This window comes from Scleropages formosus, chromosome 5 (genome assembly GCF_900964775.1).
Source record: "Scleropages formosus chromosome 5, fSclFor1.1, whole genome shotgun sequence".
In the NCBI taxonomy this organism is placed as follows: Eukaryota; Metazoa; Chordata; class Actinopteri; order Osteoglossiformes; family Osteoglossidae; genus Scleropages; species Scleropages formosus.
The window spans coordinates 37,970,555-38,114,733 of NC_041810.1; the positions used below are offsets into that span (position 1 = coordinate 37,970,555).

At 44.0% G+C, this 144,179-nt stretch overlaps 1 protein-coding gene across 6 annotated transcripts; it reads right to left on the reverse strand.

Annotated features, from left to right (window-relative positions):
• Positions 1–1,761: 1,761 nt before the first annotated feature.
• On the reverse strand, positions 1,762–119,175 carry celf6 (CUGBP Elav-like family member 6). 6 transcript variants are annotated; one of them, XM_018745255.2, is made up of 13 exons: positions 118,615–119,175; positions 113,032–113,114; positions 42,994–43,042; positions 36,559–36,681; positions 32,871–32,953; positions 25,174–25,341; positions 24,743–24,890; positions 23,324–23,473; positions 21,265–21,327; positions 19,407–19,487; positions 17,923–18,066; positions 8,207–8,355; positions 1,763–3,715 (listed from the first exon to the last, which is right to left on the reverse strand). In XM_018745255.2, exons 1-12 carry the CDS (start codon positions 118,862–118,864, stop codon positions 8,228–8,230), a joined length of 1,470 nt encoding a protein of 489 aa, XP_018600771.1. In that variant the 5' UTR covers positions 118,865–119,175; the 3' UTR covers positions 1,763–3,715; positions 8,207–8,227. The 6 variants fall into 6 exon arrangements, with proteins under 6 accessions (XP_018600774.1, XP_018600771.1, XP_029107880.1 ...); XM_029252047.1 differs by having other exon boundaries at positions 1,764–3,715; positions 25,198–25,341; positions 32,871–32,950; positions 36,553–36,678; XM_018745254.1 differs by having other exon boundaries at positions 1,764–3,715; positions 32,871–32,950; positions 36,553–36,678.
• Between the last annotated feature and the right edge of the window lie 25,004 nt (positions 119,176–144,179).

Here is a 144,179-nt window from a genome sequence, read left to right on the forward strand (position 1 = left end):
AGGGCTATTTCATGAGCGACTGTAACTATTTTAATCAAGTATCTGACATAAATACATGTGACTGCTTCTATAAATTTGGACACCTTTATTGTAAATGATCATCTCCCTCTTGTTCTAACGGCAGCATTGGACACACTGAAAGTCTGTAAACTATTTAATGTCAAGTGGAAATGATTGATGCATACTCTGATCTTTATAAAGCACGTCTCTTCTCAGTAATTTTCAGCAGACTTCATTTTGAGCCTCAGTGGCTTCTAACAATGTAAAATTATTTCAGAAATAACGCCGGTGCCTGAACATATAACCTGAATCCCTGGCACACAAAACACCTTATTTTTTCTGATGACACAGGCTGCTCTTCCAATCTTTTTCACCCCATAATCACTGTCGACAAGTCACCCAGATGCATCCGCTTCATTTTCAAAACACTGGCGTCTGCATGAGGCTGAGTGTGCAAATAAGGCTGCTTTTATATATATAGATGCAGACTCTATATATATAGAATGCACTCACATACATACAAAGCTGGCATCAATAATTCCTATTCCTCAGGAATTATCAGAAATTTGTGGACATGTCAGCATAGCCAAGGAATCGGGTGGCAATTCAGTCAAACCCTCTTGCTGTTACTCGTAAGCTGCATCAGCCTGAAGCACTGACACATTGATTATAATTATACTCATGTAAAAAAAGAATGGTTGATTTCACAATTTCCCAAAGTATGTAATTATGGCTTTACGAAAATGTTTCGTGGAGATGGGAGGGGACAGGTGGCAAGCGTGACAAAGCGGAAGAAATTACCCGCTAGGAATTCGTTTTTGAAAAAGGACAGATATTTGATTAAAAAGGCTACATGAGCCATTGAACCCTGACCTCTAGCAAATTTTGAAGCACTGTTCCAGGATGAGGTACCAGACAGCCTAGCTTATGAATATCAGCACTGCTGGTAGCCATGATCAGAGATAGATGTAAATATAGCACATAATATACAATTAGGCATAATAACTTTTTTAAAACCTCTAGCAGGAGAAAAGTGGCAGCGCATTCTCTAGGAGCAAGGTAGCCATGATGTACTTCACGTGCTTGAGTGCAGGCCAGTACTCTCTGGCAGTGTTGCGGCAGTCAGGAACGCGTCTGTTCAGCTCTAGAGAGACAATTCCCAGAAGTCAACAGGGCAGGGCAACTTGGTTGGCGGTGGGCCCTACACATGGTCCTGGCAGTGAACTTTTATTGTGATGGAGATGTTTGGGAAAGCAACTCAGGGACTCGTGCCCGTCAAGAATCGGTCCCAGGGTTGTGTGGGTGGTACACATCACAAAATGTAGGGGATGGCCACAGTACACACAGAGGGTTTGGGAGTCGGAGGATAGCGTGGGCTGGGATGTTGACATCTGCTTATCCTCCCTCCTTCCCCTCTACTGTGGCTTTATCCAGTGCACATCTACACTGCAGCTCTGGCCTATCCCTGCAGCAGTAGGCCATACCTGCCCCTGGGGGGACCCAACCGTGCTGGTGTTGGGCTGGGAAATCGGTAAAGCGTTGTGAACCATGGAAAGCTTTCCAAAGCAAGAGAGACGTTTACGTTCCTGCCAATGTAACGTGAACAAAATGTCAGTTTGGCAACTGAGAGTCTGTATTTAACATCAGGAAAAGGTCAGACAGGACTCCCTTAGGTGAAAAAAATAAATAAATAAAACAATAAATAATAAGAAAATAATAAATTAATTAAGACAATCATTTTAAGGATTGGTCCAGCTAGCACATATCATTGTCACATTTATGTAATGTCAATGCAATGTTACCAGGCTGCTACGAAAGACAACGCCTATGTTGGCTGGCGACCACTGTTTGTGATAGATATATGGCAGAGTAGAGCTGTTGCCTGCCCCTCAGCTTTGGAATGGCCTAGATTTACAGAAGGCTGGAGTTATATCTGCATCATGCAGTGAGAGAAGGTCGGTCCACAGGCTCATTATAGAAAATGTGAGGAAAGCTGGTCAGGGAACATATTCTGGCCCCCATTTCCTATAATATAATGACAAAGCGATATTAGTACTAAAGGCTGTCAGTCATTTCTTTGTCACCTACAGCCATTGTTTAGGTTCTCTCAGTCCATCGTCTGACAGACAGAGGTCAACGTAGGCATTTTTGCAGTTGGTTTGATGACGCATCGCATTCACACCTACAGCAGATATGCATTTATTTTGCAGAGCTCAGTCTCAGAGCAGTGCTCTGGAGCCCAAACAGCTCGGCCAAAGTCCCATTCCGTTTCAGCGGCGCAGACATTCTGCTTTCACCTTGCGTAGCTGGGGAATGTGACGGGAAACACGGTGCCAGCCAAGCTGTTTTGATCCATGTCCAGAGTCCCCTCGTTTGGCAGTTGCAGTAGCTATCGAGTCACTCCTACACTCACACTTCTCTCCTCATTGTCCACGAACTCCTTTGCAAAATCTGTTCTTTTTTTTTAAATACATTTCATGACAGCACGTTCCCTGTCGTAGTAAAAAAAGAAAGCGTTAAAAAAGAAGGAAAAGAACACCATGCCATTTTCACTTGGTCTTCTCGATAGATTGTCACTTGAACACAAAGCTATGTGGGAAGCCGCCGAGTTCTGCGCACCGGCCGCTTGAGATCTTGCTCCTTCTCCCGTTTGTCCTCTCGGTAGCTGTCAGGCGGAAAGCTGCAGTGAAATGAACATCGGGATGAACATGGTATCCAGTGGCCAAACTTTACGTCCTGTGCAGAGACACAGCTCTTGTAGGGACAGTGGAAAAGGTCACTGAATGTCCCCACCTCCTGCCCCACCTTCATTCACAAGTTCGAGACTTTTTTCTTAAAACAAAAAAAAGCCAGAAATTTGCAAATCTACTCTTCTAGTCTACTGTGCTAAACTATCGGTTACAGCAAGTCGCTACCAGAACAAATCATTTTTATCTCTCGGCCCCCTATTGTACATTACATTTTTTTTTCTTACTTTTTATGTATCTTTTTTCTTTAATCCATATTTAGGCCACTGGATACTGATTTAATGATGTATATCTTCTAGCTACTATTAAGTTTTAATACTTCCAGCTACAAGGTAAGACAGTTTTTTAAATATATATATATTTTATATATATTCTTTTAAAAAGCATTTAGTCCTTTGGTCCCTATTTTCTAAGGAATGATGCGTGTAAATAATCCTGGATTCTCCTCTTCTATGTCCATTTTTTCCAAAACTTGCCCTGCTAATCCTGCAGCCAGGGCTCTCAAATACCTGTGTAGGCACAAAAACCAAAAAGCCAGCCGGCTGGAGTGTGTGTGCATGTGTGCGTGTATGTGTATGTGTGTATGTGTGTGTGTGTGTGTGTGTATAAGTGTACATATCTGCATGTGTGTATATGCGTGAGTGCATCAATAGGCATGCCATGAGCACAATGCATGTTTCACGGTGTTCCATCCAGTTTTGAAAAACAGCAGCAGAACGTCCTCATCCTCGGCAAACCTCTCCTCCATACACGCCAAAGCAGAAAACAGGGATGGGGACAAAGAGGGAAAAAAAAGCAAAAATCAGGTAGGAAAAAAGAAAAGCCTGGTTCCTTTTCCCGGTTTCTCAATTCCTCCGTTCCTTTCCTGAATAACCAAGGGACCAGCGTTCATTCGTGATATGTAGCAGAGCGAGAAGTCTTTGTACTTATACTGCACTTGTGGAAATAAGGTTCTGGGGCCCTTCATCCTGAAAGAGACAGAGGGGATGTTATCAGACCACGGCAGGTTCCTGCCAAACACACACACACACACACACACACACACACACACACACACACACACACACACACACACACACAAAAGCACACATTCATGGCTCAAAGAGAAGTCCGGCACACAGAAAGAAACTAGGTGAGTGAGCCTTCTGCAGAGAATGTGTATGTATATGTCAAAAACACCGGGAAGGCACTAAAAGGGACGTGGCTGTGTGGGCTGGGCTAGGAAATGAATTCAACTCTTCTCCTGTCAGTGCCTGAGTCTATTCAGTTTGCCAGGGAAACATGGGGAAGAGAAGGGACACAGAAGACAGGTGGTATCACACAAGGTGGATTCAAAGCAAAAGAAGCAGTAATAAAAATAATAATAATAATAATAATAATAATAATAACAATACAGATAAACATGGAGACGTTTACATGGCACTGCAATTAAAGCAAGGTAATGACTTTTCTACTTACTGCCAAAAAGTTCAATTTTCTGCAGTTTTTTTCCTATACTTTCTTGGTAAAGGATCTGAATATTCTTAATCAGTGTGAGTATAATGTTTTCCTATGAACTTTATATAAAGAGATTTGAAGAGCTATTAAAGCCCTGCACACACACTGCATATGCTTTGGCTCCATCTTGTCTCATGACCCACAGACTTGCTCTTACTGCAATGGGCAGAAAGGGCCACGAAACAACTGAAGATGTTATCTGTGAAACACTAAGCAACACACGCCCTGCTTAACAACGTCCATATTCGGAGAGAATTCCAGAAAGGCTTAAGGAATGAAACTGAAAAAGAGAACAGTGACTTTGAAACCATCAGTACCAGATGAGTAGAATGAAAGCTCTCTAATATACAATATATCAATATACAGAGACCCCGAGTGTGCATGCTTGGTGGCTGTGGCAGGACATGCGCCGTGCAAGGAATTCTGGGCCACCAGCTGAATGGGGTCTATATGGCAGACCAAGACCAGGAAGACAAATAGAAGATAGGCGAACCCCAATGGACAGGTTACCAAAGAACCCCCACAATTCCACATGTCCATGCCCCCCAAAGTGTTGCTCAAGGGGCTTTAGAAAAATCGGATAGACTTCAATGAGCTGGCAGTGGTCTCATCAGGGTTGGCCAGTGGAAACAGAAGAAAAAGTGTTACTTGCACAAAAAGGACCTTTTTCACAACTGAATGGACACAAGCTGGCTAGTAGGGAGTTTGTGTAGAGTCAATGCTCCTCTGAACCCTACTCCCCTTCCTGATATTTCATGCAGCAAGCAGATGAAAAAGCATGTCAGTATAACGCAGCGCATAAAGGGCAGTAAATGACTATTTGACCCCTCACTAAAGCAGCCTGGCTGAAATTTGTAACGCCAACCGAAAAAAAATATCATTCACAGGGAACGAGATTATTCCGTATGAAGGATATGTCCTGTTCCAGAGGAGATCAATCTGCCTAATGCAACAAAACGGAGGCAGCAGCCATCAATTTGATGTGGGTGTTGAATTGTAATTGCAGATGTGGGATTGGATTATTACTGCCGTGCGAGTCGGTCGACGCACCGCAGAAAGCCTGTAGCCACAGCATAAGTGGTAAACATCTTCACAAATAAATAGGATCTGGTCTCTGTGTTAAACAAACAAAGCCATCACAGGGAAGCACTTCAAATGTGGTTAAATTGCCAAGAGGAGCACAATGTAAATATTTGCATTCATTCTGCGTGTGAAGTCTAGCTACAGTAGTCCACTCCGACATGTTCTGCCTCCACAAACAAGAGGTCATCCTGTAGCGAGAGAATGGAAGTGGATAATTGGAGAAAAGGTCCTTTTTCTGCAATAAATCTCATTGTTGATATAAGAAAAGCGAGCATCTTACACAAACAATATCTGAAGTACGAATCATACTGGGCAGAAAAGCTATGTGGGTGTATACAGAAGAGAAGAACACAATATACAGTATCTATGCACACTAAACAGAAAAAAATAATAATTTCAAAATACACATTCACATTACCACAGCAAAAAAAAAAGGGTCAAAGTTCACGTTCGATAATCATCGACCAACCAATTAGCACTTTATGTACTTACAACAGCTAGCCACTATTAAAAAGGCATATATAAAAGGCACGGCACAAACTATTAAAAATAGATAGGGAAATTTATATGTAAGAAATATATACATATATAGATACGAACTGACGCCATGTCATGCAACGTAGTCACAGTCCTGTCACATGACGTCATCCAATATAAAATGACACCATGGGGTGAACTTACAGGTCTGAGAGTTTGTCCCCCTGTGACCGGTAGAGTGGCTAGACAACGGAAGGCCATCTTGAGCTATGATTGGCCCTTCCAGGTGTGCAGGTTGGTTGGGTGCAAAAGAAAAAAATGCAGTGCAATTTCTTTTATTTTTGACCGTCCCAAACCCTGGAGCCCTTCAACACCCACCCTCACCAGGTCAAGTAAAGCTGGACAACTCTGCTATATAGAATCAGGGAATAATAAAACCCAGCCATATCTAGATTGGGGAAAGAGGAGGAAATCAGCCCTTTACTTTTCAACAGTAAAATAACAGAATAAAATTCAAAATAAAAGCTTTTCAGCCACAGAAAGAGATACTTAGTGCAATATTTCTAAATCTCTTGGGACACAAATGCAGTGATTACCTGGGGTCTCCGTTTAACTATGGTGTTGATGGGCCAACAGAAACAGAAAGCTGCTCATACAGTATATAAACAAAACTAATTTTGCAGACTAGCCATATGAAGAGAAGAAATCAGTCAACACCTGTTGCCAAATTATCATTAAAGTATGCTGACTTTACTTATAAACATTGTTGAAAGGTATTACTTTACATGAGAAAGTTACTAAAGGCTTATGATTTTTTAATTATTAATTTCCAGTCCCAGACAAAATGTTTACAGAAACCCCAAAGGCCCATCAGTATTCTTCTGTTGGCTTAAATTACAGAGCTGAAGACAGATTTTGTATGGATTTTCTAATTTGGAGTTTATTGGACTAGTAAAATAGGTATGATAAGATAAATCGAGGTGAAACCATGAGGTCTGTGTCAACAATAGAAGTTGTCTGTGGACTTGTATCAGGGACATACAAAAGAGTAGGTGACCATGCATTAAAGTGTAATACTTATACACTTTCCAGTTCAAAAAAAAAAAAAAAAAAAAAAATCTTATTGGAAATAGTCTAGTTAAAAGATTTACTTCTCCTGAGTACAGTGTCACTCCTGGGCTTATAATATGTTTTTCATCTTCCTGGTCATTTGCAATGCTGGATGAAAAGACAGATAATGAGAAAAACAGATGAACAAAGAAGAGACTGAGAGACCAGAAGACAAGACTACACTGAATAGAGTGGAATGAAGACTTACACTGGAAACGCTCTTAGACAGACAGCGGAGTCTTGAAAGAAACACTGCAAAGGCAATATCAGGATCGGAGATGTTGGGGGTGGGTTAAAGGGACAGGTGGGGGGGGCAGACCAGGCAGAGACTCTGCAGTCAGTCCACTCTTCTGTGAGATGGGTGTCTCAGTTCGAAATGTCAGACCCATGCTGGGTGCGTCAAAACGATTCCCCATCCTCGGCGCTTTCATTACACTCCCAATGGGCCCTCCTGCGGGCGCAGCTCCGACAGCCATTCCAACCCTTTCAGCATTTCAAGTGAGCTCTTTTGGACATTTTTTCAGTTATCATTATTGTCATTTTTTTTAAATCTTCATATTATTATCAGCCACAGTGCTATTGACCTACTTTTTTCTAGATTATTATACTTTTCAATGTCACAATTTCAGTCATTGCATTGACTAGTTTGTTCTGAAATTATCGCTTTCAATATCATGTCATTATACACAACCATGTAGATCTAATTTCTTTAAGGTTATTATACCTTTCAGGACCATCAAATTATTTGTAGTATCGATCTGTTTTCTTTATTGTGGCCATTGCTCAATATATGATAACATTACAATTCTGCAGTGCTGTATTAAACTATCATAAAAGCCTTCAATTATCACTTTGCACAATCTTTCATTTCATAATCCCTCTAAAAGACAGTTTGTTTATGGAAGAATTTGCACTGTACTAGCTGGAAGTGTGATAAAAATTGCTTACTTAATAAAAGCCAAAACTGTATTACAACTTCAAAATGTAATATGGCATACCAGAAAGGAACACATCTAAACTTATGAAAAGTTGTCTTTAAGGTCAAAACTTAGTTTCTTGGTTCCAAGCCCACCTTCACCAGACAAGCAGTCATTATCATCACTGTAAAAACCATCAAATGGACTTTGCTGCATTGCTGTGATTATATGGTGCAATTTAAAAATCTTAATTACTGGTTCAAAGCCTATGTTTCTCAGACCCCATTTGTTACCTGTAAATAAATTGGTTCTGCACCACCTTGACCATGGAGTCTTTTCCCAACACTCTGGGCTCTAGCCGATGGCTGTCCTTACCTGGTGCGGATGGCAGCAGTGTCAGTAAGGCCGGTTGGCATCCTTCGGCCGCTTGAGCTGCACCTTCAGCCTCTTCATGCCGATCTGGAAGCCATTCATGGCTTGGATGGCAGCTTGGGCACTGGACGGGTTGTCAAAACTCACAAAGCCTGGGAATGAGAGTGAATAAGAGATATATACTGACATCCATCCAGGAAGTAACCCAAGAAATGTGCAAGTACCCAGGAGTCATAATGATATCAGTACTAACAATACAAAAATCACCTTGTAAAGCCTTATAAATTCATATATCAGAAACATAAATAAATGTGCTACTGCTGTTAAAAACTCACATCTGAAATTTAATGGCAAAGAGAACAAGTAAGGTCTTAAATATGAATGGTCTCAGTAATAATATGCACCATCATAAATTACTTTATTTATGTATGTATGTATGTTCCTGATATCTATGCATTACAACTTGTAGAGTAAAACTAAGTTATCTAGATAAAAGTGCTTACTCAGCAAAACAATCTAAATTTTTTAATTTTAGAAAATTTTGGGCAACAGTGTCATCAATCAGTGCTCTCAGTTCTCTCTGGCTTGGGCTGTTCCCTGGGGCATAGGGCTCAGCTGCCATGGGTTCAGTTTAGTTTTGGGAAGAAGGCAAGGTGTTGTGTGGCATATGACAGTAAGGCCTGTGCTTTAACAAGCCAGGTAGCTGGGCAACTGTCAAATAGCACCCATCCCACACCCATCTAAATTACATTTATTCGTTTAGCTGACACCTTTCTCCGAAGCAATTTACAATGTTAAGGTTACAATTATTACAAGCTTATAATTATTTACCCATTTACACAGCTGGGTAATTGTACTGGAGCAATTTAGGGTAAGTACCTTGCTCAAGGGCACTACAGCTGGAGGTGGAGATCAAACCTGCAACCTTTAGATCCAAAGGCAACTCTAGCCACTATGCTATCAGATGTTCCTGTTAAATAAAGAAATTTATTAGGCTTAATAAATAATAAAGCGAAATAAAGAAGTTTATTGTTTACTAAATTAAAGAAAACCCCGCCTTTCATATTCATCGGCCACTGAAACATGAGGTGGCAACGGCGCAAATGAAAGTGACTACAGTGATGTTGATCACATTCTGTCTGGTACTTCTGGAGATGTAAGTAAATGAAATTATTACCCTTCCAGCTTACTGTATGTATACTTAACTATTTTGTACCTTATAAACACTTCCGGCACTTCTTATCATAAGGCTGTACAACTTTTCACTAGTGTTCTTGATATGTATTTATAGTATAGTACTTTCTAGCTGTAAGCATATAATCAGAATAACGTATTGCTGTTAATCTATTATTCACCTGGTGTTCCCCAGGGCTCACTGCTGGGTCTTTCACTCTTGTCCATCTATACTACTTCCCTCGGCTTTGTGATTGCAGGTTCTCCTATTACTGCTATGCTGATGATATCCAGTTTTTCTTCTTTTTTCCATCTTGCTGTTACAGACGTAGCCTGAAGTGTTACTGCTTGTCTCTCTGACACCTCTGGTTCGATGAGTGATCACCAGCTGCAGCTCAACTTCTTCAACACTGAGACCCTTCACCTTCCAGCTGATCTGTTCACTTGCAGGGAACTCTTTGTCAAACTGGATAGTTCACTCATTTCATCTGCGTCATCATTTAAGAGCCAAGCAGTAACAGTGTGCTCAAGAAATGAAACCCATAAAAGCTGCAGAATCCGCCCATGTACAACGTTTTGATCAGAAGCCTCTCCGGCTGACACAGAATGCTGCATCACAAGTTATTTTACCAGTCAAAGCCTTCCAATGTATCTCCTCATCTTTATCCCTTGACTCCCTTTAACTGCCTGTTTAACATTCAACACTCTGGTTGTAGTCTACAAGACCATCAGTAGATCTGCTCCTCAATACCTACAGGACCTCATCACAGATTATACTCCAACCAGACCACTTTGTTCCTTATCTGGCCACATCGTGGTCCCACATACAAGAGGTCCAAAATCAAAAACCTGAAGATTCCCAAACCTAGATGTGTTAGAATGAGTTCCTTCCCTCTCTCCTTCAAAATTGCTTTATCCATCTCATTGTTCAAGAAGAGTCTCAAAAGACTTATCTTTCACACCTACTTCTCTCCTGATCTCCTATCTACTCCATAAATCTTCACAATGTAGCTAAAAAAATAAATAAAACTGGTCCCAATAAATTCTATATACACTGATCAGCCAAAACATTAAAACAACCTGCCTCATACTGTCTAGGTTCCCCTTGTGCCGTCAAAACAGCTCTGACCCGTCGAGCCATGGACTCCACAAGACCCCTGAAAGTATCCTGTGCTATCTGGCACTAAGATGTTAGCAGTAGATAATTTAAGTCCTGTAAATTGTGAGGTGGGGACTCCATGAATCAGACTTGTTTTTCCAGCATGTCCCACATATGCTTGATTGGATTGAGATCTGGGGAATTTGAAGGCCAAATCAACACCTCAAACTCTTTGTTGTGTTCCTCAAACCATTCTTGAACAAGTTTTGCAGTGTGGCAGGGCCACTGCCATCAAGGAATACTATTGCTGTCATGCCCCCGGGAACGAGCGGAGCAGCAAGACCTGCGCTCAATTAACAGGACACGAAGAAAAGGAGATCCAGGTCCACCCGTCAACGTGGATTCTTGCAAACACCTTTGTGGTTTTGCAGTCTCAGCGTCTTCGTCTTGCTTGTTCCCTTCTTCCTGGTTTTTGACTCTCGTCTGTTCTCCTTGACTACTGACTCCGGACTGCATGTGCTGCGACGTTCACGCCTTGAAAGACCTTCGCCCGTCTCTGACTTTGATTGTGTCCAGTCCTACAAACCTCATTAAACGATTAAAACCAGCCTGCAGTTGGGTCCACTACTTACCTGTCTCCAGCCTGCTTGTCCCCAGCATGACAATTGCCACGAAGGGGTATATGTGGGCTGCAACAATCTTTGGGTAGGAGGTACGTGTCAAAGTAACAGCCACATGAATATCAGGACCCAAGGTTTCCCAGCAGAACATTGCCCAGAGCATCACACTGCCTCCGCCAGCTTGATTTCTTCCGATAGTGCATACTGCTGCCATCTCTTCCCCAGGTAAACGATGCACGTGGCCATCCACATGATTTAAGAGAAAACGCAATTCATCAGACAACGCCACCTTCTTCCATTGCTTCACGGTCCAGTTCTGGCGCTCACGTGCCCATTGTAGGTGCTTTCGGCGTTGAACAGGGGTCATTCATGGGCACTCTGACCAGTCTGCGACTACGCAGCCCCATACACAGGAAGTTGCGATGCACTGTGTATTCTGACACCTTTCTATCATGGTCAGCATTATGCTTTTCAGCAATTTGTGCTACAGAAGCTATTTTCTGGGATCGGACCAGACGGGCTAGCCTTCGCTCCGCACTTGGATCAATGAGTCTTGGGAGCCCATGACCCTGTCACCGGTTCAGCGGTTGTCCTTCCTTGGGTCACTTTTGGTAGGTGCTAATCACTGCATACCGAGAACACTCCACAAGACGTGCCATTTTGGACATACTATGACACAGCTGTCTAATCATCACAATTTAGACCGTGTCAAAGGCGCTCAAACCCTTACTCTTGCCCATTTTTCCTGTTTCCAACACATAAAATTCAAGAACTGACTGTTCACTTGCTGCCTAATATATCCCACTCCTTGACAGGTGTCATTGTAACGAGACAATCAATGTTATTCACTTCACCTCTCAGTGGTTTTAATATTGTGGCCGATTGGTGTACAGCTATTCACTTAATGTATGCTGGCAACAACGGTGATATTAGACTTATTGACTGTGCCTCATCAATCATGTGTCTTTCATCTGTGTCTGTCTGTTGGTGAAGTGTGCTTCTGTTTACTCTGAGTTGTATTTCAGTTTGGAGAAAAGTGTCTGCCAAATGTAAATATAATTATTATAGAGCTACAGATCTTTTAATGTGGAATTGTAGCACCATAGCACTGTTAACCTATCATTATAGTGCTACAGTTACCTGTTGCTTATAAGCCTGTAGAGCTGTTAATGTGTGCTCAAAGAGCTGTTAACCTATGATCTCAGTGTTTTAGCATTGCAAAACCTATGACTGTAATGCTACAGGGCTGTAAATGTGCAACTGTAATGCTATTGATGTGTAATCTCAGAATTTTAGTGTAGTTAAAGTATGACTGTAGCGCATTAGAGCTGTTATTCTGAAATCTTTGTATTTCAGTGCTTTGACCCTATAGTCATTGTGCTGCAAAACTGTTTATAATGCTATAGAGTTGTTAATGAGAAGTCACAGTGCCTTTAACCTATGACCACAGTGTTCATATTTTCATGACATCACATTAGTATAATCACTCTACAAAGCCTGTTCTTGTTACACCTCAAATCCTTGGTCAGGACTTCAATGTACATCTCCAATTTGCCTACCAGGGCCATGTTGAAAAGGAAAATACTATCTACCAGCTAAACAGACCCTACTCACTCTCAAATAAGGCAATCAGCAATGCGAGCATCATATTTTTGACTTCTCCAGTGGAACACCATACAGTCGGGAGTGCTGCAAGAAAAGCTACATCTAATGACGGTAGATGTATCCATTGTGTTTCTGTTTAAAACCTTGGGTGTCACAACACTGTATAGGGCAGGCAGGAGGATGAAAGCAGAGGCTAGTGAAGGACTTTGTTGAGTGTTGCAAAAGGAACCAACTGCTGTTCAACACTGGAAGGACTAAAGAGATGATGATGCAAAGCCAAGCATTCCATTGTGTTCAGTAGCTATTCATTAAGAAGAAGTGGTGGTGGTGGGGACTTACAAGTTCCTGGGGATGCGCTGGGGAAAGAGGATGAGGTGAATATGCAACACCGAAGCTCTGTACTGGACAGGCTAATGTCGACTTTCTGAGGGGGCTCAGGTCCTTTAGAATATTGAGGTCACTATTGCAGATGTTCTACAACTCTGTTGTAGTGGGTGAGGTCTTCTGTGATTTGTATACAAGTGATGCCAACAGTCTGAATAAAGTCATCAGGAAGACTGGCTTGGTCCTAGGACTTCTTCCGGAGGAAGTCACACAGAGAAAGACAAAAAAATCTCCTATACATGCATACGACAGCAACCCCTTGCATGCCATCCTAGCTAAAAGAGAAGTATATTCAGCAACAGACTGGCCCAGCTGTACCGTTTCAATGACCACTACTATTAGGGTTGCAAGCTCTTCATCAATTGCTACTAAACAGTCTCAACTACTCTTTATTATTATTAACATATACATACAAACATACCTGTGGATGCACACAAACATTTGCAAAAAACACCTTCAGAAGAGCCATATGTGTAGGTGATGTGGGCCTATCACAGTTTGCATTAAATGCCAGTCAATCACAGCAAACCTAGCACGTGACACAGGCTCAGTCCCTCAGTCTCTCAAAGTTTGCAAAGCAGGCTCTTGTTCACACATGTTTTGCAGTGCTCATTGTCCATGTGGGCTTTATCTATTTATATATATATTCTTATTTCACTTATATTGCTTTTTTCTGAAAATAGACATAAGTGCATATTTATTTACATTTTTTTAAATAATAAAATATTATTTACATCTATTAGTATACAAAAATACAAAACGTCTGGATTTTTGAAGCAACACATTACATCCTCCTGTATAATGTGCTGTAGACGGTAATTTAATAGAACTGCTCCCAGATATCTACAAGACTTGATCAACCACTACATCCAAACCAGACTGCTTCACTTTTCCACATCTGCTTACTTGGTGGTCCCACAAACGAAAAGCAAAGCATGGAGGTTCTTGGTTCTGGCTCAGCTGCGGTGGAATGTCCTTCCCCTCTCACTCAGAACTGCTCCACATTTAAAAAGGGTCTGAAAAGTCATCTCTTCCAGACTCACTTTGCCCATGATCTTGTAAGTTCATGTAAGGGGTAAATGTTCATGCAACCTAATTTTAAGATCATGCCCAGATAAACCTTTACGCAGCTACTCCTATAATGTAAATAAATTTTTGTGTATCTCAAAAAACAAAAAAATACTAAGAAGGTGATCAGGAATCGTGGACAGTCTGATAAAGATTTATGCAGCTACACATGTGATGAACATTGGTGCATATAGTGGAAAGAAACTGCTTAATCACATGTCTGCAGCTATGTCTCTTTTTCTCCTCATGTAATGCAGAAATTGTATTTTCTATTGGATACACGTCACTTTGGAGAAAAGTGTCTGCTAAATGAATAAATGCAATGTAACTACCTAAAAGTACAATTTATTTACTTTAGTGGAATTTACACACAGCCTGAAACCTCTTGTCCCAAGTGAGGTTGTGACGAGCCGGAGCCTAGCTTGGCGGTACAAGGCTTGGAGAGGGCACGCACCCAGGGCGGGACACCAATCTGTCGCAAGGCACCCCAAGCAGGGTTCAAACCGCAAACGTGCCGGACAGTGGGACCCAGCCAAGCCCGCTGCACTGCCGCACCCCCCTGTCCAATTTACATTTTACATTTATTCATTTAGCTGATTCTTTCCAAAGCAACTTACAATGTTAAGGTTACAGTTATTTCAGTTAAAAGCTTACAATTCCAGTGCCTTTGTCACATTACTGTTGTTTTGTCAATATGTTGCTATATGTATGGTGCAGTAGCCGGTTTCCTTTGGGGCTTATAAAATTCTAACCTATCTGTCTTAACCTATGGTCATAGTGCTGCTGAGCTGTTAATGTGTAACCTCAGAGGTGTAGTGTGGTTGAAGTGTGATTGTAGTGTTGTGGAGCTGTTAATCTTTGATTATTGTGGTTGAAGACAGGATGCCAGAAACAGCCTGCATAAAAAACATCCATGAGAAAATACCTGCTATGCTCAAAGGCTCCAAAATTTGTGTTTGTGTAGGTGTCAGCTGTGAAACAACAACACTGACAGATGTACATTTGTTGCACGTGAAAGCGATTCTCTTTTCACTCCCAGGCATCACTCTGCTGGGGGTTTGATCTGTACTCCCACTGCATGGGAATTTTTTCAGTGCAATACAGCTGTTGGCATCAAACTAAAGACAAAGTAAGTGCAGTGCTCTTCCTACATGTATTCGTACTAACTGTTTCAAGTACTAATTGATTTCAAATAGAACATGATAAATGCTTTATACAACCAAAAATGGAAAGCCTTGTAGCTCCACCTCCTTTGTAATTTCATATCACACACTGAGGGAATAAACACTAAGGATTAATTAAATTTCAGGTTTCAGATCACAATTCATTACCAACTTTTTCAAATCAAATGTCTCTTTGGAAGGATTTCCTTGCTGAAATTTGCAGACATTTTAAAATGTGAAATTACATACATTTATTCACTGAGCTGATGCTTCTCTCCAAAGCGACTTACAATTATTTACCCATTTATACAACTGGGTAATTTGAATGGAACAACTTAGGGTAAGTACCTTGCTCAAGGATACTACAACTATAGGTGGGAATCAAAAAGGTGACCTTTGAGCCCAAAGGCAATGGACCTAACTATGCTACCAGCTTGCTGACATTAAATGCTGGGAACACATATTTAGAGTGTCATAAGCAATATGTGATTTTCATATGAAAAAAGCACAAAAGGCTTTAGAAAATGGTACTGGAATTTGTCATATTTTGTGGATGAGGAAACCATGACTCAGCCTTGACTTCGTGGTGGACTCCTACTATGATGAGTTTTCTGAGATAGTGACACGAACACTGCAGCCTCAGCTGATTCCTGCTTGCAGGTTTAAACCCTCAAATGCCACATGTACAACAGAAGAAAAACAAGAGTTCAGACAAATTCATCTTCCCAGATCCAGAGAAAGTCATTTGATAGCTCAGGTCTGAGTCTGAACAAGACGAAGTGGACAGAAATGTAATTTAAAAAGCAGGAAACCAGGGGTAATCCATCCTTGATCCCAAACGATAATTAAAAAAGGTTAAAAACCAAGGCATGTTCTATACAAAACCAGAGTGACTCCTGATACCTGCTCTTAGCTTTATGCCATGTACACTGTGAAGATACATTTACCAACAACGTAATATCTCTATCTCACAGAGGAATTCTTTGCCCCACTAAAATCAGTCCAGTACTAAAACAAGACTCACATTCAATCATTTCCTAGTGGAAGGTGTGGAATTTGATGCCACAGAACTGCTAGAGTTCTCAAGGGATCATTGTTAAAGAGGAGACCCTTGGCTACAACAAAACTCTACCCCAGTTTTTTTACACTGGCCAGAACTGATGCATACAACCAAATAACAAAAAAATTGGTAGGTTTTCACTGAAGATGCATTTTTAGACTCCACACTGTGTGTCAACAGTCATGTGTTGGAATCCTTGGAAATCCCTCCCATTCAGCATCCTGCAAACATCTGCTCAGGAGCTTCATTGTGGGGTAGTAGCTGGGACGAGGTTTGGACATATTGCTCACCTGTCAACAAACAAGTCTCTGCCTGCCATGATGCAAATTGCAGCAGACCTATGGTCCTTGATTTCACACCCATTTTACATTTTTTTCTTTCTTCTCAAGGAGTGAAATACTGCTTGCTGTATTGGAAAGTTTAGTGCTCATTGGAGGAACAATTGACTCTTTGCCACTGCTAAATGAAGAACCCCTGGCGCATAATAAAACTATGAAATCGCTTGGTAGCCACCAGCCGTGATATAGCAGATTACTCGCTCCCACCCTTGGTGAAGCAATGCCAACTAGCTGTGCTGCTACAGTCATAATCTCTAAATTATAGAGCTTTTATTGAAACTGTGACTTCAACTTTATGATTCCGTCAGTGTTCGGGAGACTGACGTTTGCCAACTAAACCATTTGAAAGTTCTCCCAAACTGTGCTTAGATTAATGGGTTAAACCTTTACTAATAAGAAAAAGCATTGCACCTTCTCCATTAATTGTTTAACTTGCAATTTAATCATTCCACAATATTTGTACTATGGATGGAGGAAAATCATCATAGCCTAAGTAATGGTGCAGTGGTTGGCTGCTTGACTGTGACTTTGGATGTGAGTACAGCAGGCTCAGTCTCTGCGGACTTTACACGTTCTCTGTGTTTGCATGGGTTTCCTCCGGTTGCTCTGGTTTCCTCACATAGTGCAAACATGTTTCAGGCAAACTGGTGACTCAATAATTCATAGTGAGTGTGGAAGGACATGTATGTTACATTATTCTACTGTAAATTGACATTTACACTTATTTATTTAGCTGATACTTATCTCAAAAGTAACTTACTATGTTAAGTTACTTACAATTATTTACCCATTTATACAGCTGGGTAACTGTACTACAACAATTTAGGGAAAGTGCCTTGCTCAAGGTATTACAGCAGTATGTGAGATCTGAACCCATAACATTCAGATTCAAAAGTAACACTTCCATCCACTACATCATCATATCTTCCCATAAACTGTGAATGGAATTGATGAATTAGTGTTGGGATTTTAATACAGTGTATCGAACACTTTCCTTAGACAAAAGTGTCAGATAAACACTAGCTAATAATCATTGTATGTTGCATGGGGTAAAAGTACCTGCTAAATGAATGTTTATAAAACTCAGTGGTAAGCTGTCCTTGATGGGCCACTGAATTAGGAGGAACATTTACAAATTTCTGAATGGGCTCTGGGCAGCCACTTCAGATTTTTTCTTGTGCAGACAGACTGAAGGGATCTCTTACTCACCAAAACATTTGCTCTGGTTGGTCGCCCGGTCCACAAAAACTTTGGCAGAGATGACGTTGCCGAAAGGCAGGAACATCTGCATGAGCTCAGCGTCACCAAACTCCTGGGGAAGGTGGTAAATAAAAAGGTTGCAGCCCTCTGGTCCTGGAACACAGGGGATGAGGGATTAGTGGGTGCGAGAGCAAAACAAAGGTATATTAAGCCAGGATAACAAGAGTGTGGTTTAGCATCATGTACTCACTGTGCATGACCCTTCTGGGTTTTTTTTTGGTACAAGTGCATTCTACACAAACATTGAAAATACCCAGAAGATTGTGAAGGTTTATTACACTCACTAGATGGTTAATAATTTATTATGACATGCTAATAATTAAGGAAAGTTCTGGGGGTGGGAGGGCTCCTCCTATTTTACGTTTGAGAAAGGCACTTCAGAAAGATCTTGAATTTGTATTCTACAAATGGGGAGAAGATGAAACTGTTCACAGAGTAAATTCTTATGCATTAAAGCATCTGTCAAGTAAAAAAAAAAAATCTATTGCTCTATTATTATGAATGAAGGTGTAAAGAGATTTTGCATTTGGGGTTGTTTCAGGGGGCTTTCCCACATGCTGATTAATGCCATTTACCCCAGCAATGTGATTAACAGCATCCGATGTGCATCAAGGGATACTGATCTTACACTGCGAATCTGAGGACACTGTCTTGGCCGGAACACGTTTGTGCCAATTCCTTTCTTGGACTGCAGTCAAAGCAAAGCGCTATTCATGTGATCCAGTCATTAGTCTGCCCCTCACAGTTTCTTCAGTTTTCATTTGGAAGATATTAAGTATAGTACCTTACTGAATAACAGTCTTTAAAAAGACATGGAAGTGATTTAGGAGAAACAGTGAAAGTGTAATGCCAGCTCCATCAGGCTGATAAATAATTCATGCACTTTTTATGAGGATTTTTCACTGCTGTAGACATATTCATGCACAATGCAAGACCCCCCTCATACGACCCTGTGACAGAATTCTGATACCTGGGTTCTGGCTCTTAACTTGGGCATTAAAAAAATAGCAATTCATTTTTTTAAAATTTCTTTTAAATTATTATTTTCTTCCTTTTGCTAGTGTGACATACAGCTGAGTAATGAAACAAAACCGCATGACATTCCACCACAACAGAGCCAATAAATCACTGAATTTCACAAACTGATTTTGGCAAAAATCTTGTTTAGGTGAGGTTCACTGTGGAATCCATAGACTGTGAGCAAGAGTTTTGGCTGAAATCTACACTGCACTGATCTGCTGTCAATTTTAAACATTAGAAGTATCTTTTAGAGAAAAAAAAACCCTTCTCTTTCATTGAAAGTACTGAGAGAATCCAATCCACGTGTACCTTTCTCACATGCCTATCTCTCTTTGCTAATTTAATGCATGGGGCATCAGAATGGAACATTGCAATTATCACCTTTTATCTTGAGTGGGAGGGGCCTAGTTTACCTTCTCTTTGTTGCTGGGGAATGATGGCTGGTTGCTGTGGAAACGCTTGGCTGATTGGCGCATAGGCGGCTGGGTAGGCTGCTGTAGCGAGGGAGAGCGGAGGGGGAAATTACACTCCAAATTTCACACTTGTGTTCGCTTTCACACAACAGCGCAGAGCCTCACTCTCTCCTCCCATTCCCCGAGCCAGTGAACAAACTTAACTGCACTGTAAAGCCTGCTTCATTTTCCCATGGGCCATTTCACTACACAACAATAAAAACAGGCTCAATTAAACATGCAGAGTGAAGATGCTCCTGAAACATCAGAAAGTGAGACTGTGTCTGTGGGAGTGTTTCATGAGCCAAACCATGACAGCTCGTGTCACTTGCAACGCAACACATCACTCTGGATTTTCAATTGTGATGACCCCTATATATCCTGGAAACCAAGATGAAATTGCAAATGCATTTTCCACACTAAATAACCACAGTACAGGGGTTTCTTTTCTGAAAATGCATAAATCATACAGTCATGGGCAAAAATATACACACCCTTGCACAGTTTTCTCTAAAAAGGTTGAAAATTGTTGGTCTCAGGGGGGCGGGGTGTGGGGGGGTTCAGCCAGTGCCCGCTGTGTGGCGGATCTGGAGTCCGAACCCTGCTTGGGGTGCCTTGCGGCAAACTGGCATCCTGTCCAGGGTGTGTTCCCTCCCCCCTTCGACCTTGCGCCTTGTGTTGCCAGGTAAGGCTCCGGCTTGCCACGACCCCGCTTGGGACAAGCAGTTGTTGACAACGGATGGATGAATATTTGGCCTCCATAATTCCTTAGTCCTGTTAATACCACAGAGCCTTTGTTTTTGTTTCAGAACTTAAACTCTCACTCACTTTCGTTAACTGTTCGTCCTGATCAGGGTTGCTGCAGTCTGCAGCCTATACCAGACTCACTGGATGCAAGGCAAAGCGGATACACCCTTGACAGGATGCCAGTCCATCACAGGGGATTAATATACCCCTTTAAATCAGAAAATAAAAAGAAGTGGCACTGACAGTTCTTGACACCCAAGACTCAGTATTTGGTAGCACAGCCTTTGGTCAAAATAACTGCAATGAGGTGCTCACTATAGCTCACTATCGATGAGCTTTCAGCAGCTCTGTACTGGCAGTTAGACCCACTCTTTTTGGTGCAAAATGCTCCAGTTCCCCTACACTTGACAGGGTGCCTTCTCCCAAGTGATGCTTGCAGGTCTCTCCATGGGTTTTCGGTGGGATTTAGATCTGGACATTTAACTGCAGTTATTTTGACCAAAGAGTGTGCTACCAAATATGAAATGTCAATAATTTTTTCAATGCCATTTCTTTTTATTTTCTCACTTGAAAGGACTTATTACATTCTGAATCAGAAACAAAGGTTTTGTAATATTAATAGTACAATAAAAAATAGTGGAGGCCAAATTTCAACCTTCTGTTTAGTGAAAATTGTGACTTAAGTGTTAAAGGTACAAGGGTGCCAGTGTTTTTGGCCACAACTGCTATTTTGGTTTAGCATAGTAGTATATCATTTATTAGCTAAATTGTCAAAAATATGTCAGGATCATTTTTCAGAATACATCTACATGTTTTGAGCAAGATGCATAACCTGCATCAGTTTGCAAGGAAAGTAACAGATACAAAAGTGTGTAAACGAGGAAGAAGGAAAACAAAGTGTGATGCACAGAAATATGACAGCAGAAGAAGTCAGCGTTTCTCTGGAGGGCAGGGGCCTCCCTGTGGTTCCCTTGTTTGATTTTTGGCCAAGCTGTGTGTGTGTGTGTGTGTGTGTGTGTGTGTGTGTGTGTGTGTGTGTTTATCAGCAGAGAGTTACAGTGGGTGAGCATACCTGCGTAATGCTGCACCCCCGCATAGGCCTGCTGGAGTGGGTCGGCCACTGTTGGACTTTGTGCTGCAGCAAGAGAGCACAACGGACAGACACACTGAATAGTCACAGTGAACAGTCACAAAACTGAGAAGTCAACACTTGCAAGCCCATGGTACCACTGAAGGCACTGCCTTATTTTGGAGGAGGGCAAGGCAAACATTTGAAAAAAGGCAAGGGAGTGTCTGAAGGGGTGGCACAGGGTGACACCACCCCTCCAAAATATGATTGCCCCCCCCAGTGCCCCCCAGTGCTATTGAGCTGGAGTACTGTCAATCTGACAAGGCTCAATGCCATTGGATCAGGGTGCCGTCAATAGCAACCTGATTTGCGATGTGGAATCATAGTACTATGTTTTTCAAACAGGAGGAGACACGACTGGACCGCAGACCATGTCTCTGTCCATGGAATGCCACACACTCAGTTAAACAGTTTGAAATATGTGGACTGGGGTGTTGTTCTCTGCTGCAATAATATGCATAGGTGAACTCCAGATAACAGAAGGCGACAGAAGCCTTGACTGCCCTAGTAAAGATGACCCTTGTGGGTATAACGGTTTCAAAATCACCCAAGAGTCCCATTATAATATTGCATAGCTAGCTCAGCTAACATAACTTTGGCAGACTAGTGAACAGCTATGACTTTCCTGTGCTATTCAGCAGCAGTGCACACACTGTATCAAGCTGCTTGCCTTGAGTGGGATCACTGCGAACCTGAGACTAACCCAGCAACACAGGGTACAAGGCTGGAGGGGGAGGGGACACACCCTGGACAGGACACTAGTCCACCACAGGGCACCCCAATGAGGGCTCAAACCCCAGACCTGCCACACAGTGGGTCCTGGTCAAACCCACTGTGCCACTGCACCCCCCAGTAGCAGTGCACCACAACATACAGCAAATAGACAAATATTGCTTTATTGCTTCTTCCTGTTGTTTTAAAGATTAAAGGCAGAATCACTTTTCCCAAATAGGCTACAATAAAGTGGTAAACGCTGAAATGTAGGGTTTTGTGAAATGTGAAATGTTGCCCCCCCCACGACTGGTTCTTGATTCCCTCGTGCCACCTCATTTAAAAAATCCCGAAATCGCCCCTGAACATAGCGGCAAACAAGTGCAAAGCAGACCATCACAACATAGACACAGTCCATCACAGCATTCATCCAATTTCAATAACTACTTGTCCTGAGCAGGGCAGCGGTGGCTACACTGACATATTTACAAAAATTTGAGCTCATTTACAGTAGTGCTATAATACAGTATAAGCAGGCCAGCACTCACAGTTGAGACAATATTTTTTTATCAGAGGTGAAATGAAACTATGAAGCCAAAAACCATTATCCGTCCGAGTCCATGACTTCTCTTGGCATTTTTTGTGAGCACATATTACATTTTCTAATTTAATCATGGTATAGTGCATTTTTAATATTTTAAGCAGTACACATTTAAAAAAACTGCAGTTCTTGTTGCTGGCAATGAATTCATATGTTTATAAAGCATAACATAACACAGAGCTATGAGTAAGGTTAGTCAGAACTACACAACATGGTCAAGGAAAATTAGCATTTTTAAACGTGGTGCTCAGAACAAGTAAGCAGAGAGACTTAAGAGCAGACAAAAAAACAAGTCAGATAAAAAGACAAAAGAGACAACACAAAAAAAAAAAAAAATCAATAAATAGCAGGAGAAACAGAGAGAGTGGCAATACCATCATTTCACAGTTTTATAAAATGCTCCCTGCCACAAATGTTTGCATAAAATATTAGCCACACACCTCGCAATCCACTTTGTCATTCATTATCACGGCAGCTGTCCTACATTATGCAGAACTAAATGCATTTTTGCTTTTAACACCTCCATTTTCAAAGATTAATTTCTTACCATCATTAAAGAAAGGATTATATCTCACACAGAAGACCTGTATGCTTTGTTACCTTATCACAATCATAACAGGAAAGAATAACAGTGTTTGCTAAGCAGTCTATTAAAATATGCTAATTGTAGTGGTGTTGGCTCTTCTTTACCTGGGTAAGGGTGAATTCCATTGGTGTAGATGGGCTCGGAGGCAGGCTGGCCATTACTCTGAGGTGGGAGGGCACTGAACCCATTCACACCAAGCGGAGTGGCGATGCTGGGCACGGCCGCTGCACTGATTCCTGGGGGGGTGCTGGTGCCTGCGGACAGCAGGAACCGGAACGCTGAGGTTGGTGGGTGGGGTGGGAAGACTTCACATTTGACCCATCCACAAATACAAGACCACTTTAATTGGACTCGGGGGGTTTAGTCCTATCAGTCTATTACCAAACCCCCTTCCCTCAAGTAACATTTCAGGTTTGTCACCTTGTCAGTGCATTTTCTTGACAAGGGATTATCATCCCCCCTTCCCATAAAGGACATTTAAGTCAAATAGGATTATATTTGATAGGTATTACATTAACACACATATTTCTGTGGATTACAAAAGCTGGATGTAGCGAAAAGCCACTTTGTTTAATTCAATCAGTCCCTTCCACTCTTGAGTGGTCAGATGATGTAGAAGAGTGAGATCAAAAAGGTCTCAATAAGCAAGCAGGACAAAAACCTTCAGACTTAGGTGGCAAGTAGAACTTTCACAAAAAAGCAGCATGGCTGATTCATTTCGCAGAAACGCACAGCTGGTAAGAAGATGGAGAAAATCTAACACTTCCACTGGACGTGCTGAGAGGTAGCTCTATGGTGCTCCTCAGCAACTCTCCCATGTTGGGTCAAGCCTCGCCACGTGTTCCATCAATGTCACCCCTCATAATCTTGCCCCGCCGAAGGAAATAAAAAGTTTCTCTCTCTTTTTCAATTTAAAACGCAGGAGAATGGGTATGCGCTTCCAGGCCTCCAGGGTCTGTTGGCTTATACTGGTGAGTGAGGGCCAACAGGTGTTCATTTGCTGTCTGACTGCACACGTATCCACTGCTACTATGGCAATGCCTGCTAGCAAAACACAACCCCTTACTCCCTCCCTCTCAACACAGTGTGTATCCTCAGTGTCATTTGTCTGTTCTCTCCTATGTCCCTCCAACATCCCAACCCACTACCTTTCCAGCTGAGATGACAAAGCCCCCACATCCCTAGCCCCTACAATAACCTTTTGCAGCAGACTGATGACAGACTGCACCATAGATGTGTGTCCATAAACAGCACAACATCAACACGAACACATCCCCATGCACTGGTAACAGAAAGAACCCAGTTCCCACCCCAAGTTCACTCTTCACACCGATGCCCATACACTGGGTGTCTTTGCTGTTTCAGAGGGAAAGAAGAAAAGCAGAACAGCAACAAATGGGCATGGCTGTATACCCGTGTGAAAAGGCCACGTACAGCTTCGTGAATGAGTGGTGTGGCAATTTACTTGAAAATTCTGTCGCTGAACTATAATTGAAGAAGATACCAAAGCTGTGACTACATGCCTGAGGAGGGAGTCATGGGAGCTGCGACGAGGCCGTTGACGTTGAATGCTGCCATGTGCTGCATTTGCGCTGCAGCGATGGCTGCCATAGGGTTCAGGTAGGAGCCCTGGGTGGCAGCCATGAGGGCAGCTTGTTGTTGCATCATTTGCTGTCAGAATTGGGGAAAAGAGACACATAAATATCAACAAACACAAAGACCATATGCCTATTTCAAGGTTTTGGTGCATTGGGACTTACACAGAGCTTAACAGTGCTAAACCGCCCAGCACATTGAAGCATTGCCCCTTAAAAATGAAGTACTGTCAGTGTTCGACAAAATTATTAATAGGAAACATAACAAAAGATTTTTTTCCCAGTTCAAATCCTTCTTAAATTGTCACATTTTGGGAGGGAAACTACGTTACGTCAGTGTAGATGGGGATATTTCTCACCTGCCAGGAGAAACTATCACTTACAGCATGGGTGTAAGCTCCGTAAGCGCCGAACTGGATGGTCATGGGACTGAAGATCCCAAGTTGACCAGCCATCTGATGCATCCTCCGTAAAGTGCGTTCCTTGTCTGTGTCAGCAAACTTCACCACCAGACTGGAGGAGGCACCCTGGCAAGAGAAAATAAGAAGCCCTACCATCGCGGTTTGATACTCCCTGAGATGTTGGCTGTGTAAACTTTTGGGGGCAGCTTCTCAAGGTTTTAAAGTGAATGTGAGGTAATAGTAACACTAAAACATGAATGGAAGGAACAGCTATTATTCATAGTCAAAGTATTCCCATAAGCTGCAGAGAGACAAATCTTCCATTGCTCTTTACCTGTTTTTATGTGGACTGTAATATATATGGGCTAGATCGGTGACCACAAGGTTAAACCTTCATCCTTAGGAAGACTTCAAAGTGTACACACCCTTGTGCTGAAACACACTTGCACACTTAAGTAATGGCAGTGGAAGACAGAACTCACAAATATTCGTGTCTATGTGCAAGAGATGCTGCACCAATGCTCTGCTTTTTTTTTTTTTTCTCTAGATTTACTTCCAACTGAGAAGAGAAAATAATGTCCATATCTTCACTGGGGATAAATTTCGGTGAATCCTTGGTTCCTGAAACAGCAGGATGCCTGACTGCCTTCAGGTGCAGCAAGGATGCCGTAGGGATGAATCTCAAACCAGCACCCAAAGCAACCTGGTGCTACACATTGTGTTTCCGACCGCTTATGCTGTTAGCAGCTCTGAGGTACAGGCCTTGTTGGGGCTAGTCATAGCACAACAAGAAGGACACAGGCAGCCAAGGGCCAATGAGTCTGCCACTGGCAAGAACATCAGTACATAGAACCAGGAGGGTAAGGAAGAGCACTTCGCTTTAACTTGTGTTTGTGCTACATGCAATGCGTCATCCTTGGGCATTCAGAATAAGATCCTGAAAGGTGTTTGGGAAAAATGAACAATACAGATTTCAGAGGGACAGGCAGTAGTGTCCTGTATCTTGATTCCAGTGTATAGACCGTATTGTTCAAGTAGGTCCTTCAGAGGGCCACTGGACTGGAAAAAAGCTGTTGAATTCCCAAGAGACAAAAGCAAGCACCCAGCAAAGCTGCTGAGGATGATTCACATGTTTCTGAAAATGACCGCAATCTCTCTGCTTGGGTAAACCATAAGTGTCCCGAAACAGCAGGATTAATTTCGACCTATTGCAGCCTTCTCCTCTGCCACAGAGGAGTCTACATGCAGAATGATTGGCAGGGGCTCCCAGTGAACCTCAGAGTGAGGAAGAGAGAGAGTGCAGGCTCCATACAGAATTCCTTCAGGGGAAACTCGCCCAGCTCCAGGACAGGACACACACATCTGGAGCCCCCTCTGAGGATCCTGTTTCAATTAGCCAAATCAGCTCTCTGAAGCGTGGCTTTAATAGCACACCATTTTTGCCCTTTGTAATTTTCGTTCTACTCAAACTCCTGACCTTTGCCTGTTCCTGCCCAACTTTCCAGGGCTGGTGGATGGTCCAGGCTGTCGGATTTAATGAGGTCAGTGCTGAGCAAACATCCCCCTCCGGCACCTGAACTTCTTTCAACAGCGGAGCTGGCATTTAGACCACATTCAATTTCGGTTTTATGTATCTCTGTTTATTTATTTATTTGTTTAGCATCTTTGAAGAATGTATTCTCGGTCCAGGACTGTGAAAGCCCCAGGCAACCTTGTTTCACAAAGGCATGACTCAGGAGCCTGCTTCTTTCCTTCAGTGCAGAGATAACAGGAGCGACCTGTTGCTCATGTAATGTATCTCACATAGGCTGGGGTTGGCTCATTTAATAAATCTCATGTTGTAAACTGACAGGTCTGTGTTGGCTTATGAAAACAACAGGCTGGGATTAGCTCCTGTAATGTATCCAATATGGTGAAACAAAGGGTTTGGAGATTTAATAAATTGGCATGGTTTGGGTGTGTTGGTCTATGGGATCCAATGGGCAAAGTTTAGCTCATCTAACATATCTCCCACAGCAGTGAAGTAACAGCCTGGGTTTGCCTAGTAACTTATATAGTCACCCAGTATGCAGTAATCACAAACAGAAAATCAAAAAAGATGCTGTCAAGCCTTGACTGTGTCGTGCTTTGAATGAACTTGCAGCAGACGGAACTACGCAAAGACTAAATATAAAACACAGATGGTTCCCTTTACAGCAGAAAATCCTAACCCGACCAATAAACGAAATAACCTGCACAGCTTCTACCTTGAAAACAAATTAATTCTGAGAATGTGATAGGAAGGCTATAGGGAGCTCTCTTTTTTGACAGGTGTGACAGAGAGATTCGTCACAGGTTCGAAAACTAATCTAATTCTCAATATAACCCACTTGACTTGTGAAAAGATTGCTTGTTGTATTTTGCATGCAGCAGAAAGCCTCTGCTTTTTTCAATTAAAAATGTAACTCTGGGATTTGTTCGAAATCCACAACAAAAAATTGCCTTCTCTGACATCTCTGCTGAATATGTTTAGGACAGAAAGTAAAAGTAATTGCTTTATATTCCTGCAATATTTATTCATAAGTACCTCTTGAATTTGGGGAAGCAGATTGGTATTCTACTTAAGTAACATCAATTAGTCAAATTATTCATCCTTGGAGGGCCCCATGAAAAATACAATTGGACAAATGCAGAAAAAGCGCATCTGAATTTAAATCTAATTCTCAAAAGTACTGTCTGCCCTGCGCCCTGTGTTGCTGGGTTAGGCTCCGGTGCGCCATGCCCCCACTCGGGGCAAGCGGTTTCAAACTATGTGTGTGGGTGTGTGTGTGTGCACACTGTCCGTCCAATTTATCTATCATCAGTTTCTCTTAATAAGTCTTGAGACATAAAAAATGTCTTTCCTAAAATAATAATAGTCAAAATCATACAATGCATAAAGCCATTCTTGGAAAGCACCTTTTCCTTTATTGCTTTAAATCCGTTGGGGTCTAAGTAGGAGGAAATCATGGTGGTTTAGTTAATCTAGAAGGTCTCACATGTAATCCAAGAGAAGGGTAATTTTAGTAAAAACTGCCTTCTCGTTTCAGTGTGTACAACCATCAACCACTGTCCATGCAGAGGTAAAGAGGAAGAAACCCTAACCAACCCATATTTACTTCACCTTCCAGATATCTCTCAGTAACACAGAGAAGCAAGAAACCCTCTTCATAATTTCCTAGGACACACTTAGATGGCTACCAGTCTCAAAATCTTGTTAAACACACAGCATGTTTGCAAAAAAATCGCATATGATACGGTTTTTTTCTTTGTTAAACTGCTACACATTCTAATCTGTATGCATGGAGGGTACTGCTATGCAGTGTTTCAGTCTGTAAAACGCTTCTGCATCGGTAGTCTTAAATTAGGAAGTATTAAGCTTAGACATACCACTGTCGTGATCATTTGTGAGAGGAATACACCCACTTGGTGTTTCTGTACCATTCTAAATCCTCTTAGGGGATCTTATCGAAATCTTAGCTGTATATCTTGGCTGTGCTGATCTGCTGAAAGGATGTACTTGCATCTCGCAATGATGGCAATTTAAGCCACTGTAGATAACAGCAGCAGTAAAATGTATATACCTAAGGGAAAACTGGAAGCATCCAATACAATATCTATATTGTCTTAAACACATTCTGAAATGTTATAACGTTAAACAACACAACTGTTCCATGAACTATTTAAGAGAAAGTATTTAAGAAATTCAAACTCGACTATGACATGTTGCTATTTTCAATTAATTACATTCATGTAATGTATTTGTCATGTCCACGCCTGCACCACAATCGACAGCACCTGACGCCAATCAGAGCACTCACCTTTAAAAGACTCTCCTCCGCCCCTTTGCGCTTGTGGAATCTTACTGAGACAACTGTCCTGTCTGTGCCTATGGCCTGGTCTTCTTTGTCCCTAGTGCCTAGTCGTTGTTCCCCGGCTTCTGACCATTTGCCTTGTCCCCTGACTATGTCCGTGGATCCTCGCTCCCACTCTGACTACCGATTCACTGTCCCCTACAACAAGAACTTGCCTGACCCCTTGGTTTCTGACGAACGATCCTGCACTTGGGTCCAGACCTCCCCGCAACCTCGGTTCCATGTGACAGTATTTACTTATAATTACTGTATAGTGGTATGTAATATATTATGGTATATTAAATATAGGTATATAATAAACCTATATTTACAATTTTGACAAGATTACTAGACCACTGGATGAAAGTCACCCTCAGACCATGACAGAGCCATCACTGTGCTTCACAGGAGGCATCATTGCACTTCTCGACGACTGTTCTTATGACATACTGGTGGTTTCGTGAACCAAAATTTTCACATTTGCACTCGTCACGCCATGAGAATTTCTGCTGCTGGTTGTTGTTCCGTCTTGTCCTAGATACTGCAATCTCTTATACTTTTTGCCTTTGCACATACTGAAAATGGTTTCTTAGCTGTAACATGCCCTACCAGAATATTTCTTTCATGCCTTCTTTGCAGGCTTAAAGCATGTACTATGGTGCCAGACAACTATGGCAGATGTTGAGCAAGCACTTCACTGGATTTCCTTCTGTCCTGTAAGAAAGTGACCTTTAAGTACTGTTCAATAGTTGCAGAGAGCTTTCTGGAGCTCCCACAGCATTTTGTCTCTTTGTGTCTTCTATGTGCCCAGGTACTTCCAAATTCTTGATAACAGTTTGAAAACCAAATCTTGAAAATCCAATTTAATGTGGTATTACTCACTAACCATAGCCTTGTTGATATAAAAAAAAAAAAAAAAAACTACGATTTTTGTGTCTGTCAAAGCGTGTTAGCTTAGGCATTTGAAAACCTTTCTCAAGATACCTCAGTATTTTTAGTTACTGTTACACTCACCTTTATTATTCTGCACCAGTAGCACACCTGGTTCAGCTAACCCTTACCTTCCTAATTTCAACGAGGTGTTTTATTGGTGGAATTTCACAAATACATAGAAGGACTTGGTCGCTGAGAAGTTTGCGAACCAGACCTGTATTGTTCTAGCTGTCTCACAAGATGTCAGAAGTTTTTGGAAACACAATAAATTCTTGTTACTTTTTTTATTGCATCAATGCATTATTTATTTATTTATTCATTATTTATTTATACATTTATTGCTTATTTTGTGTTTATTTTAATGCTATATAATTTTTTTTACAAGCAAATGAATATTTACTGCCCAGATAAGTAACTTTAGATATGATCTTTGGGTGTGGCCCAAGCCATTTGTACAGTAATATACTGTGTATACACATCATTAACATTTCTTCATTTAGCTGAGGCTTTTTTCTAAAGCAACTTGTAATGTTAAGGTTGCAATTATTTAGCCAGCTGGATAATTTTACTGGAGTAGTTCAGGGTGAGTACCTTGCTCAAGGGTACTACAGTCAGAGGTAGGGATGAAGCCTGCAATCTTTAGAGCCAAAGGCAGCATCTTTAACTATTACACTATCAACTGCCCTCATGACAAGTCAGTACCCACTACTACTAGTCCTCATCAGTACTCAGAAACCACAACACACACACTTTCTGAACTGCTTATCCCATACGGGGTTGCGGGGAACTGGAGCCTAACCCAGCAACTCAGGGCATAAGGCTAGAGGGGGAGGGGACACACCCAGGACGGGATGCCAGTCCGTCACAAGGCACCCCAAGTGGGACTCGAACCCCAGACCCACCAGAGAGCAGGACCTGGTCCAACCCACTGCGCCACTGTGCCACCGCACCCCCCCTCAAAACCCCAACAATACTTTTAAATTTGCTTTTGACAATTATTTAGAACTTCTCTGGTATTTAGCTGTTTTAGTTATGGTGCAAAGGTAGAATTTTTATGAATTAGACAACAGATGGTCCACATCAATGAACTCATTTGACAAAAAATCTCGAGTGGTTCCCCTCCCCAGACAATGCCAGCATGCCTTTCCCCAGATTCCACAGCCTACTTTTGCCTGTTCACCAAATTCTACATGGAGGAAAGAGCTGTCTCCTTGCTCTCTGTAACCACCCTCATAAAACTTGGACACTCTAGAGACACACTCAGTTAGGCCAAATGCAAAGACAGCCACAAATGACCAAGTACTTAATGATTTAAGTGCAGTGACCTGACATGTTGCACAATATAGGCCTATACAGACATACACACACATCTGTGGATAGTTGGATATATTAAATTACAATATCACATTAACTGAATCAATACATTGCTCACTCACTAAAAACCGAGTATTATCTAGATTCAGTTTTACCTCATCTCCAGGGCTGGTGCCAAATCAACACATGTTTAGACTAATAAGCAGCTCTTTTCCAAGCATCCTAGGACTGTCTCATTATGAACTAGGAGACTGCTGCTACTTCTCTTCAATGCTCTCTCCCACACTGCTGTAACACACCATGACAGGGGTCACACAGATACCCAGCTCCTTCTTTCACAGTTTGAATTAAGCCTAGAGGAGCACATGCTGTTCAAGGAACTTATTTAAAAATATATTCATTTGTTATAGGATCTTTGACTATCCTGCAGCATCACTTACCGGATCTGTAATCTGTGGTTTCAAACTTTTTAGTTTATTTCTGAGGAGTAGGTGGACTCCTTCACTCGCTCTCAAAAAGAGGCTCACAACACACAAGGGGCCACCACAGGTGGGACTGCATGAGGCTTCCTGGTGGGGTGTGGGACTAGCAACACATGAATACAGTTCTGCAATTTTGATATTTAACTTTGATATACCTTTTATTTTTCTCGTGGATTGCATCCAGGCATCACAGCCACTCTCAGACCAGGGTCTGGGCTTGGGGCCCCAAATTCCCAGCATCTGAATCTGGAGACATGTGGCTGCGCACTCATCCAAATAGACTGGATCACTTTTGCCATCCGAACTTTGTCAGATAAACACTAATTGCCAGCGAGCCAATTAATCAGATTTAATGCTGGCCCCCGTTGAGGCTTTAACAGGTGTACAATATAGATAAATCCAAACAAGTATTCTTGTGTACATCATATTCTGACCATCTCTGCCTTATTCTATTTATACACATAGTGAGCTCATATTTCTGAACACCTTCAAAAATGAGCAGAGCCAACTTGTGGTTCCATATGTCAAGTTGGATGGCAGTTCTGGGTCTGCATCTCCGGAGGACACATTGGATGTAACCCTGACTTCCTCCAGGACAGGGATGGCTGAGCTACAGTTTGAGGGCCACTCATGTGTGTCTGCTTTATACAAGCGGAATACAAAGTGTGTGTGTTTACAGATGCAGGTAATTGGGGTTTTTAGTGGATTAATTCACCATTTGGCAAATCTTTACTCGCAGCCACCTCCTCCCTAAATGTGTCATGATTTTGATGGATTTGGGATTAAGCCAGTACAATCTGCAGAGAGTCTTCCCTAAAACTGTGAGACAGCACACACTTCTCCATACAGAACACTCACAACACAGTATGAGGGATTTGGTGCTACACTAATTCCTTTAGGAACATGAGTGTGTCTGCAACGGTGTCTTGTGTTGATAAGTATGTCTACGTCTGATGTCTCTATATACGTTCATGTGTTTGTTGAGAATGTAAGTACTAATGTGCATGTGTCTTGCTGCCTTTGTATACGTGTGACCTCCCCATGTGATTCTCACCGGCATGGTCTGTCCACCGTGCAGGGTGTTGATGGCTGCCTGTGCTTCGGCGTGGCTGGAGAACTTGACAAAGGCACAGCCTGCTGACGGATCAGAGAGACAGACAGTGAGAAGCTCGCCATCAGGGGTCCGGCCTCGCACAAGGTAAAAACACTCATTACCATCACTTTCATCCAAACGCTTCCTTAATGCATTCCATCATTTATGTCTTCAGTGCATAACGGGAAATAAATCATTCTAATTGTGCTGAATGCATTAGCCACTCATTGTTCAGTGGCCCTTGATCATTTATAAAACCTTCCAACTTGGGAGGATGGAAGTCAAAGCCTTTCATTTCTGGGCTCGTTTGTGATTATTAATCTGTTTAAGATTCACACATCGTGATCTGCCTATCCTTTCTTCTGCGAGATATTGTGTTGACAAACCGTAGCAGAATTTATCTGTCCAAATGTCTACATACCGTATGTACATTCTGACAACTCCAGATCACAACCACTTTATGCGTAATCAATTAAAAATTTCTTGCAGTAATTGCTTTGCAGTATTTTTTCAAAAGGCTTGCACAGAAATACAATGAATATATAAAAACTCATATCAAACAACGTGTGCTGAACTTTTCTTAGGAGTTCATCAGACAGATACGTTCTGTACATTCAATGCGAAATCCAAAAATTACAGAATATTGTGTAATTTATTTCTAGTTACCGAGTATTATGATTTAGATGACATATTTAATCAAATTATTTAGTTTCCAGTCCCGTGCAGCCTGTACTGCACAGAGAAATTGAGAGTAAAGCTTTGCTTTCTTTTGTTTTCTTTTCTGTTGTTTTGTTTTAACCCTAACAGGTGCTAGTCAGGTGTGCATCTCTCACACTGGTCATCTCTCAGTACAGGTGTGCTGTTAATGAGCTGGTAATTGGCTAAGAAGAGCTACCTGCAACTGCCAGACATGAGTACTAGCACTGATCCCTGATGAGATTTTTTTTTCTAGCATACTTCAATGGTAACTTTAAAACTAGCTTCATCTTTGACAGAAATGCTTTAGATAATTTCACTACTGTAGAGTATAATACAAATTGTGTTTTTTTAATGGAAATGGATTTTTTTTGTTAAAAACAAAACACATTTTACAAGGATATAATGAAAGCACTTATGAACTAGCATGTATTTATTTTTCTTTGTCCTAAATTGGACCACATTAGTACATTTAGAGTACACATGCGTGGCATGTACTGAAAAAATAGCCTCAGGTGAAGATTTTGGTATATTTTCTAGACCTGGTGTTTTATACAGAATTGTTTTCATGTACTTTGAATGGACATGTTGGAACTGGTGAGATCCTAGTGGTTCACAGAAAGGAACTGGATTTTTTGCATCCTGTTTGGGCATTTTAAAGCCATTTCCATTGAATGTTTTAACCTAAGTAATGCTTTGGGTTTAAAGAAAGATTCAGTAATGCAAGGTTCAAATGTCAGAGATGTCTAAAACAAAAAGGTATTCCTAAAACAGGTCTGCCTTCAATGGAAAAATATCCTCGATAAACATCCCAGAAGATACGTGTTGCCAGTAAAGTTTTTTAAAAGGTATGAATGATTAAGAAATTAAGCTTCTGAAAGAAGAGTCTCCCTTTTCGCTAATATTGTGTTAGTTCTGTAGCTTGTTCTTCAGGAAAGAAATGTAAAAGCTTTCATCTCCCTGGAATGTAGCGCTCACAAATGAACCTCATGTCCCTGAACAAACGGACCAATTTGACCTCTGGAGCATCAACATTAAGGGACAGCCTGGAAACACGTGACCGTTTTCAACTGCAGCTGTCTCCAGGATGAGCAGCTCAGACCCCCCTGGGCTTCATGTGTCCTGCTCCCTCCCACAAATGCGGTGCATGTAAAATGGATGGGGTCCTCTGCATGGTTCCCCTGTCAGCCCATTGGGAAGTGTCCCTTTCCCTGACCTAGAAAGAAGAATTTCCAGGCTCAGCTAAGTCTTCTGAAGACCTGCGAGAGCGGCTCACTGCGGCATTATGTGGAATTGTGGTTTTCCAGTTTGATAGTCAGGGAGGGAAAAGGGGAGCAGGATTGCTTTCAACTGGGAGGTTCTGCGCTGCCTTTTGAATTACCAGGAAAGGAATGAGTATTTATGAGTCCCATCAGGCTGAATGGCTGACATTTATAACACAACTTAATTATAGACTCAAAAGCCATCTCCCCATTATTCTCCACAGTTCTCTGCTCTATTCAACTCCGTCAGTGAGTGATACACTTATACACTTACACAGGAAGGGTAAAGCTGTTTTTTTTTTCATTACTTTCTCATAGCAAGTTGCCTGAAAGCACTTTGTAGTGCGCTTCCAAAGCATAGCGCATATCAGACTTCTGGGTCACCCGGGCATTCTTTAGTTCCCATGCATCAGTTCAGCGCATCAGGTGGAGGAAATGTTCGCAAAATAAACTGGGCCACAAAGGGATTCTTAAGGCCACCAAATGTGACTTGTGCCAAATATGAAATTCACCATTTTTTTGAGTGCTGTACTCTAATCCACTGTCCACTGGTAGTAGATGTGTGGTATTCCACCATATAGGATTAAAAACAGACATTCTCTGAACAGTGTGAATTTGAAACTATGTTTGGTGGGAGCCAGCAACCTAAGGGCCTTTGCCTTTGCAAAAGACTAACATACTTTTATATCCAGTAGGACTGACGGTAGTGTAAGAATGTGCTTAATGTCTGAAATGTTGTCCAAAGAGAACCTGATATCGTACCTGCACTGTGCAAGGTAAATAACTGGAAAACCAATAAATTAAAGTATCAAGCTATTCAGTGCATACTGGTAATGTATCAGTTTCAGTAACCGTAACCCAATTTAATTCCTTTGGGTAAAAAGATATAGCAAACAAAACCCCAAAATTTGTAATATAATAAATGAAAGGTTGTATAATGACTACAGAATGAAGGAACGTTTCATTGATCAAGCACAAGGCAAAGTAATTTTGAGCTGTTCATGAAGTCTCACCTGAAGTCATAACAACGCTGCTACTGTAATATAACCCAAAATCAGCATGAAATTATCACTGTGTAGGAATTAAATGGTAGCACATGCAGCACTGACACTGTTCTCCGTTGTGATGGAGAAGTGTAATTTCCATGAGCATTCTGAAACCATAGTAATTAAAGCCCTGAGCAGTGGCAACGCACAGTCGCAGACATGGGAGGAAACACGGAATTGGACATGGAGCGGAGTAACATACTGAGAACGTGACTTGCTCAACAGATGACCAGTATGTCCTGCTATGCTACGATTAAAATAATTTTAACAAATATATTACCAGAGATTTCAAAGTAATACTTCAATTTATTCTTTGCCAACCCTAAGTGAGCATCCAACAAGTGTGTACAAGTAACAGGAAAAATCTAGTTCACAATCTTCCTTTCCAAAAATAAAATGGAAATATTGTGCAAAATGAAGCATTCTGAATGAGGCAATGTTAAAACATGGATATTAATTAGGATACAGAGTTTAGATACACTTAAGGTTAAAATTCAGTGTGATATTAAGTAAGGATAGCCCAGGAACGTGAGGCTGCACAAGCGCTACTCTGCAGCTTTCAGATATCCTAACAGAGCCAGCGTGGAGGCAGTGGCAGCATGGGAAGGGTGTGGGGGGCAGGGGAATGTTGCCGCTGACCCTTACTGGCCCCATCAGGCCCTCTCAGGATGGTGCACTCCTCGATCTGGCCGAAGCTCTCGAACAGCCGCCGCACGTCATCTTCGCTCTGCTGCTTGCCCAGCATGCCCACGAAGAGCTTCCTGTCTTCTGGAGAGAAAAACAAAGGCAGAAGGAAAGAGAAAGGGCACAGGCCGACACAGCAGCCGCCATTGGCCAGCTTTCACAACGCTGTGCGAAACCCCCCCCAGCACAGCAGAGTCGGTCCCCCTCATGAGGAGGCAGACCACCATCCAAGAGCACAAGACATTGCATTGTGTAACTGTGCTTGTCTACACCATGGTGCTCAACCCTGGTCAGCAGGGAACCCTGACTTTCACTCTATTTATAATTGTTTTATTGCAGCAATTATTTGGACTGTAAGGCACCTCTCCTGCTGTTCCTGGTGTCAGTCAGGGACTAATTAAATGTGCAGGATTCAAGGCCTCAAGGACCAGGCACGACAGGCGTGATTTATGTCAGATATGTCAGATGTTAACCATTATATGTTCAATACAGTCCAAAGATTTTCCATTTTCTTCCAACAAGCTGCTTTCAAGTAAACTTTGATTCACCTTTCAACAAAGCACTTTTATCAAATACCTTGGACTCCAGAGAGGGACCAACCTGCAGAGCTGGAGTTTTGAGGGTAGGTGCATGATCCTTAACTGCATATGATACCGAGCAACATTGAGAGGACTTGACTGAGCTTCCATCTCTTATGGAGTTTCTATAGCATGAGTGCATAAGTGTTGAGGAAGAACTTGGGGTGTCACCTCACACCAAATGCAGGCTGCTTTACAGATGGAGTAGGGTTTTCTTCTGATGAGCTGCCTAGGAATCAGTTGTTCTCTTTGGTTAGGAATTAATCACATTCTTCATTTTCCCCATCAGTGTTTGTTTCTCATTCAGCAGAGTCATGGATTAACTGAGCCTCTGGTGAGAGCCTGTCCCTGGGGCTGATCCAAAGTGGCATGAGGAGCACGAGCGCTTGATTGGAAACGACACAGCTAGTCTTTGCTTGGAGCCATTTGCCTTGGAGAGAGGAACAGGAGCCTCACCTGGACCTGCCAGACCGCATTAAATGCAGGGCTCCTGCTCATTGCTTATTTTACATGAAAAATATCAATAGAGCATCCTTTATAGATGCAATTCATTTACATTATACTCCCAGAAGTATGGTGTAGCACCAACTTCCCACCTTAGAATGAAAAATTGATAATATTTAACTCTCTTCTCTACATCTCTGCATAGTCATGTGCTATATAGTTTACGACTGAATTACTACAAATTAGCCTCTCTTCTTGTTTGCTCGTGTTTGGTGCACCTTCTGTGTGGGTGTTTTCTTTCAGGGAACAGCAGCCTCCACTCTCAAAATATTTGACCCCTAGCCTGGTTGCTCTTCAGCTCTGCCTGTGTAACTGGGGAACAAAGACTGTGAGGTTTTGTGTAAATGTTCAATCCACTGTCAAAAGCACCAGTCAAAGCAGAACTCCAATGCTGTATTTCAGACAAGGTGTGTGATCAGAGCAAATCTGAGGGCACAGAGACCTCTGGCTGCCCAAGAGAGACACTCCTTCCCCTCCTCTTACCACTAAATTGCATTACTTCCCTTTGCCTGCACTGCATAAACACAGTCCTGTGTTTGTACACCCAGCACAGCTCCTCAGCTTAGGACTTCCCTAATTTTTGAAAACTGAGCATCATTTAACCCTTGCAAAACCACCATGTGTATGGCACAGGACCATTTTTTTTAAATATAAAAACTCCGTTACAAGACAAATTTGTAACTCTGGCATTTTGTTTTACGGACTAAAATTGCTCCAGTGACACACAGAGTTGAGACAAGTCAGACTATCTACTGTGTACCCATTTGCCACTGCTGCAGTTCTGCCCGTCGCAGCTCCCAACAGCACGCCTCGGTGGCAGGAGCAGGAGTGCAAATGCTGTCATGTGCGAATGCTCAGACACCACCAGGCCACACGCTGGGCCTCCAGGTTTTGCCACAGCACCATGCAGTTGAGTTAATTAGACAGTGTGCTGGTAGCAGGTCTACATTCCTGTGTTAATGAAAGCAAAGTGAATGACCTCGAGGTGCAGCCAAGAGACAGCACTGGTGTTCCTCTGTGTGGCTTCTGTTTAGGGAAATATGTTGCAAACCAAATTTGGATCCACTGCCTTTTCATTGACTGACCTCAGAACTGCAGCCCCACTTGGAGCATCCGCAGAAGCTCCTCTGCTGGCTTCCCATTGGATCTCACGCAGGCCGCAATTCATTAGCGTGCTTCACGCCAGCCTCCCAAGTGGTGGTTATTGGATTTGTGCTTTTCCCACTCTCCCTAAGCCACTCACGGGCTTTAAAGTGCATTTATGAATATGAATAAATGACTTCTAATGCACACAGTGAATAAAGAGATATTTAACCTGGTGCCAAGAGAGAGAGAGAGTTCTTTGTGTAAAAAGAACAAAAAAATCAATGAATACTGAGTTAAAATAGAATTATGCATTTACATCCAGAAGAGGGTGGGACCTGAACTCAATCGTATTTAGAGTCTATATGGTCGAGAGTCTTCGACAGGCACGCCAGCCCCAACTGGCAGACTGACCCCATTCAGCAGAGTATTTGTTCTCTCATGTGCATCCCACATCCCATCCCCCATGGGGTCACTCCTCTCCACCTCTCTCACTCTTTCTCTGTCTGGTCTCTCGCTGTACATTGTCTATACCTCTAACTGGCCTCTCTCTGCTCTTTGCTGCAATGTGCATGAAGCTCCAAGCTCCTTACCCCCCCTTACCCCCACCCCACATTCATACCCCCTATCTTCCACACTTCCACTTAAAATAAAGCTTGTGGGAAACCAAGGGCAAGTGTCTGTCTTACAGCCTGCCCCTAACACTCCCCACCATCCTAAATCAGATATACATACATCCCAATTTGATGCTATTCACTCATGTTTCATAGAAGGTGGACTTAATTGTGTGGAAAATGATCCCATCCGTTGTCAGCCTCAGCCATGTCCAGACTGAAATAACGTATGGACAGCCAGGTTTATAAATGCAAATAAAGGCAGATCAAAAAAAGTTATGAAAACACTACTGACATCTGACAATTGCTTGTCTCAGAAAGCCTTTTGATTTTAGCACCCAGTGTATTAAAAATTAATGGATTTTTCACGGACGCCATATGCTGTCAAGACTGATATTCCTCTCTTCAGAACTGAGAGGTGCTTTTTTCCTAGGCAGAATCTATACTCACTGGATTGTTCTTGCTTTATTTCATATGTCACTGCGTTTCAAGTAAGAGAATGAGTCTTTGGAAACCCACTTAACATTTTCATTCCTGTGTGCCGATGTCAGCTTTCCTAGTAGTTTGTCTTCAGGCATGCTGTTTTTCTTTTTTTATTTGGAATAATGATCTGACATCAGCATTGCTTCTGATGAGCTATTATGTGGATTGGTTAGTGATCTTGAAAGCCAAAGAGCTACCGGCCCCTGGAATTATACTTGCAGCGTTCCTATGAGCAAGGGTGCACAAAAATATAACAACAGCAGTGGATCATCTGAAATTGAGACCAGCACCACTAGGGACTGTATGCTAGTATCATGACATATTTTGTAAAACTATTAGAAGGCTCACATCTTCAAATGGCCCACTGCTAAGAGCAGTGTAGCAAGTCAGCATGCAATGAAATGATTAATATTTTACCAACGCTCTAAAAACCAGCAAAATGAACTGTATACAAGGGCTTCTTCCCAAAAATGAGCTTTTTCAGTCATCACACTTATTAGTGTAACTAGTTGTTACACAATTAGAGCTGCTGCCTTTGGCCCCAAAGGTTCCAGGTTTGAATTCTGCCTCTAGCTGTAGTGCCCATGAGCAAGGTACTTTGCCTAAATTGCTCCAGTAAAATCACTCAGCTGTAAAAATGGGTAAGTCATTGTAAGTAGCTTAACACTGTAAGTCACTTTGGAGAAAAGCACCAGCCAAACGAGAAAATGCAATTTTATCTGGCTGGAGCCAAGTCTTATGTTTTGGGTGTGAACCAAAATAATTTAGGTTCACCTGTGAGGAAAAGGAATGCTTCTGCTGCTGCAGTGGCAGACATCCCCCCGCCCCCCAGCTTCCCAGTGGGCTTTGCCATCTATGCTTCAGAGAAGCAAGAAGTGTTGTCACTGTCACCCCCTTCCACTAGAGGGCCCTGCCTTTGAATGGTGATTTTGAAAACAGAAAGAGGAGGAGGAGATATCTCATATAATCATACACCACACCTGCAGGGTCAACTCTAGCTGAGAGTAGAGGGCCTTGTCATTATGCTGTGCTTGCTGCTTTCTTCCATATTCATACTAATTGGACTTGGTGCCCATTTTACCAAGCTTTCAGTGGGATAAGTGGAACAGCTCATGGCTATCTCCCATCACAGAGAACCTGGTTGACAAGGTCATGAGGATGGATGTGGTGGAGGTGTAGGGTAGACATTGGTGCCTCTGCTCTGGCTTACTACTGAGCCTGGTGCTGTTGTATCCATACCACTCTTTTACATGTCTCAACCATCCTTCTGTCAGCCTTGCCTGGAAACTCAGCACGACGACGACCAGAGCTCTGCTGCCAAACCTTCAGCAAGTGTCGGGGTTAACCTGAATTTAAGGACCGCCCTGTTGAGAATTAGCCCAGTGCAGAGCAAATAGTGGTGATTTTCTTGGTAGTTGTGTCGAACTTAGGACACGAGTCCTGCATGGGACGATCCTGCTTGCCATAGCATCCAAGACAATGCTGCAGATGTAATAACTTCTGCTTTAACTGTAGACAACCCCAGCAACAGGAAAGCAGTGGATCAGCTTTAGTGAAGCAACAGACATTTAGAGATAAATTACATGACAGACACTGTGTTCCGGCATGGCTCAGTGTGTGGTCTGGGAGTGCGGCTTGCCAAAGGTGAGCCACCATAGCTGACCCATCTTCCTCTTCTGAGAGACTACATCTTTCCCAAGAAGAACAGGTGTGGGGGAGGGGTTTCCAAAATAACGTCAGAGCCCACTAATGGGCACTAACGGCTGTGGAGGCATGTAAACTAGACACCCCTGCATCTCCCCCAGACTGATAATTGCCAGTGTCATGTACTTGACAAATGTGGCTGGGCTTTAGGAACGGCAGCAGCGGAGCCATTTCAACTGCGCAGGAGATCAGGTTATCACGTGGGGACAGATCTGCATGCTCATACAGGTGCCATCACCCCAGAAGCTCATGAAAAGCATTGCATCCTTGTGAAGATCTATTTAGTAGAACCTTCTGGTCATTCTCATCACTAGTCGGCAACTGTGGAGAGCACTTCCTTTTGCTCTTGTAGGCTTTTCTTCCTCATTCCTGTTCTGCCCCAGTTCCATTACACACACCACCTTTTTCCCAGGCTGCCTGGAAGGTGTCCCTGGCTGACTGGCAGACTGCAGAAGCCTGAGGCTTACGCTCGGCATAGAGCCGCCTGCATTTTCCTCCCTTGCCTGTATTTCTTCTCCCGGTAGAGAAAGAGCAGTAATTGATAGCGAGGCCCGTCCATCCTTCTCTCTTTGGCCCTCCATCCAATCCATCTCCGCCAGACGCAGACTGGCTCCCGCCCAAGCCCTGTCGGTCAGACTTTGCCTGTTTTTAGATGGCCATTAATTAAAGTGGCGCCGTGACAAAAATAGGACCTAAATGGGATTTGTGTGGCGAGGAAATGGGCTGCCTGAATCTAACCTGGCAGTGTAAATCACAGCGGGGCCTCAGTCCAGGAAGGAGGGGCACGGAGCTCATGCACTGCTGAAGAAACCTTATTCTTATCCACCAACTGTACTTGGCCAAAAAATCCTATTTATGTTCACCGATTGCAGCGAGCAATGTGGAGGAAATCATATCCATCTTAAACCATCACAGCTGGCTATTGAATACAAATAGCCAACAATGTTCATCAACTGTGGATTTGGACAGGGGGATAAGTCCTGACAATATGAATCAGCCGTATTCCCCTGGCAGTTGTATCTGTTTTGTGGACACATAGACTGAAACTGATCACCTGTGAGAAGAAGTGGTCTTCACAACTTCATCCATGCATTAGGCAAAAGGAAATTTCTGTCTGGGCATGAAATGCAGCAGCAGAGCAGTCAAAAGGACTGGCTCTAGTTCAGAGATGCAGTGCTTTGAGTAGGTGAAGCATGCCTTATGGTCTAAGGAGCTCTGGGGGCAGTGGAAAGCAAAGGAGGGCAGGCCAGACATTTTCACAAGGAGACCTAAGGGAAGTCGGCTCCCTGCACAGATGGGATGGAGCTTTCGTTGGTGAGAGTGAGTGACCTATGTGAGTGGCCAGAGAGCCACGTGTGGCTCTCTCTGCGCACCGGCATACCAAAATGTGTTGAGGGGACAGTGGAAGCACTGAAGGGAAAACCAATTACCTCCTCGTCCTTCGCTGTCAGCTGGTTTCACCTGGATGGGCCGGTTCATCTGAAAGAGGGAAGAAGAGACCCACTGTCAACACCTACTCTTGTACTTCTGACTGGCTCACACACATCAAATAATGAGCAACCTGATAGCAGCACGCCCTGCCATGTGTCTCTCTTAACTTCCACTAACATTCTGCAACATCCACATTTCCGCGAAATCACAGCAAACAGTGTCGTTTTCAAGCATCTAATTCTGCATCACTGGAAGCCCTTCTTTCCAAACCATGAGATCTGTAACCACCTGCTTCATACACACACGAATCAGCCCACGCACACATGTGTTACCTAGGTGGAGAGCAGACTCTGATGATATGCCAGAAAAGCAGCCAAAGGAGAGGTAACACAAAGTCAAACAAATTAATTAAGACCAAACCACTGAGAGGGAGAAAAAAGAGCAGCAAAGCTCACAGTCATCTGTCGCATCTCAAGAGCTCAACAAGTGGTCACTACTCTCAGTGGAGAGTTAGGCACAGACAGGTGGGATGGGACGGAATTTTCCCGGCCAGACTGAAAATAGGAAGTGGGCTCTCTGAGTGACGTGAGTCAGACGTCTGTCATTATGTTAAGTGAAAAATTCCCATGGCTCCATACGCACCACTGATCTCCCGCAGATGGACAGGGTGTGATCTGGCCTGGGCCGGGGTCATGAGAAGAGCCTACTGTGTCTGTGCCGTCAATGAGGATCCCCACAGTGAGCATGGGCTTTGTCTAAATATAGGCCTGCAATGAGATGGACTCACAGAGATCAGCCGATACGGTGCCCGTTGCAACGGGGCCAGGTTGGGGGTGGTAACACAACATGCCTCAGACACCCTGATCCCATGGGACGTGTCTAGCACAGCTTTCCCACCAGTTCGCGTTAGAAAAGGGTTTGTGTTGCTTTGGAACAAAGACAAAAACTCCACTGTATGCAGTATGAACATGGATTACTTGGACATCAAGCACAGTCTAGGTGTTCTCTTCAGGGAGGATTGATCATTTGAATCAGTGCAGACTGGGGCACTCAGAGTTATACGTTTGGGCTCAAGCCAGCTGGGGCATACAAGCGTTTGCCTTAGGGGAGGTAAGGAGCATAACCCACAGCCCCCACACCAGCCCTGTGACCAGGGTCATTCATTCACTTTGCACACAGGAAGTGGGTAGACAACCCTAGTACAGAAATCAAAGTGCAGATGCCATGGTGAGCACAGGTATGCACGCAGGCACGCACACACACTGAAGCCGCTATTCCCCAGCAGGGTCACGGCGAGTCGGAGCCTAACCCGGCAACACAGGACATAGGGCTAGAAGGGGATGGAACACACCCAGGACGAGATGCCAGTCCATCACAAGGCACCCCAAGCAGGAATCAAACCCCAGATCCGCCAGAGAGCAGGACCCAGCCAAGCCCCCTGTGCCACCACACCCTCTGCTGTCATAAGCATGCATGCACGCACGCATGCACGCACACACACACACTTTCTGAACCGCTTGTCCCATATGGGGTCGATGGGAACCGGAGCCTAACCCAGCAACTCAGGGCGTAAGGCTGGAGGGGGACACACCCAGGACGGGATGCCAGTCCATCACAAGGCACTCCAAGCGGGACTCGAACCCCAGACCCGCCAGAGAGCAAGCCCACTGTGCCACCACACCCCCTGCTGTCATAAGCAGTGTGCCTTAAACTAATATTATGTAGTATATACTATTAATATGTACTATTATTGGTATACTATATATACTTTACTATATATATATATATGTATGTATATATACACACACATTTTCAGAACCGCTTGTCCCATACAGGGTCGCGGGGGAACCGGAGCCTACCCGGCAACACAGGGCGTAAGGCCGGAAGGGGAGGGGACACACCCAGGACGGGACGCCAGTCCGCCGCAAGGCACCCCAAGCGGGACTCGAACCCCAGACCCACCAGAGAGCAGGACTGTGGTCCAACCCACTGCGCCACCGCGCCCCCCCGTATGTATATATATATATATATATATATATATATATTACTGTATTACTAGTATACATTAGTATACTATTCTAATATTATTAGAATAACTAACCAACTAATATTCCATCTCTTTGCTTTCTCTTTGACTTTATATGAAACACATAATTAAAGAATTGTTCAGTAAAAACTATCATTCAGAATGTTGTAGATTGTCTACAGGTTTGTTCATTTTAACAGTTGCGTATTTCACTGGATCACAGCCTCATGACAAAGGATATTAATGAGAACAGATCTTGTCCTGGGAGCAGAATCATTGAGTCTCATGATCATTGTCTTAACTGGCCCCTCAGTATTCAGCTTTCTGATTTTAAACAGGCCTATGTGCTTCCATCAGCAGTTCTCCTCAGTTCCCATCTTTTCTGAGCCCATTGTGGAGCACATGGTAACCCCACAGAGCTCACAGGAAATCTCTACCTCACCACAGCTACCTAGCTGGAGCAAGAAGAAAAGATTGCCTTGACTATCTGTCTGACTGGCTCGTTCCCAAGTGGACTGTCCAATAGTCCAGCCACTAAGCCATCTCGCAGGGCAGTGTCCACACAGACTTGCACACATACACACAGGTATATGGTCACACACTTACACCAGCGCTCAGTCAAGATTTCGAAACAGCAGGTGGTTTAAGTGACATTTTAAACCCTTATTACACGGTACAAGATTAGCCAACGGACAAAGGCAAAGTTAATTATACAAATTTATCAGGGCAGAAGAGGGACAGAGGGACAGCTCTTCTTCCTGCCTGAGGACCATGATGAGGCGGACTGCAGCCATCCCTGTCCCTGTCTTCTATCGCAGTACATAGTACGTGTATCACAGAAACGCATGTGGCCACTTGGTCTCAGCAGCAGACAGACAGACAGCGGGAGCATTGACCAGCCTCAGAACAGCTCCCTCTCCCCATCTCTCTCCTGTACCTCAGCTTCCAAAAACCAATACGCTTCCCACCACAGCTTCTTAATGGGTTGATCAATGGTGACAAATTGGCAGCTCACCTCGCCTTGCTGGGGAATTTGCGATCGAAGCCATGCTCCAACCCCCCTCCCCCACCCCTTACCCCCTTCCTTGGGTTCCTTTCTACACCCTCGTTTTTTTAATCTCCTGAGGCCGATCTATATTTTTCATTCTTTTATGATGAATACACCTTCACTTTCGGTCACGGAGGAGTGAGGGGGAAAAAACAACAATACGAGAAAAACACCTTACATTTCTCAAGCGGCAACAAGTCACCACCTGGGATTGATGTTGCTGCATAGGAAGAGGAGACAGGAGAGAGCTGCTCTCTCTGGGGTCGCCCTGAACACCTATCTTGGACCTTTGAAATTACTATCGCATGGAACTCAGAGAAGAAGGGAGTTTGTAAATGATGCTTGCATTGGGGTCTGAGGACATTTAGGAGATTTTACTAACAAAGAGATGATCAACTCATTTAATTAAATGTGGGCAGCTATGGTGGAACAGTGAGTAGGGCTGCTGTCTCATAGCACCTGGGTGGTGCAAGAGGAAATGTGTTACATTCCTGCTCAGTTTGTGTGGAGGTTGCATGTTCTTCCTGTGTCTGAGTGGGTTTCCCCTGAGAGCTCTGGTTTCCTCCACAGTCCAAAAACATGCTATTGTGGTTCATCCATAGTGTGTGTTCCACTGATGTATGGATGAGTGACCCATTGTAAGTAGTGCATCTAGCAGTGTAAGTCTCCTTGGTGAATAAGGTATGTGGGCTCATAAGACTATATAGAGTTCATTGGAAGTTGCTTTGGAGAAAAGCATCTGTTAAATAAATGCTCATGTTTTACCAGTTGCTCAGCAGTTTGAATCAGGTGGCAGAAAATAATTTTACTAAGAAATTTACTAACAATATCTGCAAACCCTTCTGGAAGTTATTAGGAAGTGCTGTATGACATATGAATAAGTACAAAAATAAATAATTTACTAAGTGAAATAAGTGCAAAAAAATAAAATTTTGGATGGTGAAAATGGAAATGAGTTGAGGAACCCTGCTTTCCTTTTCCAGTGCTTCTAACAGTGGCTGGACCTAAAGACCATTTCAGCCTGCTGCCAGGTCCAGTGTGTACTCAGACTGCTCTTTTGTCAGATCACCCGCCGCAGCGATCGGCGCCCATGCCATTCACAGTGTGTTAGGCCGAATGAGAGAAGCCCTGAGAGGAGCGCACTGCCAAGGCTCACACATCACACAGCACAGGAGGAACTGCCACTACATGTCCTCATTTCATAAGCTGCCCTCCTACTCACTGGCGACCGTGACCCCAAAAGTGTCGTAGATGTTTTTGCCTCTTCAAAAAGGCTGTGTGAAAACAGGGCAAAGCAGCAGGGGAAGCAGGTAGGCGGATGTGTGTTTGGCCACGGTCTGGATATAGGTACACTGAAGAGATGCTCAACTGTAACATCCCCCACGTTATCTGGGGAGGTGTGATGGACGGCACTGCAATCCATTGCTTACCAGGGCTCTGGCAGATTCACAATCAAAAAAGAAAAAAAAAAAAAACAACTGCTGTTCAATATTTTCGCAGGTGAGATCCTCAGTGAACAGGAAAATGACTACATGCTTATATATCTTTTGTGTTTTGCCGTGTTTTGTCACTCTAAATTCAGTCCCTCCCTCCATAATTACCTGACAATTGATTCCCCATGGAGACAACTTTCCGTGATCATTTTTCTTGTAAAGCTCTACTCCTTCCAGAGGGCTTCTACTCTTCCCTCGCCTCCGTGCTGCTGTGAGTATGTCTCGTACCTTTTCGCTCCTATTTTTACAAACTGCCCAGCAGGGCTCTGTCTGAGTTTGGAAATAAGCTGGACAGTGAGAGCAGGTGAGAAATCCTCCTGTCACACCACTGCCTACTTTATGAACCCCCTTCCCCATCAGCCACTTCTTTCCAGCTGTGGTGCACAGATCACCACAGTGAGCATCTGCTGCGCTACATTACCTTTATAGCGCCCCCCGCCCCTTGTGTTTTTTTTTAATGAAGGGGGTGCTGGCTGGGACGATGAGGATTCGGTGCACCAAGACAAGACTAGCAAATAGACTAGGAAATGAACTGTGCCATGTGGAGTTCTTTCCATAAGAACAGCGACGCTGAGCTGGGGATGCTGGATTGGCGGCAGTCATCTTCAGAATCCTACCCCTCACACTGTAGGCACAGGGAACATGGAAAGGGTCTTTTCAAACCATCCAAAGGTAGATTGCTCTATATGGCCACACAGCAGAGTGCCTATTACTATGAGGCTAGATGTGTGGGCTCAACATTTTACACAGAGCTGTTTGGGTACTGATCAATGTCATCACCCCTTCATAGTTCATGGCCAGTGTCAGATGTGATGAACAGGTAGAAAAACTAAAGACTGTGGAGTTCAGCACCTAATGTCAGCCACAACAGTGACTCATGCCAAGGTTTCCTTCAAGGGGAAATGTGACTTAGCTCATCTACCTGTATGTGTTAATTTGAGTCAATGGGATGAACATCGCTTAATGGTTGTAGCCTTTCATCAGGTCAGAGAAAACAACTGGAATTTAATCCTATCCAGTCTGTAAAAATGAACCCCACTGCTGGTAGTGGCTGTTGTACTGACTGGTAGTACGGAATACCTAGAGTTCTACCTATGAGCAACCAATTGAGGTATAAGGTAATAAACGGGTCTTTGTATCCCATCCACTGTTTATTTATGGCAGAAAGCATTCGATTTAAAACACTGCTGCCTACAGAGCAAAATGGCTTACAAGCAAGAGCTCCTCGTAGCTCCTGAATCTCCTCTTGGCTTCACCTGAAGGTCAGCAAGACTCAGGCCTATCCATTATTGTTCCTGCTGGTAGGCTGAGTTAGGCACCATTTGAGCTGCATGACAAGACACATACCTACCCATACATACTCATCTCTACTCAAGCCCATACAGACTCATCTCTTCACACCTGTACATCTCAGACCAAGTTCAGATGTTATGTAATAAATGGAACACTCCAAGCAAAAAATCTGTCTCCTAAAATTAAATTCCAAAACAAAAGGTATTTTTATCCAAGACAATAGCAACACCAATGTATTTCATAATAATTGTAAGGACATTATTATTCCAGACTTGATTTTTAATATTATATTGTTATTTGTTCTTTCACTGTCAATATCTTGTAATCCAGTGCCGGTATGTCGGTGACCTGAAGTCTACCCCGTAAACACAGAGTGTGAGACAAGGTACACTCTGGACAGAGACAGTTTTATAAATTGCTTCACGAATGATAATGAGATAAAGACATTAATTTCCCAGGACCTTTACTCATGTCTTTTCCTCCGAAAAGAATGTAGAAAATAGATGATATTAATTAGATTGCAATATTAAAGCTTAATTTATGCTTGTGCAAGACAGTCATGTTATTAAAGCTGTTTATATGATGGCACATGTGTACATAGGCGCACTGGCACGAAGGGAAGAGGGAGTGGGGCAATGTCTTCATCACCTGCATGACCCTTTATTTAGAGTTTCCCTAGAAGTAGGAGGACATGCAACCATGAGTAGTAGACCAGAAAGCATGTCCATGCCAGAGATAAACCACCTCACCATATCAAATCCCTCTCTGTTATTCCTTACCAGTCACCATTTTTTTAAAGTCTATGAATAAAACACTACACTACACTACACACACACTTTCAGAACCACTTGTCCCATACAGGGTCACAGGGAACCAGAGCCTACCCAGTAACACAGGGCATAAGGCCAGAGGGGGACGGGACACACCCAGGACAGGACACCAGTCCGTCACAAGGCACCCCAAGCAGGACTCGAACCCCAGACCCACCAGAGCGCAGGACTGTGGTCCAACCCACTGCGCCACCACACCCCCTTTGAATAAAACACTAGTGTAGCATAAATCTTCAGTTTGTCCTCAGTCCTGGTTCCTGAAACATCCCATGATGATTTAAACAATGTTTTGATGATTCACAGAACTGAGCTAACCATTGCATAGCTATTCTTACACCCCCGACCTCACCCAAGCTCAATGCACCTGGCAGAAATCAGCAAGAGTGAGTATAAAGGAAGCCATCCCACCGCTCCCAGGTTGTGGAATCTACATCGAGACAACAGTCCCTTGCCCCTTGCTCCTGCCTCATCTCCCCAGCCCTAATTCCTTGTCTCCAAGTCCTGATGCCCTCGTCTATGAATTTTGACTTAGACATCATATCATCCCTCAGAACAACGATCACTCCTTGATTCTTTGATCCACACATGTCCGAGACCACGATTCTTGCCTTACCCTTTGGACAACTAATAGTAGATCCCACACTTGGGTTGTACCTCCTATCTCCTGCCATTGTGTACGTGACAGCTGTGTAACATTCTTATAAGGACTCAAAGACCCATGTTCAAATCTCGCTTCTTGCTGTGGAGCCTTAAACAGAGTTTTTACACTAGATTAATACAGTGAAAAATTACCCTGCTCCATAATTGGGCAAATAATTGTAAGCATCCTAATAATAATCTTGTTACTGGGGGCAGCTGAAAGCATAGTGGTTAGCATTACTGCCTTTGGACCCAAAGATTACAGGTTCAATTTCCACCTCTAGCTATACTGCCCTTGAGCAAGCTACAGTAAAATTACCCAGATGTGTAAATAATTGTAAGTATAACTTAGCACTATAAGTCACTTCAGAAAAAAGCTTCACCTAAATGAACCAGTGTATTCTGCTGGTGGTGAAACTAGACTGACATTAACTGATGGCTGTAATTGGTTCAAATTACTAATATTAAAAGAAATAGTTCTATGTTGTCTTGTGCTAAGCATAATTTAGTGTCTATATTTAGAGATATTTGTCTTCTTCGCTTTTTAAAATGCTCTCAGTAGTGTTTTTCCGTGTTACTTTCTATGTTTATTACACATTATTTTCAAACTCCATTGTAGCGATTTTTCCTTTTTACAACCATGTGATGTGAAGGATGGGTGTACTTGGCTCAGACAAAAGAAACAGGTTCTAAAACCACAGGGTTCCAGACCCACAGAGCTTAGCAGGAATCACATCCCATCTATGCAGTCACCTCAGGCAGCAGCATGTAAAGAGGAACACATGCGTGCCAGAACTGAAGAAACATTTTGCTCCCCAGCTGTTTGATCTGCACTCAGAGAAATTCCACTGGACATGAAAAAACGATAAAAATGAGATGAGGTTTAGGCCCAGATCTTTTAGAGGGCACCAAAGGTGTCAAATCCCATCAGAGGCATTTCTGAGGGCCTTTCAGTGTGAATACTGGTAGGAAGGAGAAGCATTAGGGTGGGGAGGGCAGTGTGACTAACAGGGACGACAGGAACACAGGAGACTGATGACAGGCTGATGGGCTTAAACCTGAATGCCACACCACTCTGCTCTGGGTTCGCCATTAAAGTGCTCTTTTCCACCAGTGCCTGCATGCAGACCATGGTACTGGTGGAAACAAATGCAAGTAAGTTACAATACACAATGAATACATACATACATACACCCACATAGCCTTAAACTTTAAACACTCATTTAGAAACATACATACACAGACACACACACGGAGATGCAAAACAGATTCTTGCTAACAAAAACTAAAACACTTTTTGAAATGCAAAGATTCACCTAAACAAAAGGATACCCAGGAAGATACATGAATATGCCCACACTCACACAAAAACAGACAGACAGACACAGACACACACAAATACCCTCCCAAGTACACTCCAGTTCTTCCCCTGCTCCCAGCTTCTAATTGTCTCTGTTTAATTGTCCTTTAGTTTTTAATTAAGGCTCAGACACCACAATGAAGAAAGAGCTTGAGTCCTTTTCAACCTGTAACCAGGAAACATGTGCGAGTAGTACAGTTGAGCTCTGCATGTGCCTTCACCTAGGCCTGTTACCACCAGAGTCATTCGAGAGTGACAGAGTGCACAGGTAAAGCACCTGGGAGAATAAGTGCAGTCACTAGATAGTTAAATGGATAGATTTACATGTAATAGAGGAATGGATCTGCAGTGGAATGTAACTGATATAGATCAATGTGCAGCTAATTATCTTACACACTGTGTGAAAGGAATGGAAGTTAAGGTTGGCTTATGTACTACCGACATACACACTGTGTGAAGGGAATGGGACCTAAGCTTGGTTCATGTACGACTGACATACCCACTGTGTGAAGGAAACGGAATTTAAGCTGGGTTTACGTACTGCTGGCATACACATTGTTTAAAGGAAACAGAACTTAAGCTTGGCTTAAGTAGTACTGATGAACACTGTGTAAAGGGAGTGGAATTCAAGCTTTGCTTATATACTATTGGCATACATTCTGTGTAAATAGAGTGGAATTTCATCTTTGATTTCATTCTTCCAAAATAAGAGTAAAAGTTAAGTAAATTTAAGACCTGCAAAGGAAATGAGTGGAGATTAGTTATGTGTCGAATACAGCTTTAGGTGTTTTAGTATGCTGTGTTAACTGCATGCTTTAAAGAAAACAATATTGTTCGCAGACAGAGTAGGTGTCATGGTTGGTTCCGGAAGGAAGTGGCGGACCCAAGTGCAGAGTGGGATGCATATCCCCCCCAGCTCTCCAAGAACTGCACTCGTCCAGAGTCAGTAAAAGGGCTAGCAAAATCATTCTAGACCCCTCACATCCAGGCCACTTCCTCTTTGAACCTTTGCCATCTGGCTGGCGCTACAGAGCACTGAGCACCAGGACAGCCAGGCATAAGAAAAGTTTCTTTCCTCAGGCCATCTACCTCATGAACACCTAAATCCCTCCCCTAGAGAGTAAACCAGTGCAATACATAATGCTATTTATATTTGTATTTAGGGGGTGCGGTGGCGCAGTGGGTTGGGCCACAGTCCTGCTGTCCGGTGGGTCTGGGGTTCGAGTCCCGCTTGGGGTACCTTGCGACGGACTGGCGTCCCGTTCTGGGTGTGTCCCCTCTCCCTCCGGCCTTACGCCCTGTGTTGCCGGGTTAGGCTCCGGTTCCCCGTGACCCCGTATGGGACAAGCGGTTCTGAAAATGTGTGTGTGTGTGTGTATTTGTATTTATAACTATTTATCACATCATATCTCTTACTCACACTCCCTTGCATTTGTATCTAGTGACTATTTTTGTATATTGGGTACTTTATATTTTTAAATATTTTTTATCCCTTATCCACATACTCTATCTTCTCACCTGTCTTGTCACTGTCATTCTGTCTGTGCTGTGGTAGTTCCTGTCACCAAGACAAATTCCTTGTATGTGTGAACATACTTGGCAATAAAGCTCGTTCTGATTCTGATTCTGATTCTGATGGTTTATTCAAGGAAATCCAAGAGCGGAGGTCAAAGGACAGGCAATCGGTCTTCGAGGCGCAAACGTCCTTACAAGGAGAATCCAAAAGGCAAGGTCGATATACAGGCGAGAGGTCGATGATCGTAGGAAGGTACAGAAATGTAGGAGGAAGGGACAGGATCGGGGAAGGTGTCAGGGAACAGGAAGGAGTGGAGCAAGAGGCTAGGAGATCGCTAACAACAAGGCTGAACAAGGTTCCATATCAGCTGGTGGTCTGAAGCAGCCTTTTATGCTCCAGTCTGCGCCACGCCCCAGCTGTTCTGCATTGGCTCGAGGGTGTGGGCGTGACAGTAGGGTTGGCCTGTAATGAAGTTGACTGTATGTATATATAAAATACATCGAGAAATCCTCATCAGCAATGATGGATGAACATCAGAACAAAGTTGCTATGATAACAATATAAAAGAACACACTGTAAGATAGTGACAAACCACTCCATGTCATTGTAAATGCCAGTTTTCTCTTTCGTTGAACCTAAGACTTAAGGAGCTTTTCCCCCAATAAGACATTGCTGTCTTCTTCCATTTGTTGTACAAGAAAAGAACCTGTGGGGTCTGACCAGCCCTGCTGTACAGTCTACAAACCCGCGGCTCCAAAAGCGCTCCTCTATGACAAAAGAAGAGGTTTGACACAGGGCTTGTACGAACTGTCCGGGCCCCACGCAGAGTCTGTGGGAGGCTTTCGGTTCCACAAATTCAACATGCAGAAGAATACGCTGGAGGCGTATCAGTTACCACCGGAGATGGAACATCAGCATAATCCAATTGTGTTTCTATATTTGGGATTCCCTTTCTCCCTGCACTGAGTCAGCAGATACACACAGGTTGGAGTGGTGCCACAGACGTTGGTGTTTGTGAATCCATGACCTAGAGGTCTTTAGTGTATGAGTGCACTGGGGACTGGAAACACTCCTCCTGCATACACCCGCACCCCTGGTCCTCCATTGAGTGTATCTATATGCTTGCTTTTATTTGTCCTAGGCTGCAGCTGGACTTCTACAAGAAACCTGTTCTTCTCGTTCAGTAGCACCTTGTGTCGATTTATGCTGGAGTTGCCATGCTATTCAAGTGTCACCGCTTGCCCTGATGCCTTGACTCATACAGTGTTGTGCTGTGTTCACAAAGTCTATAACAGCAGGCCTGGTTGCCAACCCTTGGGCTGGCGAGGACTTTGGAGGAGTTGTGGCTGAGTGTATGGAGGCTGCATTGCCCACTGAGGTAGTGGGGCTGGAGAAGGCACCCGGAACCCCATGTGTGATGTCACTGTCCCACTTAGCACCCTAACTGATGCAAACTCACACACAGGCAGCGGGTGCCAAAAACACAACACATTTGAAAAAGACAAGGTATCTCAGCCTCCCAGACACTTTTCCTGCCCCCTCTTACTGTACTCATTAGTCGGTGTGCCGAGGACAGGACAACCTGTCTATAAGTCACCTGTCCGTGTGAACAGCTCCGGGTGCCAAACTTTACTTCTGCTAATTCATCACATGAGAACTGTGAGGCTTGAACAAGTAAGGAGAAAGAAAGACAGAGGTAAAGCAATCCTCTGTAGAGAAGCAGCACCCCACCCCCAGAACGAGAGGCTGGCTAAATACTCGTCCCAAACCCACGCAAGGGCCGGGGGGCCTTCTCTTACCTCTCTTTATTTATTCCGCACAGGTCGCAAGGAAAGACACCCTGCATGTCGTGTTGAAAAATTAGCATTAACCAGCACTCCAGACTCCATCTCCATTACTGCAGTTTTACAGTAATTGTTGACCATCTGTGACCAAAGTGAGGAATGTGTTGCGCAGAGAGAGGCATAAGAGTCTCCTTCTTCATTGCAGGGTGGAAACCTTATACCGTTGGAAAGGAGTACTTTACAGCTAGCTGCACCGCATGCACTTCTGAGCACCCGTGCTTTTAGGGACAGTTTAAAATAATCTTTTCTTACAATTTATTTGGTACTTTTCAGTGGGTCTCAAGGTAATTAGAAACTTTATCATTAATTAACTAACTTTAAGCAGTATGCATAAAAGCCTGATACCAATATTAAGGTACTATGCTGCTAAGAAGCTAACTGGTGAACATTAAGGCATTACAAACATTGGCAGAAACCAGATAAAGATAACTTGCAAAACATTCAAATCTCCTTTGAAACCCTTTAACAGGCACCATTCTAGTTGTTAGAGTACATGTTGTGACACATACTGCTATCATGAGCGATAAATTGCGTGGGACTGCACATGAGGGTGGTGCTGCAGCAGCTGGATACACGCTCCCTCTGCCTAGCTGAGGTTTCCGTGTCGAACCACCGTGCTGTACACATGCTATATACACTCTGTTACACACATGGAATAGAACAGCTCAGCAATATGCCGGAGTTGTGCAGGACCCAGTCACCTCAGACACCCTCTGAATATTGGCTGGTCAAGCTGCAAGTGCTTGGAAATGGACTGTAGACTATAAATAAGGTCTGCCATCAAATTTAACACATTTGACATTTACATTTACATGTATTTATTTAGATGGGGGTGCGGTGGTGCAGTGGGTTGGACCGGGTCCTGCTCTCTGGTGGGTCTGGGGTTCGAGTCCTGCTTGGGGTGCCTTGTGGCAGACTGGTGTCCCATCCCGGGTGTGTCCCCTCCAGCCTTACGCCCTGTGTTGCTGGGTTAGGCTCTGGCTCCCTGAGACCCTGTGTGGGACAAGTGGTTCAGTAAATGTGTGTGTGTTTATTTAGCAGATGTTTTTCTCCAAAGCGACTTCCAATGAACTGTAGGTAGTATCAGCCCACATACCTTATTCACTGTGGTGACTTACACTGCTAGATACACTACTTACACTGGGTCACTCATCCATACATCAGTGGAACACACTCTCTGCATCACTCACACACTATGGGTGAAGCTGAACAGCATGTCTTTGGACTGTGGGAGGAAACTAGAGCACCCGGAGGAAACCTACGGAGACAAGGGGAGAACATGCAAACTCCATACAAGCATACAAACATTTTAACAGATAACCTCCCCTGTTGTCCTAGTATGTGAATGCCTGCTAGTCTGTTAATTAATAGTGAATGTACTTACTGCATGAATGCCCTGTAGGACAAAGTACAGGCACTTCTACTGAGATGGGACAATTTACTTTTTCCTACTTGACCCCTTATGTCTGACATGTGGTGCAGTTTCTTGCCAGAGGAAGATGGGCTTCTAGTGCACATACAGCTATGGGACACAGAGAGTTAACCTTGCAATTCTTCAGCTCTTATCAGCACTCAGAGAGGAACAGGGAGGGAGTGAGTGGGAAAATGTCATTCACTGGGAGAGCCAAGTGAGCCTACTAAACGAGTGGATTTTTATGCAAATGTATGCTAATTTATGCACGCAAGTCAGTGGCAGTGCCTGAGGCTGCTTTGATTGGCAGTTGCAGTTGTGTGTGTCTGTGTCTGTGTGTATGAGTGCACACACTTGCTAAGGAGGGGCCACCGGCTAGCAGGGATATCTGCAAAGACAAGAATCGACAAGTCCAAAGACTGCTTTCGTGCTCTGAAGAGCTCTCTTGAGCAAGTCAGGAGATGGTATGGGTGGAAACCACTAGGCATGGTCCTCCAATGACGACATCATGTTCCACCTCAACAGCTGTGTTTGTTAAACTGCCACCTTGACAAGCTGTCCAGGAGAACCTCATGAAACATCAGCGTTCTCTTGACTACAGGCTGATCTCCTACACTGACAATGTTGCTCTGGTGCTCTCCATACTCATGGACCTGGATGCTATTTACAAACAATTCTGGTGCTCTTCTCAGTCCTCTTTGCTGAGGGTAGGTGACAAGATGCTCACTCCGCTTTCCTTGATGCCTTTAGTTTAAAGGCAACTTTTCCAGGAAGAAAATAAGGGACAGTCACAACTCCCTGGTGATGTGTCAATGGTGCTTCTTTCTGCACTCCCTTGATGTGAATAATGTAAAATATGAAATAAAAGAGATGCTCCAGTAATTCGACAGTACCCTCACATTAGTGGACATTTCTTGGCGAGGCTGATTTATTTGGAAGCCTTCCTGAAGGCGGGGGGGGGGGGGGGGCCTGAGGAAAATGTTGAAAGAACTTAATCACACTCCTCGCTTGTCCACCAAAAAGTCTGGCAAACCCACCAAAAATCAAACTTTGTACTTTGTACCATGTCCACCATCAAGTCTACGAGGGGAATTTCCACTTCAGTTTGTATGTAATCATTAAATCTGGAAAACTGTTCTCACTCCCAAACCTTCTTACCCAGCAACCTTTTATTCTGCCAAGACCAATACGCTGTCTTTCCACTCCAAAAGCCAACATGGCCAAGCATTTCGAACCATTGGGAACAGATGCAGCCCAGGTGTATTGCGCCCCCTGCTGCGCGGGAGTGGCAGAGCACCCTGCTGGTAGCCTGCAACAGAAACATCCTTCTCAAGGCAAGTGGAACAAAACACATCTGTGCCTTTTGTTCGGTCACACCTGGGTACCAGCTGGCATGTCGCTTCAAACAAAAAGGCATGTTTATTTAAAGCTGCACGATGCAGTGGTGCAGAAGGTGTGCACTAAGCTGGCTCATGTGGTCCCGCCCCGAAGTACAACCGAACACCAGGGAGCAGATCGTACATGCCCCCCACCCAATCCGAGGACCAATTATCGCCTAAACGTGTGTTCCCCAGGTGCCTTACATGTCTACTATCATCAGAGGCGCAATGAATAATACATCTTTTATGGAATTATTTAGGAGAGATTTGTTACACTTGAGAAAGGATGTAATATGCAGGTTTATCTCTAGACACCATTCACACCGCGCGTGGCTAAGCCTGCCTGTGTCGCTTGGCAGTCTGCCTGCCTGTACAGCTACTGCCATGGAGAGCAGCTTCATGTGTAAACTGACTGTCTTCTGAGTGATGCCAGAAGTATCTGCAAGACTTGATCATCCACTACACCCCCACCAGACCACTATGCTCCTCCACATCTGCCGGCTTGGTGGTTTCACGCACGAAAGGTAAAGCACGGAGGTTCTCGGTTCTGGCTTTCTTGTGGTGGAACGACCTTCCCCTCTCACTCAGAACTGCTGAATCTCTGCCCACATTTAAAAAGGGTCTTAAAACTCACCTCTTCCAGATTCACTTCATCCATGATCTCTTAAGATCATGTAAGGTCTAAATGTTCATGCACCATAACTTTAAGATCATGCCTGGATAAACCTTTACAAAGCTAGTCCTGTAATGTAACACTAATGTTTATATGTATCTCCAAAAAAAAAAAACCTTCCTAGTTTTATATATATATATATATAATAGTTTTATATATACACTACTATATACTTCCTAGTTATATATATGTATTACTAGGAAGGTAATTAGGAATCGTGGCTATTCGGATAAAATTTTATGCAGCTGCTACTCGTATAATGAACATTGGTTCATATGGTGCAAAGCAACAAACTAACATTACTTAGGAATCACACGTCTGTATCTTAGTGTTTCTTCCTCCTAATGTAATGAACACATGGTATTTTCTATGACATGTACGTTGCTTTGGAAAGAAAATGTCTGCTAAATCAATAAATGTGAATGTAGGTAACCGTCACACTTATGGCTCCTCTTCAACTAGGCCTGCAACGCGATAGTGATGAAATCTTGAACCATGCAGCCACAGCAGGCTCTGAGCTCTGCAGCCATTTCCACGGCAAGGTGGAAGGCATGCTTCACTGCTGCCGGCAGTGACTGCATGGTGTAGCAATGGCTTCTGTAAAAATTCAAAGGGTGTGTGTGTGTGTGTGTGTGTGTGTGTGTGTGTGTGTGTGTGTGTGTGTGTGTGTGTATGCATGATGGCTGGACAGGTTGCTGATGACCGGGTTGTGTTCCATGTACTCCATCACCCAGGATGCTGGGAGATACTGCCACCTGGAAGCTTGCTATTAGACACAATATCAGAACAAGCAGGAAATGCTCTCTTTTTTTGGATGGCATGGTGGCATAGCGAGTACTATTGCTGTCTCACAGCACCTGGGTAGTGTGAGAGGAGGTGGGTTTGAGCCCCACTCAGTCTGTATAGAGTTTGCATGTTCTCTCCGTGTCTGTGTGGATTTCTTCCGGGGGCTCTGGTTTCCTTCCACAGTTCAAAGACATGCTGTTCTGGTGGATTGGTGACTCTTAATCACCTATAGTGTGAGTGACAGAGAGAAAGTGTGTTTCACTGGTGTATGGATGAGTAATTCATTGAAAGTAGTGTATCTAGCAGTGTAAGTCGCCTTGGATGAATAAGGTGTAGGATGATAACACTACATAGAGTTCACTGGAAGTCGCTTTGGAGAAAAGTGTCTGCTAAATGAATGAATGTAAATGAGCAAGTGCCAGCACTCGTGTGTGAAGCAGTGGATTTCAAGGCTATTAAATAGGATTTGTCCCTTCAGGGAAATGTGTTAACTGTTTTGCAAAAATGAATAGATGGATATATAAACAGTGTAATACAGTGTTGCTTTATTGATCTGTGACTAACTGGGTAGCCATTAAGTTTTAAAAATCCCAGAGCGGGAAATGCATTGAACTTCAGCCGAGCCGAATAGATTTTCATTTTCTGTAATCAGCATCCTTGCTCTTTTTTTTTAAGGTAATTAATACAGATAAGTGTTAGCAACAGAAGATTTGAATGAAGACAGCGAGCCAGGGGCAGAACGAATAGGGGGGTTCATTGTGAGAAGCATCTGTTACTCTGCGCTTGAAGGTTGTTTACCGACACCTGCCATGATTTACTGGCAATCCCTCATTCTTTTTCCGTATAACATCATCTAAACCATGGCAGAAGACAATTTAGCAAATATGCTAAAGGAGAGATAGTCAAATGATAAAAGAGATAAAATGATAAATAAAATGATAAATAGTATTTAAAGGAGAGATAGTGGAATAATTTGAAAAACAATGATTTATATTGATTATTCTCTTGTTTTGCATTGTCTATAACACTTAATTCCTATTACTTTGATAAAAAGTCCCACTCTTTCCTTCCACAAGAAGAGCAGCGGTCCATGCTGTGAGTTGTGTGGCCAGCTCTGTGTTTCCACGGTGACTGGGAACCACACATCAGTGTCATAGTGAGCCTCCGCACCGGGGAGTGACCCATCTGTCCCTGGAATTCAGCTCAGAGGTTAGTTGGAAAGCCCAGTTGGCTCCTGCTATAGCCAAGGGCCAAACAGCTGAGGCCCCTACCCCCCCCCGAGAGACCCCCAAAGAGCCTTATCACTTGTCACACAAGCCCTGCCATCCCTATCAACTTGTTTCCTCGGTTGAAAGAAAGGGTGTCACTCTCTGAAAGATTACAGTCAGTAGAGATTAAGATCGCTGTCTTTCTTTGGTGGCAAAGAGACATGTTCTCCATAACCTCGACAAAAATAAATACATAAGTAAATAAATAAATAACTGCAACAAAAGAGAAAGTCCTTGAGGTCTGAAGCAGCCCTAGGTCTAGATGGGCTCCTCTAACTCAGGTTTAGTAACTTCCACATCATCTCATCAGGAGAAGATGAAGCCTTCAAGTGGCTCAGTGATGAGGGTTTGTAATGGGATTAGGGCCCAAAGGCTGATTTTATGGGTTTCAGACAGACCCCTTCGACACAACATTTAGTCATCAAGTCCCCTGGACACTGAAGACTGAAAGCTGAAGCCCATTAGAAGCTGGGAACAACAGCCCAGGTCCAGGAGTCACCAGCAAAGTACCGAGTCCAGGATATGTAAGAAGACAGGCTCCCTGTAAGTGGGAGAGAAATGTGTGTTTACTGACGTTGGCCTCACTTACAGTCATTATCCAGTAGAACGAGAAGGAGGAAGGATGTCAAGGAGGAACATATTGTTGGGGGTCACTGCATTAGGATGTAGAAAAATATAAGATGATTAAAAAGCCTTAAAGTGAAACAGATCAAACTATACATTCCTTTGTAGTCCCTACAGTATGCATCTAGTTCGACAAATAAAAACAGATTAGAACTGTATTGATCCCGAGGGAATCTACATAGACACAAATGACCTCCTACTATTGCCTCTACAACACATCTGAAGACAGACAGGTGCAGTAATCATAAGACTGTCAGTCCAGATAGGAAGGTCCCAACTACACACACACACATTTTCAGAACCGCTTGTCCCTTACGGGGTCACGGGGAACCAGAGCCTACCCGGCAACACAGGGCGTAAGGCCGGAGGGGGAAGGGGACACACCCAGGACGGGACGCCAGTCCGTCACAAGGCACCCCAAGCGGGACTTGAACCCCAGACCCACCGGAGAGCAGGAATGTGGTCCTACCCACTGCGCCACCGCACCCCCTAGGTCCCAACTATTGTTCTCTTAATAAAAGTGCTCGCTTTCATCCAAAATCTCTTAAAAACAACCAGCTTCCTTACTTCAATACATTGTAAGCTGCTGCATCTACAGTACATCTGCTACTTGTACTATTACTATCACTTGTACTATTATAATAACAAATCACTGTCACTTACTGGGTCCAAAGCTGCAGGTACTACACCAGACAGGATGCTAGTCTATTACAGGGTAGCCACACACATACACATGTACACATTATGGGGAATTTAGCATTGATTAGTCACATAAACTGCATGACTCTAGACTGTGGGAGGAAACTCACACAGACAAAGGAAGAATGTACAAACTCCATAGAAGACAGAGCTGAATTTAAACTCACTCTCAAACAGCCCAGATGCTGTGAGACAGCAGTGCTACCTGCTGCACCACCATGCTGTTCTGAAGATAATAATAATAATAATAATAATAATAATAAGAAGAAGAAGAAGATTATTATTATTATTATTATTATTATTATTATTATTATAAAATCCCTTATGCCACTGTTAAACACTATGTCAGCTTGTTCGGTAAGTGTTAATCTGCATTGCTTTCATTGATTTCTTTTGTCTTTAGTGCTCTGTTTGTGGTTTGTTTTTATTATTTTTTTGCATTGAAGGTTGAACGAATACATACTGCGTATAATATGCATGTATTTATATTTTGTTTGTGAATACATATGTTACACACAAACAATTTTTACCATTGAACTTAAGGGTAACTATCTCTTTAATTTATGAGAATTCACCATGCAAAGGGTTTTTCAGGAGTACATTACCTTTGTGAGGCAGGGCAAGACCAGACATTTAATACATATGTACTATACATGCTTGCAGGTGTGTGACCAGGAAAATCAAGACAATTCTGCCTGTTACATCCTAGTTCAACTTGATTCTTTGGCAGCTACTATAAAAGTTGTCTATTTCCTAGAATGCAGGGGTCACAATTGGAGAAGAACGACACAGCAGGACTGAGGGTTAGAGGACAATGGGCAGTGAAAAACTATGCTGCTCAGCTGTAACTCAGCCCTGCTGCCTGGGTGAGCTGAGATCAGTTTTGGAGCATGGCAGGGTTCTGGAAGGTGGCCATAAGGCCATAATTTAGGAATATAGATGAAAGAATGTAAAGGTGCATGAGTTACACCATTAAGCCCAAACACACAGTAGTTGTGGAGATGCTTTGCATCTACTTGTGTAAGACATCCAGTTTGATGTCATTACATTATAAGATCATTACAGGACTGAAGTAGAATGCAAACTTTTCAGGGGAAATACATTCTATTGACTCCTCCTTGAATTCAAAGACTTAGTAGTGAAGCCCAGGAGGTGAGTAAAGAACAACACTCTTTTCTAATACATGTTGAAGCTTCAAACTTTTGTGTCTCTGCTTCAGCCACTGCACCAATGTTGAGTTAAAAACACATCATTATACAATATGGATTATCATGCTCCTTCTTTCTGAGTCTAAAGCTGACTAGTGCCATATTTCACTGTCTACATCAGCAGAGTGTAACTCCTCCCCTGAAACCTCAAAATCACCTTGTACATCTCATCAAATTCCTTCAATGCTGTTGCTGTCTGCCACTTCCATTTAGCCCGTTATCAATGAGACTTTCTACTCATAGTGTTTTCATTTGGGCATTGTACAAAGACAGGATGTGGTTTACTGGAAAAAGGGTCTGTCCAGCCCAAGGAAAGACAGTGGCACCGGCGGGTCCCTCCTCATCGATGCCAATGGGGGAGAGTGGTGGAGATTCAGCTGCTTTCCTGTCTCCGTTCCAAGGAGGGATCTTGCAGACACTCGAGTTAATTAAGATTTTAATCCAGTGTGACAGTGTCAGTGGAATATGTGGGAACAAAGGCAAACTTCTACTAAGCAAGAATGAGAAGGCTGCTTGGGAGGTGTATCTTCTATTATTCACAGGGTCACAGAAAATGTCCCCTTTTGCAAATGTCGTTGAGCTGTTCAGCGCAGCGGTGCTGGGTGTTGGGAATAATTACCACTGTCTGCCTGGACCTTAAGTAGGGTCAAGTTAAATCTGGGTTTTAAATGAGAAGGTCATGGATCAAACTGGTATGAGAACATCTCACGTAACAGGCAACAGTGCCTGCAGGAGTAAATATAAGCAATCAAACATCCCAGAGAGCGGAGGTCAGGGATGGTTAGTTTTAAGGAAAACACGAAGGAGCAGGTAAATGAAGCGAGTCCTTGAGTCTTTGTGGTCATGCATCCTGGCATGCAGACAATCAGCCAAATTCTGTGGTACATCTTCTCTGTCCGCATCGGATGCGATGTTACACCTGCGGGGTCACGTCACTGTGACCTTGGTATGATCTCATCATGACCTCGCCTTTACATGACAGCTGGGACAGCTGAGAGAAGGCTCTGGATCAGACCTATTTGGGAGAAAGAAATCATGCAAAGAGGACCGCAAGCAGAGATTGAAGACCCCCGTGATGGCTCAGACGGCCTTAGTGTCTCTATGGACCAATGGGCGGAGCTTCAGCTTTTGACATCTGTAGGCCTGCTCACTGCCTTATGCCTTATGTATTAAGAAATGGAATGCCCTGCCGTCATGGATGCACACTTCCCATGCCTCCCCAGAGTGATACCACAGATGATGCTTCTGAATGAGCGCCCCGAAGCCCTCATTCCACCCAATGCTTGCGTACATTCACATGTCAGCTGGTAGTCACAGCTCGGAAATTTTGTCAGTGTCCCCCAGGAGTGGGGTGGGGGGTGGCTCTCCCCACAAGGCCGACCTGGAAACTATAATTATATTTGTGTTAATTTCTAAACATAAGCAGTTTTCTCTTTACTCAGAAATGCAAATGAGCTTCCACAACTGCTTACGCGACAAATCACGGCTTTTTTTTTTTTTTTTCTCCGTCCAGCCTTTTTGATACCTTGCTAATTAATTTGCTGCCAAGTTAATCAACACCTAAATGAGCAGGAATCCGAGGGATCACAGCCACGCTAACAGATCACACTTTGCTGTCAGTCAAGTGTGCCATCTGAGGGATCTCGGTAAAGCACGTACAGTACATGCACTCCGATTCCCCTGGTTGCCTTTCATCACAAATAAGCAAATATGCCGCTATGGTGTGTGTCATGGTGCGGAACTGTCGTCAAAAGCAAAGGATGGGACTAAGCTTAAATGGGACTCACGCATTGGCTGCTGAAGCCAACCTGTCAGCTGAAAAAAGTCCCACCTGTGACTATAAGGGAGGAAAAATGTGCCTGTGTGTATTTGAATTCTTTGTTGTGGTTGTGTGTCTGCATGCAAAGTGATGGCTCTGGAGAACTGCACATTGATTTAATCCCTCCCAAGGGGGAACAGGGGTGTGTGAGATTGATGGAACAAGACAAACCCGATCCACAAGGATTTCCTCCTCTACTTGGTGATCCAATTGTAACGTGTGTGTGTGTGTGTGTGTGTGTGTGTGTGTGTGTGTGTGTGTGTGTTATGGTTTGGGGTTAGGTTTAAGGTTAGTGGTAAGTATTATATCTTGGGGCAACATTTACATTAATTCATTTAGCTGATGGTTTTCTTCAAAGCGATGTACATCTCAGAGAAAACAGCAAACCCCTGGGAAATAAAACAAGAAAGTGTAAAAGATGTCATGTTTTTGAGTTTTACTACGGTGGAGTTATACGTGATTTGTTGCACTAAAGTAGCTATGCAGAATTCCCGCAGAAAACAAAAGGTATACAAAGATGTGCGTGTGTGTGTTTGATGTGAATGTGTGTATTTATGGATACTGCAGATTGCCAGTTGTATACTTTGTCAGTTCTGGTTCCAGCAATACCTGGCATTATATATCTTTGAGTAATGTAATCGAAAATGCTTCAGCAAAAAACACGCTGCTGTATTAATAGGGGGATGCAGTGGTGTGGTGGTGCAGTGGGCTTGGCTGGGTCCTGCCCTCTGGTGGGCTTGGGGTTTGAGTCCCACTTGGGGTGCCCTACAACAGACTGGCATCCCGTCCTAGGTGTCCTGCTGGGCCAGGCTCCAGCTTGCTGTGACCCTGCTTGGGACAAGCGGTTTCAGTCAGTGTGTGTGTGTATAGTAATAGGCAAAATCTCAAACTTAAATCTAAGCAGTAGCAGCTTCAGATATTTATATATTATAATCAGTGAAGCAGCTAAATAATGATAAGAAACCCACATGTTTACATTTGTTTGAGGAACAGAAGAAAAGCAGGAGACAAACAAACCATATAATGAGTTATTGTCTTGAATAGATGGGGGGGTGCAGTGGCGCAGTGGGTTGGACCGGGTCCTGCTCTCCGGTGGGTTGGGGTTTGAGTCCCGCTTGGGGTGCCTTGCGGCGGACTGGCGTCCTGTCCTGGGTGTTTCCCCTCCCCCTCTGGCCTTACGCCCTGTGTTGTCGGATAGGCTCTGGTTCCCCGTGACCCCGTATGGGACAAGCACACACACATTTTCGGAACCGTGGTTCAGAAAATGTGTGTGTGTGTCTTGAATAGAGGTTGACTACCTTTAATAAACAAGTGTGGGCAACACAACTGCAGTGTACATATGCAGTATCTGATCACACACTTACTACTTAGCAAACAACTGAAAAACCCAATTCTGACACCCGTGTGAAGTAACTCTATGTGGCAGGGACTGGTAAAGTGTCACACTGCTGGCACTGTGCTCCTCCAGGCTATTGTATAATCCAATTTCCCTAATTCAATAATCAAAAGGTCATCTTCCTTCATTGCGAGAGTGTGCGCGTGTGTGTGACCGTCCCATCACCCCAATCCTTTTGCTTGTATTATAATGAGAACCATGTTTACCTGGCTTAAGGGGAATATTCACAGCCTCTTTGCCAACACCTGTCCTGCATCTTTTTTCCTTTTGTGCTCCCTGTTTCACCTCTTCCTTAAAGTTATGGTTAGGGTTAGGGTTGGGGCCTAGGGTTAGGGTTAGGGTTAGGGTTCGGATTAGGGTTAGGGTCGGGGCTAGGGTTAGGGTTAGGGTTTGGGTAGGGCTACAGTCTGCTTCCACCTTCAGTTTGACTGTCCATTTTTTTCAGATGGAGTGACGTTCAAATAAATAAATAAATAAATAAATAAATAAATAAATAGAAACATTTCACCTGCTCTTTGACAGCCACATCGTTAGTATCGCGCCAGAACCCCAAAACAGAGCACTATAATGGTCTGTCTGCAGGGGATAATTTAGCACAACTTACAGTCTAGGCAGAACTGATGGCCCAGACACACCACTTTAATGTCACTCTGCAACGCCTTCGCTTCGCTCTCTCTGGCTTTGGCCCCCTCCTTGTTTTTCCTTCTCTCCCAGCTAAGGAGGCGGCTTCCTGCATGGAGGAAGGGATAAAAGACCTTGGAACCAATCATAGTGACACCGTGACCATAAAGACAATGTTAAGACCCCTGTCTTGCAAGCCGATCACATCCCGGACGTGTGGATGATCTACCATGATGCCTGCCACAGCTTTGAAAATGTCGACAAGTTTCATACAATTCCTTCCACGCAATGTGCGCATTTCTAAATTCCCCTGAGAAAATGCGTTTACACACATGACTTACTGAAGTGTAAAGGTTCTTCTTGGGAAGAGCAGGGATGCCTGTGGAAGGCACATCCGGAGAGTAACACACACACCTACTGTACAGGCGTGGAGGAAATGTGCAGAGCAGGGCGGGAAACACGGCTTAGAATCCCCACAGGAGGCTTTGCAGTGCTGATGTGTTCATGCTGCCATGGAAGGAGCCAGGTTGGGCTGGACGCGCACTTACACCCTCTTGCATCAGACCAGACAGAAAAGTGTGTGAGGCATGTGGGTGTGTTTGAGAGAGAATGTGTGTGTTTGTGCACAAGTAACAAAGGAAGTGTCTGTGTGTACTAAAATGTGTGTGCATGTGCATGGATCCTGTGCCAGGCTTGTTTTTACCCCAGGGTGCCTCCTAATCTCAGAAGACAATAGTGTCTACCCCCATCCAAGGCCTGGTATTACCCCAGTGTGGGCCTTGATCTCAGGGGACACTGGTGTCTGGAAGGGATCCAAGCACAAAGCCCTCAGCAAAGGTCTTGTTACCATAGAAACATCAACAGGTGTAGCAGCAGCAGAGCCTTTCAAGGCTGGAAGGTGTTACACCAGCCCCCTAGCATAGCCCCCACCCCAAACCTCAGTCGCACCACAACAAATAATGGCTGTACAATGATTCCTCATCTCCGAGACTGCCGAAGCAAGCCAGGTGCATTATGGTAACTGATGAGTGTTATTATTGTCAAAATAAAATCAGATGAATAAATCAAGTTGATGATTGGGGAAATCTTCAGCATGACAGGGAAAGCGCGTTTATGGAGCATTTCTGACACGCGGTGATTGCTTTTTATTTTCCCTGTTGTATCTTTTCTCAAATGAAAGGGTTGGTGGTAGAAGGGGGGTGGGGGTTACTATAATCTGTGATATGAGAAATAGTTAAAGAAAAAAATAGATGGGACGCTCTCGAGATGATTCTCATGGTTCACTAAGGTGTGCCATTTGTCTGATTGGGTTGTCAGACCCCTGACATCCAAATGTGTCATGGCCCTGAGAGGGGGGGCACAGAACAACACTGTGTCACAGCATCCCTGGGCAGGGACAGGTCAGCCAGCCTCTGATATGCTAATGGGGGAATAATAATAGAATACAAAATTAAATCACCAAACTAGGTCCGCTATTGCCGCTCTCATTAACATCAACGCTAATGTCGCTGCAAATGTTTTGGTTCTATGCCGACTTGCTCTAATTAGGCGTAGTATCTAAAAATAAATGGAGAAAAAGAGTAGCAGCGCAGAAATATATCAAAATTAGTTGTACTGGGAGGATGCACAACGATCGATGTGATTCAGAAGGAAGTGACTGGGGCAAATGTGGTAGCAGTGATGTATAAATCTAATTGGCAAAGTGTGCATAGGGATAGACTCACAGGTGGAGCTGAGCACGCTGAGTTTTATTTCATAGGATGATGTTGCTGTTGCTTGGGAGCAACGAATATAACTGACAACGAATGGAGGAGGTGGGGGTGCACTGGACCTCTCTGTCCTGCTGAAGGCATCATTGACTACCACTGAACAAGCCACAGGAATGCAGTCTCTGTTAGCTGGACAAGTACGTGTCATGAGATGATGGAAGCTATCATAGATGGTCAGCACAACTCACCTGGGCCTTGGGATCCAAAATAGTTCGCACAACAAACACCTCGGACATAGCAATGAAATCTATTTTCTTGGGGTGTTGGAAGTGTGGAATCAGTGTCCGTGGAATCAATGTCCATATATCAAATTTTTGCTAAGCCAGTTTCTTAGTTGCACATTAGAGTAAACACTGCATTGGCCAAAAGTAGCCACCACAACGGAAGAAAGTCATGGTTTTTCTCCCTTTAAGTGGAGACGTGGATCAGGGTAACGTTCCGCCTTAAAGAAAATGTTTTATCTTTGTCAAGTGGCTATCCATGTCAGTTCACCTTGAATTGTAGCTGTCTCCAAGCCCGGCCATCAATCACAGTTTACTCAGTAGGGGTCTTTCGGACAACACCACTGTCCATGGAGCCCAGCATGAGAGCAAAACCCCTCCCACTGGGGCAAAATGAGCTATCTGAGGACACTTTCCAGGATGAGACAAATGCTCACAGGGCATGCTGGGGGTGGGGCACATCCACCTCTGTGCAGTTACCGGAGAGGTGCATCATGGGTACAGCCTGTTTAGCTACTTTATTACAAACACTTTTAAAGTGGTGCACAAGTACAGAAGAGGGTTAACAACTTTGCCCAGGAGTACAATGGTAGAATTGATTGATTGATCGATCGATCAATCGATTGTTGAAAAAAATTTGGGGCACAGTGACATAGAGAGACAAACAAAGGCAATGACACAGAGTAATACTGGAAACAACTGCAAGTATAAAGGACAAGAACAGCAAATTACAATGTTTCCCAGAAGTGATTAGCTGCCATTTTCCAAGTTCTTTGTAAGAAAGAGTATTTAGCTATAAGTTGCCATTCACATCCAATTATAATTTTATCTGAGAGATCTAAATTCGTCACTAAGATCGTCCATATATACAGATAAATACATATAATTATAGACATGTAAAAGTACAATTAAAACTAAAATAAATCAATGAATTAATAAAATAAAGAAATAATGCTGATACAGGACTTAATAGAAAAAAATTTTATGGAATTATGAGCAGGCTGATTTTCCATTTAGCATAAAATTTCAACATATTAAATATATTAAAAATTCTATGATTATATCAACATCCCAAGTGATAATTTCCACTTGGGTTGAATTTAAGTTAGAAGACCTTCGTGTCAGCTCTAATTGCACCAGTTTTGAAGCTGCATCTATGGAAATAAACCCCGCTTAACCATTTTTTCATCCACATAAATCATATTTCCTGGAAACGTCTGTTGTAACAATACATCTATCCACGGCTCATTTTCTCCCAAGTAGTACTAGCTCAACCAGTTAACAATCATGAGAAATTAGAGATGTAACAACTAACATCTGTGTTTTCATTTCAAAATCATGGCGGTAAACTTTCAGTGGGGAATTTAACAGGCACTTCCCATGTGGTCACCTGCTGGGGGATTGCTAACATCACGTCCATTAGCATGCTAGTACCTGTCTCATATTGTTGAGCAGAGGGTTTCATATGCAAGATCTAAACTCCTAATCTGCCACCATTGCACCATTGCCCAAGAGTACAAATGTCATTTTGTCATGTTTACAGCAATAACTGCTGCTTCTAACCAGAATTTTTTGAAAAATCTGATTATTACAACATGGCAGCAACTGTCTAAGCATGACAGTGGTACCTTACTTAAAACACAGAAGGATACAACATGGAACTTGTGATACAAAGTCTTGGCACACATGAAGAAATAGAGGAGGATGAGATGCAACACGTCGCTCACCAGTCATGGACGGCCTGCACAACTGAAACATACATCAAAACTGAAGAAGTGAAGAGGTCACATGTTGAGTACGCGCAGGATGAGAAGACAAGGCCAGACATTTGTGGTACTGGACTGAATATTTGGAAAGAGCTTGCTGGCTGTGCTGTTTGCTGCACTGAGGGTGAAGGCTCAATCAATAAGACTTTCCCCACTGTGAACACGGCTAAGGTGGAAATCCACGAAAGTGCAGTGCTGGCTGTTGACAGTTATACATGTTGCCTAATTACTCTAGTTTAGTTACTCCAGGTTGCTTGGTCTGGACGTATCCCGTCCTTCGACTGGCTTGATCAGTAACAACAGCACACCATGATGTCAGGTTTAATGGTGCTGCTTACATTAGTGACTCTGTACCACCCTGTCCTCATTGCACCATAAAGGTTCTCACTTATCCCATTTGAAGGGATGTGACCCTTTTGCTAGGTGTATGAAAGGTGTCCTCTTAAAGGTATCTGTCCAGGAATTGTCACACACGACGAGTGTTTAACTCAGAGAGCTACATGGAGAGCTCTTCCGCACCCTCTTCCTTTTAATTCTGATCAGATACTCTGAGAACGTTTTGTGACCCTCCTCTCTCCCCATTCCTTTCCCTTTAAGAATGTTAAGCTGCTTTCAGACTGGTATGATGACCTCTCCTGGCGGTCCTTTTCCTTTAACACTTTCAAGTTACTCTCACAGGGACACCCCACTGCAGCCCCTTTGCTTTCAGACTGCTAGGTTGTGATTAGACTGGTATGTTGCTACCAAACTCTCAGCAGCACCCGGTGTCAAGCAGCCAATGAGGTCTCATTGATAACGTAGCTGGACCCTGGATTACGAGGTTTAAAGGGCAGTCTGAAAGTTAAGAAAGAAAATATCAAAGTGTGACTCCCAGGCAGAGTGCCCCTTTAATCCCGGATTTTAACTGACTGGAATACCAGCAAGTCGCGCCACCACTAAGCCTTTTACTGCCCTATTACTGTCAGCGGCTCCTCTGAATAAGGTGACTTATGACAAGTGGATGGTTCGCTGATGACTTGGCCAGGATTTCATTCCCTGACAGATTACAACAGAGGGCGATCTGCCACTCCACAGGCTTTGATAATTGGAGAGCTCGGAAGCAGCCTGTTGCCGAGGGTGGGTATGCAGCCGGCAGCCTGTCAATAGATCGATGGCGCAGTTGCGCAGCTTCAAGTGTTTGAGGGCACCAGACCGTAGACAGGGCAGCAAGTGAGCAGCTGGGCACGACACCTGGAATGGCACAACAGTCACGAGGCTTTTGTCGGCTTCTCCTCTGCCGGCAGAAGGTGAAGAGAAGGCAGTGCTCTGGCCTTTTGTGTCTCAAAGACAACAAGGCAGACGCCGAAAGGGTCCAAGTCCGTCCAGAGACAGAGAGCTATTCAGCTGACACAATGGCGACACTTCCTTTTCAGTCAAATTGATTACTTTTTGTCCACACTCCCGCTCATTTGTGCCTCTCACACACACACGTACACACACTGACTCTTCAGTGGTGGTGCAGCAAGTAGCAAGAGTGTCATCATTTCCAGGTGGCTGGCAGAGCACCCTCGTGACATCTGTCAACACTTCCATGTAAACAGAGAAATGCCGTCTAGGCTGTGTGCACTTATAGACACACAGATGTGAATAAACGGATTTGAAGAAGGAAGTGGGTGATCTTTGGGTTGGGGGCACCTGCCGAACCAAGCTTCCTGTGTTTGGTATTGTTTCAACTCCATTCTCACGATGGATCACTATTCCATTACAGATGGGTTTAGATTATGCACAGATAGACACCAGAATATTACAGATGAGCTTAGATCCTATGCAGATACACACCAGCATGTTATTGATGCGTTAAGATTATATACAGATACAAACTTGTGCATCAGAAGGGCATTACGGATGAGTTGAGATTATAGACACAGATATTGCCCACGCCAGACTGGGCCAGTATATTACTGATTAGTTTAGATTAAACTACGATATGAGACAACGTGACACAAAAGCAAAAGCATGAAGAAAAAACAGATAAAGAACAGATAAAGAACTTCAACACTTTCAGAGCGCTGAGAAAATGCACACAATCCCAACGAAACCTGGTGAAACTCACAGTGAAAAATGTCAGGACTTTCAGGTGAAAATGGGTTTCTGGGAGCTCAGCAGCCGCATTGGAACGGCACCCTGCACCACCTTCACATGGCAGGTCTTTCTTTAGGCACTCAACCAATACTCGTGTTTTCCGAATCTAGTGCTGCCTACAAAACTACGTGAATTTGACACCCTGTAGGACAAGCGACCTGCTCACAAACTAAGCTGAATTTGGTCATGGCAAAAAAAATGCAAAAGGACTGAAACTGAACAACTGAAATGAAAAGTACAAAACAAAGACAGAAGAAATAATAGCAAATTTGTTCATGTTAGACACACAGTGGGGACAGAAAAATTGAGGAAAGGAGCGCAGGCAAGTGGAAATGGGAACAAAACGAAGAAAATGGGGTGAAAGGAAAAGAAATAGCCAATTAGCAGTAAGCCAGCAGGTGTGCATCTTCCCCCCCACCATCTTGCCAGCAGCTCGCAGGCTCTGGGGGACCAGGAGAGTCGCTGTGCGTGCCTTAAAGAGCAGGAGGTTTCCATGGCAACCGCCTAGCACGCTCTGTCTCCTGGGAAACAGAAATGTCACAGCCCAAGAGCATGTCTCACAGCGAGAGAGATGGGAAGTGAGTGACAGAGGAAAGAGAGGTGAGTACAAGAAGGGAACTGGGATGAGCGCTCTAGTTTGTGTGTGGGGCAGTGCTGCTTTTACCATACATTTGCAAAGAATCAAATTACTGTGAAAGAAACAGACTAAACGGAGAGGCCTGCTGCAGGATCTCATCCAGCCTGACAGCCTGGCTCTTATGACGACCAATGTGACGATCTCTTACGCCACAGAAATGTGACAAATCTTATGATGCTTCTTCCATAACCTCACAACTTGTCAGTACACAACTTGTTTCTATTATCTAGCAATCTGCAGAGAAGAATGAACTGGAAGTCATTTTCAGAGTGCTAGCATCTGCATCTGCTCATTTGGCCGATGCTTTTCTCTAAACCAACTTCCACTGTTGAGCTATTCATTTACATTTATTTAGCAGACACTTTTCTCCAAAGCAACTTCCAACGAACTCTATGTAGCGTTATCAGCCCACACACTTTATTCACTATAGTGGCTTAGACTAGATACACTACTTACAATCAGTCACTCTTCCATGCATCAGTGAAACACACACACTCTCTCTCTGTCCCTCACACACTATGGGGAAACCTGAACAGCATGTCTTTGGACTGTGGGAGGAAACTTACACAGACATGGGGAGAAAGAGCAAACTCCACGCAGACTGAGCAGGGATCAAACCCACGTCCTCTCACACCACCCAGGTGCTCTGAGACAGCAGCACTACTCGCTTTGTCACCCAAGGTTATTTACCCATTTACTGTACCAATTCAGGGTAAATACTTTGCTCAAAGGTACTATAGCAGGAGGTGGGATTCAGTGGCACAACTGAAGGTTACAGCTCTATACACTACACTACTTGCTGTCTCTTCTCTGAAGCAAAACAACACCAATGGACTCGGGTTCAACACTGTTTAGTCTCCAGGATGGATCCCAAAATGCCAGGCCTAGCCAGCAGGGCTTCAAAACTTGCCGTCACCTGATCCATAGTTCGAGTCTCCAAATCACCCGTCAGCGACTCTGCCCTCCAGAAAGCCCTGTTAACCTAAATGGCGGCTTGCTGTTAATTTCCAGAGATTCTACTGATTCATCACCTCTGGAGCCAAGACCAAGGGCTCTGCAGCAGGTGTTCAAGTGCCCTGTAACGTCTCTGCATGGGGGCAATCAGGGGGACAAATGTTGCTCTTTGTCACAGGTCGCTCGCCCCACTTGAAGCATAATGCACATTACGGGTACGGGCAATTCCCCCGTTTACAGAACATTCTCAGCAAACATATTTATGCACCTGGCCCATCTGCCCAGATGACCTCTCATGTCAACTCAGTTTTAACTTGTATGTGACCTGTGAAGGAATCAAGGTCTTTGTAACAGGAACTCTTCCAGTGAAAGCCACCTCAGGGTCTCCGCAGTTTTTTCCCTTTCCAGTTGTACTGTTGCTGACCCGATTATTCAGCTGATCAAAAGTGGGCTAGGACAACCAAGTTAGGTATAACCTTGGTAAATGATTTATTAGGTGGATTTGAGGGGTGCTGTGACCCTCTACTGGATCAGCAGAACAGAAATGGAAGCCCGAATGGATGGATTTGAGAGGTGACCCTTATCGCCCATGCTGGATGCAGGGATCTGGAAAATAATTTGAAAACTAATTTGAAAATCAGTCATGTAACACAGCCTGGTCACATCTGTAAGGAATTCTCATGCGCATCACTTTATTGGCAAAGACAACCGTTGCTCAGTCCCGGTTGCACCTTTCCACTGCATCGCTGCCAGATGTTCTCACCCGCGCCTTTACCTCATTGCATCCATATTGATTTCAGAAGTTCCTGCAAATAAACGCAATGTAGTGTGATCTGTATTTTGTACTCAGGGCTCTACACTTTATCAAGTTATATGGAATAAGAATGCCAGGCATTGTTGGTTCACAGCTCTGCAGAGTATTGTCGTAGGTGTGTCTTCTGCAAATTCCAACAATTTACACTAATGTCAATTTGTATACATAAATATAACAGCCATCTATACAGTACAGAGAAATAAGGATTTATGTATAACTTCATACAAAACCCAGTAGTCAGAGGTACAAAGTGCACTTTTTGTATTGCATATAACTGTAACAAAAACTGTGAATTAATATGAAACTATTTGCTTATTTTTCCTTTAATGATTTAGACATTTACTATATCACTTGCCTGTGAAGGTTACAAAGAAAAAGAAACTCAAGTGGCTAAGCAGTGCTGCCTCACAGTGCCTACGCTGTTTCCGCAGATCTTTGAATCCAGCTCAGTGGTCTGGAGTTTTCCTCATGCCTGTTTGGGTTTCTGCCAGGTGCTCTGGTTTCCTCCCACAGTTCAAAGACATGTAGTTCAGATTAACAGGACTCTCTAAATTGCCTATAGTGTGTGTGAATGTGTGTGGCTACACTGTGCTGGACTGACGTCCCATCCAGATATATCTTCCAGCCTTGCGCCCAGTTACTCCAGGATAGGCTCTGTAGCACCTAATCCAAATAACAAAAATGATTGAGTGAGTGAGTGAGTGAGGACCATATTAATGTAACAAGGACAGAAGATATTGTAATCAACGGAATTTGTTTATCTGCCTATTTCTGCAATTCATCAGCCAATACCAAATTCTCAAACTTACCGCATAATAAATTACATTTACTCTTCATCTTAAATAAATTTCTGGAGAAAGCACATTTTATATATCTTTGGCATTGATACTTCTTACTTTTACTCAAGTAAATTTGTACAGATTGTTTCTGTCATTAGAGTTCTCTTCTCATTCCCTCTGAATTTTTCACATTTAACATTTTAACTTTCTCCCCTCAGAAGCATTCAAGTCACTTCAGCCGTAAACCCTTAGTAAGACCTTCTCACTATAAACTGACCACTGCTGAGGAATTCAACATCACCTGCTGACTTCTGTGCATTTCATTGCTTCTTCTTTATGGTTGACCCTCTGTTGCTGAGTTTTTCCTGCTTAAACTGACAACCCAGCTCATTGACAAGAGGGAGTAGTGATGGCAGAACTAACAAAAAAATATGTTGAAACTGTATCATTTGCCACTTCCTTTCAGATGGCACCTCTTTTCTGGCAATGAGCACACTGGGCCTCTTCAAACAATCAAACTTTGGTGAAGAGGACCAAGCATGGTCAGGGTTCAGTGTGTATCCAGTGGCATCACTAGGGTTGGTGTCACTCAATGCAATAACTCATGGTGTCACACCCCCCATGGACCTCCTCCCGTACCAGACCATATAGAATCCTTAGTAATGTTTTTTGAACTAATGTTACTTGTAAATTGTAATTCCCCTATATCACTGAATGTAATGGCAATAGTCGTGACATAAACAACTAGCAAAATTAAAATTACACCTTTAAATTACAATATCATACGCACACCCTACATGTGTTTACATTTCCATAGTTTCATGTGGTTAAAGTGAAAATTCGGTAAGAAAACAATAGAATTTGAAATAAAAACACACACACACACACACACACACACACACACACACACACACACACACACACACACATTTTCAGAACCGCTTGTCCCACACGGGGTCACGGGGAACCGGAGCCTACCCGGTAACACAGGGCATAAGGCCGGAGGGGGAGGGGACACACCCAGGACGGGACGCCAGTCCGTCGCAAGGCACCCCAAGCGGGACTCGAACCCCAGACCCACCGGAGAGCAGGACTGTGGTCCAACCCACTGCGCCACTGCACCCCCTGAAATAAAAACATTTAAGACCTATATCAGAATTATGTTTAACGTTATTGATATAGGTTCACAGATACTAATTACCATAATATTGTAGCTAAAACACCAGAAAATGTGACAAAATCAGTGACTATAAAAACAGCAAAAGCGACGAAAATGAGAGCGCATGTTTGTAGCACATGGAAACGAAACCACGTGATTCAAAGCGTCACTGCAATTGGATGACAATGAGAGCTCTGAGTGGAGCGTATTAAAAGATTCAAAAAGTAAATGAGCACAGACTTTTTTCCTTGTAGCTATATTGATAAAGGTAAGCTGAGCTTTATTGCGAAAAAATGTTTTTGTTCTTATAACTAGTAAAAAATAATACATTTCTGCGAAACACTGCACATAAATTTTATAGACAGTCATTTTGGTGTCACCCCCTCTGATGGTGTGACCCGGTGCGGTCCACTCCCCCCGTACCCCCCTAGTGAGGCCACTGCGTGTGTCAGAATGGCTCTTGTGCCCTCACAAAGTGGAAACTTTTTGTTTACAACCAAGAAATAAACCTGCAGCCTCCATTGTCTGGTTTCATTATATAAATGAGTATAATAAGATCTTTTTTGATTATAGGAAAATTTAATTTTATATTTATCTAAACTGTAGTTCACACACTAACAAAAAGTGTCAGCTTGTGTGTTACTACCATGTAAATAGAAAGTTTTTGAACATAAGTGTCTTCATGCAAGGGGGGTGTGGTGGCACAGTGGGTTGGACCACATCCTGCTCTCCGGTGGGTCTGGGGTTCAAGTCCTGCTTGGGATGCCTTGGGACGGACTGGCGTCCTGTCCTGGGTGTGTCCCCTCCCCCTCCAGCCCTACGCCCTGTGTTGCCGGGTAGGCTCCGGCTCCCTGCGACCCCGTATGGGACAAGCGGTTCAGACGATGTGTGGATTTCATGCAATTTCAATACTGTCAGTTCTACGGTAATGTGACAGTCGTGCTGTTATTGTCATTTGTGTGACAAAAATCTTAAATTGCAGCAGGAAAAATGTTTTGAGGCAGAGCACAAAAAAACTGAGTAATCAACACCAACACAGTAAACTCAAAATTAAATTCAGAGATTCAGTGCAATGTAATTCAGTGCACAACCCACCAAAAACTTTATCTCAGATTGTAAATCAATGGCAAGGCCAATGAGAATTATTAATATGCAACTTATACTACTTTGTTTTTTCAAAGCACTTTAAAACACCCAGCTTCACACTCCCTGCTTGTTCAATTCAGAATTGTGGTGGTCCAGAACCTATCCTGACAGCACAAGGCATTCAGTTTACAGCTGGGTACTTGCACATATTCACAGATTTTGGACAATTCACCTGAAACAGGAAACTTTGGACTGTGGGAAGAACATACAAACTCTTTAAAGCAGCAGCATAATCTACAGTGACACCCAACTATAATACAGTACATTAAGATGAAGCACAAAGTTAAAAAAAGCATAGTGTGAGTTTAAATTTTCACAATGGGGCATTATTTCCAAATCACACTTATCTCTATTTAGTCATTGCATTCCAAATCCAAATCTTTATTCATATGCATATCCACATCCATATTATGTAATTAAAATACTCGTTCCAGCAGAAGTGACTGTACTGCCGAAGTACCACTCAGAGGATATATTTTGATTTACTTATAACTGCTATTGGAGAGATTGGATTAAACATTTAAATTTAGAAGGCTGTCTGAAAATTTGTGCAAATGTATGTTAATTAATGTTGATTAATTGTTAATATTATAAATGTTAATATTCCACTTAATACTTTAATTAAATGTGCCTCATAAAGGAGAAAGTAATGGTCAACAATGGTGGTACACAGAAGTTGTATTTTTGGAGGTTTTTTCCATTTTGTTACATTGTTTTTATCCATTTCCTAAATAAAGCTGCAGCCACAGGGCAGCTGGTAGCGTTACGGTTAGAGCTGCTCCCTTTGGGTCCGAAAGTTTCAGGTTTGAATCCTACCTCTAGTTGTCGTACTGTTGAGCAAACTACTAACCCTATAAATTGCTCCAGTAAAAAAATACCCTGTTGTATAAAAGGGCAAATAATTGTAAGTGGCATAACACTGTAAGTTGCTTTGGTAAAAAAGTGCCAGCTAAATATATAACACTATATCAAGTGTTTCCCTGTGACAATGTAATTGAGTAGTCTAATTCTAATTTAATTTTATTTGAGCTTCTGAATACTCTCAATACATTTTCCTTATTTTGCAGTAAAGCTGAATAATTTTTTTTTTCATCTTAGCCCTGTTCTTTCTTACAGTACACTGCTACATCTCATCCGAAACAGCAGTCTAATTTTGTGTGGGTTGTTCAACCTAAAGTATACAGTGGCTTTACATCCCCCCTAATGAAGACCAGCTGCTATTAATTCAGGAGTAACCAACATGGACTTGAAAGGCAGCTGGTCTGAGGACTAGGAGGGATGCCTTAGGAAGTGTGGTTTTCTGTTGTTGCTGAGTTTGCCCAAGAGGGGTGGTTTTTGGATTACAATAGATGATTTTTTCTTATGTAACCTGCTGTCCTGTGCCTTAATTCTGCCCTGTGGCCACCTCCAGCCCACAACCAGCCACAGTACCCTTTAGCGTTAGAACGGATGGTTGTACATTTTTTAGGGTTAGGTCTTTGAGGAAAGGCAGAGGTGGGCAGTGGGCGCTCTACATCAATTCAGATTCGCCCCTGCCAGGACAGTACCACCCACCAGCTCACAGTATACTGGCTACATATCCATCTTCAGTCCACAGTCACACTGTCATCTTTGTCTTCCAGTGGATGTCACTCTCAGTGTGTGACACCAACACATCCACTGTAACAACACATTACTGGATTCTGTTGCTCTTCTCTAAGATGCCCACCTTTCACTAACTAGGTAGAAAGCTGTTTGCTTTTAAGCCAGAATGCTGACATCAACATCACTGTCACTTATATTTGGGAAGTTAGTCAGCACTAAACTGGCTTTGCAACTTGTTTTCAAACCAATGCTTGCTACACAATTTTAATGTCCCAAATAAAAACCATTGTCTAACTACAGTGAATTCTAGATTAACGATATGCAGATTTTCTGTGCATGATCACAAAACGCGTACCCACCATATTTACGTAATTCTCAGTCCAGGTAGAATACTGTATTTTACATTTATTTCGTTTTGCAGATGCTTTTCCCCAAAGCAGCTTACACTCATTATTAACTAGCATTTAATTGACACCTTTTTCCAAGGTGACTTACAGTGCAAGATATATTAAAGTATGTTAGATTTTTGGATGAGTTTTACTTTTGGAGTAATTTTACTCAAGTATTGTTTTCAGCTAGCCACCTGTGCATATAAATAATCATTTATCTGGAAATAGGAGGTAGGAAATGAAAAGATACATAAATGACACGTAAAGAGAAAAATGTGCTCAGTGACTTGAATTGCCTGTACCTTCACCGTATCAGTGAGGGAGTTATCCAGATGTTTATGAATAGTTATGTCCAAGGATGACGGGCAGCGGCAGACAGGTTGATTTTCCTAAACACTTGCAGGTGTGCATCTCTGGTTTGCCAACAGTGTAAGGAAAGAAAATGTTCAAAGACCTGCTCTGACAAGCCTTTATAGAAACTTTTAGAACAACACAATGCAGACAAGCTGCTGAAGCAAAGCCCATCTGTGTCAATCACATCTTTCAAGCGGTACTGTATATTCCACCAGCTCCTCCATCATTTACATGCGGTTTTCTTGCAGCCTCTTCCCACTGCTGAGATAGAAAGGAGGGATAGGAACCCATGATGTTCAGGCACTCCAGGCACTGCGGTAGTGGTGCTGCCCTGCAAAGTCATCATTAGTGTTTGTGTCCTATGCTGCTTTTATTCGCAGTCTATGGCAGATTAGGGTTAGGATAAGGGTCAAGATTAGGCAGAAAAGCCAACATGTCATTACACTTAATAAGTGTGGGCTACACATGAGACCAATGTGGAATTGACACCCTGAACACTTGTCAGTTGCAGGGGAGCAATGCAGAGATAAGCCCCACCAGGGGTGAGGGCTGATGCAGACTGACTGTCACCACCCTCAGAGGCCAGAACAAACCCCGAAAGCAGCAGACCCCTTACACACCGGCTCTGGCTGTCCTCAGTGACAGGGTCCTCTGGGCAAACGCAGCCTCTGTTTGACAGGCATAGTAAACGCAACATGGACCTTACATTGGAGAGCCTGAGGGTGGGAGGCTGGGGCAGTGTGGCAGAGGGGGGTGCATTTGTTCTTACAGAAAACAGTTGGTAATCACACCTCCGGGGTAGCAGCATGTGCAGCTGGCAGCAGAGCTCAAGAGGGTGGGGATGTAGACGTGACAGGGAGAGGAGATGCAGAGCTCTTCAGCGACGGCCTGCTGGAGGGTGACAAGTAGCATTTTGGGGAAGGAGCCGGATGATCTACTCATTATGGGAAGGTCACACTCGGGTCTGTCGCTCTCTCTCCAACATACCCATTCACCCATACTCTACACTCGGCAAAGATGCGTTTCTGTCAAGCCATCGTTTCGGGCCAACTCTCCATGTAATCAAATTGGAGGGGGAAGTGATAAGTTGGGGGGGCTGGTAGGCGCAAAACAAATTCTCATTAAAATTTTAAGGGATTCTACCGAGCTGTTTATCGCACTCCTGGCGACAGGAAATTATGGAAATGGGCCTGCATGCAGACTTAAGGGCAGGCAGCACAGTAACATCACTGCAGGGGGGGATGCACAGACACCTCGTACTGTGCAAACAAATAGTTGCAGCCCCAAGGAGGGTCACAGCAGGCCCATGGCTACTCGGTGTCCATTGGGTGTGGTGTGGGGTAGTTGTATGGTAGGATGGAGAGATGGGGTTTTGGGTGGACATTGGATGGTTAGTGAATGGTTTTGGCATAGTCAGGGACTCTGGACATCCTTATGAAAGCAGAGCCCTTCTGGGTGGTCACAAGAAGGACCTAAATATAAGAGACATGGTCACACAAGTCCCTGACGAGCTGCACACAGCTAAAAAGCACTTGGCTTCAGAGCTGTCCCTGTTTTTCTGCACAGCATCCTACTTTTTCATATATGTTCTTACAGCACACAAATTCGCAGAGCCCCCAGAGGACACCCCGAGCACCGTGACTCTCCCTCCACTCCGTAACGATCAATCAGTTAATGATTTTATCAAGCAGAACACGTTGAATCAGTCCCCTGCTGGGAGACACTAGGGGCCTAATAATGTATCAGCTTTGCGACTTTCACACAAATTTGCCATGAGATTTATTGCAAACTTCAGTTCGTTAATCATTTACATATGGCCAATATCATACGACTTCATTAAACAAATAATCTGGGATCACATCTCTCCTCAGATGTTTGTAAATCCAATTATTCCTTCCGCAAATTGGATTTCATTCTTATTATTCTTACCTACGACCTCGGGACTGGCTGAATGATGACATCAGTCAGGTTTAATATTATCATTAGTGATAAATGTGTTTGCCTTTACTGTCCAGGCTACAGATGGTCCGAGGGCTGACGGGGTCATTCTGGAATTACGCTGTTAACGTTCACCATGACCACACTCTGGACAATACATAGTGCCCCGGAGAATGTGTAAGCAAGCAATGACAGAGATACTCAATCCCAGACCAGCTCAGGTAGTATGACACACTGACCACAGTGAAGAACGGGCAGTAGGTGGTGTAGTGGAGAGCTCTGCTGCTTTTCAACTTGGAGGCTGCAGGTTTGATTCCCAGTCCTGCTGTTGTACCCTTGTTCAAGATATTTATACAGAAAAAATTTCCCCTGCTGCATAAATGAATCACTGTAAGTTGCTTTGGAGAAAAGCATCAACTCAAAAAATAAATTATGGGACTACTGCAAGATACTCCATGTATGCAACAGTGAACTTAACTAAAACCCTGAAATATGAATAAGGTGGAAGTGGGACTTCTGGGTCCACTGGTGACAACTCTTGCTATAGCAAGATGAGAGAAATAAATCATAGTTTCCACTGTTATGGGAACAGGAAGGAGGAGATTCCCAGCTGGGCAACACTAACATCATTGAAAACACACTCCATTGAGCTCCACCTGCCCCCAAGATGCCAAGTCTGTGTTTACAATCATAAGAGCCCCTCTCAGGTGGGTTGATGGGGGGCAGGACACGTACAGGAGAGCAATTAATAAATTAAAGTTTTATATCTTGTGCGATTCCAGTTTTTCTGAACCCCCAGCCCTCCATAGAGCACACAAAAACAAGGTCACATGAAAGGCTGGGATGACCACTGCCTGTGGTGGACATCCAGAGGGCAAGAATGATGGTGTGGTGGACGCTGGGATATCAGCATGCCACCTCCAGCTCAGAAGAAAAAGATTATTACAATCAATGGATGTGAATAAGAACTGACGGTGCTATCATCTCTGGACAGTTTATAGTGTGGGCAAGGAAAGAAAAAGAGCAGACAGGATACGATGACTAAAGAGGACTACTTTATCATTCTGCACTTCTGCCCCTTCCTCGTTCCAACAGTTGATTCCGAAACCCAAAAGCTCAGATATGGGAGCAGCAGCAGCTAACAGCTCTGCATGGGGTCAGGACAACAGACAGGTAGGGTGTGGACTGGGGGATGCTGGGCTCTGCTCCTTCTTACTGAACTCTGGGTGGAGGTGAATGTGGAAACCAATTCAGATGCCCAATTTTCTCCACTAAGCCCACACTAGGGAAGGATCCTACAGTGCACCCCCATTCCCATAGTCCACCCTTTGGTTCCCAACATCTCCATGCATCAGGTGGTCGCACTTCCCTATATGTTCTCCCTCAACCCGGTGCACCTGTATTTACAGTACTTATTTACCACATCCCTGAAATTACAGCAGGAAATGAAAACACACATTTTTCATTATCTCCTTCTTCATTCAAGGGCTTTCCAGCCAACTAAAATTCATATTTATGCTAATGTGTGCATCCTCTCTCCCCCATGCGGCAGACACGAGATGGGCTGGAATTAATGGCGTTGCAGCGGAGGTAAGGCTCAGCACGTTTCATTAACCACTATATCTTTAATTTCCAATAAACACGGTAATTAGGGGAGATATCCAGGGAGACAGGCCCAGGCTGCTCTTCGCCTCGGCAACGGCCATAACCGAATTTGTACAGGGGCCATGCCAGTCAAGGAGGGCTTGCGGCTTAACAGAATCTGAGCGCCAGCAGGGAAGGGCCGCAATTCAATTACGTGGAAATGAAACCTGCGACAGATATGAGTTATGCTTTTCAGAAAGAAGAGGAAATACTCACTCTCCTGCATGTGCACACAGACACATGGGCAAAACCATGTTTAGACATCAGTGAGTACAGTGTTGCTGGGCAGTTAATGGTTTAAACACAGTAGGGAAACATGGACACACACATATAATCATATAATCATATACAGAGATGTGACAGCCTTAACCTTAAGGCCATGACTGTGTAAAAGAATATTCAAAGCACATGCTGCCTATTTCACACAAACACATATAAACCATTTTTTTTGTCTTTTTCACTGAAGCTTTTTAATAAAAATCAGTGTAAACTTGCTCTTTGAGGCTCTGAAGACACCTTTCCAAGGTTTTCAAAAAGAGAAACAACAATGGGTAGAAAGTACACAGAACAGGACCTGCTCACACACGATAAGTTCCATGCAGGAGCGTTCAGGAGCACGGTGATGAATTAATGCAACTTCCGAAACACAGCGTAAAGTGGCCATTTACAATCCTGACCTTTACATCTTTTAAATATTCTAGTGAACTCACTTCATTACAACATTAAGAGCTGCGTGGGGGATTGTCGAAAGGCTCCTTTGTCATCGCAGTTTTCTCTTACGGGAGAACCTGCAGGTTGGACAGTGGAGGGACGGGAAGGAAGCTGCTCGGCTGACCTGGACAACGGCGTTAATGAATCCTGACAAACTCCATGCTTTCTCCCTTGCTGGGCTTCAAAGCTACTTTGTCCTCTCTGTTAAGAGGTAAGAACAACAGATGGCTCTATGGGAAAGCAACAGCCATGGAAGGGACATGAAAACAAATTTCATTTGTAGGTGAAGCTGCTTATTATTCAGCAATGTGCTGAACATGCTGAAACATTGGTGGATAACTCACACAGCTCACCTAGCAAAGGGCCAGCCACTAACTACTTGGTGAGTCATTACACAGCAGTGGAGATCTGCTCCCATGCAAGGAACTGAAATGAAGATGCTTGCGTCAGAGTTCCAGTTACCCCTGGCAATGGTGAAGGGGGTGTGGCTTTGCAAGTTCTGCTGTACGTGGAGGGGTCTGTTGTCAGGGATCTTCTACGTGGTGAAGGAGACTGGCTCTGATCAAAAGGGAAAACGAGCCACACAGAATAATTTTCTGTCTTTTGCAAGCCCACCCTCATTTTCCCTCTTTGTCTGTTTCCCATTGACTTCTCCATTTGTCAGCACTACCAGTTTTTGTGCATCAGTGAGAGAACAGCATGCAAATCCCTTCATCGGTGAAAGTACAGCATGCAAATCCCCACATCAGTGAAAGTACAGCATGCAAATTCGTCCCATCAGTGACAGCATAACATGCATATCCCCCATCAGTAACTGTCCGACATACAGATATGTCATGAAAGACTATATAGTGGAAGAAATCCAGTGTGTGACAGTGATGTGAAACTGGTGTACAGAGAATGTTACAGGACATTCCAGTGTCCTAGAATACTGATTATGGCTCTTCAGCTCAGTCCCTACATATTCTTCAGGGTATCAAATCCATACCTAATTCATGTACACTACGAGACCATTGAAACCTTGACAAAAGAAAAAATAATACAGTACTCTCTTGTCTATTTAACCATATGTAAAATTCCAGGGTCTCTGCTCATCGTTTCTACATGCTTACAAATGAGCAGCTCTGTGCAGTAAGGTTGGGTGGGGGTGACCTCCACAAAATAGGTCTTACTGGCCACTGTGAGGTGGAATGCGCTGCATTAAGGGCTCAGTCCTGCAAATTCATCACAGACACATGACAAACTCCCTGGGAATGAGTCCAGAGCGGAGGTTTCAGGTTCTGGACAATTTTAGCCTCTTTTGCTCCCTTCTTCACAAGTAATCGTGTACCAGAACGCACGGGCCATGACCCAGAGCTCTGCACGGAATCTACTCAGGGAGCTTCAGCAGTGGTTTTAATTGTATTGACTGCCATTGTATTGACTGAAGTTATGGGGCTGTGCTGCATATCAAGACAGAGGTAAGAAGTGCCCTTAGGTGTGCTTCAAGCGGTGTGTTGGATTACTCTGAACCATACGGTACAATGCGTGCTCCTGTGTGCAGCAGGCACTTCCTGTTGTCCTTCTGCCAGCTAAATGGCCTCAGTATTTTCAGAAACGCTTGTGCTTCAGGCTGGCCCAAAGACTTGCCGGCAGGCAACATCGATCCCACTGGGACCCTGTCACACTCAACTCCCCTGAATATTCTGCACTTCTGTCACTCATGCGGTTTGTCCACTACCAGGTGTGCAGACCTTTTCCATACCATGACACAGGACGTAATATTATTCAGACCTTTCAGATTTTCATTCATGGACTTCAAAAGAGAGCATTGCCTTGCTGATTGGGACCAAATATCAGTGTGACTTGAACAGCACAGTTGCTCACTGGTGAAAGTCAACAGGGAGTGCCAGACTGGGAGCATGAGCCTTGGAATGTGGAGGGTACAGCACAAGACACAAGCACCAGAAGCCGCTGAGGGACTACCTCTCTTGTTCCTCTGGACACGTCAGCAGGCTGCAGCCTCTCCTGAGACATCTTGAAATCCCGCCCCAGCTGGCACGTCTGATTTGAGAGCCATTCCTTTTGTAATATTTGCAAACAAACTCATTTATTTATTCCCTCCCTTCATTCCATTTCCAAATTGAGCTGAAACATTGTGCTGCGGTTCCTGCCCCCTGCACCCCTCTACCTCCATATATAATTCATGGCACCCAAAGTGATACAGATGCTTTGATTTGCTTTTCTGGTATTTGCTCAGGTCAGCTCCAATGAACAGCAAGGTACAACGTGTGAACTCGAAAATTTCTCAGGGGCAATAATATACTTGTCTGATGCTTTCCACCGAAGTAACTTACTATGATTCCACCCATTTATAGAGTAGGATCATTTTTCCTGGAGCAATGTATGGTAGACACCGTGATCGAGGGTACCAGAGCAGGAGGTGTGGTTTGAACCTAGGCTCTTTGAAATGAAAGCAGTGCCTCTAGCTGTTATGCTACTTGCTGCCTGTGACGTTTCAGTCATCGCCACATCAGTTAAAGTGGGCAGAGCACTACCATGGGCTAACAGAGCAGGTTTATTCATGATGCGGAGGGTCCCTGTGAAGAACTTCATATGTCCTTTACAAACACTAGAGGTTCAACCATAGGTCCCCATTGTATGGCACCAGTGGCTCTGCAACCCAAAGTCTCTCCTAAAGTTTCTCCTAACTACGGCCTTTCTTGTCTCCTAATGATGACCTCTCTCATATCCCAGTGATGTTTTCATTCAGGTTCTAGCAACAGTCCTTGTCATATTCCAGTAACAGTTCCCCTAATGTCTCAGTGACTACTGCTGGGGCTTCACATACCACTACCACCAACCAGGAATACAAAACATGCCCATTTCCAATTACAGCCACTTCACTGGTGTGTGGGAGTCACTTCCTCTGGCTCTATCACACCTCCTGCATCTCCCCACCCCTCGGAATCTCTGCTTTCTGAAGGTTCTCCCGGCATCGAAGCCAGTCAGCAGCTGCCCAGCACTGCCGACCTGACAGCCACAGACTCCGTCGCCTTCACATCTGTCAGCTCTGGGACTGTCAAATTACTGTCAAGCGGGATGAGGAAAGTGATTGGGGAGGGTGGGGGGCAAGAGGTGGAGGCTGATAGACATCACTCTCAGGTCTCCTGCTGCTCCCTCCGATTCCCATCATCCAGCAGCAGAAGAACTGCAGCCAATTCCAGCAGGTAATTCTCTTGGTCCCATCAGCTGCACTCATCTCTTTAACACCCCTTGCACCCAGGTTACCCCTCCCCCCGCACACACAGACATCACTTTAGGCTCAAAAAAGTAATGGGCAAAAAAATTAAATGACTTTCTGGGTCATCACATAAAAGCAGGCTTCACTGCAGGAGACCAGGAATATCTGAGATGGTGCTAGTGCTTCCACAGAGCATTGCCAATTGATTACACTCTAATTCTACTACAATAAGGGACTTGCACTGGGTATCCAGTCAGATGAATGTAATATATAAAATCTCCTTTAAACCGGAAGGAGGGAATAACAGTGTTAGTATAACAGGTGAACATAATGCACTGTGTGGCCCTTGAACGTCCTGCTGTCAAACACAATCCAGTTTTATTCAATCTCCAGCAAAAGGTAAGAAGAGGAAACATGAAACTCAGGACTGCACGAAATACAGCTTCAGGTTAGCTGCAGTTAAGGTGTATTTAATGTTTCACATACCGAAGTCAAGGTGTGTGATCTGTGTCAACTGCACCAGTTCACTACAGCCCACTCATCCCTTACATAACCGTACAACGAAAACTGCTGCAACACCTTATGACAACATGTAGCCTTATTCATACTTGGACTTTTTACTCTGCAAAACTGTTTTTTTGCCCATTGTGCAGTCATTTTCTTTTGTTCTGTACAGTGGCATCACCACTTGTCAAAGATGTTATGGGATGGAGATACACACTTTGCTTCTGAGAGGCAGTTCTTAGGGATTTCAGTCTGGTTGTTTTATGTTTTTTTTAATCAAGTTTATTAACCTGTTCAGTAATCTGGTAACAACTGACAGGTCGGAATTCTCTCGAAACAGACTCCTCTCCAAACAATACATGCATTAAAACACGCAGGTAATGGATGGAGACAGATGTTCCTTGAAGCAGTTTATTAACACTGTACCAGACTAAGATAGCTGTGTACTTCTTACTTCCACAATATGGCATTGGACCATTTAAACCAATCACAACTATCAATTAAAATGTCAATATAAATCATAACAAGCAAGAGTTTCAATACTAACTTTTATAAACATATAAATACTAACAAAGTTAATTAAACTTTATGAACAGTTGTTATAATGGCAAACATTTGGTTAGTGATTATACTGCAGTTATGCAATTCCTCTAATAGCACAGTGGTCACATGCTTTGCAGAGTTAAAAACACAAGTAATGATGCTATCAACTTTATTTCTTTGTATCACAAAAATCCAAATACAAATATAAAAATGTCTCCATCCAGGTTGTACCCCGTCTTGCATCCTTTGTTTCCTAAATAGGCCGTGCCTTGGACAAGTGATTCAGTCATCAAAGAGAAGAGGCTTTGTCAGCTTTTTTCAGGTGGACACCCTTATTTTGGTGTTTTAATACATTTCAGGTGCTGTATTTTTCTTCCAGGAGCCATTTTTTTTCCATAAGAAATAATGATAATTCAATCCCTACATAACAAGAACCTACCCAACAGGTTGATTTCATGGAACAGGTGAGGGATGGGTGTACAAAGAGTCCAGGATTTTTCCCAGAGTAAGACACAACAGTTTGCAGTTTCCAACCAAAGCTACAGACTCATCTAATTACTTAAGCTGCTGAATATTCACACTTATGCTGTACTGCTGTTTTATTAAAAATGCACATGTGCATTGATTTTTGGCACAAGTCTGTTAAGCTGAATATCTCGCTCTTACATCAACTATAGTAAATCCTCTGTTAACCTCTCATGCATTAAAAAACTTAGAAATACTGTGGGCTCCTTATGTACAGTACTATGCAAAAGTCTTGGACATTTAGATGTTTCGCAAAAATATTTGTTTTCGACGGTTATTTAATGTCTGCTGCATTAGTGTCAATGTGGAAGAGCATATTTTAGATTTCCAATCATTCCTTTTGCAAAAAGTCACATTATTACAGTAAGGGTTTTGTACGTTGTTAAAGAAAGTACACGCACATGCACACACGTACACACACACTGTTTGAAACTACTACTCCCAAGCGGAGTCGCGGCGAACCGGAGCCTAACATAGCAACACAGGGCGCAAGGCCGGACAGGGAGGGGACACACCCAGAACAGGACACCGGTCACCCCAAGCAGGACTCGACACCCAGACCCACCAGATATCAGGACCCGGCTAAACCCGCCGTGACCCACTTGGAAGAAGCGGTTGTTGACGATGGATGGTTACTAAGTTTTGTAGGAAGTTTATTAATTAAGAGCATTATTTTTGGAAGCCTTTTCACTTTCCAGCTTTTTCCCCCAACCAAGTGCCTAATACTTTTGCACAGTACTGTATATTTTGTATTTCTTTTTCCCATGGCAAGATAAAATAACTGAAAAGGAGTGACTGCTTAATGTTCTCTAACGAAATATAATAAACGATGGAAAACATGACCTAAATGCTGCCCTGAAAAGCATGGTGTGTAGAGCAGAGAGCACTCTGGACAGTACAGTTGTCCACTGCAGGGACTATGCATAATGAATAAGGTAGAATAATATAGAATAATGTAAATCACTGTTGCAATTTGCATTAATAATATGTTTCACAGTGAGAACAGAAAAAACTCAGGTTGGATTCATGGATAGCTTGGAAGGTGTCAGGCCTCCATATTGTCCTTTTTAGCGTCATCATTTTTGGCTAAAAATTAATTTTTAAAATTTAACTACTAGACTTATGACTAGGCTCTGTTCTGTTCCAACAACATCATTAGAAGTTGACTTTGTCGTAAGTCAAAAATCCCCTCGTACTGTACAACATAAACAACATATATGGAAGATACACTGTATAAAGGGCTTTGTCATATTTTTCACTAATTTCATGCATTATTCATGTTAAAATAATACTAAAATGTAATAACAATTAAATAATGATAATATAAATCCAGTACAGGTGGTCCCCAATTTACAATGGGGTTACATTTCCCAAAACCCATCATAAGTCGAAAATATAGAAAGTCGAAAAAGCATTTAATACACCTAATGCACACCTCTGCATGACAGAATGGGAGATGCGGATTGCTGTCACTGCCCAGCATCGTGAGAGAGTATTGCTCCGCTTAGCGCTTGGCTGGGAAAAAAATCTAAATTTAAAATTCACAGTACAGTTTCTACTGAATGTCTATCGCCAGCTCGCCATCCTAAAGTAAAAAAAAAATTACAAGTCGAACCATCATAAATCGGGGACCACCTGTACAATATTATAATATTTTCACTCTGTAGTTTTGTCTCCACTTTTAGTTAAAAATCTATTCTCTTCCACTTCTTTTCTGCACCACAAGAACACAAAATTTTTCACTTGCTCTCAATTTTAGGTAGAAAGTACATGACATTTACATTTACATGAATTCATTTAACAGACGCTTTTCTCCAAAGCGACGTACATAGAAAATACAATTTGTGCATTACATTAGGAGAAAGAGACATAGTTACAGATGCGTGAATCTTAAGAACAGTTAGTTGTTTCCTGAAAGGAACTAGAACCTGAAAGGAATTGCAGACAAAAAAAATTGCAGACAAAACACAGTCACTGATAGACACCCAAACACTGAAAGAGACCCAAAAACAGAAAAATACGGCGCCCAGCCCATGTTATCATACAGCAAATGCAGCAGTCAGTGCAAGTCCTTATGACCAACATCAGGATTTGAAAATAATATCATAAGGTTGATGGGATGGCAGTCATAAGTCCAAGTGGTCATAAGTCACATATTGTAAGTCGAAGACTTCCTGTACATAAGAAAACAATGGCAGTTCAGGAAGGGCATGAGTACAAGTAGCTTTTTATCAGGCACTGTCACGTTTGTTTTCGGTCTGATGTTTTCTATTTTAGTTCCTTAAACCTTACCGAGTTTTTTCGTCACATGTGCATTTTTGTTGTACAGCAGTTTTTTTAAAGTACAAAAATGAAGTGAACACCCCTGTTCTACTTTCATCAACATCCTTTATGCGTAAGGAAGCCAGTGTGTGCCCCTCTCTTTGAAAACTCCTCTTTTATACTCTCCGTGCAGAGCGGGGGCCATTCAGCACCTCAAGGGAGCACAAGCTCTGATGGGAAACTCATAGGTTGCTGGGTATGTTAGCCAATTGAGGCCTCCTTCCTCAGCGGAATGATGGTAATTATGTTCTCCACACCATTCATAGTCCCACTGGGCTAATGACACAGCCCTCGCTCTAACCACCTTCTGGATCCTGTGCAGAAAAACAATTGTGATGTTAAACACCCCTGAGCCCATAAGGAGTTCTTCCAAGTGTCCCTCCTTAGAAATGGGGGGGCTGGACTCCCCCTACAAGTCATCAGCAAGGGGACAGAAAGCAGAGAGATGTGAACGGGAGCAGTTCCTGTGAAACCGGAGGAAAACAGCAAAGCGCTGTCACATGTCAGGGATATCAGTGCCGATGGGTGATCAACAGATTTACACATTGGCTGTTTTGATGCACTGGGCAGAGACAAACACTTCCACAACCCCCAAAGGCCACATTTCAATGCTGAGGTGACCTGTCGTCTGTCCATCGTGGTCTTGCATGCCAACATCCATCCAATGCAGTCTAGTTTGTTGCCGACACAGTAACGTGTGAATGGTAATCACAATGGGGATAGAGTTTATATTTTGATCAAAAACAATAAAAGAAATCTATAACTGAAGCATTTCACATAAAGAACCTTCCTTTCATTACTTACTTCCTGTATGGATACCCCTCGGAGTGGTCTCTGAGTGTTCTTCACCATGTAATGCCATGTTATTAATACGGTAATTTCCTATGGAAAATTTCATACTGATGCAAACAAACTGGAGGGAGGTTGGAAAGAAGGCTGGAAATGTGCCTTTAGACTCAAAGGTCACAGTTTTGAATCCCATCTCCAGCTGTAGTCCCTTGAGCAAGGTGTTTATTCTAAAATTTCTCCAGTAAAATTACCCAGCTGTATAAATGGGTCAATAATTGTAGGAAGCTTAACATAGTAAATCGCTTTGGAGAAAAGTGTCAGCTACATTAGTAAATGTTAATGTAAGAAGAAACAGAAGACTTGGCCAATTTTTCTGTCCTGTGAGATACTACAACCTTTGACCCACGCAGTTCAAAGGTAACCCTAAGCAACCCTAACCCGACTGGGACCTCCTTAGGTGACCTTCTCAACTCTGTTACACCAGTAACAACAGCACTCTGCTATTCCATGTACAGACATGTATTACTTAACGACGGGGATACATTCTGAGAAATGCATCGTTAGGCCATTTCGTCATTGTGGAAACATCATAGAGTGTACTTATACACACTTAGATGGTATAACCTCAATCACAGAGTGTACTTATACAAACCTGGATGGTATAGCCTCAATCACAGAGTGGACTTACAGAAACCTAGATGGTATAGCCTGCATGCAGTCAACAGATGTGGTAAACAAAAGATTTGTGATGCTGCTACCGGCATAACACAGCATACTTTTTTACAGTAAAGTTTTTTTAAAAGTAGAGCTCACTAAAAGAATGATAAAAAGTACAGTACAGCAAATGTATAAACCAGTAACATAGGTGTTTGTTATCATTATCAAATATTATGTACTGTACATAATTGTATGTGCTATACTTTTATACGACAGGCAATGCAGTAGGCTTGTTTACAGCGTCACCACCACGAACACGTAACACATTGTGCTACGATGTTACAACGGCTATGACGTTGCTAATCTATAAGAATTTTTCAGCTCCGTTATAATGTTATAGGACCAGCGTCGTATATGCGTTCAATCATTAAGTGAAACGTCGTTAAGCAGCACATGACTGTATAAGTGTTTGTGCCTTATTGTATGCACAAAAAGAATGTAGTGCTGGTAACACACAATGTGCATACACATACTTATAGAGCACGCTTATTCAACACACACACACACACACACACACACACACACACACAATTCAATCACAAGCATGCATTAGAGAGCAGAGAAGGCCATAAGTCAGCCTCTGGAGCTTGCGGAGATGACTTTGAGAATGAATGCTGTTATCACCTCTAACTAGTGGCAGGCATGCACCAGCGCTCTCCAACAATGACTGAATATCCAGCAGAGGAGACACAGAGAGCAGCAAAACAAAGGACAGAGGCACACTCCGCAAGTGTGTGGAACTGAACTCCTCACAGCAGGACTGGAGTGTTTATTTACTCTAACTACTAACCCTAACCCGAAACTCTAACCCTGACCCTGATCTATCTTGCACCAGATGCACACCTTTAAGAATGCTACAAATTCCAAAAGGTTTGTGTTCTGGGAACCTCATGGGGTAGGCAACATTTTATAGAGCTGGGAGCTGTGTCCAGGTACCGTTTCGAACCCACAGCCCCCTTCTTCCTCTCTGTACAACATCACCAAAAAAAGGCATCAAAGAGGGTAGAGAAAAGGCACAGCGAGTATCTCCTAATTAATCAATGACACATAGAAATAAAATCATAATAACGTGCATTGCCATGCTTTAGTGGTTCGGTCTGTATTGGGTATAAATAACCCAGAGGTAGCAAGAGACAGAGCTGGAGGAGCTTAAAACCCAGATAAAGGCATCGCTTCCATTAGAGCCAGCAAGGCGGGGACGAGCGATGCTGCTCAGGATTCCGTGCACGCTGCCCGTAATTTGTCAGCTCTGGAGGACACTGTAATAGTCGCGTAATGGCAGCGCTTTGAAGAAGCACGGCTCTCTTAGACGCCGGGCTGGGGGATTGGGGTTGGGGGGGCAGAACAAAGGTGAAAAATGTCCGCCGAGGGTTGCTGACGGAGCCATACATCCTTGTTAGTTCCCCCCACCCACCGCCACTCTGCCGCACCTGGCCCCTGGGGCCCCGGCGCGTCGCGTACCGCTGCAATGCCCCCCATCCCCCGCCTGGCCTTCCATCTACAACAAACCCCTGTGTTCACAGCAAGCGAAAACAGGCTCTGGAAAAAGAGGTACCTCAATGAACAAAGGCCTAGCGTCACCCAGAGAGCTGCAAACCCCGGGACGCTGAATCCTGATCAAACAGACCCTGCGCTGACGTGAACGCGCGAGTGTTCTGACCCACATTGCAGCAGCAGCAAGCAGCTTTTAGAGCGATGTTGTAGCTGCAGTCACCTGTACACCTGCACTGCTGACATGTGGCAAGGCAGGGCTGATAAGTGCCCACCTGGTGTCCTCCCCCAGCCAATGGCCAGGTGTCCTTCACCCTCAGTTCTTTCCATCCCCATCGTTGCTCAGTCGACTCGCTACCTCCACTTGTTTAGCGGCAGGCACTCGAGGCAAACAAGGCAGATGCAGCTAATGAAAGACATCAATAACAGACCTCATCGGCCACTATCAGCAGACCAGCTCCACTAAACCACTTCCATCACCGAAGCTGCCAATAAGGCTATCAATAATTTGTACCTCGACTGTAACTCCCTTCTCAAATTAAGCAAATAATTATTTTCCTGCACTGAAACTGTACTCACTGAGCTCCATACGGTATCCCCCTGTTTGGAGCTCGGCACCGAGCGTCCGCACCCACGTTCTTTTTGGTGATCTGTGCCAAGACTCGGCAGAAACCGTTCCTCCAGGCAGAGCTCATCTAAGTGAGTGTTGCCATAAAGACTCGGCACTGAGTCACAGAGAGAGACAAAAAGAACGAATAACCTGCATGTGCTGATCAAACTGTGCTCCAGCCAGGTGACATTAGTTCCTCATCGCATGGAAAATAAATATCCGCTTACTTGCTTGGCAACACATCCATAGCTTCTAAATAGTGCATATCTGCTCGCAGTGTACACTCAGCCTCAGCAAACACTGCGGGCTATTTGCTCTTATCACATAATGACTCCTCACCGCTCCGTGACATTATAAGCTCTGTGCCTTTACTTTGGTTTTTCCCACTGGATCAAAAGAACAGACCACCTATTTTGAGTAGCTGACAATATTGATTATACAATTAATTTAGTTTTTACACATGAAGATGTAGCAATAAGCCTTCATGCACATTATTGAATGCTAGCCGTATTCCGGTGTATATACAGTACAGTCTGCGCACAGTTTTCTGCTTGTTTTAATTGTTATGCCACCTGGCTTCAATCCTAAAAAATCTCATTTCCTTTTACCTGGGTGACACACCCTTGTTGGAGGTCTGCGACTGTCCACCAGCAAGGAGTTCACAGAACATCTCAGTACCACTGATTTGACACATGTGAATTTGAGCGTATAAGTATCAGTGTGTGCCTGTGCACGTGCTCTTTTATGCTGTCTGTGGATTAGGATTTAAACAGATGATGTGTGTTTGGCTGTGAGCACGTGCGTTTTTTGGCTCTGTGTGTGTGTGTGTGTGTGTGTGTGTGTGTGTGTGTGTGTGTGTGTGTGTGTGCGCTCCACCCTGTGCACTGATGAAATACGTCGATGCCTGAAACACATCTTACACCTATAGCAGTGTGAGGGATCTTGGACATCTCTTCCATGCGGGTCATCTCAAGATCCTTGACGGTCTTAGGTTTGCACTTGTGGATGGAACTCTTCAGTTCAGACCACAGCTTTTCAACAGAATTCAAGTTCAGAGACTAAGCTAGAAAGGAAGGTTTTACAAAATATTAATTGTAAAATTGTACTATTCAATAAAATGTTTTGTGCTTGAAAAATTATTGTGTTAAAATAACAGTATAAAGCATCATCAAAAGTACATCACATCATCATAAAGCATCATCACTGTGCTTTATGTAGGTAAACAGACTGACCTCCTGCAACCAGGCAGGGACACTGTTCCAGGTCTTATGGCTCAAACAGACCATCACTGGAGCTGGACTCCAGCAGCTGTTCAGCACATCTCCTTTAAAGGCTTCCCAGCACGCCCACTGCCTACTGCTCACACAACTTTGATGAGGACAAAGAGGTCCACAGTGTATTTATGCCATGTCAAAATATCTGCTTTATTTCATAAACGCTACTGATAGCCCCACCCTTCCCCTAGGATATGAGCCCTGTGCTTAGTGGAAGTGGTTGGAACTGCTGATGGAGTGGAGGGGTATCCTTCGGTCACGGTGTGTTGACATTCGCCCACAGTCCAAGAGGCGTGTCTGCACTTCCTGTTTGCCGATTAATTTGAGTGCAGCAAGCTGGAGGTCGGTTTGCAGGGGGCGCTTCAGTGGAAAAAAAGGAGGACCGAGGTATAGAGCCCTTGATGGGTCTTACTGGGCTCACCGGGTCCCTCCCGCTGTGCCACCGAGGTCACGGCCTCCAGCAGCCCTTGACAGCTACACAGTGTGCATGGCTGCAGTGTGCAAATGTGCAATGTGGTTGCCATAGCAACACAGGCCCGATCACGCTTGCGTGCTAAATGACTCACCTGGGCACCCAGCCAAATACACTCTGAGGTCTACATGTAGTGTCACATGAACTGGCACATGTATGTTCATAGAAAAGAGCGCTTGATCTGAAGTGACTTAGTCTCAGTGTGCTGTGCATACTTTTAGTGTCATTTGCACATTCTGTCCAGGGTGGTTCCCTAAAGGACAAGAAGTTTTACTGTAACTTAGGTTATTTGCAAGCCATGCACAGCACACACTAATCTACACTGACCCATCAGGGTTTCTTTGGATCTTTTATTCCTTAACTGGAGCTCTAATGCACAGCACTGTGTGGTGCAAACAAAGGGTATATGATATGAACACCGACAAAGTAAACGTAGCATCCACTTTCCAGTGGAATCCTTCGAGATAAGTCCAACATGAGTGGAGACAGGAAAAAATGCTGAAATTATGAATAATATGTGGTCACTTGTATGGTCATATTTACAGTATATCATCTCACTGGTGCTGTCAGCTCTGAAAACAAGGGGGCTGCTCACACTCAAGTCCAGTCTGGCATGACCAGTAACCGAGTGAGATGGAGGTGCAATCTATACATACAGAACTGTGCAAAGGTCTTAGGCGCTTTGATGTTTCACAAAAATATTTGTTTTAGACGGTTATTTAATGTCTTCTACATTAGTGTCACTAGGAAAGAGCATATTTTAGGTTTCCAAGCATTCCTTTTGCAAAATGTCACAGTATTACAGTAAGGGTTTTGTATGTCGTTAAAGAAAGGAAGTACATACAGAGACACACACTGTCTGAGACTCCTTGCCCTGAGCGAGATTGCGGCAAATTGGAGCCTAACCCAGGAACACAGGGCGCAAGGCTGGACAAGGAGGGGTCACACCCAGGATGGGATGCCAGTCCATCGCAAGGCACCCCAAGCAGGACTCCCAGACCTGCCACTGAGCGGGACCCGGCCAAGCCTGGCACGACCCTGCTAGGGAGAAGTAGTTGTTGACGATGGATTGTAACTAAGCTTTGTAGGAAGTTTATTAATTAAGAGCATTATTTTTGAAAGCATTCTCAGTTTACAGCTTTTTTCCCCAACAAAGTGCGAAAAACTTTTGCACAGTATGGTACATATAACATGATAGCCTGATGCTGTATTACAGCAAAGTGTCACATTCTATTTGTTGTAAAAAATCAGGCCTAAAATGAACCACGGTTAGTTTAATTAAGATGCTTAAACTTGTTGAAGTGAAAATGGAAAACATTTTCTTTATATGAGTATTTTAATTAAACTACCAAGTTTAATTAGGTGTTATTTAGTCAAAGCTCCACATTAAAACAAAGCCAAGAGGCACGTGATAACTAAATTTCTAGCATAAATTATTTCAGTCTAGACACCAAATGTTATTACTGCATTGTATGTGAACTCTATCTCTCAAATAGAGCCTTCTGTCTGCCAGTGACATAAATAACAATAAATGTCACAAGTTTTGCAACACAGGTCATTTTACTGACAACAGCACCATGTTACTTAAAGATGATATAATCATTTATTTATTTACGAGTTGCCTGTCACCATGGCAACTTAAAGTGTGAGGTATGTATCATAAGTTACATACAATTATTTATCCATTTAAACAGCTGGTTAATTTTTATTGTATCAGTTCAGAGGGTAAGTACCTTGATCAAGGTTGGGGATTCGAACGCAGACTTTCGACTAGCAAAGGATGCTGCTCAACACTGCTGGTACTAAACAGCAAATACAATCCACAAAACACTGGGACACACATTCAATATCGACAGCAACATTCAGTACAAGATGAAATACAATGAGATTCATGTGACATTCTTCTCCAAAGTGACTTACAATTTTAATCTACTAACATTTATATAGCTGGATCATGTTTTTCCTCACTGGAGCAACTTAGGGTTAGTACCTTGATCACAGGTGCTACAGCAAGAGGTAGGAACCAAAGCTGCAACCTTTGGATCCAAAGGCAGTAGCTCTAATCACTATGCTACCAGCTCTCCCAGATGCTTTTTCAAACTATGCAGTCATGAGAAAACATGGGAAGATGTTTGTTTTGTTTGTGTGAGGAGAATATTGCTCATAAAACTATTCAACCATTGCCTTAGCAGTACAAGGGCATAAGATTTGTCATTTCAGTAAAGTGCACTAAATTGAGGGTGGCACAGTGAGTGGCACTGCTGTCTCACAGCACCTGGGTGGTGCGGGAGGACGTGGAATCAATTCCCGCTCAGTCTGTGTGGAGTTTGCATGTTCTCCCCGTGTCTGTGTGGGTTTCCTCTGGGTGCTCTTGTTTCCTCCCACAGTCCAAAGACATGCTGTTCAGGTTCACTTATAGTGTGTGAGTGACAGAGAGAGAGTGTGTGTGTTCCACTGATGTATGGATGAATGACCCATTGTAAGTAGTGTATCTAGCAGTGTAAGTCACCTTGGTGAATAAGGTGTGTGGGCTGATAACACTACATAGAGTTCGTTAGAAGTCGCTTTGGAAAAAAAGTCTCTGCTAAATGAATAAATGTAATGTAAATAACAGAAATGAAATGCATGCTCTGTGTGAAATAATCAGCTGTGCATTCCATTCCATTTCTGAGCTTCTACTGGAGGGACTCTATGTAACAGTTCCAGGACTGTAGCTCAACAACAAATATGCTGCATTTCTGCTTACTTGACATGATGTATGAAAAAGACAGTAATTATGAAAAATGCGGTAGGAAATAATGCTTAGTGTGTTTGCCTTTCCCTGTGCGTGTTCCTGTGGCTCCCGTCCCGCTGTCACACTCTCATGTAAAACTACTTCAGCTGCACGTTTCCACTACTTATGCTGCTAACACAGTCAACACACCAAGCACAGCTGACGATTAGTAAGTGAATAATAAAAGAGAAAGTGTTTGCGATGAAAGGGGGTGCGGTGGCGCAGTGGGTTGGACCGCGGTCCTGCTCTCCGGTGGGTCTGGGGTTCAAGTCCTGCTTGGGGTGCCTTGCGGCGGACTGGCATCCCGTCCTGGGTGTATCCCCTTCCCCCTCCGGCCTTACGCCCTGTGTTGCCGGGTAGGCTCCGGTTCCCCGTGACCCTGTAAGGGACAAGCGGTTCTGAAAATGTGTGTGTGTGTGTGTGTGTTTGCGATGAAGTGGTCTTTTGCCCACATTTGGTCCCTCTTTGGTTTCCCATCTCTCGCCCTCTGTCTTTCCCTCTTGTTGCTGTATCTTCTTTCTTCCTGCTTCTCTCCCTCACTCCTCTCCCATATTTCTCTTTCTGACTGCAGTTTTTGTCCTTCACTCTCTCTGTCTCCGCCTCTGTCCCTCTGTCCACTACCCCTTGTGTTTCTCTCTATCACCCTCTCTCTCTCCTTTAGTCTGTGTGTGTGTATGTGTGTGTGTGTGTGTGTGTGTGTGTTTCCCTCTCTTCCTCAGTCACTCTGTGTGTGTGTCTCTCTCTCTCCTTTGGTCGCACTGTGTGTCTCACTCTCCCTCTCTCCCTGTTCTTTGTAGGGCTCTAATCTGTGTCTTATCGCTCTGTGCAGCTCTGTTTGCCGTCCCGCTCAGCGGGGTCTTATCTCCCATCACTGTCAGTCAGCACAGATCCCCGCGTGCTACCCGCCGACAGAAGCGCCAATCACTTCATCCCCATGCTATCCTCCCCATCATCCCACTGTGTGGGTGGGGCCTACATTCACACACACACACACACACACACACACACACACACACACACACACGCACACTGAATCACATACATACTTTCTTGCACACATTCAAGTAAACACTCTACACACACTAGTGTACACAAACACTAGCAAACATACAAATGCTGTCAACTCAAGGAGTATTGGCACCCTTCATAAAATTGAGCAAAACAATGTATAAAATAAACAACACAGACAATAAGTCTTATTTTGAATTCAAATACATGGTTCTGCAAAACATAGGTTTCAAAATTATTGGCAACTTTGCAATTAATATTTGGTGAAACCTCCTCTTCCATGTTGATCACTGGACTTGAATCCTACTGAAAATCTGCTGTCTGAAATGTAGAGGGAAGTCCAAAAGTGCTAACCTAAGACTATCAAGAATCTTGAAAAGTTAGAAATGGTAAAGAAGATTGATGGTGGAGGTGTGGTGGTGCAGTGGGTTGGCCTGGGTCCTGCTCTCTGGTGGGTCTGGGGTTCAGATCCTGCTTGGGGTGCCTTGTGACAGATTGGCATCCTGTCCTGGGTGTGCCCCCTCCAGCCTTGCACCTTGTGTTGCTGGGTTAGGCTCTGGTTCCCTGTGACCCTGTATGGGCCAGGTGGTTCAGACAATGTGTGTGTATGTGTGTGTATGTATGTGTAGCTTGGGTTGTTGATCCAGATGTCCAGGTGTTTGCCAAGCTTTGTGTGCACATTGAGCACTAATGATGGACCTCCACTGGTGATGAAACATTTGCAGTCTGAATGCCAAGCTTGGTGGTGTCATGTCCATGCCCACAACTCAATCAACAGCACCTGACTAACTCCCTACCCTTTTAAAGACACTCTGCAGCTCCCATACCTTTGCGGAATCTCGTCAGGGACAACCGCCCTTCCTCGTGATGCTTTGTTCACAAGCATCGCTAACTCTCAGTTTACGTCCTCCGGTTTTTGACTCTTCGCTTCGTTTCCCGACCACGTACACAGATCCTCGTTCCTGTCCTGTTTGCCGGTCGACTGACCCTTCACTAAGTCCCCCGACCTCGCTCATGGATCTTCACTCTGACCCTGACCGCTGATCAACCGACCCTTCGTCTGTCCCCAACACCGAGGACTTGCCTCATCCCTCGACTCTGGACGAATGACGCTGCACTTGGGTCCAGCCGTCCCGGCTCCCTATGTTTCGTGTGACAGGTGGACACCTGGACATCTGGATCTTGAAAAGTTCTGCATGGAGGATTGGTTTAAGATCCCTCCTAAAGTGTACTCCAACAGTTTACAGTCACACTGTACAGGATGAGCCAAAGTGCTGTTATCCTCTCCAGGGCAGACTTCACAAAATATTAATTGTAGGCGTGTCAATAATTTTGAAACATGTTTTGCTGAAAAGAATAAATTGTACTTCTCAACAAAGTGTTTTGTGTTTAAAAATATATTGCCTTAAAATGAAAGTATATGAGTTCCTCAAATGCTGGAGCCAAAATATGATTCATTGTACGTGTTATATATTTTCCACATTCATTTTTGCTCTGCTTTATTGAGGGTGCCAAGACTTCTTGAGTCAACTGTATATTTTCTTAAAGATATCTAAAACCAGTCTTTTGCCAGAAACATTGTAACGGCTACTTCACAGTTGGACTTACACTTGCACTCCATGTTTTATTAATTTAGCAAATGGCATTTTTTTTTAAAAAAATACCATACCTAGAAGAAGTATTCACCCCACTGAACTTTTTTTGACATTTTACTATGTCACAGCATGGAACTATAATGTGTTTAACACATTTTTTTGCTACTCCTCAACACAAAGTACCCTGCATTGTCAAAGAAAAAAAAAAATCCAGATATTTTACTGAATTAATTAAAGACAAAAAAGAAAATAACAATGCAAATAAGTATTCATCACCTTTGAAATTACCGTCTCTATCAGACATAATAAAATGCCCAAGGCAGTTTTTAAAAGTAACATATTTATTATTTTTAGAGATTTGTTTTAAAATAAAAATCAGAAAATAATGCATAAGTATTCACCCTCAGAGTTTATACTTGGTCAGCCCACCTGTGGAAGCAATTACAGCTATGAGTCTCTTTGGTAAAGTCTGTAACAGTGTTGCACATCTTAACACTGGAATTTTTGCACATTCTTCTTGCCAAAATTGCTCAAGTACCAAGCTGGATGAGGACCGTTTGTGAATGGCAATTTTAAAATCATTCCTCAAATGGTCAATTGAATTGAGGTCTGTGTTTTGACTGGGCCACTGTAGGACATTAACCTTTTTGGTTTTAGGCCACTCCAGTGTAGCTTTTGCTGTATGTTTTGAGTCATTGGCCTGTTCAAAGATGAATCATTTTCCAAGACCCAGTTCTCTTGTGGATTGCAGCAGGTTTCCCTCCAGATTATTTATTTTTTTTTTTGTATTTACCTCTATCCACTCTTTCATCTATTTTTATTAATTTTTCAGCCCCTGTTGCAGAGAAGCATCTCAAAACATGATGCTGCCACCACCAAGATGCATTGTAGAGACAGTGTTCTCTGTGTAATGTCCTATGTTAAGTCTGTGCCAAGCATAACATTTAGCATTAAGACTTAATAGTTCATACAATCAAGGCAGATTTATGAAGTGTGTGTGCTATTGTTGTCTCCTGCACAAATTGTCCCATCTCTGTCACAAAGGACTGTAACTCCTTCGGGGTTGTTGTAGGCCTCTTGATGGTCTGTATTACAATGGCTCTTTTTACCCGCACACACTGTTTGGAGGATGACCAACTCTGGGCAGATTCAGTTACTCCATATTTTCTCACCTTTTTACTCATGGACATCACTGTGCTTCAAGACATATTCAATGCCTTTTAATTTTTTTATATCCTTGACAGAGTTACTTCAAAGGTAATTTAGGTATGTCAAAGCAAAGGGATGAATATTTAAGCATTCCATTATTTTCTGATTTTTATTTGTAATTAACATAGGTTATATTTCTGAATTATTATATATATATATATATAGATTATGTATATATTTTTTTAACTTTGACATTATACATTAGCGATGGGGGTCACGGTGGTGCAGCAGGTTTGGCTGGGTCCTTCTCTCTGGTTTGTCTGGGGTTCGAGTCCCCTTTGGGGTGCCTTGAGGCGGACTGGCGTCCTGTTCTGGGTGTGTCCCCTCTCCCTCCAGCCTTTCACCCTGTGTTGCCAGTTAGGCTCCAGTTCACCGCAACCCTGCCTGGGACAAACGGTTTCAGACAGTGTGTGTGTGTGTGTGTGTGTGTGTGTGTGTGCATTATACATTAGCTACTGCATGCTGAGGGGGGCACAAGGGTGCAGTGGTGTGGTGGCGCAGCAGGCTTGGCCTGTGCCTGCTCTCTGGTGGGTCTGGGGTTTGAGTTCTGCTTGGGGTGCCTTGCAATGGACTGGTGTCCTGTCCTGGGTGTGTCCCCTCCCCCCTCCAGCCTTGCACCCTGTGTTGCTGGGCTAGGCTCCAGCTTTCCACAACCCCACTTGGGACAGGTGGTTTCAGTCAATGTGTGCGTGTGTCTGTATTATGTGCTGATAAGTGACAAACATTGTCAGTTAAATACAGTGTGGTTCCATGCTGTAAGACAGTAAAATGTGAAAAAATTCAAGGAAAGTGAATACTTTTTAAAGGTGCTAGTATAGCAACTACAAGTATACACATTTTTCTGAACTGCTTGTTCCAGTCGGGGGGAAACCGGAGCCTACCCAGCAACACAGGGCGTAGGGCCGGAGGGGAAGGGGGACGCACCCAGGACGGGACGCCAGTCCGTCACAGGGCACCCCAAGCGGGACTTGAACCCCAGACCCACTGGAGAGCAGGACCCAGTCCAACCCACTGCGCCACCACGCCCCCCCTCCAAGTATACAAAGAAATCAAAATTTGCATCTTCTGTGGTCCCATTTAAAGGGTTACAATTTAACACCATCAGCTCAGTACCCATTTGAGTGTCTGACCATTTTCTCCCAAACTATTTTCTCCCAACCATTTGGAAGAATTTACACATTTAATGGAGACAACAAGCACAGACATAGACCCCATCTCCAGCCACGCCTTAATTTTTCCACCCTCTCAGGATTGCACCAAACCACAGCTTCCCTGGTCTACTGCCCTTAACTCTCTTGGTCTTTGTTCTCCATGTTCAACCCAACTTCAAATGTCAGCTCCATTATTCCACACAGCCTCACCCACCCATACTTTAACCATCCCATCCAACTTCATCCATCCAACTTCAGCAAACATCCATAAATCAGACCACTTTTCTGGTCCAGGGATGCTCTGTCATATTCTCACCAGCAGCCTCCTCATCATGGACTGTGAACCCATCAACCAGTGAGATATGGATCCCCCAGATTCTCAGGACAGCAGAAGATGAACGTGAACACTCAACACTGTCCAGCAGTAGAGCATTAACCTGGGGCTGTTGCTGTACCTTCAACGGGACACCTGATGAGGGTAGTTTAAGGTAGAATTTGAAGGAGACACTGTGAAGGAATGGGCAACAATGTCTTCAGCACAGGGAACCAGAGGGCAACTGAGGAAGAGTCTCTTAATGTCAGACAGTTCTAAGGAACGAGTTCAGCAAACACTCACAAATCGGTCCACTTTCACAGGGGATTCATAATAAGAGCAAAAAAGGCTTTTATTTACAGAGGAGGGTGTATGCAATTATAGGAGATCCTTAGATAAATCCTTCATCCCTCTGAATTCCGGCGAAAAGATGAACGAAAAAAAGATTGATTAACAGGGAGCAGGGAGAGGCAGGTCGCAGGAGCACTGGGGAAGGTGGGAGGAAATAATTAAAAGGAAAAATGAATGGTGGCAAGCTTGGAGAGAAAGGGGGCGAAACGAGAGTGAAAGTGAAAAGATTAAAACTAGAAAAGGAGAACATTAAGGGGAGGCAACCAGGAGAGACACATAAATAAATAAGGTCGACAGAAGTGGAAACGCGATGTGGAACAGGGCTGTTTAATGAGTGCCAGCAGAGTGATGCATTGAAAGGTGTATTGATCTCCTAAGTAAACTGCATTTTTTGGCTAAGACCATGTTCGGAACTGGGCCGCTGGCTCGACCTCGCTGGCCGGCTCAGTTGGACCTTCGCACAATCCAGTGCAGTTGTGCTCTATAATAAGACAGACGTCGGCATGAAAAATCCAGGCTCTGCAGGGGGTTGTGGGTAATTGTGCACCTTGTCAGTAAAATGACCAAATTCGCATACAATCGTCTCTGTTGTCAACCACACGTAACCAGTGGGAGAGACAAGTCAACAGGATGTGGACTAGCAACACACGGTTGCTTTCTTGTTTCTTTTTTAGCACAACATAAGCCATCCCAGGCAGCTGTCAGACCCTTCCCTAGCTGGCGTAATGGCCCACCGTGGGCACCCGTCCCCATAAAGCTAGCAGGGCAGCCCGATGAGCCTTGCACTTTATGAGGTGTGGAGATACCAACCCCCCCTCCCCGTCTTAATGATACAGTTTAAATGTAAGAGCTGAGACTCATTCTACCGTCACCAAGGACTCTGTACCACTCCCAGGAGATGCCCCCCACCTTTCCCAAGGCAGGGGCTGGAGCAGCGGGAGGGGTAAGGAAGGAGGTGTAGGAGGAGGGGAGAGTATGTTTATAACATTGCTTTATAGAAGCTGCAAGAGAAGACAGAGTGTCACATAGGCCACTGCGACAGCCTGTTGTTGTCACCACTGCCAAGCTCCAGGGCTCTGCTGTTCTCATCCATAAGGGTGATCGGCATTAGCGGCTGGATCTAACAGTGCACTAATTTTCTGTGTGTGACTGTGTGTTCTCTGTGTATGTGGAGTTGTGTAGTGCTCAAATGCAGAACCTTAGATATCCTCGCCTACATTTATGTGTAATACTGTATTATTTTGTCATGTGTGACTTTGCATGTCTGCATGTTCAGAGCTACTGTGTTGTATAACTTATGTGGCCATGTGTCTGTGACTTAGCTGGTCCCTAGCACTACATTACCAAATTGTTCAGCTCGATACTTAAAACATAGTCTAATAACCGAAGACTCTGGTTACAGCCTACAAGACCCTCAAAGGATCTGCTCTGTCATACCTGCGTGACCCGATGGTGCTCCCATGCACAAGAGGTCAAAAATCAAAAGCCGAAAGGTTTTCGGTTCTGGCTCCAAAGTGATGGAATGATCTCCCTCTTTCACTCTGAGCTTCTGTATCCCTCCCAGTATTCAAGAAGGGCCTCAAAGCACATCTCTTTCCGACTCACTCCTTTCCAGAACTCCTATCTACTCCATAAGTTTATTGTATCATTTCTCAAAAATATCTTTGAATTTCCTATGAACTCTATATGCTGCTACTCATGTAATGTTACTGTTAATATGATATGTTCTAAAATTTTGTGCTCTCTACCAATTCTGTATGCAGCCACTAGTGCGGCTGTACTTCAGGAATACTGTGTCTGCATCTACGTCTTTCCATCTGTTGTTGAAATGGCCTTTTTTTCTCAAAGTTTTAAGTTGCTTGGAAAAAAGTGTATATTAATAAATGTAAAATCTATAAAACTCTGTATTTATGCAGTGGGATCTTTAATGAAACTGACAGCTGAAAATACCTTTCTCAAAGGCACGAGACTGGATCGGAAACAGTGATCTCTCAGACACAAGTCACCCTTCTTAGCCACTTTGCTGCTTTCTGCCACAGTCTTGATCTCCATCGTAACATTGGCGAGGTCACCTCTCTGACTGGAGCTGAGGCACCGCAAGAGACACAGAGTTAATCCGTCCTACACAGGCACAGAAAGAGGCTGTGCTGGCAATGCTGGATATCATTTATGGAAAGCCTACGCTCAACCCTGACTTCCTGTACTTCGATGACTCCAGCTTTGAAGTCACACTCCCACACCTCCCCATGGGAAAGAGCAGAAATGCCCCGATTTAGACACACGTACATTCGTGCAGCAGACCACAGCAAAACTCAGAGTGCGCCACTTTTTCCAGGGGTGCCCGTATGAGTACCGCATGTGATGGGATTTTGAGATGCTGAACAGCCCTCTATGTGCATGAGCCATGACTGCTGAGTTAGAAAACTGTTCACAGCCCACTCCAAGTGTCAGCCTTCATGTGCTGCACTCACGTCAGGCCAGGCTCTGGTGCTGACTGAACTCACACACCCCATGTTTCCCCTTCTCTCTGAACAAACCCAAGCAGATTTTCTCGATGTGAAGTGATTGACCAAGTGTGTCTGCTGTGAGAATGGGATGGTCTGTGTCAGTCCAGTACTGTCTGGGTGGGCTCGGGGGTTGGGTGTGTGTGTGCGTGTGGGGGGGGGGGCGGTATTCTCACTTGTCTCTGATGCTGAGCGCATTTTCTGCCTTGCCATGTTTATCCACCCCAACAAAGCAGTGGTGTTAACAATCCCATTGTCACATTTACCAGCTCTGCCTCATTACAGGCAGAGAAACACATAAATTAGGCGAGGACTCCATGGAAAGGAGGAGCCCATGAACACCAGCCGACAGGAGTGTTAATGAGGGAGGCTGTTTGTACATCTATGCCAAAGACAGTTTTTGAGTAATTTTGAAGCACAATGAAGGACCTTGTGTCGAACACGAGATACAGTTCTGGGCATCCTGAGGATCCGTCTGCGTTTCTGGAAAATGCCCTTATGGGAATGAATATGAATCTAACTTATTTCAGTTAGAGGACATCCAGGCCTCAGATGCTAGGTGTTACAGGGATACCTTAAGTGTGCTCATGGGCTGAAGATCTCTGACATCTCCACACCATACTCCTGCCTGCTGGCTGTTGATCTGGGCGCTACATCCAGAAGCATCACATCAACTTTTCCACTGCCGCTACCCTACTGTTCCAGCAAACCACTGCCCAAACATACACATCTGCGCTGAAACACAACGTTTCAACATGCACACACGCGCAAAACACACTGACAACAAATAACTGTGAGAGAGTGGGGCAGGGTGGGACCTGAGCTCAGCGGGTCATAGGCAGGCACATGGCACACAGCAGGCCACACCATCATCCTTCTGACTGTCTGTTGCATCAGTGCTGGGTATTCTGTTCACAAAAGACTTGTGTGGGAGGTCTTCACACACCATATTTTGCCATATTTTCCATCTGTCTTTAAGAAATTGTTCCTCTTAGTTGCAAATGTTGAGCGGACGATGATCATCCATGTTAACTTTGATGTATATTTATGAAGAGGCTTATTCTCACTTCCTGGTCCCAGCTGCAGCACAGCAACAGCTGCTGAGCGCCCTCCAAAAACATCACACTCCCTCATCCCTTCCAGCAGTCACACGCACCTCTGTCTTGGCAGATTGACATGAGGGCGATCGACATTGCATCACTCACCCCATCTCCCAAGGAAATAGAGCAGTGCACATTCAATTGCTTAGACAAACTTCCATTTTCATAGTGCCAAGTACATTGCAAGAATACATGTGCACCCGAATTATTTGATTTGCAGCTCAGTGACCGACATTTGTAATAATATTTTAAAAAAAAAGATGAGATAAAAGGCAATCGCTTACTGGGATTTTCCTCTCTGATTAATGAGGGGACACAACCCTGTTCTGTGGTATCGGTGGAAATCACTTTCCTGCCAAAGGATGAGAGCACCAGCTTGTTCTCTTTCTCCCTTCCTTTCTTTCCCCTTAGAAAGGGGAAATAATCACAAGGCGATACAGATGTAATTTATGGCACAGACTTGGAAGCCAAGTGAGTTTCCCCACATCTAGAGCCCAGCCTTCTTTCTCGTAATGGGAATTAATTGCTCACGGGCACCGAAGTTTGACAAATCTTGCGTGGAGGACAAATTGACCAGCGCCAGACTGTAATTTGTCCTTTAAGGAGTCGCCTGGCCCGGTGTTTTCTCAGTAATTAGTCTGCGTCTCCCAGGTGCTCTCATTGCACGGACCTTGCAGATGGGCAGTCGGCACGCCCTCTGCACTGGGGCACAGGGATGCGGCTGCAAAAACAATGCCCCCAACCTGTGCCCCCACCCCGCCTGCTCACCCCCTACTCCACGCCCTCGATAAAGTGCAGGGCCAGTGCTCAACCTCAATGAAACATCCATTACTTTTTTGCCACAATGAGATAAGGAGCAATAAGAGAGCAGACGGTATTGGGGAAATTGAATTGAGATGAGCATGATGATAGTGAAGATGCTGATGATGAAGATGATAATGAGGAAGAACAAGGAAGAACATCCAAAAGCAGAGGAAAGCCTACAGCCTACTTTGAGCCCATGGCCTGCTATGGCTGACAAAGACAAACTCATACAGACACTTCCAGAGATACACAGACACAACAACACACATCCATGAACACACACACAAAAAAAAGACAGTGATGATCTTGTCATGCTCTAATCAGACCTTGCTGAGCACTTTACTGAATACAGATCTGGCCTTTTATTTGGGAAAATAATATATAGCTTAGGATGTTTTAAGTACATTACAGTATAACACAATTAAAAAATGATTTTGGTTTACTGCTGAGCACTGGTAGGCTTGACCAATGGTTAGGCTTGACCAATTTCAAGTTTTATTGGGTAAAATTTCAACAAATTATGAGGGTCTCCAGAATTTTGTGCGCAGTTATTCAAATTAAGCTCCTAGTACGGTGACCATCGTTTCCATCATTCTTACCAATATATGTAATGCGCTTGATAATGGAGTGAGTTTGCAGTAATGTTTTGCAGTGAAAGACAAATAAAGGAAGGTTTATATGAGCCAAAACCCAAAAATCAAAGAGTGCTGGCATTCAAAAAAACCTATCAAGTAATCAATAAACTAATGTTGTTGGAAGCAAGAGGTGTAAAATTCCAAAACGATTAAAGTTTTAGTATTGGAAAAGAGTTATAGTCTGTGCGAGGAAAGAATCGGAGTCATTGTGAGAGTCATTGTGCAGAGTCAATGGGGCAGCTGGTTGCATAGAGGTTAGAGCTAGTGTCTTTAAATCCTAAAGTCACAGGTTTTAATCCTAACTCCAGCTACATTACTCCAGTAAAACTACTCAGCTGTATAAATGGGTAAATAATTGTAAGTAGCTGAACATAGTAAGTTGCTTTGGCGAAAAGTGTCGGCTAAATGAATAAATGTGAATGAAAGAGTCAGAGTCACTGTGCTAGGAAACAGTCATTGTGAGAGGAAAGAACCGCAATAAGTTTAGGACAACAGTCCAAGACACTGGAGAGATGTTTACAGATGTCCTCCTGGATGATGCTAGAGTAGCAGTGTGCGTCAGCACAGCTGTGTGCAAAGAAACGGAGACGCTCATCTCCCCAGCTCCACGCCTCCTCACTATGGAAAGGACATGTTGAGCAGATACCTCAACACAGACATCAGCCAGACAAAAAGTGGAGTCGGCGTGGGTGGGCGAAGAGCAAAGGCTAAAGGGGAGATGTGGTCGAGAGCCAGAAGAAGACAGAGTGACAGAAGAGATTTGGCTCTTCTTCCCAGAACTTTAATTGGCTTTTGGGCTTGCCCGGCGCCAATTAGTGGCTCTGTTACATCCGCGTTTGGGGAACTAATTGGATCGAGCAGTGAATGAGTGGATGTCTCCGATAAAACTAAAAACACTGGCACATTGGGCTGGAGAGACAAGTGGCTCTGTGTACTCTCACAGAGTTGAGATACTCTTCGCAGAAAAAAATCTTAGATAAAATCACAGAAGAGGACATGAGGGTGGGGTTGTAGAAATTCTATATGACAAAAACTGTAGAAAAACTGTAAGGAAAAAAGAGTCATATACAAAATCTGTATGAGCACAGGAGACTGGAATAATATTGTGGCGTTAAAGAAAGTAAAATTAAAATGCTGAGTCCGCTAAGATTCATCTGTGATACTTATTTGGACATTTGGACCATGGCGAATTTGCCAGACTTACAGTGTAGCTTAGAGCACTTCACTGGGCCCTAAGGACAGTATGTCCAGCCTCAAACATGGCTGCTACATCATACTTCATCATATCACATCATACCACAACCATATTCCTACAAATAGAAACACAGTACAAACCTGCTTGTTTAATCCATTTAATGCAGGTAACAAGGTAAATCTAGCCAGTAATTTTTTTCCCCATGAAAACATGCCTGTTTGGCAGCAGACAAAAAAACAAAAAAAAAAAAAAAACACAAAACAAACAAAACGGATGGGGCCAAGCTGGAAATAAATGAGCAGGCACCAGAACGAGGGAACAGGTTTCTCCAGCAGCAGGCCTCCAGGTGACAGAGAACCTGTCAGCTCCTCTCAGAGACAAACCCCCTCCCCTGGTGGTCCTGCCGTGCGCACACACTAACGACAGGGACCACTTCGCCCGGTGACATGACAAAAAGCTGCAAGGCGTATGCTGTCCTCAGGCTGCGGTCGGCGGCAGCTTCCTCGCAGGGGCCAGCTGGGAAGCAGGGAGAGGCTCCGCATCCACACCAGGAGCCCGGGCCTTGTGGACTCCTGCTGAGCGCTGCCAACGGCTCAGCTAAATAATTGTCTAAATTGATTGGCTCTGTGTGCAGCTCAAGCTACATGAGACACAGAGCTGGGGTCCTGTTTGCACATGGCAAGGGACTGCTGGTGGGCGGAGATGGGAGTTGGGGATGATAAACCAGATCTGGCACAGATGGAAATGAGAGCCTCTTAAAGTAGAGCCTCTTACCAGCCTTACTTTGGGTCAAGGCCTTTCAGAAGGAGTTGAGATCCAGCACCATATCTACGCCTGAAAGTGGCAGAAATGGCAGGAAGACAATAGCAGCAGGAGGTGGGGGGGCAGGAGGATGGTGGCTCTCGCACTGTGCCACTGGAAGGGTCCCCAGGGCCCAAACCGGCAAAGCACCGGCATAGCGCCACTCAAAGCCGACATGCACGGGCCAAAGGAAGAAGCAGGGCACTTACCCCAGGCAGGGTCTTCTGCTCGTGCAGGGCACTCTGGGCCTTCAGCGCCGATTCCCTGGCACAGTACGTGAGAAAGGCACATCCTGGAAAGGCAGGCAGACAGAGAGGCACTGAGCACAGAACAGGCTACACCCCCACAGAAAGCCTCTCTGCATGCTCTGGAGAGGACACAATGACAGCGCTATCCTCGCACATCCCATCCTCAGAAAATCGCATGTCTCATGATCTCTATTCATCTATAAGACCAAACAGCAAAGACTTTATTAAGACCTGTAATGAGCCCCATAATGCAACCTTTAATTTCTCAGAAGATTGAGCATGAGTTCAGAGAGACTAACTCAGTAACAACAGCACCCCCGACAGTCTGACAGCTATCACTGCGATCACGACATGGCCCCTGGGCTGACAGCAGATGACCCCCGTCGGCCTGTTGCAGCACATTTTCCAATTATGGCAAGGCACATCTGCTGCTCGAGCATCCCGCAGGAGCCAGGATGCGAACCCCAAGCGTGGGCACCCTGCCAGGGCGGCCCCTCCGCCCACCCAACTTGCCAGCCGGTCACCTGAGAATGGAAAACCATCCACACAAGACTAATGGACAACATGGAACCTGCAGGGCAGAGATCACCAAACCTGGGAGGCATTGCCCTGCCCCTGAGGAACCCTGTCAGGGGGTCTTACACCTGCCTGTTTTCCACAAGAGGCCAAACCCCTCCTAGGGAGGATCACAGCAACGCCGTGCATGTCAGACACTTGCTGGCTGCTCCTGATGCCCACCTCCTAAAGGTTTCTCACACTTTGTAAGGACACTGGGGCTCGGGACTGAGAATACCCTGTATCCGCGGTGACTGGGTTCCCAGCACAATAGCAACATGCATTCCTTTTCGAGGTGATGCTTTATGACTCTCTTAATGATATTTAGCAGAGAATAGGGTAAGTTACTGGTAGCAGCACTCGGGCTGTTTGCTGCCACGCATACGAAACCCAGCTGAGACTGATTTCATCTTTCGAGGTCCCGGTAACCTGCAGTATCATTACACTATTTATTTACTTAGTAGGCACTCATAGTACATAGCTTCCAGTTTCACAGACGGATGTTTATTGAAGCAATCAAGCAGTGTGAAGCCCGCTGAAGGGTACACAGGCAGGCTCATGCAGGGATTTGACCCTACAGCCTCCTGGTCACCTAGCCAGCACACTGTCTGAACAAGTGCAATGTGGTGATGAATAACTGAGCAGCTGAGGTGCTGCACTAATGACATGACTGAGATGAGAGTGACTTGCGATGCGAGAATGTCAGGAAACATCCATAGTGTGGCATTGTACATGTTGGTGGAAGAGAGTGATGTTTACAGTGACTGCATTAATAAACAGCGACCTTCCCTGCACACAACCTGTGAGCTTGACAACCAGAAGTCGACCAGGACTGAGGCAGCAGGCAGCTGCAGCTCACGGAAAGACCTGTCAGTCAGCGCCATACGATCCCTTCAAGGTCCCTGCTACTGTGCGTCCTTTCCAGTCTTCAGAAAAAGACCCAGTTCCTGCTGGAGACTTCCAGTTATCATCTTCCCCAAAACAAAACGTTACTGAATGCTTCTGTGATATCCAGCTCCTGCTTTCACTTCCAAAGAATGCATTTGTTTATTTTCCTGAGTATTGACAGCTAAGAAGAAACTGTCAGAACAGATAGCAAGAACACCCATAATGGACAGAGGAAGGGGAGGATTTGCCAATGAAAGTGTGTGAGCATTTATAAGTTCTCCTTACACACAGTTGCATAACACCTCTTCCTCATTCCAGTGATTCTCTTCCACATTTTGGTGGCCATGTCATTTACAGTAGCTCCTATTTTCCATTTAGTCGTGATGAGAAGCCAGTTTCCTTAGAATATAGCAGCAAATTATTGAACAATAACACACCTGTGTTGTTGCTTGAAAAGAACAAAGAGCACCTTCCCCTTTGCAATACTACAGGAACAATTATCCTATGACTTGTAAAGATGTTCATTTGTCTACATACGAGTAGGAAACATGCTATTATATGCCCTTTGCATCATTGCTATTGTTATTATTATTATTAGTGGTAGTAGTAGTAGTAGCAGCAGTAGTAGTATTATTAGTAGTAGTAGCAGAGTTCCAGTTCTTAGGATTTCCAATTTTTCAGTTGGTTTTAAAACCATACGCAATCACAAGAGTCTCCTTAAGAAAGAGCACAGTCTTAGGTAGGGGGTTATTATTATTATTATTATTATTATTATTATTATTATTATTATTGGACACCATTGTGGTGGTCATCAAAACTGCAGCGGTGTGCTGAATGTGTAGGGTCGCTCTGCGTGGCGGTGTCCGTGGTGCTGAAAAGCGCGCCTCATTCTCTGGGTGCATGAGCGGAGGATTGTAGAAGCGCGTGTGAAACTGTGAACCTGAACAAGCTGCTCCGGTCTTTGCATTGTACATGATCAGGCTGATCAAATCCGGTTGTAGCGGGTTCGAAAGGACCCATCGCTCTCTTTCTCTTCTTTTACATACTTCGGAAAGTTCCCCGCGGCAATTCAGAGAAGCACGGAATACTGTTTTTATTCCTTTACTGTCCAATATTAAGAAATACGCACATCCTGTTCTGTTGAATCCGCTCGAGAACCAATGAAACATAGTTCCTTGTGTTCTTAAAGTAAATCAGTACATTTATGAAGAATACAAATACATTTTTATACACTGACAACGGCTGAAACGCAATAAAAATCCGAACTATCCAACCTGTCTTAAAGAAAGGTCATGTGATTCCACAGCACAGCAGATGTTTATAACCCAACCCATCAGCAAAGGACTATTATTATTATTATTATTATTATTATTATTATTACTGAAACATACAGTAGTTCCTATCACTTATTGCAGTCCTACTGCACCGGTTCACATTTAAATATGTGCAGCTAAATGTCCTCAGGAAGATTTTTTTATTAAAGGTAAATATAAATGTTAGTACTGCAGAAATGAATGTATAGTTCACAGAAGTCTTCAAGGTCCAAGTCTTAAAAGAAAATGAATTAATAATTGAGCTACTTGTAACTTTAAACGCAAAATCTGATCACATCCAGAACGTCTGAAGCCTGCATTCTTAATAGTCAACTATATATTTTCTTAGTATTTTATTCCCATCTTGTATTTGATAATTTAGTCGGTTTTGAATTTCTTTCTCATACGATTTACTGTCTCTGGATTATTGCTAACGTTGTAACTAAAGTTATTGCGTCTTAAAAGCAATAACATAAATGTGAAACAAATGCGTTTTGTGCTCTGTAAACAATTATTAGTCAATATCAATTAAAAACTACAGCTGCTTTTTTTAGGTATGAAGTCGGTCTTTTACTAAGGGTATTGCAATAATTTGGTATCATGCCCAAAAGTCACCCAACTTCAGCATTTCTTTATAATAACCATGATGGTTGGTGCCTAAACGGGACTTTTAAAAAAAGAAAATGGTGTAAGCATTTATCCAACAAACCTAAAACAGCATGTAAAAGACAAACGGTACCGAGGACAGATGTATTATTTTCAAGCATAATGCTGAAATGTAACATAAAGCGTGCGGCTCCCCCCGGCCAGGCTGCAGCGAGGACGGCAGGAGGTCTGCGTGCCTCGGGCTCGGGCACTTTTCAGCACCACGGACACCGCCACGCCAAGCCACGCCACGCAACGCAGCCCTTCACATTCAGCGCACCGCTGCAGTTTGGATGACCACCACAGTGGTGTCCGAGATTTCGAGATTTTCAATAATAATAATAATAATAACAACAACATACTGTGCGTGCTGTGTCCAAATACAACTGTACAGGGACATTACTTCGGTTTTACTAGTTGATGCATGTAGTACAGTACAGATCAAACCTCAGGAAAATCTATTGTGAAAGAACAGACAGTAGTTGTGAAATGAAGAGATTCCTACCATAATAAACATGAATGATTATCGCGGTTTGTTCTTCATTTTTGCAGGAACTCTTATTTATCTTTATTTTCTGTTTGAATTTATTATTATGGCCTTGTAAGTAGTGGGTAATTAATAATAAATCACTGTTTGCAGGGTGTATGCAAACAAGCACATAAGTTGCAGTCACACTATGTATTATTACTGATGATTATGCACAATTAGAACAATTCGCAGGTGCGGCGTTGCGCTGAATCGCCTTAAAAGGTGCAAAGTTTCAGTCTCCAAATCCCGATTCTCACTTCATTGACAATTATTAATAACGCAGTTATTGTAATACATACTTTTTTAAAAAATATGATACAGGCCTCTGAGGTTTATGTGAAAAGATACGGAAATACAGGAGGAAACGTAAAAATCGCAGACAGCAGAACAGCTGTGTGACTTGATATAACGGTATGTAGCCTGATTAATATTATGATTGTTTTCTAAACACGAACAGTTTTTTCAGATGACGTTGCATCGCGGAACATGTGAACTTAACATATGGCTTAACGTGTGAATGTTATTATTGTTGTTAAAAAAATCAAGCAAATTTCTGTACATGTTGTTTTGACTCGTTTAGGCTGCGTTAGTAAACCTTATTTAAGACCACAAAACTGGGTATCGAGGAAAAGGTGACAACTTTTCAGAGAGAGGGGAAAAAACATAATTTCTACAGCAAAGCGATTAGGGTGTGGGGATTTTAAATCATCCTGAAAAGGTTATCGTCTGGAAATTCATTCACATCCGCTGCTGAAAAGGTCAGAAGTGAGAGCAGAGAACATCTGTGGCACATTCTCTGCATGTTCATTTTAACAAAAAGGGGAAAATGTGAGCTTAATTTAACAAGATTTTATAAATGCGGAGTGACGCGTGGTTGGCGTTTCTCAGCTGCTTCGGTAAATAAAAAAAACTCAGTTGTCAGTGTTCCACAAAGTTTTACTCAAGTAGGATCTGGCTGTAGTGTAATTTTGGTTTTTCAGATTTTTTTTAAAATGTAAAAGTATGAAGACTTAATGGCATTCTGCTTCACTCAGCCGAGACAGCGGTACAGCTGGTAGAATTGTGTTTCGCGCTGTTGGTTATGGGTTCAAATCCCACCCGCTCCCAGTCCCCTTGCTTAAAGTGTTTACTCTGAGAGAGTGTAAGAGCACCCTGTCGTATAAATGGATAAGTTGACTGTGTAACACTAAGAACCCCGCTACATAAGGTAGTGAACTTTGAGCTGAAGCTTCCAGTTGAGGTCCAACCCGCGTCTCTTGTCCAAAAACCTGTTACAACACCAGTGGCTGGGAGTCCTGCAGAGGTTCAGAGACACTTCTCATCCTTCACACTTAGTTGTCCGACACCCATTCCAGCACTAGTATTCACGTGGATGCGGGTTTGACCCACCACAGTGACGCACACCCCTCCCCCCACCGCCTTCGCCAAGTAGTTATTGTCACAGAAGGAAGCTCTACGCCGTCCGCGCCCGACATTTCAGCCAAGGAGGGGCGACAGCGCGCGTCGGGAGACGTCCCCGCGCGAGGGACGGGCGCGTGGAGGCGGCGCTGAAAACAACGACCCCCCCCCCCCCCCCGCCGCCACTCCTGTGCCAAGCAGGACAAGAAAACCCACCTTTATGCATCCCGGTGAACCGGTCTTTCAGCACGGTGAGCTCGTAAATCTTGCCGAATTCCTCAAATAGGGGTTTCAGATCCTTCTCCTCCAGATTCCGGGGGATCTGGCCGATGAAGAGCTTGATGGCGTCGTGGTCCTTCATGGGGATCGTGTTCTGGCCGAGGGAGAGTCCGTTCATCCTGCCTCCGCTGTTCGTGGTGCTGAATCCATTCTCCTGCTGCACCCCGTTCGCCGCCACTGTAGCCATCTTTCCTCGGTGGAGCGACTGCTTCTCTCTCGCTCTCTCTCCCCTCTCTCTCCTCTCTCTCCCTCTCTCCCTCTATCCAGCACACACTCCGCCTTCACTATCTCTTTCTTTCTCGTGCGCCCCTACTCTTGTCTCTCCCTCTCTCTCCCTCCCTCTCTCTCTCTCCGTAAGATATCTATATATATAAATATTTCTCTGTCTCTCTCCCACCCGCTCAGTCAGTGCTCTATTGTTTTGATTCCGTCTTATTTATCTCCATATATTGTCATCCCTCTCCTTGTTCTCAATCTGTTTCTTTCTCCCCGTGTCAGCTGCCACTCTGCTTGTGACGTCAGCCCACGGGTTCCAGGCTAGACCCCGACGCCAATTTGCATAATGAGCCGCGCTCAGCCAATGGGAGAGCGCGACCGGCGGGGGCCCACAGGGTGCCTTGTGATTCCAAACATTTGTCTGGAGAGACTGTGGGACGCGGAGGATCCAGAGAGAAAATCCGCCTGTGTACACTTCGCATCCGGCCTAATTTAATACAAATATTGTCACTGAAGGAAAAGCGAATCGCCTTGCGCCGTATTTCGTTTTCTTTAAAAGTCAAACAGAATGTCTTTATTTATGCACGGACATGATCACGCGGGCATGTCCCGTGTGTTGAAGAAGCCTTAATTCGTCTCCTAAATATTTGTATATACATCCAGTACCTCCATTGAGCTCTCGCGCTCATATTTTTATCCCCGCCCCCAACACTTACAAGTTGTTGCGAACCTGGTTTAATATTTTATGGGAACCACTGAGTAAATGTATACGTCGGCTGTTCTATGCTCACTATAACTGTGTAACTATTAAAATATAATGCTGGCAAGAATCGACTGAATAATAACTGCTTTCTGAAAAAAAGAAAGTATTGATCTTGACGTATAACGTTTTAAATCTCTCCGGATTAAAATATTATACATATTGCGTTATTGTAGTTAAACTGTGGCGTGTTAATGTGAATATCCATATGCCATCAATTTCCGTTTAGTAAGCAACTGAAATCTCGTTGTAATCACGGGAAAACTGAAATATTAGGGACAGCTGACGAGAAGTGCACGCGCACGGGCCCACTTGTGGCTGCGGCGCGTTCCAGCTGTTCCTTGACTGTCCCCCGGAGCAGCATTCCAAAACCACGCACCTGGTCGCGAGCTCCAAGTCGCCTTGAAAGCGGAGCACCTAGGAATAAAGAAGTCGAGAGACTTGAATACGAAATGTGATTTCTGGGGGTAGATTTTTACATAATTTTGACATAAGTCCATTAATTATATTGTTTGCAATACGAAGTCTGTCTAAGAAGCCATTCACAGCATTTTATTTATTTATATAGTTGGTTGATTTTTGCTGGAACAAACAATGGCGGAGTGCCTTGGGTACCACACAGCAAACCAACGTGCTGGGATTCAAACCCGTGTCCTTGCAGACTCACGTCTTCAATACCACGACTTGCTGCAAAGAAATATAAAGAGAATAAAACTGTAATTATAAAATGTAATTAAGGCTGATTAATTCTTCTGGCACTCTGTAAACATAGTTTTATTTTTAAAACTCAGTTTCTGATTTGTGATCTCCATACTAGTGTTCTTGATCTGCATGTGGAACAGTTTTGTGTTGTTTTTCATAATACATATGTCTATAAGCATCCCTCATATACAGATTATAGCATGCTATAATACATTTTTGTGATGAAATGTCAGTTAATGAATTCTCTTTATGGATTCAGTGATATGTTTCTATGTGTTCATCAATGTAGAAATTGCTGTGTTTGTTTGTTTATTTATTTATTTATTTTGTTTATTTCTATAACATTTACCCTGTATCACTTTTTTAACTTTAGTGTTTATTTTGCAGCTTTGGCCAATGCATTTTATGGACCACAGAGCATGTAGAGTGAACACAAGCCATAAAATAAACCAAGAGGTCATCAAAACACAAACAAACATGATAATGAATTAAGCCTGGCGTTGCTTCACCTCACAGGGTAATCAGTATAATAAAGACACAGAGATGTGATTGTGGGATCCAACCCTCCTGAGATGGGGCAGTTGGAGAACTTGCACGTTTCAGTTTTTTTTGAGGTAATAAGGTAGTAAGTGTGTTTTAATGATTGCCTGTAGGCAGGTGCCGTGTTTCTGGTGGCCTTGAAAGCTAGAACGAGTGATTGCACTGAAGAGGGAGTCAGAGGAAAGATGAGGAAGGTTGAGACGTGAGAGCATTTTGGCAGATTGAAGACAAGTTGTTCAGCAGTATTTGGATGAACTGGCCTGTGAGTTTGTGCCATCTGATGGCACAAACTCACAGGGTGGCTTCAGGGAAGGGGGTTTCCAGGACTTCAGATGACAGATTGCCATGGTGTGGACAAGCAATTGATTTAAAAGTGTTGAGAAGTAGAGGTGTGTTCTTCTGGCATTGTGAGAAGGTGCAGGATAAAGTGAATGACACTATCTAATAAAGGAGACTGAGGTTCTCGATGAATGCAAGAATTATTCTTCAGTCCTTTGATTAAAGTAAAACAAACTTCGGTACCACCTTCATCACAAGTCACTGTATCCATCAATGGACAGCATGTCAGCAACCCTTGAGATGCTGTTTTCTTTCTCCTCTGCATTGCTCAATAAGGGGAACCAGAAGGGGCACCAGGAAGTCAATGCTGGGGAGTTCAGCTTTCGCAAGTCATTCTTCTCTTAATGCAGGAAGGCTGCTGCAAAGGGCCCACCTGCTGCTGCGGAGCTCATTATCAGGTAGAATGCCTGAAATGTGCCATGTTTTATACTGTGTGTAGAGGAGAGTGTTTATCAGTATGGAGTTGAACACACTTACCTAAGGACAGTGTTTACTAAGCTGAAGCTCCACTGGGCTCACCTGATTAATCTGACTACCATGTTCATTCAGTTCTTAGTGATAACAAAATCAGGTTTAACATTGGTTCTGAGCCCTGTCCAAAGGTTGTTTCAGTGATGAACTCAAACCAAGGCAACCAGAATTCAATACAGCACAGAGTGCAGTGTACAAAGAAGTCATAAGGCATGGTTAAATTTGTCTCATGCACAAAAATCATTTGCTGTATTAAAATATATAGGTATTTTAGAACACAGTATGCTAAATGTTTAATTTGTAATCCCTTTGTTTAATTTCAGTCCCACTTATTTTCTGTCACATACTTCAAGGAAAGCTCTTCTTGCTACTGTTCATGCTGTCTATCTAACTCTGTGTTTACCTACATGTGCTGTTGACTGCCAGTATGTAGTTAACGCATTGCATGCATATCATATTTCCCTCTTGTATTCCCCTAGGCACATGGTGAGCCTTGTGTGGTTAACACCTACAAGACCTTATCATTTATACTTGTCAACCCACTGAAGATCACATGCTGAAAATCCAGTTTAACACCCAAAGTTTCCAGAAAGTGTTGGAAAAATTCTAACTTTTCCCCCCATTGTGTGATGTTACTATGTCCTAGAGGGGTGACAGGTAGGTAGGGTTGGTGCCATCAAGTCAAGTTTGACTCATAGCGTGATTTGCATGGTTAGGGAGGATATGGAGGTGCTTTACCATTGGCTTTGTTCTGTGAACACAGGGAGGACATGCAAACTGCACACGCCATGAGCCCATTCAAATCTAGATCCAAATGCGCAGCACAGGCACCAGCAGTGCTGCTAAAAGAGGTAGAGAAAAACATAAAATCTTGAATACTGGATTGCGATGTGTGGTACTGTTCTTCACAAATGAGAACTCCATAACTTTAATAACTGTACAAACATGCGTGTGAGGTGATAAAATGGGTTAGTGGTTCTGCTCTGTCAAAAAGCAGAAGGAAAACTTGCAGTCTCACAGCTGGTGCTGACACTTCTTTCAGAACACAGTGGTTCCATCAGCCTGGACATTGCTATCAGACTTTACCATGTTTGTCATCCCTTGTGTATCTTTCATTTAGTTGATAAGGGGTAATTGATGTCTTTTTTCTTCTTCTTCCCATTTCCCCAGATGAAAAGCTGCTGGCCTGGATCCACATAAAAATGGTGACGGTGAATAAAGGCAGGAGCAAATGATAGACTGGCAGGGGGTCAGCAAGCGCACCAAACAGCATCGAACCCACAGAAGTTAGTGCATCCAGTAGTCTGTCAAAGAGACAGATCTTTAATCCCTCCCCTCTCCACTCTTTCCTCCTACATATGGAGGCATTTTTATATGGCTTTATTTGCAATGTCATTTAAATATGAATTATATTCCATTATTGTGAACATGATTAATCATCTATTATGAATGGAACTCATTAAAGGGGGAATAGATATATAAATTCCCTTCTGCTTTATTATTCCAGTTCTTGCTGTTGCTTCAAAGGGCCTGATTCTTGCACACATAGTAAAGTGTTTGTTTATGCAGATTGTGATACGCATTTACTTTCTTGAACAAACTAATGACGGCAATTACTCACACGAAACACCAGGTAAGATGGGGAATGCACGACACCTTGCGCTGATAGATGTGCAATGAAGGAATGAGGCATGTAAAAGAAAAAAGGAAACTATTGAACTGGTGGAATACTACGTCTGGGCTTCTTTGAGCCCTCGGGGAGGGGAAAGGGTGTGCAACAGATCCTACATTGACAATGATCTGGATGTTGTTTTTCATTTCGACTCGCAGATGCATTTCTTTTTCCTCCCACTTGAAACCTTGTCGCCTAAGCATGCATTTTTAATGTCAAACTCATAATCTTCTTTTCTTTCGTGGGTTGCTGTTAATCTCTTGCTTTAATGTGTAGGCAGCGTGTTATATGCGGTATGTATAATTTGGTCATGTGATCTGTAAACAAAGTCCTCCCTGCTGTCAAGGCCTGGCAGCCCTGTGCATGAGAGAAGGAGTTCATGATCCATTGTGCCTCTCATTCCAGAACGTCCATTTAGCCACACCTGCAGGAAAGGAACATCCTTGTTATCTCACTCGGTTTACCATGACCCCCCCAATTAAAGGAGGGTGGGAGGGCAGTGGGGCCACATGCTTCTTGTCACACAATCTGTAGACCAGAGTGTGGGGCACTTGTGTGGAGCAGGGAGTGGTGATGGAGCTCCCCATGTGGCATTTCTGGGCTGGGCCAACAAGGCACCCTCAGCAGAGACACAATGGGCTCATCGGTTTACTTTAAGCAGGAGGGAGGGAGAAAGAGGAGTTGATTCCTCAGCTCTGTGTAGTGGCATCGCCTGATACCATTGTTTGTGTACACTGCCTTTTTTTCACAAGCTGTACCACGGTGGAAACCAGGGGAAGTAAACCAAGACTCGTTTCCATCAATGTAATACAACACAGCGACGGCTCTTTATGGCAGCTATCTGTCATTTGAGTCCATTTGAAGCCCAGCGGGCTCAGCGGAGCGCTGTGGCAAAACGCCGATGAGTCAGCGGCGCTTCGCCGAGCGCCAGCAGATCTGGCTTGCAAGCTGTTCCTCCTTGCACGTTGGCCTCAGCTGGGTGGCTGTGGAAAAACAGTAAGTAACAAAAGAATTCAAATCTGTTTACCGACAGCTCTTACCACCGTGTTTGCATGAACTCCCTGGTAGGAGTATCACGGCGCCGCTGTGCATCTTCAGCTACTACGCTGAGTCATAAAAGCCAATGTACTGGTCGAGCTCATCTGATTCCCTCGATCCCGCTTGTCCGGAAAGAGGCCGCATGCAGGATGCAAGATAAGAATAGAGGAGGGGGGGTGGTTCAGCAAAATCTGAATTTTAAACACACGAGGCAGAGTTCAGTGTAAGAGGTAGATTAATCTAGACTTTCAGTCTTTGCAACTTGCTCTTGTCTACGGTTATAAGAACAAACAGCGCTTGTCTTCCGGCGCTTGAAGATGATGTGGGACGATCGCCATGGACAGCTCTTGTGTTGCACAGCGCCATGGAAAAATGTCCTTGAAAGACACACACAGCTTCTAAAAAGGGAAGGAGAGATACTGGAGAGGTACACAAGGTAATAGGATTCTTCCTGTGCCTCAGTTTTACTAAATTTCATACTGACTGTTACCCAAATTAGTGGTTTTGTAGCTCAACCTGTGACCATAAGGTTATAGTTTCTGGTCCCAAGATGAAAAACGAAAGGAATTTTGCCCTTAACCTAGATATCTTTGTTGGTCCTCCCATAAAAATATGCAGCAATAAAACCACAGCATGGTAAGGTATAAGGAGTGTGCTGGAAGAAAGCATACCCTTTGCAGTGAAATAAAATAAATCATTAGCTGAATGAGGCTTACAACAAAATGAGCACAGCCCTGCTTTTATCAGACTTGTTGCCCTGCATTGCGGTACATGATGGACTGCACCTCTGGTAAACACTTGATAAATGCTGGAGCACACTGATATTAAGGCCACATCATGATTCAGATACCACCAAGGAAAGCTGCCAAAAAAAGGTAGATTGTGTTTTTTGCTTTTTTTTCTTCCCCCCAGCAAGTGGCATAGTGATTAAGGCTCTGAACTTGTAATCAAAAGGTTTCTGGTTCAGGTCCCGTGAGGGGTGTTGTTCTGTTGAACAAGAAACCAGATTGCCATGGTAAAAGTGCAAGTCAATCCTGATATAATGTTCCTCTCAGCAACTGCAAGTCACAAATACTGTCACCTGCAGTATGATTTTCAATATGTGCTATTGCAATTAGAAACATCTTTCACAGATATGCATCATCCTATTTTGGACTAGCATCACAAAGGCTGTTCAGAAGGTATACATTTGAACTTCTGCCGTCATATGTGAGGGTGCACTGGAGCAGCACCAAAGACGGACACACCTGTTTCACCCACCTCATTCTGTATTTCTTCTTGCAGCCACTGGTCTCCATCACCCCTCCTGAATTATACATCACTGTGGCTCTATGGACACCAGTCTCCATCTGAGGGCAGGTGTCAGTTGAGCTTCTGCTACACTATTCCGTCAGTAGCATGATTCAAGGGCCTCTTCAGTATGCTTTGCAGTGAGGCCATTTCCATTAAGAAAATGGTTTTAACTGGGCTGCGTCATGGGGCGTATATTCTGAAAGGGCTGAAAAAGTATTTTTTTTAAAAAAAGAAATACATTTACATCTACATTTATTCATTTAGCAGATGCTTTTCTCAAAAGCGACGTACATCTCAGCAAAAATACAATTTGTGCATTACATTAGGAGAAAGAGACATGTCTATAGACATGTGATCCTTAAGTAAATCTAGTTTGTTACTTTCCACTTAATGCACCGATGTTCATCTTTAGAGTAGGTGCATAAAACACGGGACAGATGAATCCTGATTACCTTCCTACATTTTTTTTTTTAAATAACAAGGTAAACAAAAAAACATTCACATACAATGCCGGAGTGGCAGCTGTGTAAAGGCTTATCTGGGGATGATCATGATCATGAAGTTACGGTGCATGAACATTTACGCCATACTTGAGCTGGAGAGATCTTGGGCGAAGTGGGTCCGGAAAAGGTCAGTTTTCAGACCCTTCTTGAATGTAGACAGAGTTTTTGGAGTTTTGAGTGAGAGGGGAAGGTTATTCCACTACAACGGAGCCAGAGCCAAGAACCTCCATGCTTTACTTTTTGTGCATGGGACCACCAAGTGAACAGAAGTAGGCGAGTGAAGGGGTCTGGCTGGGGTGCAGCAGTTGATCGAGTCTTGTAAATTTCTGGGAGCAGTTCTATTGATTTATTTGTAGACAGTAGCAGGGACCTTGAATTTGATCTGGGCAGCTATAGGAAGCCAGTGCAGAGAAATGAGTAGAGGAGATACATGGGAACCTTTTGGCAAATCAAACAACTCATGCAGCAGCATTCTGTATCAGCTGCAGAGGTTTGATGGCAGTAGCAGGAAGGCCACACAGGACAGAGTTCCAGTAGTCCAGACGGGATGTCACCATGGCCTGACAAGTATTTGGGCAGAGTCAGTTGTGAGGTAGGGACGGATCCTAAGAATATTATGCAGGATATATCTGCAGCACCAGGTTGTGGCCTCAATGTGCTGAGAGAAAGACAGATTCGAGTCAATCGTTACTCCCAGATTCTTAGCCGAGGAGGTGGGTAAAATGAGTGAGTTGTCCAGTTTGATCGATAGATCGTGACGGGAGGACAAGCCAACTAGGAGGTGAAGAATCTCTGTTTTGGACAGGTGGAGTTGGGGATGGTGATCAGACATCCATGCAGAGATGTCCGACAGGCAGGCAGCAATGCGTGCGGAGATGTCTGACGCACCAGGTGGAAAGGAGAGGAAGAGCTGGGAATCATCAGCATAGCAGTGGTATTTGAATCCATGGGGGGCTATGACCAAGCCAAGGGAGGAGGTGTAGATCAAGAGGAGAAAAGGACCCAGTACCGAGCCCTGCGGGACACTGGTTGAGAGAGGCAGAGGAGAAGAATGAGAGTTCTGTCTGACCACTTGATAGGATCGGTCAGATAGGTAGGACTGAAACCATCTTAGTGCCACTCTTTTGATTCCAAGTCGACAAAGAGAGGAGAGTAGAATCTGGTGGTTGATGGCATCGAATGCTGATCAAAGAGGATGAGGACCGAGGAGAGGGAGGCGCCTCTAGCAGATTGGAGAGCATCAGACACCACCAGAAGGGCCATCTCAGTGGAGTGACCAACTTTGAAACCAGACTGACATCCATCAAGGAGATGGTTCCAGTTGAGGAAATCAGGCAGTTGATCACAGGCCCCCCACTCTAGAATTTTAGACAGAAAGGAGAGGAGGGAGACCAGCCTGTAGTTTTAGACTGAACTGGGATCCAGGGAGGAGTTTCTTTAACAGAGGTGAAGTTAAAGAGGTTTTGAAGACAGCTGGGAAACAGCCAGAGGAGAGCGAGGAGTTGATGATCTTAGAGATGAAGGTGGAGAGCTGCGGGGAAATGTTCTGTAGGAGTGATGATGGGATTGGATCAAGCGAGCAGGTGGTGGCTCTGTGCAATATCTGGCTTGAATTTGGAGAGCAAAGCTTCGCAGGGAGGTCCAGCGCAAGCCGCGCAGGGTGATGCTGAGAAATTGTCCATGATTGCTTTGATTTTGTCTCTGAAAAACAAACTAAAGTCATCAGCAATGAGAGGAGAGGGAGGAGGCGGCGGAGGACACAGAAGGGATGAGAAGGTGGCAAAGAGTCTGTGTGGTTTTTTAGATGCAGACTGTATTTTTCTGTGGTAGAAGGAGGTTTTAGCTGAAGAGACAGCAGAGTGAAAAGTACTTAAGAGTGACTGGTAGGCATCCAGGACCGAGCGAGTCTTGGATTTTCGCTATCTTTGCTCTGCAGCCTGGAGTTTGGTCCTGTTAGATTGTAACGTATCAGACAGCCATGGGGTGGCAGTGGGGCGTGCTGGTCTAGAAGACAGTGGACAGAGAGTCAGGGGTGGAAGATAGGGCAGAGAGGAAAATGTTAGTGGCATCGTCTATTGATAGATCCGAGAATTGTGCAGCAGAAGGGAAAGCAAACAGCACAGCAGAGGCAAAGCAGGAAGGTGAGAGAGATTTTAAGTTGCGGCGGAGGGTAACAAAAGGTGTAGAAAGAGGCTAGGAATTAGTGGTGAGGCAGGCTTGAAAGGAAATAAAGAAGTGATCAGAGACATGCAGCAGAGTGAGAGAGAGGATGGGACAGCCACAGCTGCGGGAAAATACAAGGTCAAGACAATTGCCTGCTTTGTGAGTAGCAAGGGATTGGGCCAGGGAAAGATTGAAGGACTGTAGGAATAACAGAAGGCTGCTTGCATGAATGTCGTCGACATACAGGTTGAAGTCACCCAGGAGAATCAATGGAGCATTTTCCCCTGGCAGAGAACTCAGCAAGATGTCAAGGTCATCCAAGAAGCAGCCAAGAGGGCCAGGAAAGCGATAAAGAACAACCACAACAAGAGTGACTGGGGCAGTGATAGAGAGCGCATGCCATTCAAAGGATGACAGATGATGCAGGTGAATAGGAAGAACAGAATATTCCCACCAGGGAGAGATGAGCAGCCCTGTACCTCCACCTCTGCCGGAGGGACGAGGGGTGTGAGGGAAGGTGTAGTTAGTGGAGAGAGCTGCGGGTGTGGCTGAGTTGTCTGGGGTGATCCAGGTTTCGGTTAGGGCCAGGAGGTCCAGTGAGAGATGGGAGGCATAGGCTGGTATGAAGTCAGCCTTTCTCACAGCAGACTGACAGTTCCAGAGTCCCATGGAGAAACTGAAACAGGATGGAAGGTTTGACAGACGAGGATGAACCAGGTTATTGTAGTAGCGAGAGCATCCAGGTGTCTGGTGGTGGCAACATCGCACGGCTCGGTTGCCACAGACGACTTTGACGGTCGACATGTTTGACGCATGATCCCTCATGGAACACAGCACCAGTACCCTTCCTCTGTCTATCCGGACAGCTACATAAAACAGGAAAGTGCTTTGGGAAAAAGCGGTAGCAACACTACTACACTTACCTGAAACACCACAAACTGCAGCGACGGACCTCCAAAGCAAAATATAATGCACAATGAACAGGATCGATGACTTCCACGCTATTTAAGGGGTCAGGTGTGGAGATTCCTAATCGATACTCCAACAAGTCCTACACATAGAAAAGAAACTGACCTGTTATCTGCCAGTTGTACTGAACTAAAGAACTAAGAATGTCTAGAGAAAAAGGATGTGCAAACTATTGTTGAACCATAAAACTGTGACACCGACATATCGGCGACAGTGGACCCAGATGCGGGATCCTTCGGGTGGCATTTCTTTGGGCGAAGCAAAGACTGTAGTCGGGACGGGCGAAGGGCTAGAACCAAGAGGCAAACATCACTCCAAAGATGATCCAGAGACATGGTCGAGCAATGATCATGTCTGTGAGATAGAGGGTACAAGGACAGGGAGACGGGCGAGGAAGAACAAGGAAAGGAAATGTAGAGAGCAGAACAGGCAAGGTACAAGCGCAGTGTAGACGGTTGTCTCAATGTGATTCCGCAACCAAGGAGCGGTGGACTGGTACCCTTTATACCCACCTGCATTGATTGTGACAAGGTGCTTGTGGTTGTGCTCAGGATGTGGGCATAACAAAAACCAGAAAGTTTTAAGTAAGCTAGCAGATGACTTAAGCTGACCAGTCATGTCATAGCCAATAGTATGCAACATTGCGTTTATCAGCAAAGACTCAGAGTAGCCCTCAGAATCTCGAGACTTGCTGTCCTATGAATCCTTATTGAGGTAGCAACGTGATCAATGGCTGGCAACCTGAACAAATTCATCTTCTGCAAATGAAATTCACTTCTTCCTGTACCACTGCTTCAGTGTTCTTCCCAAGCAAAGTCCCCAGCAAATTCATACACCAGCTAAGGGGTGTGAGAATGAATGTGTGATGCTCTAGACTCTGTTGAGCTCCCCTTTCTGTTGACTGCTCCAATGCTGCAAAGTTGCAGTGACCCTTCCCTAAACTGACCTAATAAACTTTCCCTTCTCTCTCTTTGCCTCTTGAGCTCAGCAATGTGCTGTGGTCCCGGGACTCCTCGACATCATGCAGCTGTCCTGGTAACAAGACGAGAAAAAGAGATAAGGCAGAAGCATCAGTCGTGACACCCATGGCCACACTTTGCTTGGGGAGGACATTGTTAATGAGCAAGTGAGCATGAAGGGTACTTAACACTTTGATAAAGAGCACAGATATTTGTGAGGCAGTTGTGTCGCAGATGTACTCAGTTCTCTTGGCACTTCACTTGCAGAGGAATACTAATTGCTGGGTGCTGAAATAATGCAGTGGCACCAGAACTACTTCAATAGAGAAAAAACACACAAACACACATACACACGGAAAAAAGACAAAACTAATAGAAGGAAGATCCTTTGAGACAAAAAATAGCCCTAACAGACACATATTAACCCAGCATCCAATACACAGAAAAGCCAATATCGTGGCATCTCCTCCCAGTAGATATTTTCTCCTGTCTTTATTCACATATTCACTATTCATTCTTTTGCAGAATGTTACAGGAGCGAAAATATGGGTATGGAAGGTTATGAGATTAAATCAGCATTATTTGACAAAAAGACTTTGCAGAAAATCTTGTTATGCACTAAATCTTAATGCAGAAAGGCAGCACATCCCAGCAGACGACACCCCAGGACACACGGTGAGAAGAAGGAATGAATGTGAGAACGCAAAGTGCTGAGGCCCTCCGAGATAAGGGGCCCATCGCTACTGTGGGGAGGGGCGCTGCTGTGCAGGAAAATGATTTTTTGTGACACCCGGTAAAGAGGTTCACGTGCCAGCGGAACGCAAGGCGATATTGCATAGCAGACCTGTTGGCAAACCTGGGAATTCTCATCATGCTTCGAAAAAGTAATAAACACTGCTGAAGGTGGGATGGAACAGCTTGTCATTTACTGAGCTGCACTGTAGCAATTGAGCTCCATGTGCCGCGGCACTTCTGCACCAGAGACAGGCCCTCGCCGGCCCACCCCCACAGCACGGCCCGTTTCGTGGCCAGATAGTCACGACGGGTGATCTCCTGCTCAAGTAGGCGCCAGCCCAATATCAATTTCTCTACCTAAATGAATATTTCAGTTCATTACAAATTGGATTTTCAAAATATGCAAGAAATGCGGGCATACAAGCTTTGTTGGGGGGTGGAGAAGTATTGCGGTGGCTCAGTCAGTTAATTTTGAAATATTTACATGTGTGGTGAAGCTTGCTGTGGGCGGAATATTGTCACGACAGGCCTGCATATGAAATGGTGAGGGTGGTGTGGGGTGGGCTGCTACTGAGCTGGGGTCTCGACGCTTCCATCAGCAAGCCCTCGACAAACATTAAACAACAGGAAATCCTCTGCATGACTCTGTTGGGGGTGGCTGAGCATGTGGGTCAATACCACAGCAGAGGCGTGAAGTCAAACTGTGGTTGGTGCTCATCAGCCCGAGTTGCTCTGCGGCGCTCTGCAATGCCGACATGGGAGCGCTTGCTCACACAAAAGTCAAATTCGCTCTTACTGGTGTTTATGAATGTGATAAAACCAGAGGTCACTTTGTGTGGCTCAGTCAAACCCAGTGGATAGTCCAAAGGAAGGGAGGAGCGAGGGAGCAGTGATTGGGAAAGGGAGGGTGCTCGCAGGAACTCATCATGAGGGGCTCGGTGGCATGCTGCTCCTGCCCCACCATCACTGGTTGGGCCGGCTGCTCCCGGGAGGGTGGGGGGGCTGGGGCCCGGAATACTACACGCTCTGTCACAATCTATCTGACATCTCCCTGGCCTGTTTACTGCTCCTTGTCACAATAATGGCATCTCTGCGTATTAATTGTCGGCTTGTAATAGAAATGGAGACTGTCAGGGAATGCATCAAACGCAATCATAGTGGCAGCGATGGTGACAGCACAAATCAGGTTTGAACAAATGGAAGGGAGGGGAGGAGGGGTGCGTGAATCGCCAACAAGGGATGTGAAAGGCTGTCGCTCATCACCTGTGCCTGGGGGGGCCGTGTCGACATGGCAGCAAGCAAGAATAGAACGGTGTGGAGATCTGTGGACGTGTGTGTGCATGTATGTTGACGTGTGTGTTTGCTTCGTGAAAAATGGTGATAGTGTGACCAAGGCCACTCACAGTGATTTTCTCATTTATATGCTGAGTAACTTTTGCTACTCAGGTACCCAGGCAGGAGGTGGCATTTAAACCTGGGGCCTTTAAGTACAGGGGGGACTCCTACCATTGCAACACCTACTCGTTCACTTCCGGGTATTCAGTGGACACAAAAGCAATCAAAGGATTTCAATAAGTTTTTCTTTTTAATTATATGTAGTATGTTTGTGATTGCAGCTTTTAATGTATATACGCTTGTGACTACAGGGTTTAACACATTTTTTCTCTGAGTGACACTGATGCTGTTGATAATTCTGAAACATTACAGATACATGTAGAAGGAAAAGTAGAAATATGGGCCCTGATGTGTAAATTAATACCTGATATAAATGATGAAAGTGCAGGTGAACAGGCACTAGTTATTAACCCTTGAGAGAACCAGTTGTTGATATTCTATTCTGTTCGCAACAGGTTTCAGCCTAACTTAGGTGTAGTTTAATGAAAGCATTTTATTCCCAAAACTCTGATCAGTTTTTCCTCTGACCAGCTATCCCAGAAAGTGAAAGAAAGAAAGCCATGAAACCAATGCGTTTCCAAGACCTTTGTTACTAGGGCATACCTGTCTCTTCTTAGGGGGAGGCAGAATGGTCACCTACAGCTATGGACACAGCCAGGGATTTTTTTTTCTATCTAAGGACAGTTTCCTCACTCTATAGCTGCCAGAAGGCATCTGAAAAACTGGCAATGGAGGATGATCATTGAGACCAAAGGTGGTTAGCTGCCAATAGGATTATTTTTTGCTTTTTCCTCTAATGATTATTATCATCCCCTCTTTACCAAAGTCATTTTATCTTCTCAAACCAGTCCAGATGAAAAGCCTCCTGTTTCTAGTGTAGCCCAGAAAATCCCAGCCCAATAAATGATGATGTCCCAGCCTTGATCTTAAACTGTAGAACACCTGAGTGTGGCTACTGTAAAGGCTGTCTGCTGAGAGGTTCCTTTCACTGCGGGGCATCTCCTCCAAAGTTTCTCGATGTTCTGGATATAGCAGTAGTGAACTTCCTTTTATTAAGCCACAGAAAGAACCTCACTGGTAGGTCTTAGCATAGCAGCTGTTGAACTTCAATGATTTTGGGTCCAGAGCCATTTTTTGACAAGGACAGACTAGGCCAAAAACTGGATAATCTTGAGCACAATGTGGTAGATGGTGGGGGGTGGGGATCTGGAGAGGTAGGAGACTGAGAAGGACCATAAGCTGGTAGACATCTGCAGATGAGCATTGGAGCTGAGAGAGCAGGTATGACAGGAACCAGGTCTTCAGGGCACCACTGGGAAGACACAAGTGAAGAAAACAAATCAGCAGGACAGACTCAAGAAGCAGGATGAACCCAAAGACACTTGACAGAAGAGTAGTGAGAGAGAGCGGAGAACTTACAGGTTACTACCAAGTGTGAGCTCAGGCTTGAGTTTTCCTGTTACTCCAGTGCCCATTGAATTCCTGACAAGACTGAACCATGTGAACTGCCTGCAGCCAATAAATCTATAGTCCAAGAGTAGCACAACAGCACAACAGGGAGCACTGATACCTCACACTGTTCAGGCTGTGTGTTCCTGATTCCTGGTTTGAATCTGGCTCAGTCTGTTTTCCCCACATTAAAAGGAGGGAAAAGTTTGTTTTCCTCCTGCAGTCCAAAAACATCTTCCAAGAGAAATGAAGACTTTAAATTGCCTACAGTAAGTGACACTGTATGTAGATAAGTGCCCTGCAGTAGGCAAGTAGTCCCAGAACACATCTTGCTTCATACCTTGTGCTTTCGGAATAGGTTTTGAGCTGTTACAATCCTGCAGTTAGAGCAAGTGGTAACTGATAATGAATGAATGGATGCCTATCAAACATTTCCCACCTAGATGGCAGCCATAGTTTTGGAAAAGAGTTGTGCATGCTGCTGCTCTCTGGAGGCCAAGTACATACCTAATGAGCATGGAGACCTGGAATATATTGCCTTGAATGGCATCCATTCTGTCCCCACGTTGTTCTGCTTAAGTGAGCAGAGCAGTGATGGAGAGGCGAGCTTTGTCCCTGGAACGCTGTACACAGTCCTAGGGTACTGACCAAGGCTACCATAACATGCTGTAATACACTGGCCTTGGGCAGCAACAGCTCACATGGCACTTTTTCTGTTCTCGATGGTTTAAAGTCACAAAGTGCCATCAATCACAGGAACATGGCAGCAGAGTTACTGCAAAGGGAGGGAATGAGGGGCAGCAGCAGCTGGACCTGAACACCATCACCACCTGGTGGCCACCCTTCAAAGGGCTCCAAACCACACATTGCACCTATTCCTCTTTGTTGACATAGTTCTTTACAGCAACTTACAATTATTACCAGATTTATACAGCAGGGTCATTTTTACTGCAACAGTTTAAGGTAAGTACCTTGATCAAGGGGATTACAGCAGGAGGTGGGATTCTAACCTGGGTTCTTGGAGACCAAAGGAGGCAACACTAACCACTACACCACCACCTGCCCCATCACACCTACAGAGCAGTGGCAGAGATGCACTACACAGTTCAAGAAGAGACCCTGGACTGTGTTACCAAACAAGGTGGGGTTAGTTGACCTGTAGTTAATGCCGATGTACATGCAGGTTACGACAGTTAGTCTGTACCCACCCACCCAGCTGTATTCCAGAATCACTTTTCCAAGACCAGAATTCTTTCTTCATTTTACCTGCCATCTTTATCCAGTTCTGACAGATGAAAGGGGTGGAAAAGAAGGTCTGGGGTGCCATAGTGATGAGCCCCACCCACACAAATCTCCCATTAACACTTCAGAACAATTCGACCATGCCTGGCTATCATTCCAGCGCTGGTCCCTGACATCAACAGCAAATATTGCACAGGCTGCAGACATGCACATTTTCAGCAGAGCCAGGAGAGAGGCACACTGACTTTCTGTGCAGGTGAGGACTGGGCACAGCCCTTTCCAGTGCTGCACTCTGTACCATGCGGCTGGGCCTCGGCACTGGAGTGGGCCCCCGGGTGACTCCGCTGCCCCTGCACCACTTAATGTGGGAACAGCATTCGTCCACATTTGCATTGTCCCTGTCCTGAGTAGACACAACCCAGCACCAAAACATGTACAACTAATCAAAAATTCAGTTAATTTATGACCTACATAATATTTGTCTAGGTATTTGTTCAACATGTAACAGCACACGTACTAGTCCCACTGCTGGCGCTTACAGATTTGAAAAAAAAAAAAAGCCAGCAAAGTATTTTCACTCTTCCTGTGTTTCTGGGCTTTTTTCCTATCTGCCATACAGTTACTGAGTGAGTGGACAGAGGTCTGCAAGTGGCTTCAGAGGCTCCCTGTCTTTCAGCATCCACATCTAGATGCTTATCACTGTAAAACCAAGCAGGAAACAAGATGAGCAGGGCAGTGGCGTCATTAGGGTTGGTGTCACCCAGTGCAGTAACTCATGGTGTCTCCCCCCAATGTATATACTCCCGTACTAGACTATACAGAATCCTTAGTAATCTTTTTCTGCTAATGGTACTCGTAAATTGTAATTCCCCTATATCACTGAATGTAATGGCCATAGTAGTGACATAAACAACTAGCAAAATTAAAATTACACCTTTAAATTACAATATCATACGCACAGCCTACATGTGTTTACATTTCCATAGTTTCATGTGGTTAAAGTGAAAATTCGGTATGAGAAAAATAGAATTCAAAGTAAAAACGTGAGAGACCACAGCAGAATTATGTTTATTTTAACGTTATTGATATAGGTTCACAGATACTAATAACTGCAATATTGTAGCTAAAACACCAGAAAATGTGACAAAATCAATGACTATGAAAACAGCAGCGGCAACGGAAACAAGAGCGTGTGTTTGCAGCGCGTGGAGACGAAACCACGTGATTCGCGTGCAGCATCATTGTAATTGGGTAATAATGAGAGCTCTGAGTAGAGCGTATTAAAAGGTTCAAAAAGTAAATGAGCACAGACTTTTTTCCTTGTAGCTATATTGATACATGTAAACTGGGCTTTATTACGAACAATGTTTTTCTTCTTATAACTAACTACAGGGATACTTTTATTAAAAAAAAAAACCAATACATTTCTGCTGAAATACAGCAGAGGGGGTGTGGTGGTGCACTGGCGCAGTGGTTTGGACTAGGTCCTGCTCTCATGTGGGTCTAGGGTTCAAGTTCCGCTTGGTGTGCCTTGCAATGGACTGGCGTCCTGTCCTGAGTGTGTCCCCTCCCCTCCCCTTCCAGCCTTTTGCCATGTGTTGCAGGGTTAGGCTCCGGCTCCCCCCGACCCCGTATGGGACAAGCGGTTTCAGATGATGTGTGTGTGTGTGAAACACAGCACACAAATTTTATAGACAGTCATTTTGGTGTCATCCCCTCTCATGGTGTCACCCTGTGTGGTCTGCATCCCCCACACTCCCTCGGTGATGCCACTGGAGCAGTGCACTGGGCACCAAGCGCAACCCCTGCCTTTGGAGGCCTAGGGCCCCACGCTGCCCATCACTACATAACATCCTTTGGATATTTCATTGCAGGATCCCCCAGGCAGTAGTGATGTAAAATTAGAAAAATAAATACCAGACAGCAGTTTATCTTCTGCTGTCTGGAGTCATAATTACAGACAGCTGAGGGAAGATAAAAGCAAGGTCCACTGAGGTTACTCTGTGCAATATCTCTTTACCACAAAATACACAGGGAAGAGCCTGGCTTCCCCCTCACACACCCTGCCTCTGTCCACCGTCCCCCAACTGCACCATACCTGTTCTCTTTTGTCTGCCCATTTACCATGATGAAATTTAAATTTACTGATTGTATCAATTAATCACCTGGCCTCTAATTGAAATCCAATTAAGCTCTCTTTCCATGAGCTCTGGCGCATCCCATCCCTCTTGGCACCCGCCGATCACACATAGAGGTGAAAAAGGAAAACCTGTCCAATTGTCTTCTTTATTCCTGCTCCATACACACATTGTCTTGTGGTGTAACACCTAAGAAATGGTTATTTCATACCCCTGAACACCACATGTTTCCAGGTGTTCATAATGACACAAAAAATTAGGGCAGATGCATATCTCAAGCACCTTGAATATATACTTAATGTCTATTTAATCTACGTTTCTACTATATTTAGCCTATATTTATTCAGCATCATGGCAGTTATACATAACAGGGTATTCACTGTTGTTGTTGCATGGTGGCTTACCCTGTACAGAGTTTGACAGAACCATTCTAGGTTTAAAGTGGTTTTCGGTTATGACTCCTGTTGAGTCTAACCACAGCGTGACCCCTACCCAAGCCACCCCCTCTGATGACCACTGATGGGATGGCAGAGCCTCGGCTGCCTCCAGGCCAAGCTGGGTGTACAAACAGCAGGCTGGGGACTCACAGAGGTCTGCTGGTCCTGCCTAACTGCTCTGTGCTGCAGTCCTGACAGGGATTCAATTAGCAAGTGAGCAGCCAATCAATAGTAGTGGAGGGCTGGAGGGCTCCCACACCAGCGGGCGCTCATGGAAGAGGGTGGCTGTGTCTCTGAGCAGCGCTGCTGAGCACTGAGCTGTCCCCCCAGCCCTCTCATGCCATCCTCATGCACCTTCCTGAATCACTCACACCCAACAGACTTTGCGCTGCCCTTTCCACCCCCAGCCGTTAAAGGGAATGTCCCAAATGCCAGCAAATGTTGGGTGGTGGTGAGGACAGGAACAACCACTTGGGCATCTTTGGAGGCACACCAGCAGGGGGTGTTGGGTGGCAGTTCTTCTCTCCGTAGACATCAATTCAAAGGCACCATGAAAGCTGTCCAAAAATGTCAGTGCTGCTATCGGGGGGTGGGGGGTGGCAGCTCTTGAATGTCACATCACCTCAGGTCATCATGTGTGTCTGCTTGCTGCCAGGGAGGTCAGCCATGCGGGGTAGGACAGGAAAGGAAGATGAAAGAAACCAGGGGAGGTCCTGGAACTGAAGCTGCACAAGTGTGTCAGGGTGCTTACCTCTTATCTGTAGGAAAACAGCCTGTGTGAGACAGGACACACTGGACCACAACTGGACCACAACTGGACTGCAGCTGGACTGCAAAGTTATGAGAAGCAGAGGCACAGGCCACAGACAGACTCCTGCAAGGTTTCTTCCCATCCAGTCCCCTGGCTGAACTCTGGCTTTCAGTAGCTGAATAGCGTGGACGTTTGGAAAAAACTCAGTCATTCACTCACTTTGCTGTGTCTGTTTGTCCAGGTGAGGATCACAGTGGTCCAGAGCCCATTTCAGGGTGAAGAGAAGCTCACCACCCAGAAAGGGTAAGACCAGAAAGAGGGAGAGGCAAGATGATAGCTCCGACTGCTGGTTCATCAGAAGCTCACAAAATAGGGTCAGTGGGCAGCATGGTGGTTAGATCCTATTCGTATGAAGTTAAGGAGTTGAAAGTTCCAGCTTCAGATCCCAGCTTGTGCTGTAGTAGCCTTGCTCAAGGAACTCTTCCTCCATGGGTAATGTATGATTTGGCCCACTGTACAGATAAGTAGCTAACCATCTCTCTACAGACATGCGTCGCTTAACGTTGGAGATAAATTCTGAAAAATGTGCCGTTAGGCGATTTCATCGTTGTGCGAACATTATAGAGTGTACTTATATAAACCTAGATGGTATAGCCTCGATGCAGTTAAGAGACGTGGTAAACACAAGATTTATGACGTTGCTGCCGGCGTAACACAGCATACTTTTTTACATTTATATTTACATTTATTTACTTAGCAGACGCTTTTCTCTAAAGCGATTCACAATGGATACTATGTAGTTTTACAGTAAACTTTTTTATAAGTAGAGTACACAAGAAAAATGATAAAAAGTACAGTATAGCAAATACATAAACCAGTAACATAGGTGTTTGTTATCATTAAATATTATGTACTGTACATAACTGTATGTGTTATATTTTTATACGACTGGCAGTGTAATAGATTTGTTTACAGCAGCACCACCACGAACACGTGAATAACACATTGTGCTACGACGTTTCGACGCCTACGATGTTGCTAATCAATAAGAATTTTTCAGCTTCGTTATAATCTTATGGGACCACCGTTGTATATGTGGTCAGTCATTAAGCGAAACTTCGTTAAGCGGTGCATGATTGTATGTGGTCACCAAGAGTCAATATCGTCTTGTTGATGCTGAACAACAACGGCGACACAGTAGAGTCAGGGCAGATGCACATTCAGCTCCAAAAACAAATATGAAGGTTCACCATATAGCATAAAGATGACCATCAAGAAGATACTGTATGTTCTTCATGGTAGCCAGTGAGGCACATGGCCAGAAGCCTAAGAACGTTACACAGCTCTCTGTTAATAACCATGTAGAAAGCTCTGCTGCCATTTACCCTTACAAAAGTCAAGAACCAATACAAGGTACCAGAGCTGAAGTATCAGAACCTTTTCAGAAGACAGATGGGCTGATGACAAACATATGAAACACAAAAGCTCATCCCTCAGCTTCAAGCACGATGCAGGCAGTTTTGTAGATGTCTTTGAACGAAAAAGGTACGTAGCATGACTAAACTAGAAGGTTTCGGACAGCAGGACACAGGCAGAGAACCACGCGCACAGCGAGAATGCTGCGATTTTTAATTGCGATGTTCCCTTCAGGCTGCGCTCCTTTGTTCAACCACATCTTCCTCCGGAGGACTGTCAGTTTCACGCAAGACGTATCATTTCAGCCGTCGTGGTAAATATCACTTAGTGAAACTGGAATAATGCGGTGTGTGCAGATGGATCCATACATCAGAGGCAATGTGGCCATGGGAAAGACAAAAAAAACCCTCCAAGTGATAATTAAGACTTGGGGGGTAAATGGTAGAGCCATTTGCATGGATGGAGTGTGGCGTTTCCTGGCACGCGGTGATGCCGGAATGGGGTGTACCGTTGTATGTTACAACACATTAGCCACACAGCTGCGGGCTGCGCACTCCGGGCCGCATTCAGCTCCTGCCTGGTGTCCAGTGGCACCAAACAAGTACCGGGCTATGTCTCCATGCGAGACAGAATCATGTGGCTCATGCTCACTGTGTGGATTTGCCTTGCCAATTGAAATCAAACATGTCACTGAACTCTGAGACAGAGGTGGATGAGAATGATGAGAGGCAAAGGTCAACATTGAGATCACAGCTGCGGTGTAGGACATGAGGGCGGGCCGGAGCTCTCGATAATGGCGGGGATTAGACCGTCTGCTCTGGACAAATCCTCATTTCATTAGTGTCCGTGGTAGCGCATAGACGCCACCCGGCTCCAGAGGGGATACGCAGCTTCCCCCTTTCATCACTGTCCTTTCTGTCAGGCCCGTCTGCTTCCATTGCCCCGGGGTCAGCAGGGGGAGCTCGATTAAAGGGTGATTAAACAACTCCCTTCATCTGTGTCCTTCGCCAAGCAGGCGGACGCTAAGGCCCCCCTGGCTCCTTACTGCCGCTTCACTGAGAAAGGCCAAGTCCTTCTGACCTGCCATCCCTTCAGATGGAATCTCTTAATCGCAAAAAATAAGCAGATTAACGGTGGTACATGTGTGCGGACATGTGTGTGTGAATGATTACATGGGTGTGTGCGAGCCTAAGTGAGATCAGCCGGATGAGAGGTGGAATGAAGGCAAATAATACAAGAGCACCCTCTAGTGGAACTCTGCCTGGGGAAGTTGCCCCGCTGTCTTGGCTTGAGCACCACACTGTGGGGGGGGTCAAGCTCTGGGGCCTGAAGGCAGAATGGGTAGAGTCATGATTATGAACCTGAGTGAACAGAAGGTCAGTGCTGATTTCACAGACATTTGAAAATGTGAAAAAAGAACACCATGGGAAACAAATGGATGGGTCTAGATGAATATGGGTGGCACGGTGCAACAGTGAGTAGCGCTGCTGTCTCACAGCACCTAGATGGAGTGAGAAGACATGGAGTTTGCATGTTCTCCCCATGTCTGTATGGATTTTGTCCCACATGGGTGCTCTGGATTCCTCCCACCTCCAAAGACATGATGCTTAGGTTCACCCATAGTGTGTGAGTGACAGAGAGAGAGTGTTCCACTCATGTATGAATGCGTGACCCATTGTAAGTAGTGTATCTAGCAGTGCAAGTCACCTTGGTGAATAAGGTGTATGGGCTGATAACACTACATAGAGTTTACTGAAAGTTGCTTTGTACAAAAGCATCTGCTAATAAAAAAATATAAATGAAGGCAGAAATGTCATTGGAAACAAAGCTGTGGAGACTGAAATTATTGCACTTTGGACAAATTATGCAGACTCCTCAATAAAATGGTCATGCTAGAAAAAGTAGGAGCAGAAAGATGATGACCATCACAACTACAGACTTACCATTCAGCTAATGGTACACTACCGCGAGCTACAGTACATTATTGCACTTCTGTCTCATTGGTGCAATGTATGACTTTTTTTTGAGCATAAATTGTGTTAAACTGATTTTTTTTCTTCCATAAATTGGAATTTAAAACAGCCATCATACCAAAATTTCAGACAATGGGAGTTTGTAAATGAACAGATACCTATATATGCAAAATTCAGAGAACAAAGTTTAAATGTAGTACCTGAACCCAGTACAGAGATCTATAATAGGAAACACTCTTCTACTGCTCCATAAAATGTTTCATATTCCCACAACTCACACCTGCAGTAAAACAGAGGGTGGCTCTGTTTACATTCAGAAGGAAGGAAGTCCTTAAGAAATAAGCCCCACAGGAGGTGACACCATCTAAGCTGTGGCGATCAGTAGGCCAACCCTGCTTCTAAGCTGATGCTTTTCACAAGAGAAAGAGGCCATGTGCGAGGTCTTGGAGACCGTTAGCTCCTTTCCACTGTTTTCTTCTGGGGCCAGGAGCAATATCAGTGTGCATACGCTGCTTTAATTAAAAAAAAAAAAGAAAAAAATAGACAAGGATCACAAACTGTCAACTTGGTTGAAACTAATCAAGACTTCAGTTGCTCCAAAATTCTGAACAAAAAACTACAACATAATCAGTGCGCGTGTGAAAAGTTTTGGATGTAGAATTGCTTATCTTGCATCTCCTCTTTTCTGTAAAGTAATGGTGCGGAATTATAAAATTATGAAATATGAGGTGCTGAACTGGAGCTCACTTGTCTGTGTTTTGTAGATAACAACCAGCACACATGTAAGAATTCAGGTAGGGACAGCTGGTAGTATAGGGGTTGATGCTGCTGTCTTGGGACCTGAAGGTTGCAGGTTTGATTCCTTCCTCTGCTGGTGATACCCTTGAACAAAGTACTTACCCTAAATTGGTTCATTAAAAATTGCTGAGCTGTATAAATGGGTAAATAATTGTATGTATCTGAACACTGTAAGTTGCTTTGGTGAAAAGTCTCATTTACATGAATAACTATAAAGTTGGTAGGTCTCTGGCAGGTACAATGTGAGGTGAATGTCTTCCCAGTCTGAGCAATATTGCATTCTTTCTCCAATATTTGTGTGTAATGTCAGTGAACACTACTGATAATTTCCCCCTGAATTCTCAATTGGCATGATGCATCAGCACTGTTGTGAGGTATCCTCCAAAGCAATGGCAGGGTTTCTGAAGGTAGCAGCAGGATTCTGTAACTCACTGTGTGATGATGCTCAAAGTATGTGGAGTTAGGGTTAGCTTTAATGTATGGGCAGGGTTGGGATTCATGTGTGGGCATTGCTGAGGAGCACACGTTGGTTTTACACCTACAACTATGTATCTGACATTTTTCTCCAAAGTGTTTTAATGTACTTGCAATTATTCACTCATTTACACATCAGGGTAATTCTACTAGAGCAATTTAGAGCAAGTACCTTGCTCAAGGACACCACAGCTGGAGGTGGGATTTTGAACCTGTGACTTTTAGGTCTGAAGGAAGAACTTCTAACCACTAACCAGCTGTTTTAGAAAAGTTCTACTGAGAGTAGGTTAGGTCCCACTTTGTCATGTTAACTGCTAACTCTTTTCTCTCAGACTGTTAGTGATTCCACAGCGAGGGGTTGCAACTGGTTATTTTCTTCTGCAATCTCTAAAGGACGCATGACATAAACATTCACTGAAATGAAGCTTTTGTCCTTGTCGCCAGTACATTTACATTTGCTTGTATTCATTTGGCAGACACTTTTCTCCAAAGAGACATACATCTCATAGAAAATACAATGTGTTCATTACATTAGGACAAAGAGAGACATAATTGCAGATGTGTGATTCTTAAGTACAGTTAGTGTCCTTCACCATATGCACCAACATTCATCACACAAGTAGCCGCATAAAACCTTATCAGAATATCCAATATTTTTTTTTGTTTTGTGATATGTATAAACATTTACGTTACATTACAGGAGTAGCGAGTGTGTAAAGGTTTATCCAGGCATGATCATAAAGTTATAGTGTATGAACATTTACACCTTACATGAACTTAAGGGATCATGGGCAAAGTGAATCTGGAAGAGGTGAGTTTACAGACCCTGGTTAAATGTGGACAGAGATTCAGCAGTTCCGAGTGAGAGGGGGAGGTCGTTCCACCTCAACGGAGCCAGAACCGAAAACCTACACCAGTTTGGTGAGGTCAGCCAGTTCAAGTCTTTGCTGTTTTAGCTTCTTGTTCTTTTAATTCAAACAGAGGTGTTTCTGAGTAAGCAGCTCCTTTGTTTGATGCTATGGGGCCCTTTGGCATTCTAACACAGAAGGCGTGGTGTCGAACTGCGGTG

Excerpts from the sequence above, each read along its gene's own strand:
- celf6 (XM_018745253.1), bottom strand. The coding sequence starts at position 118,864 with ATGGCTACAGTGGCGGCGAACGGGGTGCAGCAGGAGAATGGATTCAGC. Across the intron at positions 19,488-21,264 it reads GGGGGTGCAGCATTACGCAG|CAGCCTACCCAGCCGCCTAT; the intron begins GTATGCTCACCC and ends CCCTCGCTACAG. Across the intron at positions 18,067-19,406 it reads TCCCCAGCAACAAAGAGAAG|GACCAGAGGGCTGCAACCTT; the intron begins GTAAACTAGGCC and ends CCTGTGTTCCAG.